The 144,179-nt window shown below is 41.2% G+C and overlaps 1 protein-coding gene across 1 annotated transcript; it reads left to right on the top strand.

Moving 5' to 3' along the window:
• Positions 1 to 51,568: 51,568 nt before the first annotated feature.
• On the top strand, positions 51,569 to 141,896 carry LOC112226050 (heparan sulfate glucosamine 3-O-sulfotransferase 4-like). Its single transcript, XM_024390255.1, has 2 exons — positions 51,569 to 52,795; positions 140,689 to 141,896. The coding sequence occupies exons 1-2, from the start codon at positions 52,182 to 52,184 to the stop codon at positions 141,341 to 141,343; spliced, it is 1,269 nt and encodes a 422-aa protein (XP_024246023.1). The 5' UTR covers positions 51,569 to 52,181; the 3' UTR covers positions 141,344 to 141,896.
• The last annotated feature ends 2,283 nt before the right edge of the window (positions 141,897 to 144,179 follow it).

The raw sequence follows: 144,179 nt of genomic DNA, 5'->3' as shown, positions 1-144,179 counted from the left end.
TGCAGTGGGCTAAGGAACAAAAACACTGGACACTGGAGAATTGGAAAAACATTGCCTGGTCTGATGAATCCTGGTTCCGGCTGTTTCATGCTGATGGGAGGACTAGGGTATGGAGAAAACCACATGAGTACATGCATCCATCATGTCACGTGTCAACATTGCAGGCTGGTGGTGTGATGGTTGTTTTTCATGACTCATATTGGGTCCCTTGATAAAGTGGAGCAACATTTGAATCCCACAGAATATCTGAACATCATTACCAACCAGGTGCATCCCTTTATGGCAGCAGTGTATCTATCTGTGTATCTATCAGTGTATCTATCACCATGCCACAAGGCTTGGATTGTCCAGGAATGGTTCAATGAATATGACAGTGAATTCAGCTTACTGCAGTGTCCTGCCCGGTCACCAGATCTCGATCCAATTGATAATCTGTGGTATGAGATGGAACGAGCTAGTCGGAGTAGAGATCCACTACCAGACAACTTGACACAACTGGAGTTAACATGGGCCAGCATCCCTGTGCATTGGAGTTAACATGGACCAGCATCTCTGTTAAGCACTTTCAACACCTCGTAGAGTCCATGGCCCGACGAACTGAGGCTGTTCTAAGGGCAAAAGGCGGTAGAAAACACCTTCATGCAGATCTGAGTGAGAAGCTGATCCTTTCTATTTACTTTTAGTCCTTCTCCCAAAAGTGAAAAGTTATGTATTTTTATTCAACATAAACAACTTTTCTCGGTAATGGTCTAAACGTCTAAAATGTAATGAAAACTATTGATTCTTATAGATTGCTTGCAGAGTTGCATTATACCCTACTGATCTCGTCTTAACTCCCAGAGATAAGAGAATATTACAGATAAGAACTATTAAGGAAAACAAAGATGAAAGTCGAGGTTCTTATTCCAGGAAAAGTATCTGACAGCAGCAATTACTTTCAACCAATCTTCATCAAGGGCTACAAACACAGCTTCAGATGAAAAAATCTCCTAAAATACTCCAGAAGGGAGTGTAGCAACTCAATGCAGCGTCAATGGTTTAAATGGAAAGACAGAATAACACTACTGGCCAAGTGAAGCTGAGAGCACTCCCATTTTAAGGAAATGACAACCCTGAAAGCTTTGCTTGACTTGATACGTCTGTTGAAAGCATGTTATAATGTCCTACCACTGAGGCTTGACAAGCTGCCACACTATCAATTGTACCACTCTGCTATTAAGAGGGGCTGGAGGAACATATACCACCCAATGAAGATTTGGTGCAAAAGGTTGCTCAGCTGTGACCACCAGGCTGACAGCATGTATACAGACCAACCTGAAGACTATGTTGATATCCCCCAATAAATGAAGGCTGAATACTGTCTCACTCTGAAAGATGAACTCTTTAGTTTGGGATGATAGGAAGGACTTTACATTATATTCCAATGCAGGTATAGATACCACAAAAGCTATACTGTTACAGTCCAGAGTCCAATTTGACTATTTTAGATGCATTATCCAGTGTTTCGAAGGACAATACTGTATTGAATATCAGTACAGTACAGATACAACTCTTACAACTAAATATGGAAATACTATCACGGCGGTCGTTGGAAGTAGACCAAAGTGCAGCGTGGTGAGGGTACATATTCCTTTCATTATGGATGGCACCAATAAAACAATACACAACCACCATGACGCTTACAGGGCTAAGTGCCACAAACAAAGTTAACTACCCACCAAGACAGGTGGGAAAAAGAGCTGCCTAAGTATGGTTCCCAATCAGAGACAACGATAGACAGCTGTTCCTGATTGAGAACCATACCCGGCCAAAATATAGAAACACAAAATCATAGAAAACAAAACATAGAATGCCCACTCCAAATCACACCCTGACCAAAACAAATAGAGACATAAAAAGGCTCTCTAAGGTCAGGGCGTGACAAATACTCTATTGGAGCTGCTCTCAAATCATAATCAATTGAATGTTTATTGGTTGCGTACACAGATTTGCATGTGTTATAGCAGGTGCAGCAAAATGCTTATGTTACTAGCTCCAACAGTGCAGTAGAATATCTTGCAAATACAATACAAATACAAAAAAAATAACACAAATCTAAACACAGAAAAATCCAGAAATGACAGAACTATCTCAATTAAGAATCCAAAATGAGATATATTACAGTGAGCATGTGTCAGAATCCAGATTAGATATATTACAGTGAGCATGTGTCAGAATCCAGATTAGATATATTACAGTGAGCATGTGTCAGAATCCAGATTAGATATATTACAGTGAGCATGTGTCAGAATCCAGATTAGATATATTACAGTGAGCATGTGTCAGAATCCAGATTAGATATATTACAGTGAGCATGTGTCAGAATCCAGATTAGATATATTACAGTGAGCATGTCAGAATCCAGATTAGATATATTACAGTGAGCATGTGTCAGAATCCAGATTAGATATATTACAGTGAGCATGTGTCAGAATCCAGATTAGATATATTACAGTGAGCATGTCAGAATCCAGATTAGATATATTACAGTGAGCATGTGTCAGAATCCAGATTAGATATATTACAGTGAGCATGTCAGAATCCAGATTAGATATATTACAGTGAGCATGTGTCAGAATCCAGATTAGATATATTACAGTGAGCATGTGTCAGAATCCAGAATAGATATATTACAGTGAGCATGTGTCAGAATCCAGATTAGATATATTACAGTGAGCATGTGTCAGAATCTAGAATAGATATATTACAGTGAGCATGTGTCAGAATCCAGATTAGATATATTACAGTGAGCATGTGTCAGAATCCAGATTAGATATATTACAGTGAGCATGTGTCAGAATCCAGTATATTAATATAATATGTGGTGTCTATAGACTGTATATAATTACATTTGGAAGGAAACTGGTATGTAAAGTAGTACTGTAGGTTTATTAGGAGAAAACAGTATACAGTTGAAGTCGGAAGTTTACATACACTTAGGTTGGAGACGTTAAAAATTGTTTTTCAACCACTCCACAAATTTCTTGTTAACAAACTATAGTTTTGGCAAGTCGGTTAGAATATCTACTTTGTGCATGACACAAGTCATTTTCCAACAATTGTTTACAGACAGATTATTTCACTTATAATTGTAACGGTTTTCTTCCGCTGAAGGAGAGGAGGACCAAAATGCAGCATAGTTCATGTTCAACATCTTTAATAAAAGACGATAACGTGAACACTATACAAATGCAAAACCCAAAGCAGTCCTATCTGGTGCAGAGAACACAAAGACAGGAAACAATCACCCACAAAATACCCAAAGAACATGGCTCCCTAAATATGGTTCCCAATCAGAGACAACGATAAACACCTGCCTCTAATTGAGAACCAATCTAGGCAACCATAGACTTCCATAAACACCTAGACCAGGGAACACCCCATAAACATACAAAACCCCTAGACACATAAATCCCCCATGTCACACCCTGACCTAACCAAAATAATAAAGATAACTAAGGCCAGGGCGTGACAATAATTCACTGTATCACAATTCCAGTGGGTCAGAAGTTTACACACACTAAGTTGACTGTGCATTTAAACAGGTTGGAAAATTCCAGAAAATTATGTCATGGCTTTAGAAGCTTCTGATAGGCTAATTAACATAATTTGAGTCAATTGGAGGTGTACCTGTGGATGTATTTCAAGGCCTATCTTCAAACTCAGTGCCTCTTTGCTTGACATCATGGGAAAATCAAAAGAATTCAGCCAAGACCTCAGACAAAACATTGTAGACCTCCACAAGTCTGGTTCATCCTTCAGCAATTTCCAAATGCCTGAAGGTACCATGTTCATCTGTACAAACAATACTACACCAGTATAAACACCATGGGACCACGCAGCCGTCATACCGCTCAGGAAGGAGATGCGTTCTGTCGCCTAAGAGATGAACATACTTTGGTGCGAAAAGTGCAAATCAATCCCGTGAACAACAGCAAAGGACCACGTGAAGATGCTGGAGGAAACAGGTACAAATGTATCTATTTCCACAGTAAAACGAGTCCTATATCGACATAACCTGAAAGGCCGCTCAGCAAGGAAGAAGCCACTGCTCAAAAACCGCCATTAAAAAAAACAGAATATGGTTTGTGTTAAGGGAATTTTAATCAATGATGACTAATTATGTATACATTTCAATCAGGACTGACTAATCAGAATACTATTATGTTACTGTATATGTACTAATCAGAATACTATTATGTTACTATATATGTATGAATTTTCTTTTTAATCCTAGTACTGAATATAATGTGTGTAAATATAATCAAGAATTAGAACAATGACTGTCTGTTCCTTGGTAGAAATGAATGAACTATATCAGCAGAAGGCTTATCTTCAGAAGCATGTCCTCGGCTCGGTCGTATATTATCTTAATAGGGAGAAACGATGTGAGAACCATGCAGAATTTATATTAGAACGGAGATGGCACGGGTTGGTACTGGAACTAATGACGTCGTTTTAAGTTTATAACTGTGGTAAAATGTGTAAGGAGTAGTACTCTCGTGAATAAAATCTGCTGTTTGACTTTAAGACTGGGCTCTGTCCATTACTATAAAATAAGGGTCTTACAAATCCTTATGAATTGACAGAGTGTTTCATTTTAATTGGGTGTTAAAACATAGAGCAATTTAATTCCTGTAACAGTTTGCAACTGCACATGAGAACAAAGATCATACTTTTTGGAGAAATGTCCTCTGGTCTGATGAAACAAAAATTGAGCTGTTTGAACATAATGACCATCGTTATGTTTGGAGGAAAAAGGGCGAGGCTTGCAATGCCGAAGAACACCACCCCAACCGTGAAGCACGGGGGTGGCAGCATCATGTTGTGGGGGTTCTTTGCTGCAGGAGGGACTGGTGCAATTCACAAAATAGATGGCTTCATGAGGAATGAACATTATGTGGATATATCGAAGCAATATCTCAAGACATCAGTAAGGAAGTTAAAGCTTGGTTGGAAATGGGTATTCCAAATGGACAATGACCCCAAGCATACTTCCAAAGTTGTGAAAAAATGGCTTAAGGACAACAAAGTCAAGGTATTGGAGTGGCCATCACAAAGCCCTGACCTCAATCGTATAGAAAATGTGTGGGCAGAACTAAAAAAGCGTGTGCGAGCAAGGAGGCCTACAAACCAAACTCATTTACACCAGCTCTGTCAGGAGGAATGGGCCAGAATTCACCCAACTTATTGTGGGAAGCTTCTGGAAGGCTACCCGAAACGTTTGACCCCAAGTTAAACAATTTAAAGGCAATGCTACCAAATACTAATTGAGTGTATGTAAACTTGTGACCCACTGGGAATGTGATGGAAGAAATAATATCTGAAAAATATCATTCTCTCTACTATTATTCTGACATTTCACATTCTTAAAATAAAGTGGTGATCCTAACTGACCTAAAACAGGGAATTTTTACTAGGATTAAATGTCAGGAATTGTGGAAAAACTCAGTTTAAATGTATTTGGCTAAGGTGCATGTAAACTTCCGACTTCAACTGTATATAGTGACTTCAGAAAGTACTCATACCCATTGACTTATTCCACATTTTTTTGTGTTACAGCCTGAATTAACGATGGATGAAATGTACCCTTTTCCTCACCCATCTACACAAAATACCCCATAATGAAATGTATTGAAAATAAAATACAGAAATATCTAACTTACATACAGTACCAGTCAAAAGTTTGGACACACCTACTCATTCCAGGGTTTTTCTTTATTTTTACTTTTTTTCTACATTGTAGAATAATAGTGAAGACATCAACACTAGGAAATAACACACACTGAATAATGTAGTAACCAAAAAAGTGTTAAACAAATCCAAATATATTTTATATTTGAGATTCTTCAGAGTAGACACCCTTTGCCTTGACAGCTTTGCAAACTCATGGCATTCTCTCAACCAGCTTCATTAGGTAGTCACCTGGAATGCATGTCAATTAACAGATGTTTCTTGTTAAAGGTTAATTTGTGGAATTTCTTTCCTTCTTAATGCATTTGAGCCAATCAGTTGTGTTGTGACAAGGTAGGGAGGTATACCGAAGGTAGCCCTATTTGGTAAAAGACATAGTCCATATTATGGCAAGAACAGCTCAAATAAGCAAATAGAAAAAACAGTCCATCATTACTTTAAAACATGAAGGTCTTTCAATCCGGAAAATGTCACAAACTTTGAAAGTTTCTTCAAGTACAGTCGCAAAAACCATCAACCGCTATGATGAAACTGGCTCTCATGAGGACCGCCACAGGAAAGAAAGACTCAGAGTTACCTCTGCTGCAGAGGATAAGTTCTTTAGAGTTAACTGCACCTCAGATTGCATCCCAAATAAATGCTTCACAGAGATCTCTGCATATGTGGTTCCCACCATGAAGCATGGAGGAGGATGTGTGATGGTGTGGGGGTGCTTTGCTGGTGACACTGTCAGTGATTTATTTAGAATTCATGGCACACTGAACCAGCATGGCTATCACAGCATTCTGCAGCAATACCACATCCCATCTGGTTTGCGCTTAGTGGGACAATCATTTGTTTTTCAATGACCCAACACACCTCCAGGCTGGATGGCTACTTTGAGTAATGTAAAATATAAAATGTGTTTTGATTTGTTTAACACTTTTTTGGTTATGACATGATTCCATACAGTGGGGCAAAAAAGTATTTAGTCAGCCACCAATTGTGCTGGTGTTCTCCCACTTAAAAAGATGAGAGAGGCCTGTAATTTTCATCATAGGTACACTTCAACTATGATAGACAAAATGAGAAAAAAAAATACAGAAAATCACATTGTAGGATTTTTAATGAATTTATTTGCAAATTATGGTGGAAAATAAGTATTTGGTCAATAACAAAAGTTTATCTCAATACTTTGTTATATACCCTTTGTTAGCAATGACAGAGGTCAAACGTTTTCTGTAAGTCTTCACAAGGTTTTCACACACTGTTGCTGGTATTTTGGCCCATTCCTCCATGCAGATCTCCTCTAGAGCTGTGATGTTTTGGGGCTGTTGCTGGGCAACACAGACTTTCAACTCCCTCCAAAGATTTTCTATGGGGTTGAGATCTGGAGACTGGCTGGGCCACTCCAGGACCTTGAAATGCTTCTTACGAAGCCACTCCTTCATTGCCCGGGCAGTGTGTTTGGGATCATTGTCCTGCTGAAAGACCCAGCCACATTTCATCTTCAATGCCCTTGCTGATGGAAGGAGGTTTTCACTCAGAATCTCACGATACATGGCCCCATTCATTCTTTCCTTTACACGGATCAGTCATCCTGGTCCCTTTGCAGAAAAACAGCCCCAAACCATGATGTTTCCACCCCCATGCTTCACAGTAGGTATGGTGTTCTTTGGATGCAACTCAGCATTCTTTGTCCTCCAAACATGACGAGTTGAGTTTTTACCAAAAAGTTATATTTTGGTTTCATCTGACCATATGAAATTCTCCCAGTCTTCTTCTGGATCATCCAAATGCTCTCTAGCAGACTTCAGATGGGCCTGGACATGTACTGGCTTAAGCAGGGGGACACATCTGGCACTGCAGGATTTGAGTCCCTGGCGGCGTAGTGTGTTACTGATGGTAGGCTTTGTTACTTTGGTCCCAGCTCTCTGCAGGTCATTCACTAGGTCCCCCCGTGTGGTTCTGGGATTTTTGCGCACCATTCTTGTGATCATTTTGACCCCACGGGGTGAGATCTTGCGTGGAGCCCCAAATCGAGGGAGATTATCAGTGGTCTTGTATGTATTCCATTTCCTAATAATTGCTCCCACAGTTGATTTCTTCAAACCAAGCTGCTTACCTATTGCAGATGCAGTCTTCCCAGCCTGGTGCAGGTCTACAATTTTGTTTCTGGTGTCCTTTGACAGGTCTTTGGTCTTGGCCATAGTGGAGTTTGGAGTGTGACTGTTTGAGGTTGTGGACAGGTGTCTTTTATACTGATAACAAGTTCAAACAGGTGCCATTAATACAGGTAACGAGTGGAGGACAGAGGAGCCTCTTAAAGAAGAAGTTACAGGTCTGTGAGAGCCAGAAATCTTGCGTGTTTGTAGGTGACCAAATACCTATTTTCCATCATAATTTGCAAATAAATTCATAAAAAATCCTACAATGTGATTTTCTGGATTTTTTTTCTTCTCATTTTGTCTGTCATAGTTGAAGTGTACCTAGGATGAAAATTACAGGCCTCTCTCATCTTTTTAAGTGGGAGAACTTGCACAATTGGTGGCTGACTAAATACTTTTTTACCCCACTGTATGTGTTATTTCATAGTTTTTGATTATTCTATAATGTAGAAAATAGTAAAAGTAAAGAAAAACCCTTGAATGAGTAGGTGTGTCCAAACTTTTGACTCTTACTGTAAGTATTCACACCTCTGAGTCAATACATTTTAGAATCACCTTTGGCAGCAATAATAGTCTGTGGGATGAGATGGAACGAGCTATTCGGAGTAGAGATCCACTACCAGCCAACTTGACACAACTGGAGTTAACATGGGCAAGCATCCCTGTGCATTGGAGTTAACATGGACCAGCATCCCTGTTGAGTCTTTCTGTAAGAGCTTTGCACTTCTGGATTGTACAATATTTGCATTATTCCTTAAAAACTCCAAACTCTATCAAGTTGGTTGTATATAAGTCATTTTCAAATATTGCCATACATTTTCAAGCCTATTTAAGTCAAAATTGTAACTTGCTACACAGGAATGTTCAATGTCTTCTTGGTAAGCAGCTCCAGAGTATATTTGGCCTTGTGTTTTAGGTTATTGTCCTGCTGAAAGGTGAATTTGTCTCACAATGTCTGTTGGAAAGTAGACTTAACCATGTTTTCCTCAAGGACTGTGCTTAGCTTTATTCCATTTATTTTCATCCTAAAAATCCCCTTAGTCTTTGCCAAAGACAAGCATACCCATAACATGATACAGTCACCATCATGCTTGAAAATATGAGTACTGAGTGGTACTCAGTGATGTGTTGGATTTGCCCCAAACATAACCCTTTGTATTCAGGACATAAAGTTAATTTCTTTGCCACATTTATTTGCATTTACTTTAGTGCCTTGTTGCAAACAGGTTGCATGTTTCGGAATATTTTTATTCTGTAAAAGCCTCATTTGTTGAACCATCCTCATTTATTTTATGTAATTTTAGCAGACGTTCTTATCCAGAATGACTTACAGGAGCTATTAGGTTTAAGTGCCTTGCTCAAGGGCACATCAACAGATTTTTCACTTAGTCAGCTCAGGGACTCGAAGCAGCAACCTTTCATTTACTGGCCCAACGCACTTAACCTAGGCTACCTCCCGCCCCAGGTAGCTCAATCATTAAAAAAAATCATGTTTAACACAATTATTGCACACAGAGTGAGTCCATACCAACTTATTATTTAACTTGTTAAGCAACAAAAAAAGCATAGAAAAAAGGGTTCCAAAAGGGTTCTATGGTTGTCCCCATAGGAGAACACTTTTTGGTTCCATGGAGAACCCTTTTTGGTTCCAGGTAGAAAAACCCTCTGCATGTAAAACCCTCTGTGGAAAGGGTTCTATATGGAACCCAAAAAGGTTCAACCTGGAAACAAAAAAGGGTTATTCAAAGGATTCTCCTATGGGAACAGCCGAAGAAGCCTTTTAGGTTCTAGATAGCACATTTTTTCTAAGAGTTTATATACTGTACATGGGGCATTAGTCTCAAGGTGCAGGGCAGAGTACCGGGCAGGTAGCTGGCTAGTGATGGCTATTCAATGTCTGATGTCCTGGAGATGGCCTGTCTCCAGACTATCGATCTTTCTCCACTGTGTAAAAAACAATTTCCTTAGAACTCAAAAGGTAAGTGTTGATTGTGCCGAGAGATGGAGAATAAAGAGAGTGTTGAGAGACACACATATATAGAGAGAGAGCTGAGTGCAGGAGGAGCAGTACCACAGACAGTGGTTCTACTGTGTGGTCTGTGTCTACCCTGGCACTCTGTGTGCTCTGATTAAACAATGATTCATGGGTCTGCTGGGGAGCCTTTTCAGCAATCCGTCTCCTCAATTAGATTTTTTCCCCTTTCAAGGGGTTTGGTAAATCAAGCATTCCTGGAAAGGATCCTGGCTGGACAATGTCTATGTATTGCTGAGGGTGAGTTATTAAACAGTATAATCACGGAAGCACAGGGGGCTGATCCCACACACAGACACATATTCATCTTGCCACTGTCAGTGGAATAACATCACCATGTGGAGACGGTTAGGTAATCACTCCCAAGACTGACCAGAGTAGCTTCCCACCTCCCGCCCTCCCTCTGCAGTGCTCATCTGCAGAATGTGAGTGAGCATGCTGGTGCTGTTTGATGGTGGACGTGTAATAGCGCTCTATGGGCGTTGCCAATTTGACACATTCTATTCGTCTGTAATCCTACAATATTCAGAAAATATAACAAACTAATAAGATGCCTGCCGCAATGTGTAACGTACAGTGCACAAAGCAAGTTGTATGCAGGTATACTGTAGATGTGATTGATTTACCCTACTGTAAAGCGGTAGATGATACAGGTACAAAAGAGATTCAGGATACATATTGTGACAACTGGTAGCTTCCATAGGCATGGCAGCCCATTGCTATAGTAAGTGTTTTGATGCACTCATCAATCATTATCGAATCACCTTGGGGCTGGGGTGTATCAGACACTATTATGATGCCATTAGTCCATTCCATAACTGTTAGATGTCAGCATGTTCTGTACCTCTATTAAGAGCAATTACTGCATTGATAAATGATATACCTTTACATTCACTCATTGTCGTCAAAGTCTAGACCGAGAGCACAGAAGCCTGCACATGAAAGACAACACATTTCTGTCCTTGTTGTGATCACTGTATTCAGGTCGGCTATCCAAGGTACCGAAATAATGCAGAGGGGGTGTTAGAGCTGTCGGAAGACCTGAAGGATCACAGGCAACATCAGAGCAGTGTTTTGTGACAGCAACGGATATAAAACGAGCCCTCGCATGAGAGAGTGTGGACAGGAAAAGCTAGGCACAAACATTGCTTGCAGCATCCACAGCCATCCACAATCAATGACAAATGGGCATTTATATTGGATGGGAGTGCTACTGTGTTCGAGTCAGAATAGGCATAGAGTTGATTTGTTGGTCAACTGTGAAGGTTGCCTCAGGAAGAGAGTAAGGAAACCATTTTGCCACGGATTATTGAAAATACTAGGATATCTCTGGATCATAGTGACTAAATCAAAATGAAGGACTTTCTACCCTAGAAGGACTTGTTATGACATTGGTGACTATAACTGTCCTGTAAAAGTTTCTATTTGCGAAACTAATCTCATAAAGACTTTTATTGCTTACATTGCATATCATTGTAATTGACCTCTTCTCAAAAGATACATTTACGATAGCTGGTTTATTTGAAGAAAATAATGACATACTTTATTACAGAAGCCAGTCATTTGTAAGTGTAGCTCGTGTTCACAGTAAATCCCTCGGTTATTAGTTATTTCCATGTTACTTTGATCCATCCTGAGCACTGTGTCCCTGTAATCTGTTCAAATAGTTCTCCTTGGGCCACCTTGAAAACCTGTATTATTATTTTGTAATTGCCAACAATAATTCCTGAACCATGATTGACATGAGGGACATTATTGAGCTTTTGACGTTTCAATAAAACACAGTTATTATATGAAGATATTTTTACATCAGCAGTTGGCACACTGTGCTATACAGATACACAGCCTAAACCCCCAAAAAGAAAGCAATGCAGATGTATGAGTGGAGTGGCAAGGAAAAACTAACATTTCTATTATTATTATTGTTTTAACAGTTCCTGTATCCAGTGATTTACATGTATTTATCCCTGTGTTGTCTATACAGTACAACCCTCAAAGTGTTGTCTAAACTGTACAACCCTCCATGTGTCGTCCATACAGTACAACCCTCAAAGTGTTGTCTAAACTGTACAACCCTCCATGTGTCGTCCATACAGTACAACCCTCAAAGTGTTGTCTAAACTGTACAATCCTCTATGTGTCGTCCATACAGTACAACCCCCCATGTTTTGTCTATACAGAACAACTCTCCATGTGTTGTCTATACAGTACAACCCTCCATGTGTTGTCCATACAGTACAACCCTCCATGTGTTGTCTATACAGTACAACCCTCCATGTGTTGTCCATACAGTACAACCCTCCATGTGTTGTCTATACAGTACAGCCCTCCATGTTTAGTCTATACAGTACAACTCTCCATGTACTGACCATACAGTACAACCCTCCATGTGTTGTCCATACAGTACAACCCCCCATGTGTTGTCCATACAGTACAAGCCTCCATGTTTTTTCTATACAGTACAACTCTCTATGTGTTGTCTAAACAGTACAACCCTCCATGTGTTGTCCATACAATACTACCCTCCATGTGTTGTCCATACAGTACAACCCTTCATACAATGTCCATACAGTGTGTTCTGAAAAGTGTACTTAGCATACTAAAACGCACTGTTTTACACAAGCACATTACCATTCCGAGATTATATTAGCTTAACCTTTTTTAACAGTCTCAGCACACTCTGCCACATCATATGATGATGTTTTCCAATCATGTCTTCCCATTCATCCATTTACATGAATTAGAATGTATATTCATGCCCCACAACAAATAATCCAATAAACTAAACCAATTATTCATCTTCTGTGAAGGTAATCACCACCTACTGTTTCCATTAATATAATATAATATTATTTATGTTGGGGAAGTGTTGCTGTGAAGCTGTGCTAGCTGGTGTGAAAAGCAAGCCACCTTGAAATATGCGAGATTTGCTTAATTGTCTGTCTTTGTTTGGATGACAATGTAAATATCTAATTATTAGATTTGACAAAAATATAAACAAATGAAGCAAACACATTTTCTGCATTTTAATATGAGATGAAGGAGGTAAAGCTCACAGATGTTGACCACTTGTAATGTGGTCTGTGACCTAGCTGTGAACGATCAACATGGCCTGAGGGCTGTACAAACATTCTGGGAGTATGCATCAGTAAACAGAAACCATTGCTGTTATTGTAGTGTAATCTCAAGAGTCTCTGCTGTGATATTTACCATTTCTCTGTTAAGTCTTGTCCAATAGTGTGGGGATGCCCATTGACCAGAGTACGCTTAAATGCTTATAATGGAATTTTGAGTACATTTTTGCAGTTATACGTAACTCTGAAAATATCATGTTACTTTAATTCAAACCAAAATCTGCATGGCCCCCCAGCTAGAGTCCTTTTTTTTACTTGGTCCTAAAGCGATTCTATAGTTTCCAGTATACAGTATACCATTGGGTTAGTTGTCTGACTTTTAAAATGCACATCTTGCTTTAATCCACTGAGAATTGGGAGATGGTCCTGAGATTTTCACACAGATGTAGGAGGTGAGAGAAAGCTCTACAGCTGTGAGGTAGTTATGCAGCCTAGTCTCATATACTAGACGTAACATTGTAAATGTAAATCAGAGAACACTGAAAATGGTATATTTTACATTTGGTATGGTTACATAAGACAGAAGGTTATTTAAGGCAAAATTGAAAAAGGGTAGATGGGTCGGTGTATAATGCAAATGTTTAGCAACCCAAAGGTTGTATGTTCAAATCTCATCATGGACAACTTTAAATAATTAGCAACTTTTCAACTAGGGAAAGGGGGACACGTAGTCAGTTGTACAACTGAATGCCTTCAACTGAAATGTGTCTTCTGCATTTAACCCAACCCCTCTGAATCAGAGCAGTGCAGGTGGTTGACAAAATTGACAACCACAGCGCCTAGGGAACAGTGGGTTAACTGCCCTGCTCAGGGGCAGAATGACAGATTTTTTACCTTGTCAGCTCGGGGATTCAATCCAGCAAACTTTCGGTTACTGGCCCAACACTCTAACCACTAGGCTACCTGCTGCTTACTGGCCCAACACTCTAACCACTAGGCTACCTGCCTCTAACCACTAGGCTACCTGCCGCTACTTACTACTTTTTAGTTACTTTGCAAGTACTTAGCATTACAAGTACAACACTTCCCCCTAACCATAATCGTAACCCTTTAACCTAACTCCTAACCCTAACCTTAACCTCAGACCTAGCCACTAAGCTGAGGTCAGACAGGCAAATTTGTCAGGCAAATTTGTAACATATTGTACTAATTGCAATTGGTAACCTATCATACTAAATGGAGAGAGACAGATTTACATGTACTATGCTACGAGTCCAGGTTGCAGCTCCTCCACGTTCTCCTCCACATCCTATGCCTTGTTGGAACAATGACTCCCCATGATTTACCAGGTAACACAGCTCACGTGGATATGACAAAGGCCCGCTGTCATTATGCGCTGAATAAATTATGGATTTTTTTTGAAAGCAAGCAGTTAGCTCCCTGCAACAGAACCATCTCCATGGAAAAAAGTGCCAATTATACTATTAAAGCTGTCTGTACCAGTGACCTTTTTGCATTTGCTCTGTATGCTATTAAACTCAATCAAGAAAGGTCAGCAGCGGACGTGGGTCCCATGCAAACCATCTGTTTTCTCTATTGTGTCGGCTGTTTGTTCATTCTGACCTGAGCACACTGAATTATGCACTTGGATATTTGCTCATGGCCAAAGTGAATTTGCATTTGATTTACTATTTGTTTTGTCTGATAGAAATCCTATGCTGTTCGTTGTTCGATACCAGGTTTATTAGTTGGGGCAATTACTGACGAGGGCAGCTGGGAGAGGATGTATTGGTCAGTTAATTCCTGAACTGTATACCTTTAAGTTCAGAAAGGATACAGTTGCACACCCATTGCCGTTCCAGGTACAGAATAATTATGAAACAGAACTCGAACACACTGGTATTCTGGTTTCCTTTCATTTGAGTTTTTTAGCAGACAATATTTTCCAGAGCGACTTACAGTTAGTGGATTCAGTGATACAGTGCAGTCGGAAAGTATTCAGATTCCTTGACCTTTTCCACATTTTGTTACTTTACAGCCTTATTCTAAAATGGATTAAATATTTTTTTCCCTCATCAATCTACATACAATACCCCATAATGACAAAGCAACAAAAAAAACAGGTTTCAACAAATGTTTGCAAATGTATAAAAAACAAAAAACAAAAATACCTTATTTACATAACTATTCAGACCCTTTGTTACGAGACCTGAAAATTGAGCTCAGGTGCATCCTGTTTCCATTGATCCTCCTTGAGATGTTTCTCCAATTTGATTGGAGTCCAGCTGTGGTACATTGAATTGATTGGACGTGATTTGAAAAGGCACACACCTGTCTACAGTGCATTCGGAAAGTATTCAGACCCCTTGGCTTTTTCCACATTTGTTGCATTACAGCCTTATTCTAAAATTGACTCAATTGTTTTTTTTCTCCCCTCATCAATCTACACACAATACCCACTAATGACAAAGCAAAAACTGTTTTCTAGAAATGTAGCAAAATTATTACAAATAAAAAACTTTTATATCACATTTACATTTAAGTATTCAGACCCTTTACTCAGTACTTTGTTGAGGCACCTTTGGCAGTGATTACATCCTTGAGTCTTCTTGGAAATGACGAGACAAGCTTGGCACACCTGTATTTGGGGAGTTTCTCCCATTCTTCTACACAGATCCTCTCGAGCTCTGTCAGTTTGAATGGGGAGCGTTGCTCCACAGCTATTTTCAGGTCTTTCTAGTGATGTTTGATAAGTTTCAAGTCCGGACTCTGGCCACTCAAGGGCATTCAGAGACTTGTCCCGAAGCCACTCCTGCATTGAACTCTGGAGCTCTGTCAGAGTGACCATCAGGTTCTTGGTCACCTCCCTGACCAAGGCCATTCTCCCCTGATTGCTCAGTTTGGCCGGGCGGCCAGCTCTAGAAAGAGTCTTTGTGGTGACAGTATATACAGTGGGGAGAACAAGTATTTGATACACTGCCAATTTTGCAGGTTTTCCTACTTACAAAGCATGTAGAGGTCTATATATTTTATCATAGGTACTCTTCAACTGTGAGAGATGGAATCTAAAACAAAAATCCAGAAAATCACATTGTATGATTTGTAAGTAATTAAATAGCATTTTATTGCATGACATAAGTATTTGATACATCAGAAAAGCAGAACTTCATATTTGGTACAGAAACCTTTGTTTGCAATTACAGAGATCATACGTTTCCTGTAGTTCTTGACCAGGTTTGCACACATTGCAGCAGGGATTTTGGCCCACTCCTCCATACAGACCTCCAGATCTTTCAGGTTTCGGGGCTGTCGCTGGGCAATACGGACTTTCAGCTCCCTCCAAAGATTTTCAATTGGGTTCAGGTCTGGAGACTGGCTAGGCCACTCCAGGACCTTGAGATGCTTCTTACGGAGCCACTCCTTAGTTGCCCTGGCTGTGTGTTTCAGGTCGTTGTCATGCTGGAAGACCCAGCCACGACCCATCTTCAATGCTCTTACTGAGGGAGGGAGGTTGTTGGCCAAGATCTCGCAATACATGGCCCCATCCATCCTCCCCTCAATATGGTGCAGTCGTCCTGTCCCCTTTGCAGAAACGCATCCCCAAAGAATGATGTTTCCACTTCCATGCTTCACGGTTGGGATGGTGTTCTTGGGGTTGTACTCATCCTTCTTATTCCTCCAAACACGGCGAGTGGAGTTTAGACCAAAAAGCTCTATTTTTGTCTCATCAGACTACATGACCTTCTCCCATTCCTCCTCTGGATCATCCAGATGGTCATTGGCAAACTTTAAACGGGCCTGGACATGCGCTGGCTTGAGCAGGGGGACCTTGCGTACGCTGCAGGTTTTTAATCCATGACGGTATAGTGTGTTACTAATGGTTTTCTTTGAGACTGTAGTCCAGCTCTCTTCAGGTCATTGACCAGGTCCTGCCAAGTAGTTCTGGGCTGATCCCTCACCTTCCTCATGATCATTGATGCTCCACGAGATGAGATCTTGCATGGAGCCCCAGACCGAGGGTGATTGACCGTCATCTTGAATTTCTTCCATTTTCTAATAATTGCGCCAACAGTTGTTGCCTCCTCACCAAGCTGCTTGCCTATAGCCCATCCCAGCCTTGTGCAGGTCTACAATTTTATCCCTGATGTCCTTACACAGTTCTCTGGTCTTGGCCATTGTGGAGAGGTTGGAGTCTGTTTGATTGAGTGTGTGGACAGGTGTCTTTTATACAGATAACGAGTTCAAACAGGTGCAGTTAATACAGGTAATGAGTGGAGAACAGGAGGGCTTCTTAAAGAAAAACAGGTCTGTGAGAGCCGGAATTCTTACTGGTTGGTAGGTGATCAAATACTTATGTCATGCAATAAAATGCTAATTAATTACTTAAAAATCATACAATGTGATTTTCTGGATTTTTGTTTTAGATTCCGTCTCTCACAGTTGAAGTGTACCTATGATAAAAAGTACAGACCTCTACATGCTTTGTAAGTAGGAAAACCTGCAAAATCGGCAGTGTATCAAATACTTGTTCTCTCCACTGTATGGTGTGTAATTTGTTAGATATTACTTGTTAGATATTACTGCACTGTCGGAGCTAGAAGCACAAGCATTTCGCTACACCCGCAATAACATCTGCTAATCACGTGTATGTGACCAATACAATTTGATTTGATTTGATTTGATTTGGGAACAGGATGCACCTGAGCTCAATTTCGATTCTCATAGCAAAGGGTCTGAATACTTATGTAAATATTTTTTATACATTTGCAAAAATGTCTAAAAACCTGTTTTCGCTTTGTCATTAAAAGAGGTATTGTGCGTAGATGTATGAGGGAAAAATATAATTGAATCTATTTTAGAATAAGGCTGTAAGGTAACAAAATGTGGAAAAAGTCAAGGGGTCTGATTACTTTCCGAATGCACTGTAGATAGGTGGGACAACCACATATCACAGTCATACTAAGTCAATTTTTCCTCAATAAAGTAGCTATCCGCAAAGTCAGATCTAGCAAGGGGGGGGAAGTAAAGTGCAAGTTGTTGTTCACCATTCATTTATTTGTAGTAATGTTTTCTCTGCTGATGCTCCCCTGTAAGCCTCTTTTAACCAACATTTTGTTTAGAGGAAAGTCAGGGTATTCAATTAGCCTATTAAAAAGCACTCAAGACAACTTTGTTTCTCAAATCAGTGTCCTGTCACTGTCATTACAGTATGGCAGGTAGTTGCATTCATATCTAGTGTTTCTTGGATATCACAGCTGTTTTTCAGACAGCATTTAGAAGGGTTGAGAAGGGAGACACTCAGTGGATAAAGACTGAACATAATTTTGCTGGATCAGAGGAAGAAGCAAAGAAAACAACCATTAAAGGCCCTAAGCAGACATTTTTATATCATTATCAAAAAATGTATTGGTAACAATTAAGTCCCTTACTGTAACAGTTTCCCATTAACTGTAACAGTTTTCCATTTTAGCAAAACTATTCCTCAATCCAGATTTTCTCTAGGATGGTCTGGGAGTGGTCTGAGTGGTGAGGAAACTGAAAACTATCTGTTATTGGTAGAGAAGTTTAGAACTCTCATTCTTATTGGTCTATTAGCAAATTTACCGCCGGGTGATGTCACCAGGTAAAATGAAACTCCACTCATGCAAAACCTCCAGATTAGCGGGTCTTGTGTAGATTATGGTGAACTGTCATTACAATTGCTTCACAGGAACTGGTCAAATTAAGTTTGTAGTGTGGCTAACCACTGGATGGATCTGAATGCACTGTGCATGCAGTCAACGCTACGAACCACTTTTAGAGCTAACAACTGCTCTGAAATCGTTTGCTGATGTCGACAGCAGATGAGAGTTATATTCCTAATATAGCCAACGTAGATACATTTGGAGAAAACAAGTTATATTTACTAACTGGCTAGCCAGCTATCTAGTGTTAGCAACGTTTTAAATGAATGCGAGCAAACCAGCTAGCTAGCAAACAATGCAACAGTGTAATTTTGATTCAACACACTCTCCAACAGGCTCTGTATGTCAGGTATCGTAGTTGCAACTACCACTCGTGCACTGTTCAAATTATTTAGCCATTTAAACAATACATTTTTTGATAAAAACATTGTTTTTGCCATTGCCTCATTGGGTTACATTGGTTTGAGGTGTCAGACGGGTCGACAGTTGCTTTCCACCAAAGTTCTACGATTAGTTGCTTAAAACTCTGGGGCGGGGCTTAGAAAAAGGTTGATTGTTAGGTCTGATTCTTGCATAGAATCATGGAAATGTGTCGTGCTATGCAGACATTGCCACCCTTCTGAGGCATGTGTTGCTAGGCATCCCCCTGTACATGCCCAGACAGGCCTGCGCCTCCCCGGGCTAAAGCCAGTGTGAGAAACTTGCTAGCAAACATTTGTCCTATAAAACTAAACAAATACCGCACTCTGAACCAATATACGCATTTGCTAGTTTCATTGTAATGTTGTTAGACAAAGCAAGGAAATTAAACTTCAACACATTATTTTATTATAGTTTTATTATATTATATTTATTATAGTTTTATTGGGATTTGCAGCTGTTGTTGGTAAGTAATGCATCCTGCAATCTTCTAAAACAATTTACTCAACCATTACCAGTGTTCTCAACAAATGTTCAGTGAAAATGACTATTTCCTCCTTGATTTATTTCTAGAAGTGGCTAGATGATGTTGTGCACTGTTGCTGTGACTTCTGTTGCACAGACAGCTTCTCTCACTCTCGTTTATGGCAGAATTGAGTGGAACCCCCCCCATAGAAATCCTCAAAATCATAACTCCCTAAAGGCAGCCTGAAAAGTATCTGAATATTTTTTTTAACCTATATTTAACTAGGCAAGTCAGTTAAGAACAAATTCATATTTACAATGGCGGCCTACCCCGACCAAACCCTAACCTGGACAACGCTGGGCCAATTGTGCACCATCCTATGGGACTCCCAATCACAGCCAGTTGTGAGACAGCTTGGAATCAAACCAGGGTCTGTAATGACACCTCTAGCACTGAGATGCAGTGCCTTAAATCAAATCAAATCAAATCAAATGTATTTATATAGCCCTTCGTACATCAGCTGATATCTCAAAGTGCTGTATAGAAACCCAGCCTAAAACCCCAAACAGCAAGCAATGCAGGTGTAGAAGCACGGTGGCTAGGAAAAACTCACTAGAAAGGCCAAAACCTAGGAAGAAACCTAGAGAGGAACCAGGCTATGTGGGGTGGCCAGTCCTCTTCAGCAGAGGGAACACACCCCTATCCACATCGATGGAACAGTAGTGGAGAGGGTAGCAAGTTTTAAGTTCCTCGGCATACACATCACAGACAAACTGAATTGGTCCACTCACACAGACAGCATCGTGAAGAAGGCGCAGCAGCGCCTCTTCAACCTCAGGAGGCTGAAGAAATTCGGCTTGTCACCAAAAGCACTCACAAACTTCTACAGATGCACAATCGAGAGCATCCTGGCGGGCTGTATCACCGCCTGGTACGGCAACTGCTCCGCCCACAACCGTAAGGCTCTCCAGAGGGTAGTGAGGTCTGCACAACGCATCACCGGGGGCAAACTACCTGCCCTCCAGGACACCTACACCACCCGATGTTACAGGAAGGCAATAAAGATCATCAAGGACATCAACCACCCGAGCCACTGCCTGTTCACCCCACTATCATCCAGAAGGCGAGGTCAGTACAGGTGCATCAAAGCTGGGACCGAGAGACTGAAAAACAGCTTCTATCTCAAGGCCATCAGACTGTTAAACAGCCACCACTAACATTGAGTGGCTGCTGCCAACACACTGACACTGACACTGACTCAACTCCAGCCACTTTAATAATGGGAATTGATGGGAAATGATGTAAATATATCACTAGCCACTTTAAACAATGCTACCTTATATAATGTTACTTACCCTACATTATTCATCTCATATGCATACGTACATACTGTACTCTATATCATCGACTGCATCTTTATGTAATACATGTATCACTAGCCACTTTAACTATGCCACTTTGTTTACATACTCATCTCATATGTATATACTGTACTCGATACCATCTACTGTATCTTGCCTATGCTGCTCTGTACCATCACTCATTCATATATCCTTATGTACATATTCTTTATCCCCTTACACTGTGTATAAGACAGTGGTTTTGGAATTGTTAGTTAGATTACTTGCTGGTTATTACTGCATTGTCGGAACTAGAAGCACAAGCATTTCGCTACACTCGCATTAACATCTGCTAACCATGTGTATGTGACAAATACAATTTGATTTGATTTGATTTGATTTGGCTGTGCCGGGTGGAGATTATAACAGAACATGGCCAAGATGTTCAAATGTTCATAAATGACCAGCATGGTCGAATAATAATAAGGCAGAACAGTTGAAACTGGAGCAGCAGCACGGCCAGGTGGACTGGGGACAGCAAGGAGTCATCATGTCAGGTAGTCCTGAGGCATGGTCCTAGGGCTCAGGTCCTCTGAGAGAGAGAGAAAGAAAGAGAGAAAGAGAATTAGAGAGAGCACACTTAAATTCACACAGGACACCGAATAGGACAGGAGAAGTACTCCAGATATAACAAACTGACCCTAGCCCCCCGACACATAAACTACTGCAGCATAAATACTGGAGGCTGAGACAGGAGGGGTCAGGAGACACTGGCAGAATTGAGTGACCCCTGCGCCACTCTTTTACCAGTTAAAGTCACTGGAATAGTCTGAAAACTCACTTAGCGACAAAGCTGCTAAATTGGCAACGCTGACCTTTACAGTCACTATGGGAACACTTTGTAGAGAAATATATGTGATTTTTGTAAAAAGTGGCTAATTTTATGAATTGTTCAGCAGTCTTATGGCTTGGGGGTTGAAGCTGTTGAGGAGCCTTTTGGTCCTAGACTTGGCACTCCGGTATCGCTTGCCGTGCGGTAGCAGAGAAAACAGTCTATAACCTGGGTGACTGGAGTCTCTGACAATTTTATGGGCTTTCCTCTGACACCGCCTATTATATAGGTCCTGGATGGCAGGAAGCTTGTCTCCAGTGATGTACTGGTCCGTTCGCACTACCCTCTGTAGTGCCTTACGGTCAGATGCTGAGCAGTTGCCATACCAGGTGGTGATGCAAACGGTCAGGATGACTCATTTGGTTCATTTGAGTCAGTAATGCCCAGAGCATGCCCTGCCGGCGAACGAGGAACTGAAAACTCAAAAGAGTCATTCTACAAGCCTCTCGTTCACCATAGGCGGCAGGCAAGACTCCCTAACGGCGAACGATGAATCTAAATATCCATTCTACAAGCCATAGGGGGTTTATTGAAGCTGTCATTTGTGACAGAGACTTGTAAAAGTGTGATTTAAACAATGGACATTTGTTGATTGCTAGGCATACAAATATGATCATTTTTTAAAATATATTTGAAACAAGGTCTAGTTGGGGCTGCAACTGGACTAGATTGTGAACGACTCTTGATGGAATGCATTGCTCGACTGAGCATGATAAGCACAATATAGTTCGTGAATTTCACCCCCTTAAACAATTCGTTCTTGAGTTTGACTTGGTTGAGCAGAGGCTGTAAATGTTTTGGTTCTACAAAGCTGTGTCCACCATAACATTCAATAATCAATTAATTGCATTAATTTTTGCACCATATGATCAATTATTAGTTATAAACATGTATTTTCTTCTCTACTGTATGCTGCCTGCAACATGATCTATTTTCCTGTTTCATATGACAGACAGTTGTTGGTCGGAGCACGTCTTTGGACCAAAAATGGATGTAGCAACTAAGGATTCTAGCTTTTGGCAACCAAAGCAGAATAGAGCATAGGAACTTGTAGCTCTAGTTATATCCCTGTGTGGATATCTTCCATACAGGGTTATGGCGTGATGTGCCCAGAAGAGTGTATCGCCATCTACATCGAGTCACTCACTATAAGTCAATACTTGTATAAATGCCCATTATTTAATGCTTTCCTTGTGCCTATGTTGGTCCTGTGTAACTGCAAGCTTTTCTTTGGGTGCTGAAATCTGTAATATTTCATAAAACATTTATAAATTCAAATTGCGTGATCACTTTCGACAGGATAACGTTGATGGAAATAAAACTACTTTCTGGTGAGTAATAAATTATGTGTCCTGGTGTTAAGATGTGTGTGTTTGTGTGCGTGTGTGAAGAGTACAAGGGGTGTGATATTGATGATGATCTGATTGGTTGGGAGCTCTACACCTACTCTAGGTATGAGGTAACTTTCCAATTTAATTCATTGCATCCATTCAAATTAGAATATAGTGAGAAACAAAACAGTAGAATACAGTGTTTCTGGATAGAAGTAACAAAATGTGGAATGAATATTGACAATGCGCTGTCCTTGAGCACATCAATGGACTCAATCAATATATTTGGTCTTTGCATGGGCACTAGTGAAGCACTAAGGATACTGTGACATTCCCCCTTACCTGTCTCTATATACACTAAAGGTCATACAGAGGGACAGTGAGCTAAATGCAGGATGACATTTCATGTTAATTATCCAGCTACATGTCTCAGCTTGCACATTTAAATATATGGGCTCATGTTGATACAGTTCCCCCTACAGACCAGCAAGGATATCACATCTTGAATCAGTGAAACGCTGACTAATGTTATCAAACACTTCACCTTTTGGTATGGTTGACAGGATTACTGTAGGGAAGTAAAATTGTAGTTGTATATGTCAATGTCCACTATTTGAGTTTTAAATTATGTTATTCCGCTGAAGGTATGTTTAGAGCCCTAAACACTGCTAGAGGGGAAACCTCCTTGGATGAATGGTTATAGCCATCAGCATGTCTAGAATGCATTGCAAGTCCCTTAGTCTCCCTCTGAGTTCCACGGCATTGGTTTCTCTTGATGGAAGATGCCATGAAATCCCACACAACAGAACACTTTTGGATGAAGGATGGCAAATTGAATTTCTCCTCAATTTGCTGAATGCCCTTGGAAATGGATGCTTATTGACATCTGTACCGGAGAGCCCCAAACATCCAAACCTCAAGTCAAATCAATATTATCTATCAGCACGCCTATGCAACCAGTCTAGGTGAATTAATAATATAACTCAAACTAATATCTGTGCAAAAATATAGATTTATTGTTGGTTCTCCATCATATCACTTGACTCCATTCATCTTTGTCATTTCGACAACATTGTCTATCAATCAATAACTGTGGGCCAAAGTAGTCAAGATGAATAATGCTCTGAATTAGGATTCCTAACCATTATCAATTATGAATTTGTCCCTGTCCTTGAACTCATTCACTGGGCCTAAATGCTTTTATGTGAAGGGAGTGCTTCAATCTCTTTATTTGCCAACTTTTTTTAACAAACAATATTGATCCCATGCCCATCTTGTATACTAAGATGCAGGTTGTTAACATTACTGTATGTGTGGCGTGAGATTCCTTGACATTACCCTTTAGAACAGAGCGAGCCAGTATTGCTGATGAATCATGGCTGCAGTGGTTATCTGCATCTGATAACCTGGTGAGGGACATAACGTGCTGAGTGCCAGAGAGAAAGGCCTGACAGCTGTGAAAATCAGCCAAGAATATTTCCTGGGAAACAGGCTTTGTTGCGTCATGGCATGAGGCCTTGGCAAAGTACAAGCCAGAAACATGGAGTCTGAAATTATGTCTCTGTCTCTCTGGGTAAACAAGCCAGCACACATTCATTACACAGCCCCTGACTGGGCCTCAAATGTGTATTGAACAGCTGGGGGCAAATGGGAACTATTTCCTTCTATGAATTGAACCCATTTGTTATATTTTAGGATGGATTCTTTGTCATGTGAACCATCAATACCAGTATGTGGATGTGAAATACGAAATGATGTTATCTCAACAAAATGGATTCCCACAAAAATGTCATCTCTCTCTGACAGATTGAAGATCTTTATCAAGATGCCACCCAGTTGTGACCGTAAACATCAAAAGAATGTGGCTGTATTTTTTTAAACATAACATTTGCATTTTCATGCATTTAACAGTGTAATCGTGAGCCTTGGCCTGTCCGGCAGCAACAGTCTTTGCCCCCCTCCCCCAAATACCCTGTAGAGAACTATCCAACAAAGCAACTCTGACATGGCATCAGTGTTCCATTTAACTGATGTTTGAGAAGCCATTACCTTGGCACATAGTAGACAGCTTTATTTAATCTACAAGCTGCCAGGCCTGTCGCCTTCCCAGACTGGCACAGCAGGTGCTTGTTCCTCCAATCTGCAGGGGTTGGCATGAGCCAGGTCATTTTATTAAATCTGGGGGTGGCTGGAAAATCTGGCAAGGAACAAAGTTCAATGCTGACACCTCCAGGTAAATGTATAATTACTGGTACCGACCATACGCTTTCAATCTTCCAGTATACACCAGTCAGAGGACTGCAATGGAGTCAAATTAAGAGGTCAAAATGACTGCGTTGCTCTGGTGGAATTTTGGCCAAATGCAGCATTTGATATACCTGATTATATATTTAAACCTTTTTTTAATGTATTTTTTCCACATCTAAGCAAAGGAGGTCTGACCAAGTAATAATAGATGCCTAAATATTGGAGATGGTGAAATACCTCCCATATTGAATAGATATTCCCCATCTTCCATTTTTCATAGAATCTAGATTTAGGATCAGGGGATCATTGCCCAAGAAGACTGTCATTCAGAGTGGGCAATTACCTCATCTCATACAGGGATCATTTTTTTAAAATTAGGGAGAGTATGGCCAGGTTCTAGAATGTAATGTTATGCTGTCAGAGCCACAATGTGTCTGGGAACAAAGCTCGGTGGGATCCTCTGTCTTCAGTCTGGAGTCTGGGATTACATGTGGAAGAAGAGCTTCTCCCCAGGATCTACCAGGCCAGAGGGGTTAAAGGCACAGCTACAGGACTTGTCAGAGATACCATGTTGGTGTCCCGATGTCAGGATTAGACCATGATCATGAAATACATGTATGGTAGCTATGTACACTTAGGGAACTACTACCTTAGATACTTAAAGCAAAGGGGAGCTGTGGTCATAGTGGAAATTCGGGCCGAGCATTTGAGTCATATTTCATTAAGTTAATTGTACATAAATGGCCTTTGTAGACACTTCAACTGAATATGACTCATATTTTCATGTAGCTCATAAAAGTGGTTGTATGCCCACAATCATTTTGGACGAAAGCATCAACATCAGAGACATCAGAAACAGACCTTTTGTTGCACCCCAATGGAAACATTACCATTGGACAATCTGCTAACAATGGTTGAGATGTTATGTTTTATTATATTTTATTTGACAAGGCCGTCACAGTATCATTGTTTTGTTAACCTCCCCATAACACCCCCCCCCACACACACACACTTTTTAACAAAGCACCTTTTTATGTTATTTTTAAACAGCATTGTCTTTCATTTTCAAAAACATTTTGTTATATAATTTTTAAAAATTCAGTTATTCTGACTCATGTCTCCCTTTAGTGGTGCTCCACCTCTCCATTTCAATTTTTCTGATAGACAGAATATAAATTGAACATTTTATACTGTCTTACATTTCTCATGACTCTTGAAGAAGAGAGGACGCACCACTGTCATCTGCTATCTGAGCTTGTTAGTTTTCCCCAGATGAAATGTGATTTGTCTGCACCAAATCCCCGCCATTTAATGTGGGATGTGATCAAGTGTGCAGGCCGTATCTATAATGCATCACCGTGTTGCTCTGCACAAGGAAAGGCCTATAATAAGTCCTCTTTCACCACACCATTAGAGAGCATGTCTCTTCATTTCAGTGTACACTGATAATTTACATGGGGCCTGACACAGTAAATGAGAATAACAGGGGTTATTTGTTGTTTTTACTCTCCTTTTCCAGTCTCATCAACATACTGGGGGATAACGCTTTTCTTCTTTACATACATTGTCTGAAAACGAGTTATTTTATTCTGTAATTGTTGAGCGGTAAACACAATGCTTGTTGACATTTGCAGAAAATAGGTGTTGATCACTGAGCCAGAGCAGGTTCGCAAAGCCAGTAATTGAATAGTGAGGAGTGCAGTGAGGGAGGGAAAGATGTGGCAAAGCTTGCTGTGAACAGCAGATGGCACTGGCGGAGCAGGAATGAGTGCGAGAGCTGAGATTGGTCTATCTGTGCTCTCTTTTCTTGAGGCTGGCTGGTCCATCCACTCCACCCAAGGTGAATAATGACGGTGTATAACCCACCCGAACACTAGAGTAGCACTTTTTAATCTAGTTCAGATTTATGATTTTAACAGCATGAAAATGCCCCCTGCTTCTTGTTCGGGATGAAATAGAATGTATGTGTGGGCATTTAATAAGAGGGTGTTTTGAAAGGTGATAGAAAAAGGCCTTTGCCTCGGCTCTCACTGAAGTGAGTGGACTTGTGAGTCATCTCTCAACCTTTTAGATGTGCGAGTGAGGAGGAAAAGCATGAGGTGAACTGATAACCAAGGACTACATCAGACAGGAATGAATTGAAAGACGAAGTGTAAATTGCAGCAACTCCAAGATAGATGAAAGGGCAGAAGCGAAGAATGTTGAAATTGGAACTCAAAACAGGGCCATAAAAAAACAAGATGATGAATAGCAAATATAGATTGACTGTATCTAGTGCCTCATTCACCATGTGCACCCCTGTGGCAGAGTTCCTCATTTCCATAAAAGTCTACTTCCTCCGTCTGACAAGAGAGAAAACACTAGCTGCTGCTTTACAAGAACACTGGGCATCCCATTAAGAATTCTCCATTACATGGCTGTAAATGTACTGTGCATCTAGGTATGTGTGTACTTCACTGATTTATTCATGAATTTATTAATTCACTCGTTCATTTCCGAACGATACCGATGGTAGCAGTTCAATATGAAATCCAACATGGGAATATATGGAAATACAATGTAATGTCGCAATTGGGAGTATAATTTTAAGATACAGAGTAACTCTGCAATTGTCAACAATGAACAACAAAGAACGGATGAATTGTATCGCAAAGGATGTATGAACTGAAGACCTGATACTCCAACTCCAGCCTCGAGCAACAAATGAGGGGTCAACCAACAAATAGACAGACTGTGAAAACATTTGACAAGCCAGAGTGCGAGAGATTAATGTGATAGATCAATCTAAAGATTTATTCCTTCCCAGCCAAAGGTCTCCATTTCTGTCAAATGCCTCCTTGCTAGATCACTCACCATGGACACAGCACCATATCATTATCTCCCTGAAAGAATTGTTTTGTTGGCTGGCAAACAGATACCAGCGGATGACCTTAATTATCATGTGCCAGCAATGCTGGGTTTTAGATTACTGAGTTACTTGAGCAGCCTGCTTCAGTAAAGTATGCTGCATGTTATATTGTGATTGTGTGGGCAGGAGCCGATAGCCCCTCTCCTTTCCCCTGTATGGAACCTGATGCCAGCACAGGACACTCTGGGGAAGGTTTCAGCAGGACAAGGCATTCAGCCAAATAGCACTGCTGCTCCCACACAGGTCTACAATTTGTCTCGCTGCTCCCCTGGATACACCTCATGAAAACAAATGAACTCTCACCTTTGTTGCTACGGCAAGGAAGTACACAACATTGTTAGTGACAACGATTCATTACAGGATGCTCAGGGTTATTATGGGATTGTTGAATGCCACCCCCTCAGGGTCCAGATGCCCTACTGTACGGCTGCATCTGAGATTTGATTGTGGTGAAAATTGGATGGGGGAGAAAAAGAAGTGAAGGATATTTAGTGACCTCAGTTGTCCAGTGATGTTTTGTCCTAAAGGGTTTTCAGGACTACATCAAAGACAAGAGCAGGGAGCAAGTGTAGAAAATTCAGTCCAGGGTCAGAGGTCATGGGCTGTATAAGCACTCCTGGTGAGGGAAGATCATAAACCATGGGGTGTTAAATCGATTTTCAGTGTTCCTGTGTGGCCCGTGGCTGAAACAGTGGGGGAGAGACATGTCCGTCATCTTTATCCGTACGTTTATAGTGCCTATGAGAAACTGTCACCATCTAAACCTCGTATATCAACATATTTTAGACCAAGTAAAAGTAGTACAGTAGTTGACTTTCAGTACACTGAGGCTAATAAGAACATTAGTCTTTGTCATACGGCGATGAGAAAAATAAAGACAGCGATTGTAATGCACTGTAATCATGAAATGGATTTATGAAATGAATGAATATCTCAAATAAATCTTGTGTCTTACCGTCATAACAGAACAATGATCAAGTAGATTATTAATCGTTATGACATTGTCATCATGTTGGCTTGGTTTAATCACAGTGAAATCCCATGCCATAGCCGTACCCCAAATGACCTTTTCACATATGCTGAAACGTTCTTTGGGATGTGCTTAACATGAAGGTACAGAAAGGTCAGCGTGGGATTGAGGGTTAAACACGGTAATCCCTGATTTGAAGGGTTTTCAATGAAAATGAGCTTTGTCTTTCATCCCCTAATCAAAATTATAGTGGATTTTTTAAAATCAGCGATTGAATGGCTTCTGTGGCGCATCCCACCAACCATGCATGCCTCATTGTTGAGTAACACAGAATGAGCTCAAGAATTCAAGCTCAGATTCGGGCTAATTGAGTTTGTGTCTTCAAATAAATGCAGGTAGTGGTCTTTGTAGCACAAGCCTATTGCCACTACTGCCCATGATTGACTTCAATTATAGGCTTTGGGGATTAGGTTGACCCAGGGTGGAAGTAAATCGTCTGGCTCTGCATACATAAATGAGTGATTATCAATTCTTGATCTAAGGGTAGCATCCCAACGCAATTCGCTGAGTGCATCAATAGAAATGCTGTCACTTTTATAGAGCTATTAAATGTTAGGACGTATTTTCCTGCCTTAGAGCCTAACCATCAGACTGGGTTTCAGACACCGCCATTACTATGTCGTCATCGTTTTCCATCCGTCACCCCCACAAGCGTCCTCCTTTAATGCCCTTTCATAGCAAGACATCAGATGTTATATCATTAGAATAGTGTTCAGAAGTCATTAGGGTTGGTTGCCTGTGTATAGCGCTAAGTATAGGTATGAACCACATTGCCTCAGTGATCACACAGCTTGGACAGATTCCAGGACTCACTTGCTGCCTAGTGAGCAGTCATGGATGGGTGCAGTGAACAAGGATTGGGTTTTACCCAGGACATGTGCAACCTCTGACTACAGGACCCCTTTTACACTGCTGCTATTATGGACTTCTGAAACAGGACTCAGTTCATTTGATATTTCACGTTTGATGCATAGCTGGAAAAGGAAACAATTAGCAGGCTTCAACCGATATAGATCTCTATGTATAGCGTTGATCCTAGACATAGAAGTGAACATAATCTACGGTATGCAGATTCAACACAAAGATATGTTATCTGCCCTTTATGAGTCATATGGAATGATTTGGAGGTTCTCACTGGTACCTCATGTTAGAAGTCACCATTGGTTGGATCTCAGGTATCTCCACTAGAAGTGCACTTGTATACCATCTTAACCGGCAGGGAGGATAGACATGGTTGCAGGATCTGTACACTAATTACACAAAGCATGCATGTTGCATGCAGATATCCAGATGTCTTTATCTCCTCTCCATCAGAGCCTGAATGTAGTTGTAGAATGCAGAGGAGCCAGTGCGGGGTCAGTGACGGTGAGTGCAGCTGCGCATGTGTCAGGAAGTTAATGGAGGCTCCACTGTAACAGATTACAGCAGCTCTGTCAGAGGAAGAGGGGAGGCAAGGCCTGCAGCACATCCATCACTGGGCCCTGTCTATGTGCAGCCTCAGTCTCCCTAAGCCGTGTGATAAAGGTGCATGTCAGCTCCCCTCCGCTGCTCAACTGCGTCCAATCCCTGCAGAATCCACACAGAGGCTCAACACTGGATAGGCTGGTACTGTACTGTACCTGCAGCCTGCTATCTGCACAGCAGGACATAAACATATAGGCTTGAGCTCTCACCAGTGTTATTTCCTTCTTCTTTCTTTGGACCTTTGGATACCTCAGACTCAGACCCTCTGTCCAGATTCATTCCTGCATATTACATGGTTCTCTCTGTTACCAAAGGCAATTATAAAGGGTCGAGCTTATTGTGTGGCAAATCCCCAATCGGCTTGTCTGCACAGGGGACTCTAGAATTAATCCTGTCTGAGAGAAGGAGAGAGGGAGAGAGAGAGTAAAGAGAGAAGAGAGAGAATAGCAATAGTAGAGAGAGTAGAGAAAGAGTAGAGAGAGAGAGAGAGAGAGAGAGAGAGAAGGCACACTGTGTTTTCATGTCATTAGTGTCATGCTAGCAATGTGTTGAGAATACTTTGTTCAGGTTGTGTCTCTGCTCAAGATTACAACATCAGACATTCTTTAGTCCATTAGCGGCACAAGCTTATGTTGCTTTTAGACATGCTTGTGTAGACCGCTGAGAAGTTCATTTATTTCTCAATCATATCGTTTCATTTTTATCGAGGAGGATTGTATGGCGTTGAAAAACACCAACAATTAATTTTTGCTAATATTCCTTATGACATTACACTGTCTGGACCCTAATGACAGTCATTACCAGCACAGATGTATGTTTATAGCACAAATATCAATAATGCTCGGGAATTGCACTTGTAATATTTCATACCTACTGTAGAGGCTAACGATGAAACTCTGTGTTATGTAGATTGGTACAGTGGGCAAGCTTATAGACTCATCTGCACTGAACTCAGATGCCTCTGTAACATGCTGATGTGACATATCACCATTCATATTAAATGCACCAATGCAATAAGTATTTTGTACAGCTCACAACTCCTAATATTCTAGCAGCGTTTACAGTTCAACACATGGTTACAGATACATTCACAATGCATTACAGGTGGTTTCTCTATGCCGTTACTTACCGATGCATTGAAAACATTCTCAAAAACGGATGACTTATTTCTCTCAAAACTCTGCTTGTCAGATATCACTAGTCCTTCCTTGACTCCGGGAATACTCAATTTATTTTAGTTTGCCTGGCATGGGTTTTTCTGAGAGAGAAGCATATGTTATTTTCTGGAATTCTCAAAGCAAATGGTTAATTTCAGTGTGCAGGGGCGTAAATTCCTTGCACTCTGTTTAAAGTAGTTAAGATCAATCATATTAAAAATCTTGCTTTCAAAAGTTTGTGTTCCTTCCACAATTAACAAAAAATTGATATTTCCATTTTACATGAAAAGGGAGGGACAGCTGGAGCTCTACCAAAGCTGTGTGCTGGGAACGGACAGCATACTTAATCAGTTCAATTAGACCTAGTTGCCACCAATATCTATTGATAATGTGATGTGAACATGTATCACAAGGCATACCTTTGATCATCAGAAATGAAGGAGATAGCACATCTGCCAGTTACCATCAAACACAGCGTGTCTTTAAAGAATAAAGTTCCAACTGGGTTAGAGAGAAGCCTTTAGTATTCAGTAAGCCAACTACTCAGATGTTCGATGTGGACAGAACAAAGATGACAACTGGGTTAGAGAGAAGCCTTTAGTATTCAGTAAGCCAACTACTCAGATGTTCGATGTGGACAGAACAAAGATGACAACTGGGTTAGAGAGAAGCCTTTAGTATTCAGTAAGCCAACTACTCAGATGTTCGATGTGGACAGAACAAAGATGACAACTGGGTTAGAGAGAAGCCTTTAGTATTCAGTAAGCCAACTACTCAGATGTTCGATGTGGACAGAACAAAGATGACAACTGGGTTAGAGAGAAGCCTTTAGTATTCAGTAAGCCAACTACTCAGATGTTCGATGTGGACAGAACAAAGATGACAACTGGGTTAGAGAGAAGCCTTTAGTATTCAGTAAGCCAACTACTCAGATGTTCGATGTGGACAGAACAAAGATGACAACTGGGTTAGAGAGAAGCCTTTAGTATTCAGTAAGCCAACTACTCAGATGTTCGATGTGGACAGAACAAAGATGACAACTGGGTTAGAGAGAAATAGAAGAAGTTGTTTTGATTGACACTACTGTGGACGTGTGTCCAGCTGAGGTATATCTTTTCAGAGGGAATGTCATCCTAGACATATATATATTTCAAACCATCTCAGTATCAGTCGGTCTTAATTTACATTCCGTGGACGTGTTTAATAAACAGCTTTATTGTGTTCGGAAATGTGTTGTTATAGGCAACAGATGTATGGTCATAAACAACATGGCGTCTGTATACTTTTTGGTGACTATGGATTTTATGTGGCCTCAACATTATGGTTTTATCTCTCTCAATAGTCCCCAAATTATACATCTGAAGACTACAGCATTGCCACGAGGATATTAACATCCATCCATCCATTATCATGTATCTCCCCATGTATATTTACCTTCCTGACTGACTTAAAAGCCTCATAATTCAAGAATATGAGATATACTGCAATTATCAATGTCCCCTGACAATTTGAATCCTATTCTGTTTTGATTAAATGCGTAGAACACCAACCAATATAGTCATGCTTTGCTGTCTAAAAATGTAGCACTCTCATTCTGAAGCATAATTTCCTCTGAGGTTTATAACAACCGGGCCTCAAATTAAAACGAGATGACCAATGTGCTGCAAACCTTTTTCAGATAGCTTTTTAAATGCACCTATTTGTTTTAATCTCTGCCCTACCATTAGGGTTTCCCATTAAGCCCTGAAAGACAGGCAGGAACCTGGGACATCACAGGAGCAAGAGTCCTAAACAGACATCTGTCTGCCACTCAGCAATGCCTTAAATACAGCAAGGCCGTAAATACATGGAATTGAATTAGTTAACATAAAGAATGAAACCTTCCCTCTAATTGGATTAAGTGATGGATGCCCCACTAGCATAAGTACAGACGTATAAGAACATCACTGATTGTTTCCATGGATTTTAGCTGAGGAAAGAGGAAGGCTGTGCTGTGGATTGGCTTTGCCTCATAATGCAACCTGGTCTCAGAGCATTTCTTATTATTCTCTCTGTAAATCTGAGATACTCCATTTAGTAAGATATCTAATGTTTGTATGATATGTATCCATTTGTGGATGCCCATCACCCGTTTTGTATGATATGTTACAAATTACAATGCGTATTATATGTTACGAATTTACAAATGTACAAAATGTTACGAATTTGCTAAACATACAATATGTTACAGTCCCCTCCTGTACTCCCTGTTCACCCACGACTGCATGGCCAGGCACGACTCCAACACCATCATTAAGTTTCCAGACGACACAACAGTGGTAGAACTGATCACCGACAACAACGAGACAGCCTATAGGGAGGAGGTCAGAGACCTGGCCGGGTGGTGCCAGAAAAACAACCTTTCCCTCAACGTAACCAAGACTAAGGAGATGATTGTGGACTACAAGAAAAGGAGGACCGAGCACGCCCCCATTCTCATCGACGGGGCTGTAGTGGAACAGGTTGAGAGCTTCAAGTTCCTTGGTGTCCACATCAACAACAAACTAGATTGGTCCAAACACACCAAGACAGTCGTGAAGAGGGCACGACAAAGCCTATACTCCCTCAGGAAACTAAAAAGATTTGGCATGGGTCCTGAGATCCTCAAAAGGTTCTACAGCTGCAACATCGAGAGCATTGCATTGCATCACTGCCTGGTACGGCAATTGCTTGGCCTCGCAAGGCACTACAGAGGGTATTGCGTATGGCCCAGTACATCACTGGGGCTAAGCTGCCTGCCATCCAGGACCTCTACACCAGGCAGTGTCAGAGGAAGGCCCTAAAAATTGTCAAAGACCCCGGCCACCCCAGTCATAGACTGTTCTCTCTACTACTGCATGGCAAGTGGTACCGGAGTGCCAAGTCTAGGACAAAAAGGCTCCTCAACAGTTTTTATCCCCAATTCATAAGACTCCTCAACAGGTAATCAAATGGCTACCTGGACTATTTGCATTGTTTACCCCCCTCCCCCCCAACCCCTCTTTTTACGCTGCTGCTACTCAATGTTTATCACATATGCATAGTCACTTTAATTATACCTTCATGTACATACTACCTCAATTGGGCCGACCAACCAGTGCCCCTGCACATTGGTTAACCGGGCTATCTGCATTGTGTCCCGCCACCCACCACACCCTCTTTTACGCTACTGCTACTCTGTTCATCATATATGCATAGTCACTTTAACCATATCTACATGTACATACTACCTCAATCAGCCTGACTAACCAGTGTCTGTATGTAGCCTCGCTAGTTTTATAGCCTTGCTACTGTATATAGCCTGTCTTTTTACTGTTGTTTTAATTCTTTACCTACCTATTGTTCACCTAATACCTTTTTTGCACTATTGGTTAGAGCCTGTAAGTAAGCAGTTCACTGTAAGTTATACCTGTTGTATTCGGCGCATGTGACAAATAAACTTTGTTTTGATTTGATTTGAAATTTGATAAACTTATGATATGTTTACGAATTCTAGATAGGTGGCTAACGTTAACTAGGCTAGGGTTTAAGGTTAAGTTTAAGTTCAGGAGTTAGGTTAAAGGGTTAAGGTTAGTGTTAGGGGAAGGGTTAGTTAAATGGGTTAAGGCTAGGGTTAGGGAAGGGTTAACTAACATGCTAAGTAGTTTCAAAGTAGCTAAAAAGTAGTTGAAAGGTTGCTAAATAGCTAAAGATGTCCGTGATGAGATTCGAACTCGCAACCTTTGCTTTTTGTTCTACATTCCATTTCGCTTCACCACTTTGTCCTGGATCATCTGTCCTTGAGGGTGTGTTAAGGGCACCTAGGTGTTATGAAGTGAACCATGGACAGGGCCTGGGTTCATTCTGCTAAGGCAGATCCCTCCTGATCTCAATGACTTCACACAAGGAGGGTGCTCTCGGTAATAACTCTGCTAGATGATATCTAATCCAGGTCCTTGAAGTCTATCTGCACTTGCAATTGGTGTGTTTTTTTTCTCCATTTCCCATCTCCCAACAACACATGGGTCTACGAACTGCAGTACATATCAATGACAGCAAGGGCAATAGAAACATTATTAATGTGTTCATTTACAGGACAGGCGAGGTGTGCAGGGCTCAGGAGACTGCAGTTTTTTTGGACCGAAGGGGATAAAGCTGGAGGAAACGATTTCTATGATGATGGGGATCAAATAGGAAATATGAATTATTAATCACAAGCGCTTTGTCCCTCATGCCCCCGAGGAAAGAGAGACTGCTGCTAACACAATCCCCATCCCATTTATTTTTATGGAAAAGTTATTAAAGTGTGTACTTGAGATCAAATGGCACAAGAGGAAACGATGAAAATAATGTCATCACCCGGGTCCAAACATTTGGAGGCTTTTAACAAGCGATCAGACATTTGCTGCCGTCCAGCAATAAATTATGACCTAGAGAAAACTTAAAAACCCTCCCTATTTATTTAGCTAAGAGTTCCTTTTCAGAAGACAACGGTTGGCTGCCAAGTGACTGGGACTTCTCTGAGGGATTAGGAGAGTACATACAAAATGATCCAGTCTATTTGGCCCTCATTAAACTAACCTGCCTCAGCTCAGCCATATTCTCCAGATAAACCTGGCCACACCCCATTCATCTAAATGTAACCAAATGTGCAGTATCCCAATATTCTGCTGCAAAGCATACACACCATAATGCATTATGTAAAACTCCCTAGCATAGAATTCCATTACAGAAAAATGATCGCTCTGCTGTGCCAAATGATAATTAACCTGCTTGAGTGCAACTTTGTCGACTCAGGGTTGTGCTTACAATGGTAATCACAGTAATCTTATGTGAAATATTAAGTGGCACTAGAGAAATCCAATCAGTGTTGCCTATAGAGCAAAAAAAAGCATGTGTCACAGTGCATGGTACAGAATACAGCTCAAATCAAATCAAATGTTCTTTATCACAAGCGCCGAATACAACTGGTGTAGACTTTACAGTGAAATTGCTTATGAACTTTTCCCAACGATGCAGAGTTTAAACATAATAATACAAATACAATAGTAACTAACACAAGAGGAATAAAATAAAATACACAAGAATGGAGCTATACTCTATACAGAGATTACCAGTACTAGAGCAATGTGCAAAGGTATGAGGTACTTGAAGTAGATTTGTACATGAATGCAGGGCAAAGTGACTAGGCATTCGGATAGATAATAATAAGAGTAAAATTAAGAGTACAGTAGCACCAGCAAATGATGATTGTAAAAGTGTGTGAGTGTGCATGTGTGTATGTATGTGTGTTTGTGTTGTGTTGTGTCGGCATACGTGCGTGTGTGTTATGTGTGTGTGTGCAGGGTTTGTGAATTTGTGGGGGTTTTGTGTCAGTGTAACAGTGTAGTGTGTGTGAGTGAGTGAGTGTGTATATGGTGTGTATATAAAGTCTAGTGAGTGTGTATATGGTGTGTATATAAAGTCTAGTGAGTGTGTATATGGTGTGTATATAAAGTCTAGTGAGTGTGTATATGGTGTGTATATAAAGTCTAGTGAGTGTGCATAGGGTCAGTGCAAATAGTTTGGGTACCATTAATTGACTATTTAGCAGTCTGGCTATTTAGCAGTCTTATGGCTTGGGGGTAGAAGCTGTCTCTGAGCCTGTTGGTTCGAGAGCCGGTGCGCCGGTACCGTTTGCCGGACGGTAGCAGAGTGAGCAAATATTTTGGGGGGGCAATTTTTCGGGCCTTCCTCTGACACCGCCTGATATAGAGGTCCTGAATGGAATGAAGCTCGGCACCAGTGATATACTGGGCTGTCCGCATCACCCTTTGTACACGTTGCGGTCAAGGGGATGGGGTTGGGGGGGACACACCTGCTCTTTCCATGACATAGACTGACCAGGTGAATCCAGGTGAAAGCTTTGATCCCTTATTGATGTCACCTGTTAAATCCACTTCAATCAGTGTAGGTTGAAGGGGAGGCGAAAGGTTAAAGAATCATTTTTAAGCCTTGAGACAATTGAGACATGGATTGTGTTTATCTGTCATACGGAGGGTGAATGGGCAAAATATTTAAGTGCCTTTGAACGGGGTATGGAAGTAGGTGCAAGGCACACCTGTTTGATTGTGTCAAGAACTGCAACGCTGCAGGGTTTTTCACACTCAACTGTTTCCCGTGTGTATAAAGAATGGTCCACCACCCAAAGGACAAAGGAGTCTGACACGAATTGTGCCGAGCAACAGACGGGCTACAGTTAGTCAACTGACATTCCATAACAACATTAGTGCCCAAAGACCAATACAAGAATGAACAACTCATCGTAACTTGACATGAATGGGGTATGGCAGCCGACAATCTTACAGAGTTCCACTTCTTTCAGCAAGAAACAAGAAACTGCAGTTGCAGTGGGCTAAGGAACAAAAACACTGGACACTGGAGAATTGGAAAAACATTGCCTGGTCTGATCAATCCCAGTTCCGGCTGTTTCATGCTGATGGGAGGACTAGGGTATGGAGAAAACCACATGAGTACATGCATCCATCATGTCACGTGTCAACATTGCAGGCTGGTGGTGTGATGGTGTGATGGTGTGGGGTTTGTTTTCATGACTCACATTGGGCCCCTTGATAAAAGTGGAGCAACGTTTGAATGCCACAGAATATCTGAACATCATTACTAATCAGGTGAATCCCTTTATGGCAGCAGTGTATCTATCTGTGTATCTATCAGTGTATCTATCTCCATGCCACAAGGCTAGGATTGTCCAGGAATGGTTCCATGAACATGATGTGAATTCAGCTTACTGCAGTGTCCTGCCCAGTCACCAGATCTCAATCCAATTGAGCATCAATGGGTTGAGATGGAACAAGCTAGTCAGAGTAGAGATTCACTACCAGCCAACTTGACACAACTGTGAGAAGCATTGGAGCCAACATGGGCCAGCATTCCCATGGAACACTTTCAACACCTTGTAGAGTCCATGCCCCGACGGATTGAGGCTGTTCTGAGTGGAAAAGGGAGTGCAACTCAATATTAGGAAGGTGTTCCTAATGTTTTGTACACTCAGTGTATATTTATCATACTGCACGAGAACACTACAGTATTTCTTGAGGCAAAGATCGCTGAAAGAAGTCAATGTTTATTTTAGTCAGTGGAATCCAATCAATCACGTATAGTACTTTGAGCTGTGTCTGTGTTGACCAGGGAGTGTGTGTGCTCAGCTGTAGTACTGATGTAATGTGAATGACTTCAGCTCTCAACCTTTCTCTGTGGTTGTCCAGGAGAATGTAGCTGAGGAAGAAGTAGAGAGGCATGGCCACAGGTCAGCAGTGTTTATGACTAGTGTCAACACGGCTGACAGACTTCCCGGGGAGGGTTTATACACTTCCCACAGTGAGCGGCACCTGCCAAGGGGGATGTTTCCCATGTTTCCTTCATGCCTAAGGAAGCTTGGCATGTATTATGAATGTTTCCATCCACCACCAATGTAAATCACCCACCAAATGTGACTTACCACATATCACAGTGGAGAGGTGAGGAATGATTGCACCAATTGAATCTGGAGATGATTAGATGACCATGAAAATTGGAGGAGCCAGGTTGGGAATTTAGCCAGCACACTAGAGTCAACACCTTGATTTTTACAATAAGTGCCTTGGTATTTTGTCACCACAGAGCCAGAACTGTGGATCAAATGCCCAATCTCATACAATCCCCTAGATCTCAACTCACGTGGAATTTAATATGTTGCCAATTAAACATTGACAGTAGGAATTCCATGGAAGTATGATGATTTAGACCACTCTGGCTTAGATCAGGTTTACTTACTGACGGTGCATTCAGAAAGTATTATGGGGTATTGTGTGTAGATTGATGAGGAATTATTTTATTGAATCCATGTTAGAACGTAACAAAATGTTGAAAAAGTGAAGGGGTCTGAATACTTTCCGAATGCACTGTACCTACCTACTTACTATGATGATGTCCAAAATGAACACTGTGCTCTGAGATGGGCCTCTTCATCTATTCATTAATTGTGCAAACTCGCGTATTGCCAAGCGTATTGGGGTAGATCTTTGTTTGAAAGTTTGAAGGACAGCACCCTTTGCAGGGTAGTGAACCAATCAGTGCCCATGGCCACTATGGCCTCCGATGTATGCTGCTTTCTAATGTATGTTACTTTCTAATGTACACCACTTTTATTTCCCCGATACTGCTGTTAATCATAAAAAGATGGAGGAGCACACCTGCAGGTCCTTGACACTGAGGCTTTGTGACAGAGCAGGATCATTTTCATTCATGAAAGCCATCTTTAATTGAAATCTTCGTTTGTCATTTGGAGTATGTCCACAGTATAAAACAGTCCCTGACATAAGCAGTGCATTGGAATTATTATATCATTAGGAATTAAATAGGTAATACATTCTGGTCTTGACTCTGGGGACAGTTACATTCTCACATTTCTATCACATTTCTCTTTTGAATGACACATTTTTGTTCTTGCAAAGCACAGATAAGGCTAATTGGACAGTTGAGAGGCTCATGAATTGATGATATGGCTTGTGTTGCTTTCCATTTAAGATGTGGACGGAATTAATGAATGAAAGGTCTTTCTCAGGTTCCTTGAGTTCTGTGTGACCTTGGGGATGTTTGTGGAATATTTTTTCGTTTTTTTTCTTCTCTTTTCCTTGTCTCCTTTTGACAATGACAAGAGGCTTTACATGCATACCAATATGGCACGTGGATGGAATATGGTGACACTCTGAATGTGAATTCTCTGAACGATTTGAGTCATCGCTAAAGTAGTCATTAGTGATCAAATCAATGCCAATATAAAGACTGCAGTAAGAGGAAGCAGTACATTGGTCTTTAATAAGTCCCATCCTGGCTCTGCCATAATGATGCTTTCTAAAAGTATGAATCTTTTCTCATCATTGAAAGCCTTGTCCAGAAATTAAGTGCAATTCTTAATACATAGTGGATACGCATTATGGAGGGTTTATTCTGTCATTAAAGCTGGCTGTTAATAAACTTTGTGTAGAACAGCTTGGCAATACTTGTTCTATTAATGTTGTGATGAACCAATGTTTCCATGAATCAGTCAGCTGCTCACATTGCTAAAATGCCCAACTAGCTCTCACAGTCTCATGACTGAATTAGACGTTTATCAAATGTCACATTTCTAAGTTGTTGCAAACATCAAATGTTTAAGGTTACGTTTAGGCTTAAAACAAGAATATCAAAAACAACTTTTCTATAACTGGATTTGAACTTGCAACCTTTGGAATCAAAGGCAGATGCTTATGCCCATCCACTATCCCAATACACAATTCAATTGCAAATCCGAAACCTACTTGAAGGTAAAAGAGCTCACTGTTGCCCCTCGTGCCATTTTCCACGTCATCTCCCAACGTCCTCAGACATGGATGGTCATCTCCCAACGTCCTCAGACATGGATGGTCATCTCCCAACGTACTCAGACATGGATGGTCATCTCCCAACGTCCTCAGACATGGATGGTCATCTCCCAACTTCTTCAGACATGGATGGTCATCTCCCAACGTACTCAGACATGGATGGTCATCTCCCAACGTCCTCAGACATGGATGGTCATCTCCCAACGTCTTCAGACATGGATGGTTATCTCCCAACAACCTCAGACATGGATGGTCATCTCCCAACGTCCTCAGACATGGATGGTCATCTCCCAACGTCCTCAGACATGGATGGTCATCTCCCAACGTACTCAGACATGGATGGTCATCTCCCAACATCCTCAGACATGGATGGTCATCTCCCAACGTCCTCAGACATGGATGGTCATCTCCCAACGTCCTCAGACATGGATGGTCATCTCCCAACGTCCTCAGACATGGATGGTCATCTCCCAACGTCCTCAGACATGGATGGTCATCTCCCAACGTCCTCAGACATGGATGGTCATCTCCCAACGTCCTCAGACATGGATGGACGTTGAATACTGACTTGTATCATGGGTGACCTGGCTGAAAACGTCATGGTCCAGTATAGTATCACAGCCCCAACAGTCTCCATTCTTCCATGCCATATTGACTGACCATCAGCAATAGGCTGTAACTCCTAAAGCAGAGCAATCAAAGTGAATCGACAGGCAGTGGAAGCAATATGACACTTGTTGTTGTGTTTCTTCTCAGTGAAGGGATTATGCCTGATGTTGTGGGCTAGAGGGAAGAGTGGGTGTTTACCTGAACTGATCAATAGGAAACTCTCAAAATGGCTTATTTTTCAAAACAGAGATGTAGCTTTTTGAGTACTCACAATAAGATCATGAAACAACATTCTTTGAATAATCATAAATATAAAAGGAGTTGTTTGGTTCCTGGATGCTGATTGGTTGACAACAATTTATCATGACGTGTTAATCTCATAATTCCACTGTCCCACAGCCCAGGCAGGAAATTCATCTCCCTCTGGAAAAAAACATCTACACATGATTTTTCAATGCTACTATTTGGTTTGCAACAGTTGGGGGTTGTATAAACCTGTCTGTCTGCCTCTACGACCTGTGTGATAATGTATAATTTGACTAATGGGATCTCTCCCATACCAGCAAAGAAGAGGCTGGCTGTCACCAACCAGCTCCCAGACCATGAACAGTTCTTACACTCATGTGCCATCAACGGAAACGTCACTATTAACATCACTAACTAGCTTGGTTAGCTCTGACTCACCAACCATTATAGTTGTTGCCTATTTAGGCCGATTAGATATTTATTAAATTATTATTTATTAAGGTTCTTGTCTCTCATTATCATTTCATCTCTGCTAGCCATCTCTGCTAGCATAGCAACGTATTAGAATTAACGACTAGGTCAATGAGATAGCTATTTACTCATTAAATTAATATTTGTCATTAATATTTGTATAAATATGTTGGCAACCGTTTTATAAAAGCCCTCAGGCATTATTGCTTAAATAGTCGTTTATCTTTGTTTTTAGAATAACTGTCTGGTCTTTGGTAAATTGGTTGCTAAAACCATTTTTTCTTCATCACAAAATGTCACACTTCAACGATAAAAACTCAATATATCCTGGGTAGAAATGGAAAACTAAAGCTTAATCGTTATACCTTTTCTCACAACAATAAACTCCCCACCTCCGTCCATATGTTATCCAACTCCTGTGGGCAAGATCATATTTCTTAGTTCGCCGTCTGAAAATGTGTATCTTCCCACTCGCCTGGTATACAACGGCTCTATATGAAAAGGTACTCCATCTCTGTACGCTTAGTGTTTGATGAATAGCCCTTTGTATATCGCATGTCTCATCCATACTAAATACGTAAACAGGGACTACAACGTTCTGTTTCCCTGGAAGTAAAAGAGAATTACGCTCATGAAATTCTGTAGCATATGATACGTAATGCTCTAAATCTTCGCCCGATCGCATCTGCTCTGCTGAAGAAATGAAGCGTTCTGTGTCCCGTCGTCATCGGGACTCTACTGAGCCCTCTAAGGTCACAGAGATCATTCGCCTGTTGAAAATGGCTTAACACCGACTGCAAATGATCACTGCTCGAGAATGATAAAGCTGATGATCTCTGGTGTCAATTCTCTGGGTGGTTCAGAACGATACATCTTCCTCACCAGGAAAACCTTTTCCCACCTTGTAGTTCTAACATAACATGAGAAATGATAAATAGGCCAGGTGGAACTTACCATTTTATAGGACTCCTAGCCTGGGGTCCTGAAAGGGCCACAGATGCCCAATGAATCATACACCTCCATACATTCTGCAGCCCACTACTCCCCCTCTAAAAGAATGCTGTGGCCTACTGAGGCTGTGTAAATGACGTAGACTGGAGAACCACAGTGGACATGGCTCAGTGCTCCCTATCTGAGGGGAGAAACGAGACTGGCATGCTGTTTCTGATAAATAAGACACATTCAGAGAGGATGGTAGTTGTCAGAGGCCATGCTCTGGAAGTTCAAAGTGAAGCGCTTCACGGAGTTCTGCAAAGAGTCTGTTGGGAATATCGCCTGCAAAAAAATATATATCTCAGTGTCCTTATACTACACATACAGTGATGCATAGATATAAAGCATAGCCTCCAGACACTGGTGAATCTTTCAACTTCACACATACAAACAGTACAAATTCTGTAACATATGTGAATATGAAATTCTACACACAAGCTGCTCAGTTGCTATTTTCTCTCCTGTTACAAAGAGTCTTTGTAATATCACATGCATGAGATGTATACTACACGCATGTGATGGAAGATCATCTTTTTTGGTGTATGGCTAATTGTAACAGCCAATTATCCCATGTTTTCATTATACCGGCTCGACAATTTGAGGGTCATATTTCGATTTTCATGCTACGTTTGGAGAGAGCAAGCAAGCTGTGATTTTTTGTTGTTGCGGAGTAGCATGCCAAGTTTTTGATGTGCGTATTTGTTTATGTCTTGGAGAAATATTGTGAGTATGTATATTTTTAATTGGTAGTGGGGGTGGTGGGAGGCAGGCAGGGGAAGCTGGTTATATTCTGTTTTTCTGCTGTATGCTTGTTGTGCGTGGCTGCTGCTTTTCACTCCAGCTTGCTGTATGTTCACCCTGATATGCACCCTCGGGCAGTGTGCCTTTCATTATTTCTTTTGAAACTTTCATCTGAATTCTCAGAGGGATTAGCCCTCTTGATTCCTGACACAGTCAATGAAAAACACGCCTCGTACACTGGGAGGCTTACAGCCGGCAAAGCCGTGCTCAACCCTCCCTCCTTGCCTTCCCTGTGCTGTGTGTGTTGGAGCTGGGATGATTTACACAAGAAATGGATGCTCTTTTTCTCTGTTGTTTTGTTTCATGTCAAAACTGGGGTCATCTTCAGTTTTCACTGAAATTCATCAAAGCTTCAGAGCAAGAGGTTAATTCAGTGGAAAATATGAGCCATTTTCCATTTCATATAAAAATAAGACTAATTTGTATAAGTCATAATCTGTGGCATAGCAGGTCCAACCCCCACCCTATGTTGTTGATATATGAGTCAACTCTCAATATGAAAATAATGAGGGGTGTTTGAAAGGATGGAATTGATGATGTTGAAGAAATAGATTTGGTAGAACTCACTCCAAATGTGACTAATTAATGTAAGCCGATTGAATTGATCTCGAGTGAGAATTGAATGCAAGCACTTATCTGGAGGATTTGAATGTGAGTTATCGGAATCAACCCTTACTTATCCCTCATCTTTAGTATTCAATTCGCACGTAGCTCTCAGCAAAAATGCAATTGGTCTTTTGAGCACTGCCATGTCCCATTCTTCTTTAATAAGGGATGTGCACCCATACAGGCTGCAGAGCACCTTGGAGATCTGTATGTGAGATACACTGTTCACTTCATGTCTAAGAATAATAATTAGCCTGTCTTACCTCCGGTCCTCCCAAACCAAGCATGTTCATTAAGAATGGACAGGGCACTATGATCACCTTCTGCGCCTGCAAGAATAATGTTAAGCCTGTTTATGTGGTAGTCTGGGGAAAATGTTGGAGTCCAGATTCCTACTGCTGTATGGAGAGTCGGTGGATTATTAAATAGTGTCTCTGAATTCTTTGGGGTTTTAAATGTTGTGTGTTGTTGACACCCTCCCTCCTCCAAGTTCTCCTTTGTAGCTTATCTTTGTCAGCAGTTTTATTACTTTGCAATGCGCTACTAAGCAGGTGGAGTTAATCTATCTTGTTTGCCCTTCAGTTATGGTTTACTGTCCGGGGGACTGGACACAAGTGTCTCCAATAATCCCTTAATTAGGCGATGATGGACTGTTCATTTAGTATGCAAAGCTGCAAATCTTCCTCTCCACTGATCGGGGAATGCCTCTGCAGTGGTACGGCAGGCCAGCACTAATGATCTCAGCAAGTGGCAGCAATCCATTGCAGCGCTGCAGCGAGGGCACATTAATCTTGCAGGTGATCTGGTTGATGAATGACCCTGGCCCAGAAGCCCTGGCAGATCCCGCCTTAATTATGCTGTGGGAGCCACACTTGGGAGGCACCGGGTCGCACCGCACCGTGGGGACGTCTTGCAGATTCAGGGATGGCTGACTGGCTGGGACTCAAGAGGAGTGGAGCCATCGCACCAGCTTACAGGTTGTTCTCGTCTCACCACAGCCTAATGCTGGACGAGGAAGTAGAAGCTCCAAAGCGCCCTGGGAGAGATGACAGTGTTTCCTGATTCCACCACTCCAGAGAGGAGTTGATGTGTGGGACATGATCCCCAGGTGGAACTTAGCGGAAAGGGCAAATAGAAAGTCATCAATCCCAAACGTCACAATGATAGGTCATTAGGAGCCAAGTGATTTCACAGGGTCTTCTCTCTGAATGTGAGACTCTTTGAAGGATCTTTTTTTTTCTTGTGATGTGGCTTCGAACGGTGCAGTGCATTTTCACTACTGCTCCAATGGCACTCCATTAATTCACAGTGCTCAGCAGGGCAAGTGTTGCATCAGCGACACACCCAATGACCCTAAGATAGCTCAATAGTACAACAATGTACAAGTACAGCATAAGAGAAAGAGAAGGAAATTATTTCATCTGAACAATTCCGGATCAACCTTATTTCTCTGAAAAGGACTATAACCATTTAAAAAAAGTCCATGTTAAGTGACACTTGAAGTGGATCAACAGACCAAATGAGTCTAAAGATCTCTGGCCCATTGTCTCTTTCAACATTCTTCTTGATCCTCTCCTGCTGTTTTACCAATGTGCCAGACCCTTAATACTGTAAAGGTATGCTGGTGTTTAGGGATGGTATTATGCTTCTGTCTCTCAAAGACAGATTGACCATACAGAATGTATTGCAAATTGCCATGAAGCCTGTCAGGCAGAAACAATATGATTAAGTACAACCCGCAGCACAGTCCTTAATGAAGCAAGAGCCGGGATAAAAGTTCTGCCCCCCAAGGACCTGCTGATGGTGGCCCTATGGTGATTCAGTGGGAGAGGCCTAATACAGGTAACTGACAAAATAAAGGAAACACTTGAGGGATACAAAGTATATTTAAAGCAGATGCTTCACACAGGCGTGGTTCCTGAGTTAATTAAGCAATTAAAATCCCATCATGCTTAGGGTCATGTATAAAATTGCCCAGTGGCCCATTAGTTTGGCTACCATGGCTAGAAGAAGAGATCTCAATGACTTTGAAAGAGGGTTCTCAAAGGAGCATAGGGGGTTTTAAGTGTGTGTGTGTGTGTGTGTGTGTGTGTGTGTGTGTGTGTGTGTGTGTGTGTGTGTGTGTGTGTGTGTGTGTGTGTGTGTGTGTGTGTGTGTGTGTGTGTGTGCATGCGTCTGTGCGTGTGTGTGTCTCAGTCTCCAGATCTCAACCCAATTGAACATTCTGGAGCAGTACGAGACAGCGTTTTCCATCTACATCAACAAAACACCAAATAATGGAACTTCTCATGGAAGAATGGTGTCGCATCCCTCCAGTAGAGTTCCAGACACTTGTAGAATCTATACCAAGGTGCATTGAAGCTGTTCTGGCTCTATTAAGACACTGTATGTTGGGGTTTCCTTTATTTTGGCAGTTACCTGTACATCTCAACTCTGGTACTGCGTGAGTATCAGCCCCCCACTGTCCTCCCTCTAGGTATGGTCTCTTGGTCTTCACTGGTTGCTATATCGAACATACAGTATGACCCCTTCTGAGGTTATTGGATTATTTCGCCCAACAAACCCCACTGTGGATAATTTGTCCCTTTTCTTGCAGTCCTAGACAATTACTTTTTTATCAGGGCAAATTTTGTGAAACCTCATTATCTTGAGCGTTTGGAATGAGGATCAATAGAGATTTATCCTTTGTTTTATTTATTACAGTGGAATAGAGGAAAATATCCATTGTCCATTTTCCAACTGCTTTCCATGTAGGATGTTGCCATACCATATTTACACCTTTAATTGTTCTGCCATCTTCCGTGGGGTTTTCAAGCACAGAGAGGGCACTGCTATCCGGCCACAACTTTGGAGCCAACTGCTGCATTGCAAACATCCAACAAATTGATTTAATTGCATTCACATACAATAAAGTGGAGATGTAAAAGGTCAGTAAGAAATGATCCAAAGCCCAAAGGAGGTTGTTTTAAGGAGCCAGCTGAATTTAATTCACATCCATCACTTTTTATCATCTAATTAGTTCACAGAATGGCAGGCAACATTGGGGGAAAACAGCATTATCGATCACATAAAGGCCTGATATCTATCACTTCACCTCCGCATTGACAGACTCCAGCCATTTCTAACCATGGGAATCTATGTGGCTTCAGCAAAGTGTTCTGAGCATCTCACTGAAGTGACGCTTAGCCAGACAGCATGTCTCTACAGCCCGGTGCTGACATCCTCTTGTGATAGTTTACAATAAATACTGTGTTTACTTTTTAATTATTTATATCATCGATTGATTTCAATCAATTTAAAGGCAAAGAATGACTTTGTTCTTGGACATGGCTGCTGCCATTGCATTTCTTTTGCATACTGTATCTGTGACTGTGTGACTATATAGTGCTTTTGTGGTGCAACACATCAGCTCATTATGTCAGTGTGAGGCTAAAACATGCAGGGAGTTAATTCATGTCAACCACCTGTATCGATGGGAAATTATATAAATTCCAGTAAGCTCATAATGACTTCAAACAATGATTTGCCACATTGATGAGTTGAGATACCTAATGAATGCATAGATATCATTTGGTAAGACAGGAACTAAAAATGAACTGTTCATTTTGAAACATGGACTCCATTTTATGCCAATTTTGAAGAATGCAATCAAAATTGATTTACTGTAATAATCCCTCCCTAATCTTAAAACACAGACATTCTGAGACAGACTGTCTTCCTCCAGAAAAAGAAAAAAGCACCCAGGAGACAATGAGTCCTGGATATAGTGATCCCCTTAGGCCGGCTCCAACTACCTCCACATTCCACAACCCACACTGTACCAAAGTACTATCTAACTTTTCTCCTGTTGACGCCAATACATGCATTATTCAAAAGTGATTAACTCAAGTTAGGTGTTATCAACCAGTTGTAATATATCATTTTAACTTACCAACCTTCAATTACCAATCAACAATTATTAAATCAACAGTTATTATAACTTCTAGACAACCAAATGTCTCGTATGTGTGGACTGCAGGATCCCTGATACAGTACTTGAATGGCAGTGGATATACAGGTATACAGGTAACTGACAAAAGGAAAGGAAACACCAACATAAAGCATATCAATAGGGCGTTGGGACACCACAAGCCAGAACCCTTCCTGTCTCAGCCTCCAGTATTTATGCTGCAAAAGTTTGTGTCGGGAGGCTAGGGTCAGTCTGTTATATCTGGAGTATTTCGCCTGTCTTATCCGGTGTCCTGTGTGAATTTAAGTATGCTCTCTCTAATTCTCTCACTATCTCTTTTTCTCTCTCTCTCTCTTTCTCCCTCGCTCTCCCTTTCTCTCGGAGGACCTGAACCATGGCCTGATGACTCCTTGCTGTCCCCAGTCCACCTGTTCGTGCTGCTGCTCCAGTTTCAACTGTTCTGCTTGCGGCTATGGAACCCTGACCTGTTCACCAGACATGCTACCTTGTCCCAGACCTGCTGTTTTCAACTCTCTAGAGATAGTAGGTGCGGTATAGGTACTCTGAATGATTGGCTATGAAAAGCCAACTGACATTTTCTCCTGTGGTGCTGACCTGTTGCACCCTCTACAACCACTGTGATTATTATTATCTGACCCTGCTGGTCATCTATGAACATCTATGCTTCTACACCTGCATTGCTTGCTGTTTGGGTTTTAGGCTGGGTTTCTGTACAGCACTTTGTGACATTAGCTGATTAGCTGATGATTGATTGAGAACAGTTTTAATGCACCTTGGCATAGATTTTACACGTTTCTGGAACTTTATTGGAGGGACACCATTCTTTCACAATAAATTAAATAATTTGGTGTTTTGTTGAAGGCGGTGGACAATTCTGTCTAAGGTGCTGCTCATGCTCATCAAACCATTCAGTGGCCACTTGTACCCTGTGGATGGGGGCATTGTAATCCTATGGGGGCATAGGCATAGTAGCCAAAATAATGGCCAGCCCAGCATTTTTATGCATGACCCTAAGCATGATAGGATGTTAGTTGCTTAATTAACTCAGGAACCACCTGCTTTCAATATACTTTGTATCCCTCATTTACTCAAGTGTTTCCATTATTTTGGCAGTTACATTTACATAACTTTACTATAACAAAGCATACTGTATTCTGAAGTGGCTGTACAGTATGTACCACAGCTGCTAAGAAAAAAGGAAGGGTGTGATTTATCTGCCTTTCTCTGTGTAAGAGATGTCCTATTGGATTGTTCAGCATTTTCTGTCCTGTGGGAGGCCATAGGTCTAACGCAAAAGAGCTGCACTTTGATTTTTTGTTCACTACTCTAGGATTATTGCGTTTTGGCAATAAAATATCTTTGGTCTCACCTTTTTTCCTCCTTGCTCAGTCATTTCAGCCACTGTTTGATTTGCCAAACTGCTGGTTACACAATCTTAGAGATGTGATGGGAAGAGAAATTTGGCCAAATAAGCATTCTCTCATACTTTCAGATGCTAATACTATAAGATGACCCTGTCATTCTGCTTTGAGAGCAATGAGCCCTCCATTTATTGTTGTCCAGACATTGCTGTGGTGCAGATATTTCTGGTGTGTTTGAGGAGTATGATGAATGAGACTCTCTAATAAAAGGAGACATATCTCAGTGGCTCACAATCTAGAATCTCTTACTTTACCTCCCAAAAGGGCATAAGTCAAATTTGTCAACATTTTTCAATTCAGAGAACAATACTGACTGTCACCTTGTGTAATAAATGTGGTATAGATATGTTCTCCCTACATAAGCATCTTCAATGCAAAATACCTCAGTAAGGCTACACAGACTAGTGTCCGTTCCAGCTCACTTACAATGCACTCCATAGCACTGTCATGTGCCCCTCCTTTGTATCAGACCAGCATGCATGAGAAGCAACAACCTCTGTGATATGAATTGGTGGAGTGAAACAACGATTTTCATCACACATAATTTCCATCGAAAAAAACATTGATCTATTCTCCAACCATCCATCCTACCTTCTTGTGTAAAATCTCCCAAGATCACAACTATTGCAATGTTCCAGAGAACACCAGTAGGGAGCAGCCATGAGCTGCTTGTATAATAATTATTTAGTAGTAGTCATATAATAATAATAATAATAATAATAATTACTATTATTATAATTATGACACATTTTATTCAGTAAATAATTTGAGGAAATTCAGATGTAGCCTACATTAGTTGAGCAAATTATCTTATCATTAAGTGCATACAGGGCAATACACCACTTTCTACTTTTCCCTACTCACCCTTACATTCATCCAGCAACATCTTTGCCGATCATAAGGCATAGAAAAAGGAGAGGAGGAATAGTCATCCCGCCTTCCCAATGCCATCTCAGTGTTATCTGCCTGTCGTATCTGACGTCTCATTGGGTTTCCTACACTCTGGCAACGATTGGGAAAAGTGGGTGTTCACTTACTGAGTTTGTGGTGCTCCTACTAATATAATAGTGCTTCCGTGCGGGTGAGCTCACAGAGTTGATGCGCACATCGTATCTACCAATCAACAGAAGGCATTAGGACAGCAAGCAACATTCCTGGCCACTGAGAGAGCGCAGTCAATTAATATTTATGCAAAGGTTGTTCACTTTCTACTGCACAAAGTTAGCAGTGAGAGGACCAATGTGTGGCAGTTTTTTCACCCTTGTTGGGAAGATCCACCGGATTTGTAATTGGCCGCCAGTGTATCGGGATGAAGACGTGCTTTGCACACTACTTCAAACACTTTGGCGTTCCCTTTTTTATTTTTCTGTAAAATGCCAAGACTTCGTCCATCACATTCTGCACATTTCAAACCAGGCTGCTCATTTGGAAGGACGCCAGACCGCAGGCTTGCTAATCTGCAAATTCAGTCCAATAAATGGTGACATTGGCTGTCAGCGTTGGAATAAGAAATCGATAGGCTACTCAAAAAAGGGACGCGATATTCTTTCGGAATTTTAACGATCTATTTCCTGTATCCTTATAACCATGCGAATTAGGGGTATGCTGGAGTGGTTCAGCTACTCACATTTTCAAATGGAGCTGTGCTCATAGTGACAGATTATTGTTGTTGTGTGTCCATGCAAGTATTGGGGTGGAAACATGTCTGGCCACTTCTTTGAGAGGATCACTGCTATCAGAGATGGCATTTTGGTCCAGCACTTCGGTTTTTACCTCTAAAGTGCCCCGGAAAATTTTATTCATGTTCACCCTCTCCCTTTCTGTCACCTACTTGTTCTATAGCCTGATGAGCTGTTACAACTCGTTACAGTTCCCCTTGCAAGAGAACTACGTGTACCAAGGGAGGCTGGTAACGGAGGAGACAACTTTCGTAACATTAAGGGAGAAACTTTATTCCACTTCACCCCAGGGCTATTTGGACGAGGAGCTGATAGAGGTGTCTGCTGCCGAGAAAACGGTTGCAATTTCCACCGTCAAAGATAATGTGGAGACCGAACAAAGAACATTGGATTGGGTTCGGAATCAGGCGGCTCCAACTAAAACTGCCGCGGTGTATCAATCTCCCGCTCTGGAGAGGGAGCACCAGGAATTCAGCACCACGGACAACGAACTCAGGGTGAACTGCACCTCGGATTATGGGGTGAAAAAATTACCCCAAGCCATTATAATTGGGGTGAAGAAAGGAGGTACCAGGGCTCTGCTCGAAGCTTTGAGGGTCCATCCCGATATCAGAGCCGTTGGGAATGAGCCACATTTCTTCGACAGGAACTACGAGAAAGGGCTGGATTGGTACAGGTGCGCGCATCCACTCTCACTTAATAACCCTATCTGGTTCAGAGGTCTCATTACCCCACATAACATAAACCATGTGTTGGTAGATAGCCTCGATTGGTTCATATTTTAAATGCATTAGATTATCTCTAATAATACCTATACCACTATCAATGCAATTATTTATTATAATCATAATAAAAAGAACAACTCTGATGAAAAATTGCCTACCTATTAGATTGGATATCTGCCAAGTAATTCTGCGTAAGCATGTTTCTAGTCTAGTAAAATATCCCCCACTTGTTTTACATCCAATGATACAAAACAGTTGATCAGGTAGCCTCATTTTTCTATCCATTCCACTGCATCAAAATGAGAGCTAGACTGATTTGGATGATAAACTAAAATATTCATATCACTTAGAACCCACATCTAGGGAACAAAGTAGCCTTTATGCACTACACCTTTATCTTGCTTCTGAAGTACAGTGCACCTAGTTTTGCAATAATATACAATGTTTTATCGTAGCGTGCATGTATATGAACATAGCATGCAGCAATAGCCAACCTATTCAGTCGAACAGGTGTTCATGCGAGTGCATTCATTGGAACAATACTCAGATCCCACCTACAGTTGTGGTATTACCTTTCTACAGTGTTCAGAACTGCCCCTGTGCATCAGGCCTGGTACCTTAGCAATGTACTCTGTGTTCGGAATATGATGTCCAGTTAGTATTCATACTGTACCACATGTTCTGATAGTGTCACAAATATAGACTATCTTGCCTCATTTAGACAAAAATGTATTTCCTTGTTTATTTCCATCTGATAATCGCTAGTTCCCAATATTGCGTTTATTTAGCACAAATGCCTTGCAATGTCCACCATTGCAGGAAAAAGTCTGGTAGCTTGATAACAAAATTCTGCGCTCACCAAGATCCATATCTGATTCAGTGTATATTGTAGGAATTGTGAAAAAGTGGTCATTTTAAAGCTATTTAATCTGACACAGAGCTGAAACCAAATGCATGTAGCTAAAGGCCTATTTAAGTCTATCTATCTAAAAGCCATATTGCCAGGCTTTTGCTGTATGACTGCATGGGGGTAGAGAGATCATCATTTTGATCAGCTAATCCAGATGTTTCTCTGCTGATCCTGAGTGTTGTGCCATCCATGTCTTTTCACATGCAATACATTCAAGGTAAAGATTCCCCCAGTCAGGTTCATCACCCAGTCAGGTTCATCACCCAGTCAGGTTCATCACCCAGTCAGGTTCATCACCCAGTCATGTTTTTTCTTTGTTTTCCAACACTGCACATCTCACTGCCTCCTTTTGATTATTGTTCTGTTTATTAAAATATAAACAATCATGGCATTGAACCACAGTCTGTTTGAGGGTTCTTCCGTCCCTCCATTTGACAGTGGCACTCGCTCAATAAGGCGCCAGCATCTAGCAAGATGATGGTCTGACCAACCAGGGGAATGCTGGATGATTTCAAATGGACTCAGTGAGCAGAGAATGAAAATGAAGCCAGCCAGTAGTACACAGAGTCCCTGACTCTGTGCTTGTGCCCAGAGGGATGAGTTGCTGTGCCTGTGAACCCAGTCTAGTACAGTGGCTCGGGGCTTTGGTATACAGGGAACAATCTGCCTCAACTCATTGCAGTGTGGATGGGAGCTATGCTCTCCTCTGTCCTCGGCTGTTGGCTGTTCATTTAGCCCGTGTTAATGTGAGACGTTTCATTACGCTTTCGGGGTGTCAGGCTCATTAGACGACAAGATGACAGGCTTACATAAATAACACCAAAGTGTGCTTGTATGTTTTAGTGCCCCTGAGCCAACCAAATCCCTTAAGCGCTCTTAACATTTATTTCCGCGTTTCGTCCTCTGAGTAATGTTAACCTCAGGATGACGTATGCAGAAATGTAACTATCGGGTAGCGGTGTTTTTTACACCCATGGGGAAGATATAGCAATGTGGCTGTTCTGTCTGCCAAATTTGAACAGTGTTGTAGTGTGACAAGGGAAAAAAAGGTTACACTCAGAGCTATGTGATCTGCCCACGTCCTGATGCTACAGACAAAGCATGTCATTTTTGTGGTGTTTTTGCTGTGTAAAAAAATATACTACGTCACGTCTGTGTGCAGGCCTGCTGTGTAGGCAGTGTGCCTAATCCTATGACTGAAATGATGATTACGCCAATATAACATTGGCTTAGGAGGTTGAGTCCAAAAATGTTGTCAAACGCACTGAATCAATTTGGTTGTGCAGGGGTGGCTCGTTTCATACTTTGTGATGGATTGGAGAGTTAGACACTGGCAGAGGATGAATGTGGTACCCGTTGTAAAAGATTTAAAAGAATCCCATACAAATGCACAGCCTGAAGAGGTGTGCACTGAGAGAGCTATTCTGTGCTTGCCACAGTTATACAGTGCTCCAGAATCCCGGTACGCATACAGAATTCATCTGGTAGAAATATCAAGTGAAAACATATTTTTATACCGCATCCGCTGGGCATATATTTCACAGGGAGTAAGTTCATCTTCTTGTTCATGAAATATGATGCAGCACCTCAGTGACATCTGTTTTACCCGGGTTACACAGTGTTTAAAAGGCTTGCCAGGGAGGACCTTATGCCTTGTTAAACTCCTTACCGCTTTTGAGGAGAAGCTATAGTCTTTAACCAGCAGGTCATTCTTTCTGTGTGTCGGGTCATAATAGCTATACCGTCATTAGAAGAATCACGCCGTTGCCTGGAAGCCTATCTCGGGTTTAAATAGGTGCTGCAAAACAGCAGACGATTCATTGAGCTGCTATTTAGGAACAACTCTATTGCTTGTGTTACAGTTGATTTTCCAGGAAGATCATTTGGGCTGTACTGCTATGCTGATCTAATTGTGTGAGTTGTCAATGAGATGCATAGCTCTGAAGCGGCTCTGAGGTCTCCGAGCCCCTTATCATTGTGTTGGGAGAATGACACTTTGTAAGCCTTGTAAGCGATAAAAGCTGAGGCAATGTGACTGTAAATCCTTTGAGCTGTTTTGTACCTTTGCTAGGCAATGGCCCTGTGTTGCACAGTGTGACAAACAATAGTGTTAATTTACAGTGGTGCTTGTTCTGAACGTGCTCTCCTTCCCCAAGCTATTTCACCTCAGGCGGAGGTCTTGGTTGCTGCCTGCTAGCTTTTATATGAGGTGGCCTTTAAATAAGATGCCAAAGAATCAGCCTTGCCATCACCAAGGACTTTCTCTCTTTGTGTGAATTGTAATGCATTCTGATCAATAGGGACCTACACAGCTCAGAAGCCCACACAGTGCAGGCTCTACGCTCTGCCAAGGCCTTGCAATGAAGTGCTCTCATTCTTTTATCTACTTTTTCTTCGAGGCTCTGTTTCCCACTGAATGGTGGAAAAAGCTTAACAAAATCATTTCCAGTTTGCTGCTTCTTCTTTTTCAGTAAATACGAAATGCTAGTAGTGTAGAGACCATGTCAGAGCACCATGTCTTTGCACTGCTGCAGGCCCGGGGGGACTCTGAGGAGAATAGCATGAATTCCAGCCCCAGCTTTATCCGCACCCTTCAGTGTAGTAAGACAGGACCCTCTGACAGGAAGTGTGTGTCGGAGACAGCGATCTACTGCTGAGAGTAGCATCAGAGAGTCTAAATCCTGTGTTTATCCCTTGTTTACCCCTGCGCTCCCACCTCAGCATGCAGCTCCACGGCTCAGCTCCCTGAGTCTTGCCACCAGACTAGGGGCCCGTGACTCCAGTCGGCGGGGATGGAGGGAGGTGGGCCAGATCCCTGAGCAGCAGGCTGGATGCCATCCCCTCCATCTTCCAGCTGGGCCTGTGTTGCTGCTGCTGCAGCTCCTCCACGTCCTCCGCTCCTCCCCGGCAAGCCGGAATCTGTCTGTGCCTGATAAGATGGCGCCAAGGCTCGCAAGGACGCACCTCTGGGTACTGGGATGCCAACGTGGCAGTCGTGGAATTAAACTTTTTAATTAGCAGCATGCCCCAGTGCCTGTCAAGAGAGTGGACCACTGCAGTCAGGTTGGTCTCAACATCCCCCCTCCCCTTTTCCACTTGATTAAACTCCCAAGCACCACAGAGCCCAGAGATTCCACCAGCGTCCACAACAGAAACATATTTATTTCCCGTTCCAGCGCCTTTGACTGGATGCAGACATGGCACAGCGCTATGACACAGACGGCACCTTCCCGCCAGAAAGCCTTTGTGTCATCTCTGTCTGGCTGTTAAACATGAGTTTATGAAGGAGAATAATCAGAACCTTCAGATTGCTGCACCACCAATTACTGTCAGTCTGGATAAATATGGATATTGGATCACACTTAAATAGCCTAATGTAACTCCCTCTGTAGCAAGTTCCTACAACTATGAATGGCAGGTTTGTGTAGCCGTTTACTCTAGTGTATTATCACATGCAAGATACCTGTTACAAGTCTACTAGCTAGATATTTAGGTTTGTGTATCTTAAATGTATGTGTCTCTACAGGGATACTGTGGGAACAATTCACAGCACTTTATCTTTCCAGTTCAACCATATCAGCAGGTATTATCAAGATAAGTCTAGTCATGAACACCATCCACACAGCATTGCACTGCCTGGGAAAATGTTTGTTTTTTCTGCAATGGAATCAGTGTTTTGTGTTGGGAGAATGTGGATTCAATTTCTTTTGTGTTACTCTAGGGTCAGCCTTGGGGGGTTATCTTAGTCTATTTTTATTGTGACACTAGAATTATGAAAGAAGTAACACTGCTGCATCCTTTGTGGCTTAGAGAGAGAACAAATCACTCTGGCAGTGGGTTAGTGCAGACAATTTCATTCTACCCCAGCTCCTTCTTGCTATTCACATGCAATACCTTACCCTCTCTCTTTGACATTCATTTCCTATTCCGTGTCATGGACAAAGCTACACCCAAACACCTAAAGTGATCATTCTCCAATTCCAGTAAAGTTGACTTTACTTGAGCTTAGAATTTAATTTGCTGATTCAATTTGCCAACACAATGAATTGGCAATGGGGCATGGTTGCCATCAAGGCTCAGCCTCCCTTTAGGTTTGTGTCTGTCAAAATAGAACTGGATGGAATTCTGCCTTGCATTCTTCTCCATTCCACCGCCAATGGGAAAACAGGGAATTCTTAGCCCCCTATTTCAGTTCCATGTCATAGATGGATTGCCTGAAAATGACAGCCCCAGTCTCGCCTGTTAAGTGATTTATTTTGGACCAAAAATAAAGTATAAGCACAAGTCATTTTAAGCTTGAAAGGATTCCTATCTCCCAGGGATTATTTACTTGCCGCAGAATTGCCGTGATGTGCTTCTAGTCAGAAGGAACAATGATTCCATTCGGCAAGAATGCTGCTTTACAGCCGTCTTTAAATCTCTCTGAATAATACTTCCTTTTGGGACAAATAAGCATGTCAATCATACTTGTCAAGATTCCAATTTTCCTTTAGCCTCTCCTGGAGCACTTGGTGCTGTGCATACATGCCCCTTATCGGTTGTGAGTGATGCAGTCTCATGACACAAACCCAAAAGCAAGCTGATGCATTGGTTCAGTCAGAGCAGGATTCTCTCTGACAAGGCTGGCCATGGAGCCAAGACGTCACGCAAGGGCTGTTGGGAGCATGTTTCAAATATGTGGCTGTGACCTGACATGTACTCCAGGAGTGTGTTAAGCAGAGGGATGTGGGGAGAGTGGAAATCATAACTTCTCCCTCCACGCTCCACCAGTAGCATTATTCCGCCTGCATGCCCATGACATGTTACACACAGAGCTTATTCATAGGAAATACATCAGCTTGGCTGTACCAAGATGTAGGAATTAGCTTGAGATATAGTCTGGGATGACAAGGAGAGTAATCGTCTTTTTTTTCAAGGACTTGCCAAAGAGCAGAGCAGAATGAAAAGGCAGTTCTAGCTATAGAAATACACATGTATCCTGTCAGCTCACATGCACCTCGCGCCACTGACGCCATCCACAGCTCACAACAATATTGACAGGCTTAATTCAATTATGGCAGTGTGATGTGCTGAGACTCCGGAGGTGTGAGCTAATTCCTCTGTTTATACCCCTGAGTCACTGTCACAAACAAAGAAATTCATTGGCTTCCAGGAGCTTGTTTGCTGCGATTGTCCCATTGCCTTTGAAGTTTCTCATCGCTTTAAGTTGTTTATTTATTCATGCTCTTTCTTTGCCTGAAATCACCATGGGGTATTCTGCTAGAATATTTTAGCACAGTGTGAAACAATGAAGGAGCTGAGTATTAGACATGTAAACTACGCATAACACAGTCCTTACATTGAGATGGTATTCTGATTCAGAGGGGTTGGGTTGAATGCGGAAGACACATTTCAGTTGAATGCATTCAGTTGTACAACTGACTAGGTATCCCTCTTTCCCTTTCTGTGTTGATTGGGCTTTTCAAGTAGGAACTCTTCATTGGGAGTTGTGTTTATTGAAACCCTTTTATAAGTATTTAGGTTTTCGAGTTTCAACCATCTGCATCAAGAACACTTTATCAATCAGACCTCCACCATGAGAATACTGTCCTCTACTCTCTGTATAGGCTGGTGGAAGTGATTTTTATAAAGAGGCTGTGGCATTGTGCCAAGCTCCTTTGAGACTTAGACTAAACTGATGAAATGCAAAAGGATTCTTTTAGGGATTATGCTAATTACTAATTGGTGTATAAGAAGGTGATTGTTTTTCCTGGATAATTTGGATTATTGGCATTAGAGATTTAGTTGCAAGTTAACGTGCTCTTCCTGTTTTAATGGGGCCATTAGCTCCTCCCAACCATGTGAAGCCAACTCTTAGTTAATGTGGCTGATAGTTTTTCTTTATGCCTTTAACATGCTCAGCCACACACACACGTGTGCAGGGTGACACACGAGGAAATGTGTTTCGGTGCAATCATGTCAAAGATGCGTGTGTGTTTAAAAGAAAAGTGACATATCCCGTAATTCTTCATGTATGGGGGTAAGTACAAAGGGGTACACAGTCAGACATCACAGGAACAATCACGTTTCCCCATGGTTTTGTTTTTCTGTTGAATGTCCGAATTTAGCTATGAAGCTTTGTATTGTTCCAAAAAAGATAGATGCCAAACTGTAGTTACAGTATATATATTTTTTTAGGCAAGTCAGTTAAGAACAAATTCTTATTTTCAATGACAGCCTAGGAACAGTGGGTTAACTGCCTGTTCAGGGGCAGAACCTTGTCAGCTCGGGGATTTGAACTTGCAACCTTTCGGTTACTAGTCCAACGCTCTAACCACTAGGCTACCCTGCCATATTCACAAGATATATTTCAGAGCAGGAAGAAAAGATAGGAGTGAAAACATGCTAACCCATACCCAGGGCTATAGCAGGATTAGACTCTCTTTTTGACTGAGGTTTATCTTTAGATATGTGAGCTACACTTGGTTATTCATCCCATTCATTTTCAGTATGCCTGGGATGACTCTGCTCACGGTCGCCTTCCACTCCCATCGACCTCCAGTTTGTTTCACATCTGCACGACTCGAGGAGGGAGAATGTGAAGTATGAATTGATTTTTAAGTAAGCATACATTTACCTTCAGACACCTGCGGAACATATTGGGCTCGTGCTGCATTGCAAAACAGGTTATTTTAATTGATCTTTGTGATGAACAATGAGGACAGACCACCCTGTCTTTGGAGTCAAGGTGACTTTGGCATCACAATCCTATGCCGAGTCCCTTGTTTTTTTTTATGATGGGACAACTTACCATGAAAGCGCATCTGGGCAGAGGTGAGAAGGTAACAGTGCTGTAACTAATGGGTTTATTTAATTTAATTTACTGGCTGTGGCCCCCAGATCATTGGAGGCATGCTGGCCACAGTGAGATTGAGGTTGCAGTGGGAAAGAAAGAAAGATTAACCCTCTTTTCAAAAGGGCAAATTTCACTCTCATGTCATGCTGGATTTTCTTGCCGAGATAGCAGGCCTGTATAAATCTGCAGAACTAAATGAATACAGGTTTGCGGTGAAATGGGCCTCTCAAGCTTATTTCGTACAAGCCACCTAATCAACGTCACGCTGGGGCCGTGCTCGCTGGGCTGGGGAATCGGTCATAAATGAAGGCTTTGTCAACATGTCCTCAGATGGATGCAAGGGAGCATTTGCAATAACAATTGCTTCTGGATTCGAAACGTTGACGTACCAACGGAAGGTCAATTAGGCATATCTAACACGACTGAAGTTTTTTTGAGGGGAAAGTTGTGAGGGCAAGTATTTTCCTAATGATTAAAGGTATATAATTCTGTAGAACAGCTTGGTAGGGTTGTTGCTGTCACCATTAACACAGGCTTTTAGCTAAATATTATCTTTGATGCCATTGTTGTAGTCACATGTCTCTCCATATCTGTTTCTGGCCACATTGTCTCCAATTAACAGTCTCACAATTTTCTGATGCAATCAGTGGAATATAAATGAAGCAATCCCAGTAGCCTCTGGCTCTGCGTCGTCTCAGCCTCACGCTGAATCACTCGCTGTTAGATCTGTTTTGTAATAAACCCACTTTTTACAGGGCTAAACACGTACTCACTGCACCTTGGGTAAACTCAACAAACGCTTCAGGCTTTCAAAATTAATGTGGCATAATAATTAGTTAACCAACAGTGCGATGCCAGAGGAAGGAATTTTACTCCTTGTGTTTAATAACATATAGTTTAATTTGCCTTGCTACTAATGTTGCATGTGTTTCTTCATGCTATTTAATAGTTGGGACTCACTTAGCTGGCTCCTTCCCTCCACACAGATGGATCTGCACAAATATACCCATTAGATGATTTTTCTTTCAGTAGATTTTTGTTTTGTGGTGGCAAGACAGTGTAAAACACTGAAAACTGCCTACAAACCACTGATGGTTGCTCACGGCGGAATCCGATCAAAACAAAGAAGCTGTGTTTGTTTAGTTCACTCAGTCAGCCATTGGCTGATCGATGGGTCAGTCTGCATTCTAGTGGATGTTATTGAAGTACATTTTTAGGACTGAGGCTTATAGGCTTTTGTAGGACTGAGGCTTTTAGGACTTTTGTCTTATAGGCTACCCCAGGTGTAATATGATCACTTTCCCTCTCACCTGTCTGTTGGGATAACCCAACTCTAAAGCTGTGAGAGGGGTGTGTGTTTTTGTTTTGTTTGAGACGAGTGAATGTCCAAAGCCAAACCAAAAAGGCGCTAGACATTCCACGGCACCACCCATAGATGAAGAGACTAACACTCTTAAAGGCCAGTGCAGTCAAAAGTGTGATTTTCATATGTTTTATATACATTTCCACACTATGAGGTTGAAATTGTGAAATTGTGAAAATGATGATAATTCCCTTTAATAGGGATAGGTGTTCCGTCAACAGGACAGTTGTAAATCATACAGCGCCTTGTGTCACGATAGCAGATTTTAGAGAAACAACAAATGTCGGTGTATATATATAAGTGTCTTATATTGGTTGAAAGCTTAAATTCTTGTTAATATAACTGCACTGTCCAATTTACAGAAGCTATTACTGCTAAAAATGCCATGCTATTGTTTGAGGAGAGCTCCTAAGAACAAAACACTTTTTTCACTGCGATAAGTTTGAGAAATTCACCTCTGAAGGTGAAATGTGTACTTACATTCTGAAATCTTGCTCTGATTTATCATCCAAAGGGTCCCAGAGATAACATGAAGTGTCATTTTGTTAGATAAAATATTAATAATAATAATAATAATTTTTCATATCCTAAAAAGGTCCATATAGCATGCACAATCGATTTTGTATTTCCACTCGTTCAATTTACAAAGAAAGGAATCTGTGAAAATCTAACCCTAAATGTTGTTTCAACCAGTCAAATCACATTCGTATGTATTCCTCATACATCCTAGAATGTAACCAGTCTTCACTATATCATTAGGGGTGTAGTATATCCTATAGGACACCAAATTTGGTCAGAGAGTGATGCCGTCATGGCACACCGACGACGCAGCCGGTCTTCATTTGATCGACTGTATCTTTGTCAAATAAGCACCAATCGGGGTCAAACAAAGCTAGCTAGATAGCCAATGAGCTGGCCTTTACGGTAGTATCCGGAAACCCTGTATATGTCGCAAAATGTATCTGCCAACCTTTTGCGACAACATGCCTTTTCCTTTTTGGTAGAAATGATAAGAATATTCATAGTTATGAAGTTATGAAAACTGGTTGTTTTGCAAATGTTGAACTTATAATATGGCTACAAATACTGGAAAAGCTAAATCAAAGTCCAAGTATACTGATTCGATGATATTCTTGCAGAAAATGTATTATGAATGCAAATGTCTCCTTCACGATTTGCCCAAATATACCTGGGTGACTTCACACTAAATGTCATGTAGTTCACTCGTACTTCAAGTTATCAGTATGAAACTTTGCACATACACTGCTGCCATTTTGTGAACACCATCGGAATTACAACCAGAGTGATGGCTGGAACTGGGACCATTCTTTTGCATTTCAAGATGGTGGTAGAAAAAAATGTTTTCTTTGTATTTTCTTCTGCCAGATCTATTGTGTTACATTCTCCTACATTCAATTCACATTTCCACAAACTTCAAAGTTTCCTTTCAAATGGTACCAAGAATATGCATATTCTTGCTTCAGGGCCGGAGCTACAGGCAGTTAGATTTGGGTATGTCATTTTAGGCAAAAATTTTAAAAAGGGGGCTATCCCCATGAAGTTTTGGTGGGATGCAGTTTTGGACTGTCTTGTGTAGGGTTGTCGACCGATTAATCGGCATGGCCGAATAATTAGGGACGAAATCAAGTTTTCATAACAATTGGTAATCTGCCTTTTTGGACACCGATTATGGCCGATTACATTGCAATCCACGAGGAGACTGCGTGGCAGGCTGACCATCTGTTATGCGAGTGCAGCATCAAAAGGACCTTGTGGCTGATTGGAGTCAACGTAAATTGCTTGCTAGCATTAACTTCTTGCGTCGAGCAATCCCGTATCCGGGAGCGTAATCATAGCCTCAAGCTCATTGCCATAACGCAACGTTAACTATTCATGAAAATCGCAAATGAAATGAAATAAATATATTGGCTCACAAGCTTAGCCTTTTGTTAACAACACTGTCATTTCAGATTTTCAAAATATGCTTTTCAACCATAGCTACACAAGCATTTGTGTAAGAGTATTGATAGCTAGCATAGCATTAAGCCTAGCATTCAGCAGGCAACATTTTCACAAAAACAAGAAAAGCATTCAAATAAAATAATTTACCTTTGAAGAGCTTTGGATGTTTTCAATAAGGAGACTCTCAGTTAGATAGCAAATGTTCAGTTTTTCCAAAAAGATTATTTGTGTAGGAGAAATCGCTCCGTTTTGTTCATCACGTTTGGCTAAGAAAAAACCCCGAAAATTCAGTCATTACAACGGCGAACTTTTTTCCAAATTAACTCCATAATATCGACAGAAACATGGCAAACGTTGTTTAGAATCAATCCTCAAGGTGTTTTTCACATATCTATTTGATAATAAATCATTCGTGGCAGTTTGGTTTCTCCTCTGAACCAAATGGAAAAATGCACACAGCTGGAGATTACGCAATAATTTCGACAGAGGACAAAGGACACCAAGCGGGCGAAGAAGTTAAACTGATTGTTTTTATTTTTTATAATCTTCACATAATCACTAGTTAACTACACATGGTTGATGATATTACTTAGGTTAACTAGCTTGTTCTGCATTGCATATAATGAATGCGGTGCCTGTTAACTTCGCCAAACGGGTGAAGTTAACAAAAGCATATTCGCAAAAAAAGCACAATCGTTGCAATAATGTACCTTACCATAAACAACAATGCCTTTCTTAAAATCAATACACAAGTATATATTTTTAAACCTGCCTATGTAGATCAAATACATTTATGTTAGCAGGCAATATTAACTAGGGAAATTGTGTCACTTGCGTTCAGTGCAAGCAGAGTCAGGGTATATGCAGCAGCTTGGGCCGCCAGCTCGTTGCGAACTGTTGACAGGCCATTTATTCCTAACAAAGACCGTAATTAATTCACCAGAATTTTACAGAATTATGACATAACATTGAAGGTTGTGCAATGTAACACCAATATTTAGACTTAGGGTTGCCACCCGTTCGATAACATACGGAACGGTTCCGTATTTCACTGAAAGAATAAACGTTTTGTTTTCTAAATGATAGTTTACGGATTTGACCATTATTAATGACCAAAGGCTCATATTTCTGTGTGTTTATTATATTATAATTAAGAGAGCAGTCTGACTGAGCGGTGGTAGGTTGCAGCAGGCTCGTAAGCATTCATTCAAACAGCACTTTCCTGCATTTGCCAGCAGATTTTCGCAGTGCTTGAAGCACAGCGCTGTTTATGACTTCAAGCTTATCAACTCCCGAGATTAGGCTGGCAATACTATAGTGCCTATAAGAACATCCAATAGTCAAAGGTATATGAAATACATATGGTATAGAGAGAAATAGTCCTATAATTCATATAATAACTACAACCTAAAACATCTTAACTGGGAATATTGAAGACGCATGTTAAAAGTAACCACCAACTTTCATATGTGCTCATGTTCAGAGCAAGGAACTTAAACGTTAACTTTTTTACATGGCACATATTGCACTTTTACCTTCTTCTCCAACACTGTTTTTGCATTATTTAAACCAAATTGACCATGTTTCAATATTAATTTGAGACTAAATTGATTTTATTTATGTATTATATTAAGTTAAAGTAAGTGTTCATTGTTCATTCAGTATTGTTGTAATTGTCATTATTACAAATATATATATAAAAATCGTCCGGTATCAGCTTCTCTTGCTCCTCCAATAATCGGTATCGGCGTTGAAAAAGCATAATTGACCTCTAGTCTGGTGACATCACGAGGCAGTAAATTAGATAAAATAACTAAAATAAAGATAGTTCCAAACCTTTTCAGTCCCCCCCCCCCCACTGAGATAAAAAAAAGAAAAAAGATCAGTCTTGAATTTACTACGGATTATTTTCCCTTTCATGAGATATAGACAGTTTGCATCATCTCTTGTTTTGTAGCTTTTTTGTGCTCTTTACTATAAATATTGTGAAGCGGAAAAGATCTTTGTAGATCTCATTAAATGTTCCATGAATTTTTCATACAGTATGGCATTTGGTTCAACTTGAATGATAACTGCATTAGTTCCCCAATTGTCTTCATTCTACTACATTCTGGTTATCTGTATTCAAGTGTTTCATCATCAGTGCATGATGGCATTGGGCATTTTTTAGTTTTAACGTAACAGCTCCATTGGACTCCTGCTCTCACCGGGAGCTTTCGCACTGAGATTAGCCACACCGTGTCTCTAAACTGTTCTGACAGGTGATTTGCCCATAGTCTTTTGATGAGTTGTTCACATTCTGATATAGCAAAGTTCCTATACATAATAATTCCACCGTAAACGCCATTCACAATTGAATCATAGATGTCTTTGCTTGACTGAGTGCACCAGTTTATTTGTAAATATCTGAACTTTTTGGTAAAATCGCCCTTAGATATGGTTGAAATACTGGATGCTGCTTCTTGCTCTCCCTTTCCCCCCACTCAAACCACTCCCAGACAGTCCTAGCAAAATCCTTGCTTGCAAAATTGTTTATTTTTTACCATTTTCATTTAAATAATCGCAGTAAGGTACTTAATTTTTTACCCAGAAATGATTTAATATTGAGATAAAAATGACTGGATTGGCCCTTTAAATCCAGGTTATCATAAACCAGTCCACTCATGCCACCGTCAGACTGCAGCTGAAGTGTAGGTTGAGTTTAGGTTATTGCAGTGTAAGTCAAAATGATATTGACTTTGAACAGGAAAGGAGAAGGTAGGTAATAGAACTTTTTCTTATTGCGACAGCGCCTTTAGAAAGGCATTCAAAGACTAGCCCTAGTAATACAGGAGTATGGTAATTAATATCAGTGAGAAACAGTATAGTGTTCAGACAAGCCTTGACATTGAAAGGGCATGCCCCCCAACTCAAATAAATGGTGCCCCACGGAGCCAGACATGGCCCTGGCATTCCCAGATTTTTAGTTCCTTTTGTTTCACGAGTCAAGGGCCTTTTTCTATCAGACTTGTCCATTATCTGAGTCTGAAAGACACAGCAAAGTCCACCACATGGTCTGTCAAATTGTGAAACTCACCAGAGCAGTCCTGGTGTGATAATGAATGTAATTTCTTTCCTCCTATGGCACAGACACAATTATTTAAAATGCCTGTGGACATGTGCATGCGGCGAAGTGTAAGATACACCAAATAGTCATCTTCACCCACTCCTAGATGAAAATAATTGTCAATGATGATGTATTTCTTTATTATAAGGAAAGTAAATGTTTTAATACAGAAACATGTTCCAGTAGGGCTTCAATAGGAACAGGAATATTTCCTAATAATGTCACGTGGCTTATTAGCCACAGCATCAACCACGCATTTCTTAACATTCTACAATGCTGCCCGCTGTGTGCTGGTTCATCTATCTGGCTTGCACCCGACCAGAACTGACAACCCACTGGATTGACTGACTGTCACCAAGGCACCCGCTATAAAACCATATCAGCCCAGCCTGAGGTTGTGATCCCAGCCTCGTGTTGTGTCTGGCTAGGGCATGTTTGTTTTGGAGAGAGCACTCTGCCTTCCTTGGCTGTCCACTTTATTGCAGCGGCCCCTAATAGCTTGATTTAATGCACTCTCAGAGGTCAGATATTGCGCTGGCAGCCACAGACCACTTCCTTCCTCACTGCCCCATTAATAGCAGCAAACAAATCAGAGATGCACTGTAAATTCTCTCCCTGGCATATTGGAGCTGTTTGGATGGGAGACGTGGACAGATTTATTATGGGGAGGAAGGATATCTCTAGCCAGGTTTTTTTCCCATCTCTCTCCAAAACATGGGCTGTGTGAACACTAATTAAATGTATTATTCCCAGTAGGATAGCTTAGCTAGTGTTCCTTCACATATCCTCTGATCCTTATGATAGGTCCGTGCAAGATGTGTACTGTATGTAGAGTCATGTGCAGAGTCACTCATCAACTTCTTCAGTAACCTCATAAAGGCTTGTAAGTAAAGCCTGTTTATCCTGACCTGCTTTTCACAGGACTACTTCCTCCAAACAAGAAGCTCAATCTCAAGTGGATCTCAAGTTATTTTGTCATTGAGGTTTGCTAATTGTGCCTTGTAAATGCCTTGTAGATGTGTACACTGACAGTCATACGCATAGCAGTCCAGAACCTTTGACATTGTGCATCTTGGCTTTGGAGAGTCATGTGTTGTGTTTAGGGACTATCACCTAAATAAAAACTACCGGTCAAAAGTTTTAGAACACCTACTCATTCAGGGGGTTTTCTTTATTTGGACTATTTTCTACATTGTACAATAACAGTGAAGACATTTCACTATGAAAAACACATATGGAATCATGTAAACTCAGCAACAACAACAAAAACGTCCCTTTTTCAGGACTGTGTCTTTCAAAGATAATTCATAAAAATCCCAATAACTTCACAGACCTTCATTGTAAAGGGTTTAAACACTATTTTCCATGTGTGTTCAATGAACCATAAACAATTAATGAACATGCACCTGTGGAACGATCATTAAGACAATAACAGCTTACAGAAAGTAGGCAGTTATGAAAACGTAGGACACTAAAGAGGCCTTTCTACTGACTCTGAAAAACACCAAAAGAAAGATGCCCAGGGTCCCTGCTCATCCACGTGAACGTTCCTTAGGCATGCTGTAAGGAGGCATGAGGACTGCAGATGTGGCCAGGGCAATACATTGCAATGTCTGTACTGTGAGACGCCTAAGACAGCGCTACAGGGAGACAGGATAGACAGCTGATCGTCCTCACAGTGGCAGACCATGTGTAACAACACCTGCACAGGATCGGTACATCCGAACATCGCATCTGCGGGACAGGTACAGGATGGCAACAACAACTGCCCGAGTTACACCAGGAACCCACAATCCCTCCATCAGTGCTCAGACTGTCCGCAATAGGCTGAGAGAGGCTGGACTGAGGGCTTGTAGGCCTGTTGTAAGGCAGATCCTCACCAGACATCACCTATGCCTATGGGCACAAACCCACCGTCGCTGGACCAGACAGGACTGGCAAAAAGTGCTCTTCACTGACGAGTCATGGTTTTGTCTCACCAGGGGTGATGGTCGGATTCGCGTTTATCGTCGAAGGAATGAGCGTCTCACCAAGGCCTGTACTCTGGAGCGGGATCGATTTGGAGGTGGAGGGTCCGTCGTGGTCTGGGAAAGTGTGTCACAGCATCATCGGACTGAGCTTGTTGTCATTGCAGGCAATCTCAACGCTGTGCGTTACATGGAAGACATTCTCCTCCCTCATGTGGTACCCTTCCTGCAGGCTCATCCTGACATGACCCTCTAGCATTACAATGCCACCAGCCATATTGCTCGTTCTGTGTGTGATTTCCTGCAAGACAGGAATTTCAGTGTTCTGCCATGGCCAGCGAAGAACCCGGATCTCCATCCCATTGAGCATGTCTGGGACCTGTTGGATCGGAGGGTGAGGGCTAGGGCCATTCCCCCCAGAAATGTCTGGAAACTGGCAGGTGCCTTGATAGAAGAGTGGGGTAACATCGCACAGCAAGACCTGGAAAATCTGGTGCAGTCCATGAGGAGGAGATGCACTGCAGTACTTAATGCAGCTGGTGGCCACACCAGATGCTGATTTTGACCCCCCCCCCCCCTTTGTTCAGGGACACATTATTCCATGTCTGTGGAACTTGTTCAGTTTGTCTTCTGTTGAATCTTGTTATGTTCATACAAATATTTACATATATTAAGTTTGCTGAAAATAAACACAGTTGACAGTAGAGGATGTTTCTTTTTTTGCTGAGTTTAGTAACCAAAAAAAGTGTTAAATAAATCAAAATATATTTTATATTTGAGAATCTTCAAATAACCACCCTTTGCCTTGATGACAGCTTTGCACACTATTGGCATTTACTCAACCAGTTTCATGAGGTAGTCACCTGTAATGCATTTCAATTAACAGGTGTGCCTTAAGTTAATTTGTGTGTTTGAGCCAGTGATTGATCAGTTGTTGTGACAAGGTAGGGGTGGTATACAGAAGATATCCCTATTTAGTAAAATACCAAGTCCATATTATGGCAAGAGCAGCTCAAATAAGCAAAGAGAAACAACAGTCCCTTATTACTTTAACACATGAAGGTCAGTGAAGAACTTTGAAAGTTTCTTCAAGTGGAGTCACAAAAACCATCAACCGCTACGGTGAAACTGGCTCTCATGAGGACCGCCACAGGAATGGAAGATCCACAGTTACCTCTGCAGCAGAGGATAAGTTCATTAGAGTTGCCAGCCTCAGAAATTGCAGCCCAAATAAATGCTTCACAGAATTCAATTAACAGACACATCTCAACATCAACTGTTCAGAGGAGTCTGTGTGAATCAGGCCTTCATGGTCAAATTGCTGCAAAGAAACCACTGCTAAAGGACACCAATAATAAAAAGAGACTTGCTTGGGCCAAGAAACACGAGCAATGGACATTAGGCCAGTGGAAAGCCCAAATTAGACATTTTTGGTTCCAACCACCGTGACTTTGTGAGATGGGGTGTGGGTGAATGGATGATCTCCGCATATGTATTTCGCACCATAAAGCATGGAGGAGGAAGTGTTGTGGTGTGGAGGTGCTTTGCTGGTGACACTGTCTGTGATTTATTTAGAATTCAAGGCACACTTAACCAGCCTGTCTATTACAACATTCTGCAGCGATACGCTATCCCATCTGGTTTGCGCTTAGTGGGACTATCATTTGTTATTCAACAGGCCAATAACCCAACACACCTCCAGGCTGTGTAAGGGCTATTTTACCAAGAAGGAGAGTGATGAAGTGCTGCATCAGATGACCTGGCCTCCACAATACTCCGACCTCAACCAAATTGAGATGGTTTGGAATCAGTCGGACCGCAGCGGGAACAAAAAGCAGCCAACAAGTGCTCAGCATATGTGGGAACTCCTTCAAGACTGTTGTAAAAGCCTTCCTGTCACACCCTGACCTTAGAGAGCCTTTTAATGTCTTTATTTGGTTTGGTCAGGGTGTGATTTGGGGTGGGCATTCTATGTTTTGTTTTTCTATGATTTTGTATTTCTATGTTTTGGCCCGGTATGGTTCTCAATCAGGGACAGCTGTCTATCATTGTCTCTGATTGGGAACCATACTTAGGTAGCCCTTTTCCCTTCTTTCTTTGTGGGAAGTTGACTTTGTTTAGGGCACATAGCCTTTATCTTCACGGTTTGTTTTTGTAGTGTTTATTGTTTTGTTCAGCGTCTTTTTTTCCAAATAAAAAGAGAAATGTACGCTCACCACGCTGCACTTTGGTCCTCTTCCTTTAAAGGCCAGGTGAAGCTGGTTTAGAGAATGCTAAGAGTGTGCAAAGCTGTCATCTAGGCAAAGGGTGACTACTTTGAAGAATCAAAAATATAGTTTGATTTGTTTAACATTTTTTGGGTTACTACATGATTCCATATGTGTTATTTCATAGTTTTTATGTCTTCACTATTATTCTACAATGTAGAAAATAGTAAAAAAAAAAATAAGAAAAACCCATGAATGAGTAGGTGTTCTAAAACTTTTGACAGGTAGTGTATACCCGATATGAAGCCGTCACAACCATACAGGAAAACGAAGCTTGTAAATTGGAAGTAACCTTTTCTCAGACAGCCCTTTCCTTCCAATAACATCTCGGCTTTGCAGCAGTATGACAAAATATTTATTTTCATCAAATGATGCGTATTTGGTCAGACAGGATAATTATTATTCTAGTCAGCATGTGTTTATCTTGATGTAGCCCTCAATAATCAACTAAATCCAACAAGCACATTTCATTCAGGTGCCACTGCAGTCAAAGCCCTTGCATTTCTAAGGAGCACTGCACAACATAATTTTCAACAATAGTGGTAAAATGAGTTCCTTACACAATGTTAAACATTTGACTTATATTTCACGCTGTAAATATAGCACAAGGGTGTATATATCAGAGCCTTCATTATTCAATATTTTTATTGACATGACTACAGCATTTGAGAATCAGCAATTATGTTTCCTGGGATAAATGGAACAATGTCAAACATGTGGTTTCCATATGTTTGATGTGTTTAATACCGTTCCATTCCAGTCATTACAATGAGCCCGTCCTCCTACAGCTCCTCCATCCAGCCTGCTCTGATCCTAAGGTGCATTTACTGTAAAGGCGTGACTGTTTTTGAAGCGTTTCCAACCTTCCCTGTAGATGTTACACACAAAGCACATCTGCTTTGAAAAAATTACCCAGAAACCCAATTTTTTTTCATAGTTATTGGGAATTGGAAACTACACTTGCCAACAATCATTTAGAGAGACATGGCAAAGCTACATAACTGTTAACCCTTCTGTAGCTTATCTTTAAAGGCCTTCATTATGAGTTAGAGCCATATACTTAGAGTTTTATCAAATCTATGAAACCAACTGGCCAGTGATTGTAAATGAATCATGTTGTGGTGTATAAACCCGGGATGGTTGTGATTTTTAGGTAGAAAGAGCTCCAGTAATGCTGAATCTCTGAGGCAGATGTCTGTATTTAGACAGGGCAGGTAGCATATTTGAGCAACAGATACTCTAGGGAGTAAAAACCTTTCAGTGTTCTGCCAATTACAGTGTTCTGCCAATTACAAAACTTGCCTTGGAAATGCACAGTCCTCTTCTTATACTCCTCTCCATATTGTTTATACACCAATCTCCCACTGCATTCTCACCTTCACTTTTCTTATGAAGAATAAACTGCCCGGGGCTACTCTCATGCAACAATGGTTCACACTGTCCATAACACAGAAAAGCATTCACCTTACTCACAGGAGACCATGACTATTTCAACAGTATAGACCTCTTGTCACAAAAGAGCAGGAGCGAGGGAGGACAGCATTGTGTGCGATTGAAAAGTAGACATTTTGCCCATCCCTGTATCACTTGATTATGTTGTGGAGAAAGAGAACTTCACAAGGAATGGAATATCAATTTTCTCTTATGTTCTAAAAATGTCAGTAATCAAAGACTTGGTATTAATTACACACATAAACAAAGCAGCCTTTTTAATGGTGATCAACATCAAAGGTAGTGGCGGACTCAACAAAAATAGTCCTTGGAGAATTCAGTGTGGGGTTGTGTGTGTGTGGGGTAGGGGTTGTGTGTGGGGTTGTATGTGTGTGGGTGTGTGTGTGTGGGCTTGTATGTGTGTGGGGTAGGGGTTGTGTGTGTGGGGTTGTGTGTGTGTGGGGAGGGGGGTTGTATGTGTGTGGGGGGTTGTGTGTGTGGGGTTGTATGTGTGGGGGGTTGTGTGTGTGGGGTTGTATGTGTGGGGGGGGGGTTGTGTGTGTGGGGTTGTATGTGTGTGGGGTAGGGGTTGTGTGTGTGGGGTTGTATGTGTGTGGGGTAAGGGATTGTGTGTGTGGGGTTGTATGTGTGTGTGTGTGGGGGGCGATCAGGTCAGTGCTTGGGTGCATGCATTATGTTTTGTGTCAGTCTGTCTGTGTGTTTTTGTTTGTGCTGAATGAGAATATTTTCAATGTGGAAAGTCTGTGATGATTCATACTTTGCTCAAGGAAAAAGGCAACATGTTGGTCTGCCCCACTAAATAACCAACAACATTATGAATTCTATTTCTCTCCCCTCGCTATTAAAAATGAACAGGCCCACTATGGCTGCAAAACTTGGCAGCAGGGACTTGGTCTTGATTTGCGGGGGAACCAATAAAACGGCTTGGCGGGGGCGTCCATTCTCTCAGATGTTAAGACATATGAATTATGCAGAAACCAGCTGTTCCAATATTTATCACTATGTGTGAATATTCTTTAATGCATATGGGGGAAGCCAAAGTCATTATATCTGTTACATATTTAGGCATACATTTGGTTGATGGATGCTAAAGGATGAAATATGAGGGTATTAAGAATTGCACTTCATGCAAATCCTTAAATACGGTTTGCAGTGTTCGGTATTGTGCTAGCATAACAATATCCCAATAAACTGTCCTCAGCTGCTCAATGGTAAGTGATCTCATTATTTAGGATTGGGCTTTATAGTCAACAGCAAGGAATTTTGAGGCAACCAGGAGAGTAAAAGGATCTCATGTTTCCTTTCTTTTTTTTTAACACCCAATCTAAATTATGCACAGTAGCATTGTTTATGCGTCAAACCAGGCCTCCTTCCAGAATCATCACAAAGAAGCTCAGTATTAATTGGCAACAACAGAATGGAGACACAGCAAACAGACACCTTTCTCACTCGGTCCACGATGCAAATCATATTCAGTATGGGAAAAGCAGAGCCAACTGTCTTTTAAGTTTCATCCCCTCAGTTCTAATGCCAAATTCAGTTGAGCTGTGCAGTGTTTAACCTCTCCACCTCCGGATCCCCAAGGCTCCGAAAGAAATATCCTGACTAAAATGAATGCAGGGGTAGATGGCGATTGGGGAGGTGAATGAGGGATTGTGAATAACGCTGAGATAATTGGGGTCTGCTGCAGCTCTCTTTCCCCCTCTCAGATCCAGGGACAGCCAATGGAAGGGGAGACAGGGGAGAGAAGAGGTCAAAAAGACTTATTCAGCAGTGGAACACATTTGAGGTGGGCATGCACACACCCTCTACTTCCTTGTACTCTCATAGTGGCCCCTTTAGTACACAGGGAGTGAGTTAGGTAGATAGATCGCGTGCATCTCATCTATATTGAGAGTTACACCTCAGCGGTGCAATCAGCTGCCCCGGTGGAGAGTGCTGACCACGCTTGAGGGGGAATGGGGGGAGTGGCTAAGTGGTGCACCTTGGCGAGGGCTGGGTTTACCCACGAGACACTCACAACACTGACACACTTTCACTTTGGCTAATAAATCATTAAAAGTCTGATGTGCACCGATGGGAATGCGGTGTCAGTTTTGATACTTGATTAGCATTTCTGTCACTTCGCTTTATCCTTAACATAACTCCAGCTGTGCAACCAATTCCCACTGCCCATCGGCATGACAATGCCGAGCCATTCCTCAAACTGACAGGCCGTCATGACAACATGTCCACTAAAGGGGAATTGCACTGAACGTCCAGAACACACATGCAAAAAAAAATGTTTTCCTTAGAGACATTACACATCTCAAGTGTCACAGTATCAGACTGTGTTGGTCTCTGTGTGTAGAACACTGCCAACGGATTGGGGAGTCATGATAACCGCACAACATAGTTTAGTTCGACACTGGGAATGCTCCCTCACACTCATATTGGATGGAGAAGCTGATGCCACGTCACACACAACTCACCAGCACTGAAATCACTGACTACTGGTGGAAAACAAGGCGCAGCCATGGCTATAAACTTTATATGAGTGTGGCTTATTAATTTATCAGTCCCAGTTGTAAAGCCTACTCTACTGGAAACTTCCCCACTCAGGGATGGATCTGCAGAGCGCAGGGCAAGTAGTATGTCATCCTTGTTTGATTGCTACTGTTTTAATGGTGATCATGCCTCTGCTCATTAAAAAATGTCATTGTCTAATATTATCTCATTAGATTGATTTAGATTCAGTCTGGAAGATCAGGCTTTGACTCTGACCTTGGGCACCAACCTTGCTCTGGTCTGTGGCAGTTGCTTAGTCTAGGTCCTAACACACACTCTTAGTATGGTAATGAGAGATGTTAATATTCCCTGCCTGAATTCCTGGTTCACCATTGGTATGTTGAAATCTGTCAGTCGGCTGCATCATTTCTGATAGCCCCCAGTCAGTCTGCTCTGACCGTTCCCTGTCAACTAGGAGATAGTTGCATTGCTCTTTAAAATCAGGCTGGCTAGAAATAGATGATTATACTTAAATGTATTACTGTGGACTTTACAGGACAATGTTACATTTAATTTAATCAAGCTCTTTTGATTTTATGGTTCACTGCCATTTTGGTGATATAATTCAACTTGAAACAATCAAAAGATTGCTGTGCTTCATTGTTTAACAATAAATTGCATAACCCTTGGAATTGTTCACAACACTTCTACTACACAGTAAATAAAAATGAAACAATAACTGAAGCATCATTTTCCATCTCTACACAGATGAGTAGCGTCAAAAAATAGAAATACTCTGCAAAATAGTTGTTACATAACAGCCTAATGTAATTGTGACTTTTTACATGGTTTTGTTTGTTTTATTACTGAGTGTCTTTAACAATGTATAACAAGGCCAAGCTGTTCTCTGTGGGTTTGGTGGGTACTCTCTGATTCTCTTCCAGAGCATGACCATAGTATCTATCCACTGTGGGGCCTGACCCTTGCTTGAAGGCGCATGGCCTACATTGTACTGAATATAGTAAGTCCTCTTTGTCTTCTCCTCAGAGGGCCTCTGATTCAAGAACATAAAGGAATAAAGAAACACATGGCTTAGAGAATGAAAATACACTCTAGGGTATGTTGCCATTCCTCGGCTGGTTTTGCCTGTCCATTATGATTCAATTTCACCATGTCTTTATGCAGCGGAAAGGGAAATAGCTAGCCACGAAGCGTTACGTGTTATGCTATTAACATTCAGCTGTGTGCATATCTTGGGAAAAGCATTGTGTTCTACTTTCAGATAAGATATTGGAGATAGCGTGACAGTACGATACTTAGCTTTCAGAAGGCATTTCGCCCTTCAAATGACAACAGACCTGAAGTCATTACATTCTTCCTGTATTCTCTATCCACTATGAAGGTCTGGACTGGAGAGCAGATCATGGTTAGCATCAGCAACAGAGCGATGATGAAAGCCTTTCTAAAACTTGTGTGACCTGACTAACCTGCACAATGACTTTGACTAATTAGATGTCATGGAGCGTGGTGCGCTGGTTCAGAATGCTAAGCCTGCAAATTAATATTCCATCATGTTGTGCTTAACAAGATAATTAAATGCTAATATACGCTAACAAGCAACTCTGTTTGTATAATTGGTGCTAGTGGCATTGTGCTGTATGTGGAAATTATTTGGATGGAGAGTGAAGATTGTAGGATTTAAAATATGAAATCATTCTAAGGAAAGTCAAGTTTAATACGTATCAAAGCATTTGTTGTGGCAAGGAACCTGTTCAGATTATGGTCTGTCTTTAGACTAATTGATAAACAATAGATAAAGATTAAACCAATTGTTTTGCTTGATAAGTAAGGGGGTGTTTTTGTTTTCTACTTTCAGACAAGATGAGCATAAGTACAGTAAATTATTGAATCTAATTCTAGTTTTGTTTGACATGGATTGCAGTATATTATTATGCATCTTTCCTGTCGCTGTATATTTTCCCATCACATCTTGGCTGTCACTCTGGGTGTATCCCTGCCTCTCACTCCATCATATTTGTTGCTGTACATATTTGAGTTTCACAGTAGCACCAGTAATAGCCTTTTAGTGCTGGCAGCTGTACATCTGCAGTGCTATTACAAGTCCTGACAGCTTTAGTGGCACAGCTGCATTAACCCAACACTAAGGGAAAGAACTGAGAGTCTACCATGCCAGTCCCTCCTGATCTCACCCGATGCCATTTTCCCGAGTTGAGCTCACACCTGCTGAAACGCCACACATTAATCTGTCAGAAGTGAGTTCCGTCATAAGTCTTGTCTAAAAATGCGTGACAATGGATTCTTTTTTTTTTTTTTTTGCCACACTGTAGGTTAAGGTAGGAACGTACGTGTTTTCAACTGGTCCAACTGACTAAGAAAATGTTTTCTGGTTGGCATGTTTCTAGGTTGTTGAATTTGTTCATTGCATGTGAACTATGATTTTTCCTCCCTGAATGGTTTCATTGGAGTCATTAATGTTTGGATGAAAACCAAATTGTTCCTTCAGAAGCATTAGTCAAGGTTAAAGACAAATATTTAGTGTTTGTCTTGGATGTTGGCCCATGTTTTCAATATTAATTGGCACTCTGAATAACACAAAATTGACAGTTTTACTGGCACAGCAGACTTGGTTCTGGCCAAAGACTGTTATTCGGGAGTCAAATCAGAATCAATTTAGACATCTATGCACCGAAAGTAATGGTGGGTCTAGAATGTTACTAGTGATTTAAAATATGCTAATTCTCAGCCCTTTAATGCACCATACCAATATTACTACAATTGGCAATGTACTGATTGTTTGCTTTAGACTAGAGTACACTAAATACACATGGTGATTAAAGTACACTGTAAGAGCTCATTCCCACAGAGACATGCAGATGCAATCAGTGACACCCGGTCAAGCACTCAAAGCCTGTTCTATTTAACCTCAGACGCCTTGCCAGGAGATGTTTTTTAGCTCCAAATTAACAGGTTTGCCGGCATGTCCGAACTGAACTTTTCTAAATTGAAAAAGTCCTCATTCTTCATTGTTGATCTCAGCTGTAGCCGTATTTTTACTATGTTTGATATAACAAAATTGTTTTCTGTTAATGGGTTTCACACCTGTAATTAAAACAGAAGGAAGGTCAAATATTAGAAATAAGTGCTATTCAAATCCTCTGTAATTGAATAGTTGAATGGCTAATTAAAATCCCTGTTGTAGGGTGAGATAAGGGAAATTAGCCTCCTTTATGCACCTGCTCTGAATATGCCTCTCCTTTTCCCTTTCCATTCCTCTCTATGTCGCAAAAGAAAGATTCCTTTTCCCGGTCTGTCACGCTGGTTTAATAAAAGATAGCCTGGAATTAGAGTGAAGACAATACCCCCCCGGGAGCTTGATTAAATACCGCAAGAGCCTCTAGCCAACCAGCTCGCTCCGTCCCATAAACTGCTGTATGTGGGTGAAGCATCACCATTCCATAGTGTTCACACCCGCCCCTAGAAAAGAATGAAATTAGCCACACATCCCACATATTCCAGGAAAGACTCCTCCTGCACGCTTTATCTTTAGATCCCGAAGTCTCTTTTCTTTCTGTCCTGTTTTTATCCCTCCTTTTATTTCTATCGCAAGCAATCAAGTCATCTAATGTATTTAGCCTTTTGTCTTAACGCTGCATGTTGGAGTATTTATAGAAGTGCAGTTAACAGTAGCACAGAGCTGGGGGAGGAAAATCATCTGAATGCGTCAGCTTCTGCAGCTCGTATCAGCTCTGTGAATCCAGTCCCCTTGTGGGATCCATGGAAAGACGGGGGAAATTTGCGAATCTGAAAATAATTTTGCTTGCTGTGAAACTAAACAGATTTTCAACTCCCACTAGTCCTGACTGAGGTCTCACTGAAGTTGCAGGAATCGTGATGACAGTACACTTTCATATAAAACTGCATACATCTACCCTACTGTCAGTTGAGCTTAATTTCATGTCATGTAATCCTGATGAATATTGTGTCTTATGCACTATATAAAAACAGGGATTAGCCTAGGAGTAGTCAGTAAAAAAATGCATTTCAGAGATCACTGTTTGATGTGTGTCCCAGTACTCTGGTACTGATGTACCATTCCAACATGTGCCCATGCTGTGGAAACTGCCAGAAATCTCCGGTTGATTCTCTCTCATTTCAGTGCACTCAGCACGTTGGGCCTATAATGCCTTGAGTGGTTGCCTGAGCCACATGACATCACTCTGTGTAGCCACTCTCTCCAATTCTAGTTTGTCCTCCATTATCCAGGGTAACAAGAGCGGAGATAGTATGGGGGGGTGTTGGGTTCCTCGACTATGTCCCAGAGCAGCCTCTCATGCAGAAGGCAAAAAGCTTGCCCGGGGCATGATATACCAGAGAGCTGTCTGGCTGCACGCTAATCTCACCCACCAGCTCTGACCTGTGTTTCCAGTGTCAGTAGCAGACTTCAGGACAAGCCCACCCCTCCATCACTGTCAGAGCCAGGCCTAATGAGCACCAGAGGGCACCGGGTCAATAACTAAGCTGATTTGCCTACTGATATACCGTCACCAGGAGACACAGCAGTAAGGAGCAGGAAAAGGAGACTTCTCTGCTGTGTCTAGGCATAGTTTCTCCCATTACAATGAGTCATGTGGTTTCCCATTACCTGGGCTGGCGGTGGATGTCTACACTGATCTTCCAACTACCCCTCACAATATACGCATGACCTACTGCAGAAAATCTCAGGGACACCTGGAACAGATTGTGAGAATCCAATGCGAGTGCTAAGAGCACAATATATATAAACGAGGATGAGCACAAAGGGGGATTAACTCAAAGAATACCCCCTATAACATCCATTGCAGAGTTTGTAATAAATGTCAGATATTTCCTTGTCAACCTCAAAAGAGCCGCATTTTGTCTTCCAAGCTGCATGATGCATTAATAACTTAACACTTTTATTTCTACCTGATCTGTTGTTATTCTTAATGCTGGAATAAGTGATGTGAGACTGAAACTGCTCCTCTGTGATTTTAAGAATGCCATTCAAATATGTCAGCGATTACAACCTCCGAGCTAATTTACATGTGATTATGCAGCTGTTTCTGTGGAAGAAAAAGAAGACAGGATGGCTGTAATTGTCTAACTTTTAGCATGTAATTATACAGCAATTTTCTCACTGTAGTCTTAGATGCTATGGTAAATGCTGTGTGGCAGAATTAATTGCAGAAAAGGGGTGCATGTTGTCTCGATATACACTTTCCTTTTTGTTCACTTTTCATTGTCCCTCATATTCAGATTGATTCATTGTCCCTCATATTCAGATTGATTCATTGTCCCTCATATTCAGACTGATTCATTGTCCCTCATATTCAGACTGATTCATTGTCCCTCATATTCAGACTGATTCATTGTCCCTCATATTCAGATGGATTCATTGTCCCTCATATTCAGACTGATTCATTGTCCCTCATATTCAGACTGATTCATTGTCCCTCATATTCAGACTGATTCATTGTCCCTCATATTCAGACTGATTCATTGTCCCTCATATTCAGATGGATTCATTGTCCCTCATATTCAGACTGATTCATTGTCCCTCATATTCAGTTTTCAATAACAATCACCTGGCTCTATTTTCTCTGTGGAAACGTTCCTTTGTGTGGTAGAGACACAGGCTGTATGAACTCTGTTTAATTTCTTGAAGTATACGCAAGTTTCAGGCTCCTACACTGTGTCTAAACCCACATCTAACATAGCAGGGGACAAAAAGTGATGAACAATTATCCCCATACCTTCTCCTCCTTGTGTTGCATGGATAGCTCCTTATCAGCCGGTCACTTTGCCAGCTTATCTCCCGTCTCCCATTTAACTTCACTGAAAGCGCCATCGAGCTGCTGATTACTTTAATCTATTGGAAATGAGGCCTATATTTAACAGTGGAGCTCAGAGCATATGACATTTCAGGCAACCAGGGCTTATCCTCTGTCAGTCAGCGGTTGGATCCATCTGCTGGCCATGCCTCTCTGTCTGGGGGAGGTAGGCTTGGTAATTCTAGATACACACTTGATGCCTTTATTTTGGCATGGCCTTCCACGTCTGACTCTTGATAGGGAGTATTGGCAGTTCTCAGGAAGACTGGCAGCAGGCGTAATCAATCGGGCCATCCTGTGTCAGGGGGAGACAGCTGAGCCTAGAGGCTGGCTATCCATCAGGGAGAGCAGGCAGAGCCGGCCTCCACGAGTACCTGGATCTCCACCGGACTTGTAAAAGTTCAACAGCCGTGTGCATAAATAAAAAGGTTGTTTTAATTAGGTAGTGCACTGTTGAAGTTTATTCAATCCTCTGTGCCTCCTAAGTGCCATTAAGATGTGGTTAAATAATGCATCAGGTAGAACGGTGAAAGGTAGATTTTTTTGCCTTCTCCACTCAGTGGATTTGAAAAACATTGTTACTCTCTGAGACATCAGGGGAGTGATTTGGCCTCTTAGCCGCCCCCACTAGAGGCTGGAGTTGTGCGCGGGGGAGTTGTTGCTCCGAGGACAGGTACAGCAGTTCTCTTAGCTGCTGGAGATGAAGGACTCAAGAATTGTGTAGTTCTGCACAATTCTGTGGCTATTCAAACTGAACTTTATAGTGTGAGGGTGAAAGAGTTCAGTTGGAGGTTCTCTGTCTGTCTTACTTGGTCTGAGTAAGACACCGATATACAGCGGGTAAAGTTTGGTGAGATTGATTTCTGCTTCCACATTTGTATTCTATCTATTTGTTAAGTACTTGCCTGCAGTGGGCATGGTATTTGTTTGTCCACCTTCCCACGGTGTGAGTCACTCTCCACTAGTAGAGCCCTAGGTGCTAGGGCACAGTGTCTGCTGCCCCCACAGAGTGTGCCCCTGCCTGGCCTGACTCTGACTGTCGTATGGCCGGAGGGGGCAGAGCGCCAGGCTCAGGCAGCTTACTGAGGTGACATTTGTAGTAAGTGATCCGACACCACAGTAGAGGGACATTAACAGAGTATCAACTTCCATATGAGTCAGTCTTCCCTCTAACCCTTGCATCCTGCCCCCTGCTATGACCATGATACAGGCAGGTACACTGACATCAGTGAATCATAGGACATGACCCCAGTGCTCCCAAGTGCATAGTTCAGATCAACCTACCCTTTTGTACTGCGTGGGAAGTCATGCGGAAAATTGTTTATCATGAAAAAGGACACGTTTTCATGATGAAGATCGAAGCAACGATTCCATCCGCCATAAACATTAAACAACAACAGACCCTGCCAAATAACCATTATCATCATCGCCCCCCACCAAACAACACTCATTAAGAACAGAGCTTTCAGTGACACTCTAACCCTGTGACTAATGTGCTCCTACTGTGTGAGAGACATAATGGTGAATTAATGCTCTGGTTGCACAAACTGTACATTGTGAAAGCCACCCGCTGTGAGTTCAGTAATCAGTGTTTGCATTTTTTGTGTGTGAGGCTTAAACATTGATGGAATGTTTACTCAGGACCCACTGTGCTCATCCCTGACAGCTGATGAGGTTTATTAATACAGGGACATGTAATTACAGGGTAAAATTAGACTGGATAAAGTCATTTGAATGGATGCAGTACATTCTTTGAACAACAAAAAAAGAGATACCAGTACCACTGTCTCCCCCACTGTTCTTCAAAGCATGGAACGGATGCTATTGGCATCTATGAAGTATGATTTCTTGAGTCATAGCAAGAAACACGTTTCATGTCCTTAAAATCATGTGTATTTTTTCCCCTGCTGCATTATAGGCATGCAACTGCAAGTGCTTTCATGTTCTTTCCCCACATGGCTAAATGTGACAGCGTCACTTCTGATATGCTTTATTTAGATCAGTCATTTCAATTATGTCATGCAATATATCCTGGGAAGAAAGTCAGGATATAACTTATGACCGAATCAAGCGTTATCTCTCTACGTGTGGAAATAAATACCGCCCTCCTCTGTTCATGCAGGCTAATAAAAGTTGTGTTGAGTATAATCCTGCCAAAAGGTCCAGGAATACTAATTACCTGCTGTTTACTGGGCTCTATACACCCCACCTTTCTCGGGACAATCGATGACTACACACAAAGGCCGGAGGAATCAAATCACCTCTGATAACCATTAGAATGAAATTGGAGGAAGTTCATTAGTGATTCCTAGGGCATAGTCTGGTCTGCAATATTGGAGAGACAACCCTCCCCTCCTATCCTTTGGTCTTTTGTTCTCGTCCTGTGTGGAAAGCATACAAGTCGGGACTTCTAAGACAATTAATTCAACTCGCAGACGATAGGCAATCTCATGCACTGCCTGCCTCACAGCAATCTGCAGGAAGATTAGCTGAATTTGATTCTCAATGTTTTTCCTGCTGTTTGGTTATTTGCACACGCTGTCTCCAGTGTTTGTCATCTGGCATGACTGCACTGATGTTGCCGTCCCATTGCTGTGTGTGTTGTTCAGCAGTGTCTTCATGGGTTGGTCTAGAACAGCCTCCTCAAGCCTCCTCTCTGTTGCCAAGGCGCAGTCTTAAGTCCCTCTCCCACCATGGCACAAGCAACACTTTGGGTTGGAATCACTGCCAGATATGTTTAAAGAAAGCATTTTTTGTTGTTGTCAACAATGTGTCATCATTATGTGTTTTGGTCTAATTATTATTTAAACATTTTTGTGAAGTGTGTTGCGTAATCTGGTAATTGCAAGGTTCGTTCCATTCTTTGGCGACTGTTATCAGAGGAAAAATAACATGATGTGTTACTCTCAGACGATCACAATAGCTTTGGGATTATGAAAGATGCCATCCGGCCAAAATGCCAGACTTGTAATCATCAATTAAGCATCAGTAGAGGTTGGTCTCAGATAGTATCTAGCAAGTGTAAAAGTGTTTTAGGATGTTTTGGATTTAGTGTTTTAAATCTCTGGCTGGGAGAAACAAAGTTTGCTCTACTGTGAAGACTTGAATTCCTCTAAAATTACTTCTGCAACCTGCACAAAGTGAGGTCACTGCAAGGCTTACAGACAATCTTTTTCAACCTTTACCAAAGCAGAGATTGTGCGGTTGGTTGGTTGCACTGATGCTTTTTATGACCAGATGTATGTGCTGCTTATAGTTCACGGTTCTGCTGTATAGTACACTGCACTGTATAATACATCCCTGGTATATCCAAATAATTACCTTGTATTTACTGTGGAGGGCATTTGCATGTGCTGAATATTTATAATGAATGGTAATGTATTAAAATCCTGTGTTGTTGTTTTTTTTGTTTTTTTTACAAATTCAAGTAATTATATGCGCATGCTACTTATTAAATCATGTCAACTGTAAGGCATGACAGAAACACAATTTAGAGTCAATCTGTGCACCTTTGAATCGGTTTCCTTACAATGCCTATTTTCACTTGAATTGGTTGGAGAAGTTAGACTGCACTCTAACTACACCAGCACAGAACACAAACCGTAATACTCTCAATTACACGGCATCATTTTGAGTAATGAACATGTGTTATGACATGTGCATTATACACTAAATCATTCGGCCTCTCCTTCATCCCGCTATCGCATTTGAAAGTAGCTGTACGAGGTAGATTAGTGTAATCCACACAATACTCTGGCTTCCATGATTTTAAGACAATTAATTTCTCCATTGGACCCTCAGATTAGGTGAGTTGTATTGGACAGAGTGGCCCCTAACCTATGGCTTTTGCCTTCATCACAAATCGTATTAACTCACATGGCCTATCTAATTAAGCATGCAACAGACCATGAGCATCGAGCCAACGAGTGAAGCGGGAACAATAGATTGGGCAATATCAGCTAGGGATACGCTGTGGCTGTTTATTGTATAAAAGCCCTCTACAGCTCTCACTTCGAGCCGGATAGGAACGATTGTCCTGGAACATTAATTTTGTCTTTCTGTTTAGATGTTCAAACACTTGACTCATTTGTTTTTTCACATGGAAGGCCTATTGTACTAAAGTCCACCTTTACCAAGGTGGAAAGGAGCATTGTGGGTGTCTATATGCTCTAACCCAGGCTCCCTACACCTCAAATATTCAAGAGGTGTCCGGAGGCCATTCTTAGCAGGTTTAGTCCAAGTGCATCACCTGTCAAACTGTATCGATTCAGCCTCTGACTCAGCTGAAATAAAAACAGAGACGCATGTGTACCTAAGCACTGCTACTTTCCACGTACACGTGCTCACTACTCCAGGAAGGGAGCATTACGCGATGTGGCCAAGCCATTTGCTCTGCCTATAAAATGCTTGGCTGGTTTTCTCTTTCTCTCCCCTTTTACTTTGGTGAACGTATTGGAAACCACAGTCCGTATAAACTGTTAAATGCAAGGAGCGTGGAGCATGTCACTGCATGTCAGAGAGCAGATAGGGCAAACTTTATTTATCACAGGAAAGGCCTTTTCACCTCCTAATAATGACTTTGAAACCATTGTGTGTATTGATTTCATCGAAGGCCTTGTGTTGTATCTCCTTTTTTTATACAACTTTTTAAAACCAATATTCAATTCATCATTAATATTGCAGGTGGCCTAGTGGTTAGAGCACATTGGGACAGTAAATGAAAGGTCACTGGTTTGAATCCCTGAGCCGTCAAGAGGAAAGATCTGTCAACGTGCCCTTGAGCAAGGCACTTAACTCTAATTGTTCTAGAGTTTCCGTTGATAATGGCTGACCCTGGCTGTGACCCACATGTGGAATGTGGAGAACTGTAAGCAACTCACCTAATTATGGTTATTAACAGTTGAAGTTGGAAGTTTACATACACTTAGGTTGGAGTCATTAAAACTAGTTTTTTAACCACTCCACAAATGTCTTGTTAACAAACTATAGTTTTGGCAAGTCGGTTAGGACATCTACTTTGTGCATGACACAAGTCATTTTTCCAACAATTGTTTACAAACAGATTATATCACTTATCATTCACTGTCTCACAATTCCAGTGGGTCAGAAGTTTACATACACTAAGTTGACTGACAGCTTGGAAAATTCCATAAAATGATGTCATTGCTTTAGAAGCTTCTGATAGGCTAATTGACATAGTTTGAGTCAATTGGAGGTGTACCTGTGGATGGATTTCAAGGCCTACCTTCAAACTCAGTGCCTCTTTGCTTGACATCATGGGAAAATCAAAAGAAATCAGCCAAGGCCTCAGAAGAAAATTGTAGACCTCCACAAGTCTGGTTCATCCTTGGGAGCAATTTCCAAACGCTTGAAGGTACCACGTTCATCTGTACAAACAATAGTACGCAAGTGTAAACATCATTGGACCACGCAGCCGTCATACCGCTCAGGAAGGAGACGTGTTTTGTCTCCTAGAGATGAACATACTTTGGTGTGAAAGGTGCAAATCAATACCAGACCAACAGCAAAGGACCTTGTGAAGATCCTGGAGGGAACAGGTACAAAAGTATCTATATCCACAGTAAAATGAGTCCTATATTGACATAATCTGAAAGGCCGCTCAGCAAGGAAGAAGCCACTACTCCAAAACCGCCATAAAAAAGCCAGACTACGGTTTGCAACTGCACATGGGGACAAAGATCGTACTTTTTTGAGAAATGTCCTGTGGTCTGATGAAACAAAATTATAACTGTTTGGCCATAATGACCATCGTTATGTTTGGAGGAAAAAGGGAGAGGCTTGCAAGCCAAAGAACACCATCCCAACTGTGAAGCACAGGGGGTGGCAGCATCATGTTGTGGGGGTGCTTTGCTGCAGGAGGGACTGGTGCACTTCACAAAATAGATGGCATCATGAGGCTGGAAAATTATGTGGATGTATTGAAGCAACATCTCAAGACATCAGTCAGGAAGTTAAAGCTTGGTCGCAAATGGGTCTTCCAAATGGACAATGACCCCAAGCATACTTCCAAAGTTGTGGCAAAATGGACTACAAAGTCAAGGTGTTGGAGTGGCCATCACAATGCCCTGACCTCAACCCTATAGAAAATATGTGGGCAGAACTGGAAAAGCGTGTGCGAGCAAGGAGGCCTACAACTCTGACTCAGTTACACCAGCTCTGTCAGGAGGAATGGGCCAAAATTCACCCAACTTATTGTGGGAAGCTTGTGGAAGGCTACTCGAAACATTTCACACAAGTTAAACAATTTAAAGGCAATGCTACCAAATACGAATTGAGTGTATGTAAACTTCTGACCCACTGGAAATGTGATTAAAGAAATAAAAGCTGAAATAAATTATTCTCTCTACTATTATTCTGACATTTCACATTCTTAAAATAACGTGGTGATCCTAACTGACCTAAGACAGGGAATTTTTACTATGATTAAATGTCAGGAATTGTGAAATGCATTTGGCTTTGGTTTAAATGTATTTGGCTGAGGTGTATGTAAACTTCAGACTTCAACTGTTTTTTCAAATTGAGAATCTCTCTTATAAAAAGATGTACGGACATAGTACTAAAATGAATATGTATGTGTGTGTGTGTGTGTGTGTGTGTGTGTGTGTGTGTGTGTGTGTGTGTGTGTGTGTGCGTGCGTGCGTGCGTGCGTGCGTGCGTGCGTGTGTGTGTGTGTGCGTGTGTGTTAATGGAAATATGTCTGGTGTGCAGGTTTGAAGGCCATCAGATGGACTGTTATTGATATAAAAACACTCAATGTTCGTATCCTTTCTCAGCTTCTCTCACCACATGTTTCTTTTAACTGTGCTATGTGTCACAGATGTCCAACTTGCCCCCCAAAGGGGATTTTGGTGGTTCTAGTTCTACATATCTTTTTCAGTGAGAAGGATTATTTACTGTGTGCCGGGGGAAACCTTACTTCACTCTTGTATATCTTTCAAGTTTCTTCTCTGCAGTCGGTGCTCTAAATCAAATGAGCACAGACCTCTTTTTTCCTCCCCCATCTCCTGAGAGATATTTTGTTTCAGGGTTCAGAAAATAAAACAGTTTAGTCAGGGTTTGAGGGCATTGTTTACTGCATTAGCAACACTCCTTGGAAAGAATTCTGACATCTTATGATTTGAAACAGAAGGTGGTTTGTTTTGTTGCCTCTTGTCTCTTGTACATTTACTGCCATGTCACCCTGCTGTGTCTCTCTGTGTACAAAGTGTTTGCTAGAGGAGTTATCTTTGATAGAGATCTGTGAAGACCACTGATAACCTTTTAACATGCTTATCCATGTCTGGTTGGGTGCCTGATGAAAAGAGAAGAGTGTCTCAAACAGAGGGGAGGTGAAAGTGCTGCCTATGCCCTTCCAGTGACATTATCTCAAGTGCGACACTACTGGAGAGCGAGTGGACTGGAGTGCAGGGAACATCTCAGAAAAACTAAAGATGACATTGATCAAGGAGACAAATAGGATGCCTCCACAGAGCCATTCATCATTACCTTTCTCTAATACTAAAACCCCTCTACGTTTCAAAAACATACTAGTCAGATACAGTAGAAATAAAACGCATGAACTAAGAAGTGCACAATACAGTTTGCAGCCCAAGATAGTGGAATACAACAACCCTCTTTCATGAGATAAGAATCATTGAACGAAGAAAAAAAAAAGTATTTAAGAAGCTAGCGATGAAACTGTGGACTTTAAAGCTGCATCGGTCAGGTCAGGATAGATGGAATACTGGTAGTCTGGAAAGGGATAAGGAGAGTTTGTGACCTTGTTAATAATTCCTTCCCAAACCACTGGAGACCCTCCACCATTACCAACACAAACACCCTAAAGAAACAACTGCCATGGCCTTACTTGTTTCCATGCCATTAGGTATATTCTGGAGCAGGCATTAGCTTTGAGCAAACCTTAGCTTATTGCCTTTTCACCCAGGGCATATTGCTTACATGGCGGAACACAGTATTTCCATAAGAAATGCCCAGGCTTATTCATCGGAGTGTTTCAGGCCATTATGAGAAGTGCCCTCTGTGAAAATGTTTCCTGTCCTCTAACAACTAAAACAGCACAAGGAATAAGTGAAAACCATATGTCTGGTATACCCTTGGCCTGCAGTGAAATCACTGGTAGTTTCACTTCTAAGGAAAAGACAAGTGCATGAACATCCCTCTTGCTTCTGGGGTGGGGGTGTTTGCTTTAGGACATACTGAAGCCCCAGCTAAAATGTTTTTCTCAGTTCCATCCACTGTTTATCCATCAGGCTTTTCCCTCCCACTCGGATTAGTTAGAAACCCATGCGCCAGTTTAGAGGGGATAGCCTACTTGACGGCAATTGTCATCAATGAATCTGGAGGGTATAGCCGTACTGTTTGGCTTGCAGTTCTTTCAGGTAATTAAGAGGGGAAGCCAACCGCCTCCCCAATGTCTAACGGATTTCACTATCAGCTTTGCAAAGAGCTAAATGAAATTAGTAGTCTGTAGGCTACCGGCGGTTAAGTCTAATTTATCTCGTTCTTCAGACACTGTCCTGCGTTGCATTTTTAGACAAGGGGTGCTGTCCCGTGTCGGTGACGCGATCATTAGAAGGTCAGCGGCACACAAAAGAGGACAGCTTGCACAGCCACCTCTCAACAGGACTCATCTAATCTCGTTTACAGCACAGTGGGTGCTCCGCTCCACTCACAGGACGCTATGCTAGCTAAGGAATGGGACGTGGCTAATACTGACAAACTACTGGAAACAATATAAATAAATAAATAAAACACCTCCAGACGAACCACAGAGTGGCCTGCCTGTGTTTTGAGATGCAAATGTCTCATTAAGTATGAGCTTGTCACCTCGCGTTTCTGGCACCATTGTCACATGGCCGACTGCTGCTGTCTGAGCATTCAGTTTAATGATACCACCGGTAATGAGGCAGCTTTTGATGAGAAGCTATTGCGACGATGTTGATGTCCACTGGATGTAAACGGGGTTACATCTACCTTGAGTAATGTAATCAATGCTGTGCTTCTATGACACTTAGTCTGCTTTGAGTTGTCATGAAAGAGATACGCTATGTCGCTACCTGTGCTGTAGCGCTGTAATGAAACTGTTCATTAAAATGGGGTTGAGCTTTGTGCTGCATGCTATGTCATGTCACTGACCCACAACTGATTCCAATGATTCAACGCTATTATGTTTCACACTAAAGCTAACACCTCGACTTACTGTCTTGCAGTTATAACAGGATCGTACATGTAATTCCTTTACATTATTGGTAAACTATTATAGTTGACCTTTTTAATAAGCTTTTGCTCATTGTAAATCTAAGCTTGAACTATTTTTCCAATTGTCTTAAATTAGTTTTCCAAGCTCAATAGTGTCATTGGTGTGTTGTTGGCTGCTGGACATGAATACAGAGCCCATTGTGATCACTATATGTGTCTACAGTAATGTGTGTGCCTCCCAGCCAGCTCTTAACTGATGGCTGTGATTGACATGACGGCTACCACAAGGCTCTGGATCTCAATTAGGACTCACACCCCATCCCTCTATGAAGCACACACACCCACAGACTCTCCTCTCTGAAGCACACACACCCACAGACTCTCCTCTATGAAGCACACACACCCACAGACTCTCCTCTATGAAGCACACACACCCACAGACTCTCCTCTCTGAAGCACACACACCCACAGACTCTCCTCTATGAAGCACACACACCCACAGACTCTCCTCTATGAAGCACACACACCCACAGACTCTCCTCTATGAAGCACACACACCCACAGACTCTCCTCTCTGAAGCACACACACCCACAGACTCTCCTCTATGAAGCACACACACCCACAGACTCTCCTCTATGAAGCACACACACCCACAGACTCTCCTCTATGAAGCACACACACCCACAGACTCTCCTCTCTGAAGCACACACACCCACAGACTCTCCTCTGAAGCACACACACCCACAGACTCTCCTCTATGAAGCACACACACCCACAGACTCTCCTCTATGAAGCACACACACCCACAGACTCTCCTCTATGAAGCACACACACCCACAGACTCTCCTCTATGAAGCACACACACCCACAGACTCTCCTCTCTGAAGCACACACACCCTATGCGAAGAAAACGCATCTACAGTGTCTCTCACCTGTGAAGCACACATATCCACAGCCTTTTATCATACACTGTCTGACTGCACATCAAAATAGCAGGGTAGTCTCCAAAATGTTGCTAATTCTAACTCACTACAATGCTAGCAATACATTCTTCATCCACAGCTTTGGGGAGCATATTTAGTGACCGAGTATTTAATTACAGCAGTTGTACACTGCAAGGCAGTTAGTTATTCACAGTGCTGCTTGTCAGTTTTAGCGCAATGTCCAGACTATGAAGAGACAATTTGTATGGTGCTTTTTGTTCGGGGCAGTAAGGGCAAGCATTCTGGGAATGTCTATGTTCTTTAAGCCATCAATTTTTCATACTTAAGTCATATTTTAGCTTTTAAATGGAGAGAGAGGAAGTTGCCTACTGATTTGCTAGGTTTCTACAAATGCAAAATGTGGAAAATGTATGACCTACTTTATATTTCTGTAATAAGATGGGTGGAAAAAATGTTGTTGAAAAAATTTGACCACCCTCATCTCTTCCTTTTCGAGTGCTTAATTTTTGCCTCTTCCTCTCTTTCTCCCACTACATTACCTTCTTGCGTTCTCTTTTTTTCTTTTAGTTTTGTATCTACACCTTGCTTTTTCACTCCCCCTTTTGTTCAGCTTTTAAACATTGATAATACCTGCAGAGAACATGGAGGCCCATGTAGGGAGAGTGTTGGTGACCTCAGGTGATGGGAACACCTGCCTCTCTGAGGAGATGTGAGGAACAGCTATGTTCCTCTCCTCTGCTCTCCGATAGGACTCGTACAGACCCTCTTTTTCTGACTGATGATGAGCTCTCTTTCCTGGTTGCCAGTCCCAGATGTGCCTTTGATCGCTGTGTCTATTTTTAGAGCCTTTCATTTTCGCCAAGGAGTGAAATTGATAGAAAAAAATATATCGTTAGAACAAATACAGCATTGTGCAGCATTCAAAATATGTCGAAAAATTCAGTCTCATTTTTCGTACCCGAAGACACATCTCAGATGTTTGACAGCAGGCGCTGAATTAGTGACACATTTATTTTCATTACTGGAACTTCCTTGTGATTGATTATGGCTCGAGCTGTTTAAAGTTGAACACCAGGCACTGCATCCACAGTGATGAAGAGGATGGGCATACACAACTCACACCTAATTTAGAATTCCTATTTTAGCACCACATGTTTAAGCATCATAGATTTTCCCCTGGCACCCAGTTTTGTACTGATTGCTGTGTTTATGGAACTGACACGGAGCAGCATGTCCTTGTATATTATCGGATGTGGTGCGCAATGTCATGCCTCTCTTTGCTTGCCCTAGCAAATGGAGCTTTCTATTTCCAAGGAGACATTTAGTCATAGCTCATTTGGTTTGAGGATACTCATCACGCTCAATTAGTTAAGTTTATGCTTTTGCTGTCGTTCCTTTTAATAATAATTATTGTCTGTTTTTATGGTCAAATCAAATCATGATTTCTCGCTGTAGAGAGCTAGCCTTGCTGCAGAGCTAGCCTCTCTGTGGAGCTAGCCTCTACACTAATGTTTAGACATAATATTACGCCTGTAGAGAGAGAGAGGTCTCTAGTGAATTAACTGTTGTAGTTGCACAATGTCAACGAGTACAGATTTAGCCACACATCACCTGCTGGTCTGCATTGATCTATGGAACTGGGATTTACTGTAGATGTTAAGAGCACTGTTGGACCATAATGCTGTGTAAAAGCAGATAGATACAGACAAATAGTGGATGAAAGTGGTCGTGCTTGGCGATTATTGTCCTAAATTCCCTGAAATGGGTGGATTTTAGAGGATTACTAGAATAGAGCTGTTGTGCGCAGCCATTTCCAGATGTTGCAGCTGTAATGATTGATGCTTACTGCCTCCTAGTCAGTGGGTGTTTTTTAAACTTTTTATTTCACTTTATCTATGGAAATGTTCTTTCCCGGGGAGTTGACTTGGAAGCTCGTCAATGTCCATGATGGTATATCACCACCAAACTGCTTTGATAATGCACTAAAAATGGATGTGTGTCTTACCTGGGACTTCTGACGGCATGTCTTGAGATAAAACAATTTCCCAAACTGACAATCTGGCAATTAGTGAGAAAGGTCCTATTCTAATTGTTAGTGCCATGTAAATGTTTCCTTTTATCTTTACATCCCACTTGATGGAAAAATCTACAGTGACATTAAGGGTAAAAAAAAATACAATGTCCACATGAAAATCACATTGAATATAACATTTGCATATACTGTACATACACAAAACACAGAAATGTAAAAGTCTGGGAACTTGCAGGTGCCTCGGTGGAAGAGTGTGGTAACATCTCACAGTAAGAACTGGCAAATCTGGTGCAGTCCATGAGGAGGAGATGCACTGCAGTACTTAATGACTGTTACTGTTACTTTTGATTTTGACCCCCCCCCCCCCTGTTCAGGGACACATTATTCCATTTATGTTAGTCACATGTCTGTGGAACTTGTTCAGTTTATGTCTCAGTTGTTGAATCTTATGTTCATACAAATATTTACACATGTTAAGTTTGCTGAAAATAAATGCAGTGAGAGGACATTTCTTTTTTGCTGAGTTTACATTGAACATCAGTACTCATATCTTAGATAGTCAGTGAGTATGCTTACATGCACACAATAATATGATTACTGTGAATAGTCAGATTAATATAATAGTTTGATTGAATAGTTGACATGCTTTGCAAGAAGAAGAATTTCCCTAATAATCATGTTTACATGGACACATCTGAGATCAGGGTACCTAATGGGACTTTGATGAATGCAGAAAAACATCTATCAAAATAAACATTCTACCACAGCGACTGTTATTTTTGGGAAGCCTTTTTCGGACATTTAAAGTTTGTATGTGAAAACTTTTTCTAAGATGCATACTTTCAGTTTTTCCAAACTCACTTGATAGAAGAGGGAGGTTGCTGTTGATGGTGCTGGCACATGCGCAGGACAAACACACTGCTGGAACTCTAAACTGTTTTACATGTCTTAATAATATGAAAGATTGCTCAGAAAACCAGGTGTTTTATCTGTGTATGCTTCATTTGATGATTACCTTATGCCGATAAGATAAGCAGAGTAAGGTGTTTACATGACTAATGCTGTACTGGGCCTACTGCCACAATCAGTTTAATAGTGAATGATTAGTGTGCATGTAAACCTACTAGTTTATGATGTATACTCTATGAGGGTAACTCGTCATTCCATGTGCCAGCTGAATGACATGGGTTCATTGCTTTAAACCTCCCAAACAGGCAAGTGGAAAAGGATTACAGACATTTGAGTTGGATTTAGGAGAAAATATGAGCTATAATAAATCTTGCTATATGCCTAATCCTTGACATAGAATCTGATAACAGATGTACCACATGCAATCCTTTACATTCTATTGGCTGTACAGTAAAATCATTAAATACTGAAGGTGAAATTGATTAACACTAATCTAATCCCCATTGGCCGCCGGAAGAAATGGCAGCAGTTTTACGGGCGCCTAACCAATTGTGCTATTTTGTGTTTTTTTTTTGCGTAATTTGTAACTCATTTTGTACATAATGTTTCTGTCACCGTATCTTATGGCAAAAAAAGAGCTTCTGGATATCCGGACAGCGATCACTCACCTCGGATTAGACAAAGATTTTTTATTCAACAAGTACTTTGAACACCCGATAAGGCCAACATCCCCGTCATTGTCAAGAGAAAGAGATGCAGGTACAGAGGACACAGAGCGGTGTGCCTCGTAAGGGTCCACAGACGGCGAGTGGGACAGCTGCCGTTACCGTCAGTATTACTTGCCAGCGTACAATCATTGGACAATAAATTAGACGATTTATGATCACGAATATCCTACCAACGGGACATCAGAAACTGTAACATCTTATGTTTCACGGAATCGTGTCTCATTCTTCTATGCCCTTCTATGCCCTCTGACGAATCATCAAACAGGCAAAGCTCCAATACAGGGCTAAGATTGAATCGTACTACACTGGCTCCTAGTCTTATGTTGCAGGGCTTGCAAACTGTTACAGACTACAAAGGGAAGCACAACCGCGAGCTGCCCAGGGACACAAGCCTACCAGACGAGCTAATCAATTCTATGCTCGCTTCGGGGCAAGCAACACTGAGGCATGCATGAGAGCATCAGCAGTCCCAGACGACTGTGTGATCACTCTCTCTGTAGCCGATGTGAGTAAGACCTTTAAACAGGTCAACATTCACAAGGCCATGGTGCCAGACGGATTACCAGGACGTGTGCACCTGGCATGTGCTGACCAACTGGCAGGTGTCTTCACTGACATTTTCAACATGTCTGATTGAGTCTGTAATACCATCATGTTTCAAGCAGACCACCATAGTCCCTGTGCCCAAGAACACCAAGGCACCTGCCTAAATGACTACAGACCCGTAGCACTCACGTCCGTAGCCATGAAGTGCTTTAAAAGGCTGGTAATGACTCACATTATCACCATTATCCCAGAAACCCTAGACCCACTCCAATTTGCATACCGCCCAAACAGATCCACAGATGATGCCATCTCTATGGCACTCCACACTACCCTTTCAAACCTGGACAAATGGAACACCTACGTGAGAATGCTATTCATTGACTACAGCTCAGCATTCAACACCATAGTGCCCTCAAAGCTCATCAATAAGCTAAGGACCCTGGGACTAAACACCTCCCTCTGCAACTGGATCCTGGACTTCCTGACGGGCCGCCCCCAGGTGGTGAGGGTAGGTAGGAACAAATCCGCCATGCTGATCCTCAACACTGGAGCCCCTTGGGTGCATGCTCAGTCCCCTCCTGTACTCCCTGTTTACCCACGACTGCGTGGCCAGGCACGACTCCAACACCATCATTGCAGACGACACAACAGTGGTAGGCCTGATCACCGACAACGACGAGACAGCCTATAAGGAGGAGGTCAGAGACCTGACCGGCTGGTGCCAGAATAACAACCTATCCCTCAACGTAATCAAGACAAAGGAGATGATTGTTGACTACAGGAAAAGGAGGACCGAGCACGCCCCCATTCTCATCGACGGAGCTGTAGTGGAGCAGGTTGAGAGCTTCAAGTTCCTTGGTGTCCACCAACGAACTAGGATGGTCCAAACACACCAAGACAGGTGTGAAGAGGACAAGACAAAGACTATTCCCCTCAGGAAAATAAAAATATTTGACAGGGGTCCTCAGATCCTCAAAAGGTTCTAAAGCTGCACCATCGAGAGCATCCTGACTGGTTGCATCACTGTTGCCTGTCATCCAGGACCTCTACACCCGGCGGTGTCAGAGGAAGGCCCTAAAAATTGTCAAAGACCCCCGCCACTCCAGTCATAGACTGTTCTCTCTGCTACCGCATGGCAAGCGGTACCGGAGCGCCAAGTCTTGGACCAAAGGATTCTCAACAGCTTTTACCCCCAAGCCATAAGACTCCTGAACAGGTAATCAATTGGCTACCCAGACTATTTGCATTGCCCCCCCGCCTCCCCCAACCCCTCTTTTACGCTGCTGCTACTCTCGGTTTATAATATATGCATAGTCACTTTAACCATACCTACATGTACATACTACCTCACTTAGCCCGACTAACCGGTGCCTGTATATAGCCTCACTACTGTTATAGACTCGCTACTGTGTATAGCCTTTGTACTTCTAATGGCTCTCGTTTGTAGAAGGAGGCCAAAGCGCAGCGTGGTAGGCGTACATCGTATTTTTATTGACGACAACCAACAAAATAACAAAGTTTAAAAAACGAAACAGAAAACAAGATCCCACAAAACCCAAAAGGAAAATTACAACTTATATATGATCCCTGTTCAGAGACAATGATAGACAGCTGCTTCTGATTGGGAACCACACTCGGCAAAAAACAAAGAAATAGAAAACATAGACTTTCCCACCCGAGTCACACCCTGACCTAACCAAACACAAAGAATAATAGGGATCTATCTCTAAGGTCAGGACGTGACAGTACCCCCCCCCCAAAGGTGCGGACTCCGGCCGCAAACCTGAACCTATAGGGGAGGGTCCAGGTGGGCATCTACTCTCAGTGGGGGCTCCAGTTCAGGACGCAGACCGCACCGGGCCATGGATCATCTCCGGAGGCTCCGGGCCATGGATCATCACCGGAGGCTCCAGGCCATGGATCATCACCGGAGGCTCCGGGCCATGGATCATTACTGGAGGCTTCGTGCCATGGATCATCACTACAGGCTCTGGGCCATGGATCATCACTGGAGGCTTCGTGCCATGGATCATCACTACAGGCTCTGGGCCATGGAACATCACTGGAGGCTTCGGACCATGGATCATCACTGGAGGCTTCGGACCATGGATCATCACTGGAGGCTTCGGACCATGGATCATCACTGGAGGCTTCGTACGTGGAGCCGACAAATAAACTTTGATTTGAAATACATTCCGACTGTATATGATTTCTTGTATTAATGGCTGAAACAGTTTTCTTTGTACATACTCAGAATGCATGCTGAAGAATAGCTATTGTATTCCAGGAGATATTAATCACTTGTTTTGATCAGTTTTAATCTTCTGGAGAGTTAAGAGTCTATTCGGTAACTCAAAGCATATGACATGTCTGCTGTGGAGAATTATTTTTAAATAACTCGAGTGCATGAATTAAAATGGATCCAATGTGTTCAGCGAGCTAACTTTTAATTAGCGTCAGCTGTACAAGTTGAGCCGAACAAACCCCTGCTATACCGAGCTTAATTAGAGGCTGATTTGTTGTTTTTATTGATTTACAAAGCCTTTCATAGACACTCAACTCCCCTGCTGACGACTCATTGTGACCAACGGGAACTCACTCACTCAGTGCTATGCCTGCTGGGGGGGCCTGCGGGTCGGCATTCTCATCCTCATATCAGCCATGCGTGGAAACAGCAGAACTCATGTCTGAAAGAGCTTTTTCCATTCCTCTAAGCATTTTGCCTTTTGACACATTAGTCATTTGGTTTGTGGGGTCCAGATTAAGTCAGCACACTATCATCCAAATGAGGCAGGAGAGATAAGTAATCTAATTTACATTTGTTGTTCTGCTTTAAGCATAAACAGCCAGATGCTCTATTTATGAGACTGTCACAATTAGCAAATAAACATTTTCACATTAAACCTGATTAAAATTCATAGTAGGAATTTGGGTATTCAATCAAAAGCAAGGTAAGAGGCACTTAGTGGTAGCCCGATATGGTGTCTTTTCCTAAGGCATTCTATTAAAATTTTAGGAATAACCTGTTCATTATAGTAAATATGTTTGGTAACTTAGTTCAAGAGGCATTATGAGAATGGTACTCTATCTGCAATCAATAGGGTTCATGGCAAAGAAAGCACACTTGCATAACCCACAAACCCGTCTATGGTCATTGTAAGCCACGTTGCTTCAAACCGAAATTAAAAGAATATTACGTCATCCAGAAACAATGCTTCCTATTCAGCCCTTTAAGAGCCAGTCCATGTGACCTGTTGATAAAAGCTCAAGATGTTACCAGTACAGTCTGATTATATGTTAGTGAAATTGATTGAAATACTGTACTTCAAACACTGCTAAAGAAAATATGTTATTATAATTATTATGAGCTTGAGTAGCATTGGTGCACTTTGCCAGAAATGGTATATAATTTGCACAGCTCTTAGATCCCTCCATTTAGAATGTTCAGGACTATGCGTCATTGCAGATATGTCTGTTAGTTGGTAATATTCATAGGATGACAGAGTAGTCGCCCACCATTTTCCAATACATTTAATTTTCTACAGATTACAATAGCTAGCAACCTTCTACAGTTCATACATTCTACAGTTCATACATGGTACAGTATGAACATACTGACCGCATGTTTGCGCAACTAGCCTATGCTTCAATTTTCAATACAGATTTGATACTTCTATTGAATCTAATTCACCCACACACCACAGGCACACAGTTACCCGACTTTATCAACAGTATTCAGAAAAACACATTCAAAACTACGATTATTGTGTGGTCATTGTCGTACCATTTCGTATTTAATTGATTCCTCACATTTTACATTTGCTTTCCCCATGGTTTGGTGATTACTTTTGGGTCCACTTTATTCAATTCTATATCCTGGTCATTTTTTTTGTGATGTGAGCCTCTCCTCATCATTACCGTGGTGACCACTCTGAGCAGATGAAAGTTTGCTGTAAACATGTCCCCCACAATAGCTCTACTGTGCTCTACTGTGCTCTACTGTGTCTCCCAGTAGAGATGAGACTTTAAATACGGGGAAAAACGAGTATACTGTATATTGTTCTTTTTTTAAACATTAGCTGACTCCAAGGCCACACTTGTCAAGGGAAATGTCAGTGTGCTCCTCAGCCTTTTATCATGCTCGCCGCTGCTGTCATAATGAAGCGCCATTTCATTTCTCTTTCCCCAGATGAAGAGATAAGAGTTGAAAAGTGGTTTTGACATGTAGATGATGGAGGAGAGAAGTAAATAAGTCCCACAGCTCTGTAGAGCTCTGCTCTGTACACTTCAGACAGTGTCTGGGAGCAGGATTGCACAAGGGTTATGTCTCCTCCGGAGATGAAAGAAACCAGGCTTGATTTTGTCTGGGAAACACTTTATATAAAAGCCATATTAGCGTGCAAGTGTAAAATGTTGATCAAGAAATAAGGAGACAACACTAATTGAGACAAGGTTGTTTTCTGTCAAGCTTGTTAAAGATGACATGAGGAGGAAGAGTATTTTTAACTGCAGTTGATTGGAAAATACAACAAGCATGTTTCATTATTATACACCAAATTGGAGAACACAGAAGACGGCCAAAGTAGCTACTACTGGATGGTAGCTACTAACTCCTATGGTATGTTAGTGAGGTTTATTTCTATATGCTATCATTAATAATGATGAAGGTGATGATGATGACAATTATGATTCGTAATGGCTGACAAATCTAGCATTAATGGATATGAGATATTGTTGGCTATAAAATGGCAATAAATAAACTAACCTCTTCAAACAAAAGCCTGTGTTGCCCACTGACATTAAAGGATGTGCATAGTGCTCAGCAACTCCTGTGTCAGTGAGGAGGAAGGCAATGACAGTTAGCTACAGCATTATGTAGAGAGGATTCAATTGCAAAGCAACTGTAATTGATTAACCACCCAAGAGTTGACTGCCTTCAAAGCAGGAAAATTGAATCCTGACCTCAATGATGTAGCATTTCAAATGACCTGGCTTATAGAAGTGACTTTGAATGTGTGCTGTGCGAATTGCGACGGAGAGGCCCAGTTTTGTGCCTGAGGTTTGTGCACAGAATCTCAGATTAGTTCTGAGAAATGTAGACTTGATAAAACTGTATAGCTAATATTTCAGTTGAATTCTTTTGACATTACATTTCCCCAGACTAAATGAAGCCTACTGACTAAAAGTTCTTCTCATTTCATGTTTTCATCACCCGTTTCCGTTTTTTGAACTTTCTGATACACTGTAAAAGTATGCCTGTGTTGTAGTAAATCTGTAGCTCTCCTTCAGTCGCAACTCTCTCAGGGCTTGTGTATTCCTTCTCTGTGCCTTGTTTCTCTTTAATAGCCCTGTCTCTATGTCTCTCTGGATTACCATGTAAAGGAACCATTTACTTGGTCAAATACTGTATATTAGAAGAAAAGACAATCATGCATTTTTAATGATATTGTTTGTTTCTGTCTCTCCTTTTTCTCCAGAGTGCCATCCACCCTGAGCCAGGGTAGTTCTGGCATCAGTTCATCCAACATCAAGTGCATTTTTCATGGGGCAATCTGTGTGATTCTTTTCATGTGAGCAATTCCTGCCCCCCCCACCCCCCCCCCACACACACACACACACACACGCCAGCCTGCTTCTCTGTGCCTAAGCAATGTTGCATATGAAAGGGACTCATCAGAAAGGAATTGAATGTGTGCAGAAGAAAAGAGGCGAGAGGAATAACAGTGTCTGCAGGTCAATTTAGATGTCCATGACAAGGCCTCAGAAAGGTCATCTGTGGCATTTCTTTATTTTGCCAGTTTATAAAGGGCATGTGTTGTAGGGCATGGAGGGCAGCAATGAGCAAGGGGGATCTTGACTGGCAGATTGGCACATTGGTTCAACCCCTACCCATGACATGTGCTCGCTACAATTATATAAAGGACTCTGTCAGAACAACCCAGCAATATTGGAGGTAGCAAAGGTCATGGACATTGATTCCAACTAACTGATTTCATGTTACAGGTCTGTGGAACTCTTCACATGAAGCTGAACTGCTCAGCAGTCGGAGAAGCTCCCAGTCTCAAACTAATTGCTGTAAAATGGAAGTGCCCTGAACCTGATGGCTCTCATATCAATCCATGGCGTATTTATCTTTAATTGGGCGCAATACATTTTTAGGGCCCTGATCTGTGCCATTTTTTCAGATGACATTTAACTGCTTTTGACTGCCATTTTATTCACAAGTTTTGTTCACAAGTTTTCACAAGTTCACCCATCAAAACACTTCTGCCTATGTGGGCAATAGCTTTTTCCTTTGGCAGTAGTCTTCTTAGTGCAAGAAATTTAGAAATATATAATTTAGAAATAGCTATACAATAATTTGCAACAGACATTAGGCAAAGATAACATGGTATTGATGAAAGCAAACCAAATCATTTCTCTCCTATCCATAGAGGACATTTGTATGCAGTCATGTGTATTTTTTTATTTAACTAGGCAAGTCAGTTAAGAGCAAGTTCTTATTTTCAATGACGGCCTAGGAACAGTGGGTTAACTGCCTGTTCAGGGGCAGCACGACAGATTTGTACCTTGTCAGCTCAGGGATTTGAACTTGCAACCTTTCGGTTACTAGTCCAACACTCTAACCACTAGGCTACCCTGCCACCCTAATGTCAGTTATGTAGATACAAGCATTGCTACTCATGTTTTCATATTTTGACAAAAGAATTCACCCAGATCAGAAATATCCTGTAATCCTTTAATTTCCATAATACTGACTAAAATTTCCCCTCATATGCTAAATGCATTTTACTCTGTGCACGTACTGTAATTGTAATCTACATTTGTTAAATAGTCCATTGAAAATATGTCAAAATTATTTGTACGGCTAGCTGGTTGTGTATACTGTACCTGTAATGGTGTCTAACTATTTCCAAGCATAATTATGAGAGCAGAAATCATTAGTGCTCTTCCACAATCTATTTCAACCCTTAAAGACTGTTGAACAGAATCCCCAGATAAACATGTATGACTTTGATAATAAAAAGAGTAAGAGACACCAAAATCAGCATGGTACCAAATAGTCCAGGCGATATGTGCCAAATTGAACTTTGTCATAAAAGCATGAAACTTGGTACACTTGTACAGTTTGAGGCCCTGAATATTTTCACATATCTCAAAAACGCTTCCTGTTTGGCATTTTCCATTCCACCATAACCAAATTATATATTTTGCGTTATATACAGTGGGGCAAAAAAGTATTTAGTCAGCCACCAATTGTGCAAGTTCTCCCACTTAAAAAGATGAGAGAGGCCTGTAATTTTCATCATAGGTACACTTCAACTATGACAGACAAAATGAGAAGAAAAAAAATCCAGAAAATCACATTGTAGGATTTTTTTATGAATGTATTTGCAAATTATGGTGGAAAATAAGTATTTGGTCAATAACAAAAGTTTATCTCAATACTTTGTTATATACCCTTTGTTGGCAATGACAGAGGTCAAACGTTTTCTGTAAGTCTTCACAAGGTTTTCACACACGGTTGCTGGTATTTTGGCCCTTTCCTCCATGCAGATCTCCTCTAGAGCAGTGATGTTTTGGGGCTGTTGCTGGGCAACACGGACTTCCAACTCCCTCCAAAGATTTTCTATGGGTTTGAGATCTGGAGACTGGCCAGGCCACTCCAGGACCTTGAAATGCTTCTTACGAAGCCACTCCTTTGTTGCCCGGGCGGTGTGTTTGGGATCATTGTCATGCTGAAAGACCCAGCCACGTTTCATCTTCAATGCCCTTGCTGATGGAAGGAGGTTTTCACTCAAAATCTCACGATACATGGCCCCATTCATTCTTCCTTTTACACGGATCAGTCATCCTGGTCCCTTAGCAGAAAAACAGCCCCAAAGCATGATGTTTCCACCCCCATGCTTCACAGTAGGTATGGTGTTCTTTGGATGCAACTCAGCATTCTTTGTCCTCCAAACACGACGACTTGAGTTTTTACCAAAAAGTTCCATTTTGGTTTCATCTGACCACATGACATTCTCCCAATCTTCTTCTGGATCATCCAAATCCTCTCTAGCAAACTTCAGACGGGCCTGGACATGTACTGGCTTAAGCAGGGGGACACGTCTGGCACTGCAGGATTTGAGACCCTGGCGGCGTAGTGTGTTACTGATGGTAGGCTTTGTTACTTTGGTCCCAGCTCTCTGCAGGTCATTCACTAGGTCCCCCCGTGTGGTTCTGGAATTTTGCTCACCGTTCTTGTGATCATTTTGACCCCACGGGGTGAGATCTTGCATGGAGCCCCAGATCGAGGGAGATTATCAGTGGTCTTGTATGTCTACCATTTCCTAATAATTGCTCCCACAGTTGATTTCTTCAAACCAAGCTGCTTACCTATTGCAGATTCAGTCTTCCCAGCCTGGTGCAGGTCTCCAATTTTGTTTCTGGTGTCCTTTGACAGCTCTTTGGTCTTGGCCATAGTGGAGTTTGGAGTGTGACTGTTTGAGGTTGTGGTCTTTTATACTGATAACAAGTTCAAACAGGTGCCATTAATACAGGTAACGAGTGGAGGACAGAGGAGCCTCTTAAAGAAGAAGTTACAGGTCTGTGAGAGCCCAAAATCTTGCTTGTTTGTAGGTGACCAAATACTTATTTTCCACCATAATTTGCAAATAAATTCATTAAAAATCCTACAATGTGATTTTCTGGATTTTTTTTTCTAATTTTGCCTGTCATAGTTGAAGTGTACCTTTGATAACAATTACAGGCCTCTCTCATCTTTTTAAGTGGGAGAACTTGCACAATTGGTGGCTGACTACATACTTGTTTGCCCCACTGTAGCTACTGAACCAAACATAATAACCCTGAAAAGGTGATGTTTACACCTCTGTTTTGATGGTCAATGTTTACAACAGTGACATATACAATATCATAAACAGTTTAGATCATTATTTAATGGTGGACTGCCAAATTAAGCCATGGGATGAAATTCAATAAAATCGTTGTTTCTGACAACATACCCTATTGGTTATTATTTGTTTGGCATACAGAGCCATACAGTTGTCTACTGCTGTCATCTTGTCCCTGGTTGTGAATGTGGATATTGTGTGACACTGTGCAAATTCATGGAACACAAGGGAGGTTTTAGAAATAGTCTGGACCCAGGTATTTGGTCATTTCATGAGCACATTTGTACCTCAAGTGCTTGTCGGTCCCAAACGCGACCCACCACTCCTCAAATAATATTTCTGAAGAGAACATTTCCATTCTTGGGCACTTCACAAATGTCCTTTAACGCACACACAACATAAGAAATGACTCCAGACGGCCATTTTGCTATTCCACAACATAAGAAATGACTCCAGACGGCCATTTTGCTATTCCCCCATAACCAGACAATGTATTTTCCATCGTTTCTGCTGAACCAAACATGATAACAAAAAAATGATGTCTACCCCCATGTTTTGATGGTAAGAGATTAAAATGGTACCATGTACAACACCATAAACAGTTCAGATTATCATATGTCAAGAAATCCAATGAAATCGCCGTTTCTGACAACCTACCCAATATAGTATTATTTCTGTCATTGAATAGGAAATTGTATTACATGTATTTTTTTACATAATGCTTGAAAGTGAAGCTCAATGGTAATACCACAGAGGTTTCAAACCCAGAGTTACAAGTGGCCAATACTACCAGGAACGTCTCGAGAAGCAGACTCGACAGACCAGACATGGGTTTGGAGAGTCAATGGGAGAAAGGAAATGGTCTTCCTTAGTAGTTACTTTTCTCTGAAGGCACAACCTAGATTCAAGCCAATGTCTCAAATATCTGAACATACTACAACCTCATAAGTGATAAACTGACACATTTGAATTTGAGTTAAAAACAACTTTATATCAAAGGAGTGCCTTTGATTTGATGGCCTGCACATGCGCAGACCGGCGGGACACCGACCTGATTATGTGTTTCTGTGCATGACTTTAGCTAGCCAACGATGACATCCCTACAAGCGTGATGAAGGCTTTATATTAGAGAAGCAGTTTCTAGAACTCTTCATGTATATTCTCTTTGCAGTACCCTCTCTAAGTGGTTTCCTGCACAGTCTGGAGTGAGACAGGTCACTCATCTCTCCTATCCTCTTTCTTATTAACATTGACTGGATCATGACCAAAACCAATCAAACAAACCCAGTGGTATTGAGTGGACTCTGTTCTCCCAGCTGGAAGATCTCTAGACAACAATCTCTCATTGTGCATTTTCCAAACTCGTCCCCTCATTTGCACGAATAGAAGGCGGAGAAAAAGGGGCCAGAGGGCGGGCTGCCTTTTGAGAATTCGTAGGCGATCGAATAAACCCCCACTTCCTTCCATTCTGCTAACAAACGTGCAATCTTTGGAAAATTATATTGATGACCTACGCGGAAGATTAAACTACCAACAGAACATTCAAAACTGTAATATTGTCACGTTCTGACCTTAGTTCCTTTGTTATGTCTTTGTTTTAGTATGGTCAGGGCTTGAGTTGGTTGGGTTGTCTATGTTTGTTTTTCTATCATTTGGGATTTCTGTGTTCGGCCTAGTATGGTTCTCAATCAGAGGCAGCTGTCAATCGTTGTCCCTGATTGAGAATCATACTTATCTAGCCTGATTTCACTTTTGAGTTGCGGGTTTTTGTCTTCCATGTCAGTGTTTGTTACCACACGGGACTGTTTCGTTTATTCACATTTATTGTTTTGTTCCAGTGTTCTGTTGTGTTTGATTAAACATTATGGACACTTACCACCTTACGCATTGGTCCTCTGATCCTTCTCGCTACTCCTCCTCAGAAGAGGAGGACGAGATCCATTACAAATATCTTATGCTTCACAGAGTTGTGGCTGAACGACGACATTATCTACATACAGCTGGCTGGTTATACGCTGTATTGGCAGGACAGAACAGCAGTGTCTGGTAAGACAAGGGGCAGCAGACTATGTATTTTTGTGTAGGAAGTCTCAAGGTTTTGCTCGCCTGAGGTAGAGTATCTCATGATAAGCTGTAGACCACACTATCTACCTAGAGAGTTTTCATCTGTATTTTTTGTAGCTGTCTACATACCACCACAGACTGATGCTGGCACTAAGACTGTGCTGAATGAGCTGTATTCCGCCATATGTAAACAGGAAAACGCTCACCCAGAGGCGGCGCTCCTAGTTGCCGGGGACTTTAATGAAGGGAAACTTAAAGTTATCTATCAGCATGTTAAATGTGCAACCAGATGGAAAAAAACTCTGGACCACCTTTACTCTACACACAGAGACGCATACAAAGATCACCATCGCCCTCCATTTGGCAAATCTAACCATAATTATATCCTCCTGATTACTGCTAAAAAACAAAAATTAAAGCTGGAAGCACCAGTGACTCAATCAATAAAAAAGTGGTCAGATGAAGCAGATGCTAAGCTACAGGACTGTTTTGCTAGCACAGACTAGAATATGTTCCAGGATTCCTACGATGGCATTGAGGAGTACACCACGTCAGTCATTTGCTTCATCAATAAGTGCATCGATGAAGTCGTCCCCACAGTGACCGTACGTACATACCCTAACCAGAAGCCATGGATTACAGACGACATCCTCACTGAGCTAAAGGCTAGAGCTGCCGCATTCAAGGAAAGGGACTCTAACCCGGAAGCTTATAAGAAATCCCACTATGCCCTCCGACGAACCATCAAACAGGCAAAGTGTCCATACAAGACTAAGATCGAATTGTACCTCACCGGCTCTGAGGCTCATCGGATGTGGCAGGGCTTGCAAACCATTACAGACCACAAAGGGAAGCACAGCTGAGAGCTGCCAAGTGACACGAGCCTACCAGATGAGCTAATCTACTTCAATGCTAGTTTAGAGGCAAATAACACTGAAACATGCATGAGAGCTCCAGCTGTTCCAGAAGACTGTGTGATCACGCTCTCCGCAGCCGATGTGAGTAACACTTTTTAAACAGGTCAACATTCACAAAGCTACAGGGCCAGACAGATTACCAGGACGTGTACTGCGAGCATGCGCTGACCAACTGACAAGTGTCTTCACTGACATTTTCCACCTCTCCCTGTCCGAGTCTATAATACCAACATGTTTTAAGCAGACCACCATAGTCCCTGAGCCCAAGAACACTCAAGTAACCTACCTAAATGAATACCGACCTGTAGCACTCACGTCTGTAGCTAGGAAGTTGTTTAAAAGGCTGGTCATGGCTCACATCAACACCATTATTCCAGAAACCCTAGACCCACTCCAATTTGCATACCACCCTAACAAATCCACAGATGATGCCATCTCTATTGCACTCCACACTGTCCTTCCACACCTGGACAAAAGGAACACCTATGTAAGAATGCTATTCATTGACTACAGCTCAGCGTTCAACATCATAGTGCACTCAAAGCTCATCAATAAGCTAAGGACCCTGGGACTAAACACCTCCCTCTGCAACTGGATCCTGGACTTCCTGACAGGACGCACCCAGGTGGTGAGGGTAGGTAACAACAGATCCACCAATGCTGATCCTAAACACAGGGCCCCTCAGGGGAGCGTGCTCAGTCCCCTCCTGTACACCCTGTTCACTCATGACTGCACGGCCAGGCACAACTCCAACACCATCATTAAGTTTGCCAATGACACGAGTGGTAGGCCTGATCACCGACAATGACAAGACAGCCTTTAGGGAGGAGGTCAGAGACCTGGCCATGTGGTGCCAGGACAACAACCTCTCCATCAACGTGATCAAGTCAAAGGAGATGATTGTGAACTACAGGAAAAAGAGGACCGAGCACGCCTCCATTCTCATCAACAGAGCTGTAGTGGAGCAGGTTGAGAGCTTCAAGTTCCTTGGTGTTCACATCACCAACAAACTAACATGGTCCAAGCACACCAAGACAGCCGTAAAGAGGTCACAACAAAACCTATTCCCCCTCAGGATACGGAAAAGATTTTGCAATGGTTCTCAGATCCTCAAAACGTTCTACAGCTGCACCATCGAGAGCATCCTGACTGGTTGCATCACTGCCTGGTATTTCAACAGCTCGACCTCCGACCAGAAGGCACTACAGAGGGTAGTGTGTATGGCCCAGTACATTACTGGGGCCAAGCTTCCATCCAGGACCTCTGCACCAGGCAGTATCAGAGGAAGGCCCTAAAAATTATCAAAGACCCAGGCACCCTAGTCATAGACTGCACGGCAAGCGGTACTGGAGCGCCAAGCCTAGGTCCAAGAGGCTTCTAAACAGCTTCTACCCCCAAGCCATAAGATTCCTGAACATCTAATCAAAGGGCTACCCAGTCTATTTGCATTGACCCCCCTTTCTTAGGGATTGTCCCCTTTTTTTAAATTTTCGCCTAAAATAGTTTGTGGAAATGTGAATTGAATGTAGGAGAATATAGCACAATAGATCTAGTAGAAGAAAATGCATTGAAAAAAACATTTGAAATGCAACAGAAATGTTCCACATTTAGCCATCACTCTGGTTGTAATGTAATGGTTCTGATGGTGTACACAAGATGGCAGCAGTGTATGTGCAAAGTTTCAGACATAAAACTTGAAGTATGAGCAAACTACATGACATTTAGTGTGAAGTCACCCAGGTATATTTGGGCAAATCATGAAGGAGACATTTACATTCACGTTACATTTTTCTGCAAGAATATCATGAAATCTGTATACTTGGACTTTGATTTAGCTTTTCCAGTATTAGTAGCCATATTATAAGTTCAACATTTGCAAAACAGTTTTCATAACTTCATAACTCTCCATATTCTTATAATTTTTGTCCAAAAGGAAAAGGCTTGCTGTCGCACAAGGTTAGCAGCTACATTTTGCGCAGCCCAGCTCATTGGCTATCTAGCTAGCTTTGTTTGACCCCGATTGGTGGTTATTTGATAAAGTTAGTCGATCAAGTGAAGACTGCCCGCGCCATCGGCGTGCCATGAAGGCGCCACTCTCTGACCAAATTTGGTGTCCTATAGGAGATACTACACCCCTAATGAAAAAGGAAAGTCTAGTTACATTATTGGATCTCTGAGGAATAAATATGAATGTGATTTCACTAGTTGAAACAACGTTTAAGGTTAGATTTTCACAGATTCCTTTCTTGCAAATTGAACAAAAATCGATTGTGCAATCGATTGTGCATGCTATATGGACCTTTTTAGGATCTGAAAGAGGATTTTATCTAACAAAACGACACTTCATGTTATCTGTGGGACCCTTTGGATGATAAATCAGAGCAAGACTTCAGAATGTAAGTACACATTTCACCTTCAGAGGTGAATTTATCAAACCTATCGCGGTGAAAAAAAGTGTTTTGTTGTTAGGAGCTCTCCTCAAACAATAGCATGGCATTTCTTCACAGTAATAGCTACTGGAAATTAGACTGTGCAGCTATATTAAAAATAATTTAAGGTTTCATTCGATATAAGACACTTATATGTACCGACATTTGTTGTTTCTTTAAAATCTGCGATCGTGACTCAAGGAGCTGCATGATTTACAACTCTCCCGTTGACGGGACGCCTATCCCTATTAACACCGCTGCTACTCCCTGTTGTTATCATCTATGCAGTCACTTTAATAACTATACCTACATGTACATATTGCCTCAACTAACCGGTGCTCCCGCACATTGACTTACATTGTACCGGTACTTCCCTGTGTATAGTCTTGTATTGTTATTTTACTGCTGCTCTTTAATAACTTGTTACTTTTATTTCTTATTCATGTTTTTTTTTAACTGCATTGTTGGTTAGGGGCTTGCAATTAAGCATTTCACTGTAAGTTCTACACCTGTTGTATTGGGCGCATGTGACTAATACAATTTGATTGGAATGTCTTAGCAGAACAGCCTCAAAACAAATATCCACCTAGAATAGAACAGCTATGTCAAATCTGTTCAGTTGTATTGTTTGGAGTGTTGCCCTGTTGTCAAGAACGACATGAGAAGGGTGGAGGCTTTCAGCAGTGGATATCTCAAGAGAATCTGCTGTGTCTTCTAGACAAATAAAATACACTACAGTAAGCTATACAAGAAGACCAGTTGCCAAAATCTCTCTGATGGCTTGACCACATTCTCAGAATGCCCAGATTTAGACTCATTATGGATTTATGTCCCAGTGGGGATGAAGTGGATTGAGCGGATTGAGGCCTATTTAGAATATGAGATATTTGTCGGCCTATGTGAAACAACTCTCTGGCTAAAGTCTCTTGTACACTCTGATCTACTATGGTCATCCATGCCGTGAATATTGCCTAAATGAACAACTGGTTAATTAATGGTCACATACTTTACTTTATCACATACTCTCTTGCCTAAATTGACAATTTGTCTGGCCTAGATGGTCATATGCACTCCAAACTTTGCTGCTGCTTGCTCTTTGTAGGTCTAGACCAGGTTGTTGTAAAACACTGTGACACTCGTTGTTGTGAAAAGGGCTATATAAATAACTTTTGTATTCATCGATTTTGATGTGCTGCACCAAAGTTTAATTTGTGGGAAGATCTGCACCTTTTCTCATCCTTTCTTCCTGAACATCTCAAAATGAGCTTGATTGATGTTATCTTGACTGTTAGTGCAATCATAAAAGAGAATTGTGAATTGTTCCAAAATGGAAATGTTATTTTCTGAAAGATCATTTGAGGAGTGATGAGTGGCATTTGGGACCGACAAGCACTTGAGGTACATACGGTATGTGACAATGAAATCACCAAGTCCTTGTGTCCAGACAATTTCAAAGACCTTCCCGTGTTCAATGAATTTACATTGTCACACAGTATCCACATTAACAGCTAGGGGAAAGACGACAGCAGGAGACAACTGTATGGCTCAGTATGCCACAGAAATAATATTCTATTGCGTACGTTGTCAGAAACTGGGATTTGATTGGATTTCTTCCCATGGCTTACCATGGCAGTCCACCATTATATAATCATCTGAATAATCAAAACATAAGGGTAGACATGACATTTTCTGTGTTATCATGTTGGTTCAAGAGATATGAAGCAAAATACATTATTAGGTTGGAAAATGGCCGCAATGAGGATTTTTTGCGATTAATCATTTGTGCCAGCTTTTGTTTTGTTGTAGACTTAGTTCACACCCACGCACACACACACACACACACACACACACACACACACACACACACACACCACACACACACACACACATTGTTCCTCTATCCATGTGGGGGGATGAAGTTAGTTTGTTTGTGGGGTAATTAATTGTTTAGGGAGTCCTTCAGATTTGTAACTTTCTCTCTGGAGGATATGAATCCAGATGTGCACGGGTCTACCGGGAGTGACACTTCATGATATGTACAGTTGAAGTTGGAAGTTTACATACACTTAGGTTGGAGTCATAAACTCGTTTTTCAACCACTCCACAAATTTCTTGTTAACAAACTATAGTTTTGGAAAGTTGGTTAGGACATCTACTTTGCGCATGACACAAGTAATTTTTCCAACAATTGTTTACAGACATATCATTTCACTTATCATTCACTGTATCACAATTACAGTGTGTCAGAAGTTTACATACACTAAGTTGATTGTGCCTTTAAACAGCTTGGAAAATTCCATAAAATGATGTCATGGCTTTAGAAGCTTCTGATAGGCTAATTGACAAAATTTGAGTCAATTGGAGGTGTACCTGCGGATGTATTTCAAGGCCTACCTTCAAACTCAGTGCCTCTTTGCTTGACATCATGGGAAAATCAAAAGAAATCAGCCAAGACCTCAGAAAATAAATTGTAGACCCCCACAAGTCTGGTTCATCCTTGGGAGCAATTTCCAAATGCCTGAAGGTACCACGCTCATCTGTACAAACAATAGTACCCAAGTACAAACACCATGGGACCACGCAGCCGTCATACTGCTCAGGAAGAAGGAAGGATACATGTTCTGTCTCCTAGAGATGAACATACTTTGGTGCGAAAAGTGCAAATCAATCCCAGAACAACAGCAAAGGACCTTGTGAAGATGCTGGAGGAAACAGGTCCAAAAGTATCTATATCCACAGTAAAACAAGTCCTATATCGACATGGCCTTTAAGGCCGCTCAGCAAGGAAGAAGCCACTGCTCCAAAACCGCCATAAAAAAGCTAGACTACGGTTTGCAACTGCACATGGGGACAAAGATCATACTTTTTGGAGATATGTCCTCTGGTTTGATGAAACAAAAATAGATTGGTTTGGCCATAATGAACATTGTTATGTTTGGAGGAATAAGGGGGAGGCTTGCATGCCGAAGAACACCATCCCAACCGTGAGGCACGGGGGGTGGCAGCATCATATTGTTGGGGTGCTTTGCTGCAAGAGGGACTGGTGCACTTCGCAAAATAGATGGCATCATGAGGTAGGAAAATTATGTGGATATATTGACGCAACATCTCAAGACATCAATCAGGAAGTTAAAGCTTGGTCGCAAATGTGTCTTCCAAATGGACAATGAACCCAAGCATACTCACAAAGTTGTGGCAAAATGGCTTAAGGACAAAAAACTCAAGCTATTGGAGTGGCCATCACAAAGCCCTGACCTCAGTCCCATAGAACATTTGTGGGCAGAACTGGAAAAGCGTGTGCGAGCAAGGAGGCCTACAAACCTGACTCAGTTGTACCAGCTCTGTCAGGAGGAATGGGCCAAAATTCACTCAACTTATTGTGGGAAGCTTGTGGAAGGCTACCCGAAACATTTGACCCAAGTTAAACAATTTAAAGGCAATGCTACCAAATACTAATTGAGTGTATGAGGGAATGTGATGAAAGAAAAAAAGGCTGAAATAAATAATTCTCTCTACTATTATTCTGACATTTCACATTCGTAAAATAAATTGGTGATCCTAACTGACCTAAAACAGGGAATATTTACTAGGATTAAATGTCAGGAATTGTGAAAAACTGAGTTCAAATGCATTTGGCTAAGGTGTATGTAAACTTCCGACTTCAACTGTATATATACAATGCCTTCAGAAAGTGCACCCCTTGACTTTTTCCAAAGTTTGTTGTGCTACAAAGTGGGATTAAAATGGATTTTATTGTCAAAGGACTACACAGCATACTCTAATGTCAAAGTGGATGAACAAATCTAACATTTGTTTAAAAAATATATATGAAAAATAGAACACTAATATATCTTGATTAGATAAGTATTCAACCCCCTGAGTCAATACATTTTGCAATCACCTTTGGCAGTGATTACAGCTGTGAGTCTTTCTGAGTAAGTCTCTAAGAGCTTTCCACGCTTGGATTGTGCAACTATTATTATTTTTGAAAATTCTTCAAGCTCTGTCAAATTGGTTGTTGCAAATTGCAATCATTTTCAGGTCTTGCCAAAACTGTAACTTGGCTACTCAGGAACATTCACTGTCTTCTTGGTAAGCAACTCCAGTGTAGATTTGGTCTTGTGTTTTAGGTTATTGTCCTGCTGAAAGGTGAATTAATCTTCCAGTATCCGTTGGAAAGCAGACTGAACCTCCCCAGTCCTCAATGATTACAAGCATATCCATAACATGATTCTGCCATGACTATACTTGAAAATATGGAGAGTGCTACTCATTAATGTGTTGAATTGGATTTGCCCCAAACATAACATTTTGTATTCAGGACAAAAAGTGAATTGCTTTGCCACATTTTTTGCAGTATTACTTTAGTTTCTTGATGCAAATAGGATGCATGTTTTGGAATAGTTTTATTCTGTACAGATTTACTTCATTTCACTCTCTTGTTGATCCGTCCTCAGTTTTCTCCTATCAAAGCCATTAAACTCTGTAACTGTTTTAAAGTCACAATTAGCCTCATGTTGAAATCCCTGAGCTGTTTCCTTCCTCTCCGGCAACTAAGTTCGGAAGGACGCCTCTATCTTTGTAGTGACTGCATGTATTGATACTCCATCCAAAGTGTAATTAATAACTTCACCATGCCCAAAGGGATATTAGATGTCTGCTTTTTTATTTTTACCCATCTAACAATAGGTGCCCTTTTTTCTGCGAGCCATTGGAAAACCTCCCTAGTCTTTGTGGTTGAATCTGTGTTTGACCTTATGGATAATTGTATGTGTGGGGTACAGAGATGAGGTAGCCATTCAAAAATCATGTTAAACACTATTATTGTACACAGAGTCCATAAAACGTATTATGTGACTTGTTAAGAACATTTTTACTCCTAAACCTATTTAGGCTTTCCATAACAAGCTTTTCATATTTCATTAACTTGTAGACATTTAGAAAAACATAATTCCACTTTGAAATTATGGGGTATTGTGTGTCTGACACTGCCAAAAAATCTCAATGTAATCCATTTTAAATTCAGTCTGTAACACAATAAAATGTCAATATTATTTTTTTGTCAGCAAAACGGGACTAAGGAAACTTGTGTGAAATAACACAGGTGACACTCCAATGGCCACAACAACATTATGGGATAGAGATGTGTGGGACCAAACACTACTGTACATCAGGGTTCCCCAGCTGGTTGCCCACGGGTGGTTTCATTTGCCCCCCCCCCCAAGATTTCTGAACAAAAATCATATTAAAATATTATTATTATTTTTTACATTTTTTACATTTTCAATGTTGAACATAAATTACTGTAAAAACGCCAGGAAATCAGCTCCAAATGATTTTAATTTATGAAATCTGTTCCCAAGTATTCCCACGCATAATAAAGAGACATGTGATCGTATACAAATGTAAGCAAGGTTTGAAATGATTATGTTTTAGTCAAACATTATATCTGTTTGGACTTCTTGCGGTCAATTAGCAGTCTACAAATTATTTATTTGTAATTATGTTCCGGACCCCTGACCATCCGCTCAACAAAAAATTGGCCCGCTGCTGAATCTAGTTGATGATCCCTGCTGTACACACAGCAAGTTAAGTCTAGGGTTGTTACAATTGCTGGAGTGAACGACACACAGCTTGGCATAGCTTGACAGGTATTCAGAAACTCCCCATACCTCTATTTTAGACAGCCAGGAGTTGCTCCCAGGGCCTTCCAACATAGCTCATCCCACATGAGATGGACTGTCACAGTCTGAGGCAGCAGACTCAGTGCAGGGGGAATGTGTGAGCGGCCTACAGCCTTATGCCTCTCTGTCATCATCAGGGCCAGTGACAGCCAGGCAGGCAGACAGGAGCTGGGTTTTTCTGTGACTCAGCTTTCAGGGTCAGGATCAGGAACCCATAGGGCCCTGTGTGGTGTGCGGTGTTATCTCTTATGGGAGCGGGGAGGGAGGAGAGGGAGGGTGAGATGGGGGGCTTTGGTCAATGATGAGCAAACTGCCCATGGCTGGTTTATGCAATATGCATGCAAGCTGTCAGATCAGAAATGTCACTGTGAGTGAGGCTGTTGAATGAGAATATTATTTAAATGATAAAATGTTGGGGAAATTTAAAGCGTCTGCAATTTAAAGTGGGGTTGTTTTTTTTCCTTTTAATTTTTTACATTTTTTATCAGAACATGTGTTTGTGATTTAGAATGAGTACGAAATTGGTTCTATGTAGGCTACAGATGTAGGATCTTAATTTGAGCCAGTTTGCTACACCAGGAAAATAATAATTTAGCAACAGGAAATGTGAATTATTATGTGGATTATAATTAATGGATATTTTTATAGGGGTAGATACGTTTGGGGTTGGGGGTGCTACAGATGGCTTTATCGGTCCGCTAATACCAGTAAAGGCCCAGTGCAATACTTTTGTGATGTAGATACTGTATGTCTTTTTTTTTTGCACATTTTTTTTTTTAACATATTTTTGTATTATTCAGATTTTTCAGGGGGTGCTGCATCACCCTCAACACCCCTATTTCCCACAGCAATGTAAAATACACTACAAGTTTAAAATGCTATTGCAGGAAAATTCTCCTGCAATAGGGTGATAAAATGAAGATCCAACATCCTGTGTAGGATATTTTTAGTCAGTCCTGCTCTTGAGTCTGGGCTGATTGGTAAATGGAATGTTTAGGCTAAACAGGTGCTTGAAGAAAAGACAAGGTGCCCCAAAATTGTTCTTTCAATCAGTTTCTCTCTTTGGATCTCATCTCAAGCAGCAATTTCAAGTCCATTGTAATTCACTATATGGAGAAACTAAATACTCAAGTCACTGACTTTCTCTCTGAAGCAAGTTCCACCTAACAAGTGATTCCAATGTCTGGTTCAGAGCACTTAAGAAGCATGAATAATTACACTCTGCGGTAGGATGGGGCGACAACAGCTTGTATGTGTGCATGCATGTGGCCTGCGTGTGTGTGTGTGTGCGTGTGTGTGTGTGTGTGAGTACAGTGGTGGAAATAGTACCCAATTGTCATACTTGAGTAAAAGTAAAGATACCTTGATATAAAATGACTCAAGGGCCTCCCGAGTGGCGTAGCTTTCTAAGGCACTGTGTTGCAGTGCTAGAGGCATCACTACAGACCCGGGTTCGATCTTGGGCTGTATCACAACTGGCCATGATCGGGAGTCCCATAGGGCGGAGCATAATTGGCCCGGCGTCGTCTGGGTTAGGGGAGGGTTTGTCCGGGGAGGCTTTAATTGGCTCATTGCGCTCTAGCGACTCCTTGTGGTGGGTAAGGCGCCTGCAGGCGGAGGTCGGTCATCAGTTGAGCGGCGTTTCCTCCAACACATTGGTGCAGCTGGCTTCCGGGTGGAGTGGTCAGGTGTTAAGAAGTGCTGTTAGGAGGGTCATGTTTCGGAGGATGCATGACTCAACCTTCGCCTCCCGAGCCAGTTGGGGAGTTACAGCAATGACACATGATCGAAATTGGGGAGAAAAAGAGGGTAAAATACCAAAAAACAATGACTTAAGTAAAAGTGAAAGCCCCCCAGTAAAATATTACTTCAGTAGAAGTCTAAATGTATTTGGTTTTAATATAGTTAAGTATCAAAGTAAATGTAATTGCTAAAATATATTTAAGTATCAAAAGTAAAAGTATAAATAATTTCATATTCCTTATATTGCATAAAGCAGATGTCACAATTTTCTTGTTTTTAAAATGTACTGATAGCCACACTCCAACATTGACATAATTTACAAACAAAGCATTTGTGTTTAGTGAGTCCACCAAATCAGAGGCTGTAGGGATGACCAGGCATGTTCTCTTGATAAGTCTGAGAATTTGACCATTTTCTTGTCCAGCATTCAAAATGTAACGAGTACCTTTGGTTGTCAGAGAAAATGTATGGAGTATAAAGTACATCATTTTCTTTAGAAATGTAGTGGAGTAAAAGCAAAAGTTGTCAAAAATATAAATAGTAAAGTAAAGTACAGTGCCCGGTTGCATAACATATATAAAGTGTTTCCCTTAAGGGTTTATCTTAATAAATAATGTTCCCTTACCTAAGGGAATTGTTTAAGGTTGTTGCATGGAGCCCCTCAAATATTTCCTTAGGTAAGGGCATACTTAAGGGGTTTTACGGTAGTTTGAAAGCATGTATGACAGAAAGAGTATCTGGCTACCATGGAGACGGCCTGATTCACTGACTAAACATCTCCTCAAAGAGATCTCTTTTGTTTTGTGAGATTGGAAAAATAGAACTGCTATAATCAAGACAGGACAACCAAATTGCTTCAGAAGGTAATAAACCAGGTTTCTTATCAACTTGTTTTATTACTTTCTAGTACACAAAGCTAGCTTACAGAGTAGCTACAGCATAATAAACTAGCCAGCTATCTTTGTAGCCAGGGATAGTGCACCTTCCATTGTTTATCTAAGTAGCTAGCTAGTTGAGGTTTTACTTTTGTAACCAGATCAGATGAAAGCAACATTCACCTCCACAGATGCTTTTTACATTGATATCGATACTGAATAACGCAGTTAAGGGACCTCATGGGGACCTCACTTAATTTAAGGGGCAAATTCACCTTAAGGTGTTTTATGCAACTGGGCCCTGATACCCACAAAAATGACTTAAGTAGTACTTTGAAGTATTTTTTACTTAAGTGCTTTACACTACTGTGTTTTTGAAAACAGCATCACTAGTGAGTGTGTGAGGTCTGACTGTGTGTGACTGTCACCAGCTGCACATTAGGGCAACTTGATTTCATCACTGTTCAACTGGGGCTGTTGTCACACAATAATGAAAGGCAGATTCAGACCTCCCATTGAGCTTGTATCGTGCTGCTTTAGTAATGTCTTTAAGGCCATCGAACCCGCATTGCAGTATTCTTGTTGTAATGGTCAAAGAGAATCACAGAATGGCTTTGAGTACCGTACAAACAAGAGGAGGCTAGTGGGAGGCGCTATAGGGGGACAGGCTTATTGTAATGGCTGGAATGGAATAAATAGAACAGAGTCAAACATGGTTTCCATATGTTGGATGTGTTTGATAACGTACCATTTAATACCATTCCAGCCATTACAATGAGCCTGCCCTGATATAGCTCCTCTCACCAGACCTCCTCTGGTACAAATTTACAGGGCCGGCTCCAGGCATAAGCCAAAAACCTACTGTTGAGAGAGAATAATCAAATACACAAGGTGCAAGTGTATTATTTAGTTGTGCATCAGCAATTTTTCAATTTTTTGGTTAGTCATTCTCACTCATATCATTAGCATGGCATAAATCATGGATAAATGTTTCATACAATTCTAATAAAATCCTCTCTGGCCTATGGCAAAATGTGTAGAATCTCGGTTAGGGCCCCCAAAGGGCTAGAGCCCTGAATAAACATTGCTATGAATTCGAACTCTTCAATAAAACCAGATTCAGACACTATATTGGTGTAGATTGCAGCACTGATGCACTGAGAGATAATCCTTCCATGGAAAGTAATGTATTGCTGCATGTGAAACTGTCCCTGTCCCCATACTGCACTCGAACCAGTGTTTCTCTGCTCGCAGACACACGTGATCTCCCTCCTTGACAACGTACCAACTTTTTGAGCTATCAAAATATATCTCATTCGATAGCTCCTTCGGTGACATTTCAAGCTATCCGTGGAGTGAGCTTATGGTATGTTCTTAACGCCGTTACACATGGTCATTGGGTATAATGGTGTGAAAGAATTCCAAGCTGCATGATGCTAATTTCAACCCTAACCATGCTGTGGACATGTGAGGAGGCAGGACACTTGGGAGGACTGTGAGATGCCGGCGTCATTTGCTCAGGGAAATAATGAACTGTTAAAGGGAGAAAATAAGCTCGTAATAGCTCACTGCCTGTGTGAGGCAATAATTAAATGTAGAAACCATTTATAATGAGTCCATCAGGAGCTTGGGCCTCATCATAATACCCTTGTGCTCATTTGGTGGACAGTAAAGCCATTTACTCACAAGCCTTGCATGGACGTGTCATGCTCCTACCCTCTTCATACGTGAATTGTTCACCATGGTCTTGGATAGTCAATGTACACATTATTCAAGCTTTACAGTGCTCTGCGTATGTTGATTCCACCTTGAACGGTGCAAACAACTACCACTCGTATACAGCAGATGATATTTCTGCCTGTAGTTTTGAATCTGCTCATTTGAGATGTGATCATGTGAAATAAGCAAGCAGGGAATTAATTGCCTGGAAAATTCCTTCGACCAGCTTTTAACTGCTGTGCTCACATATAAAAACTGTCTATTAAAAACATTAATAACACCAATGTTATTCATCAGTAGATGTGAATGCTTGAGATCTGTTTCCAATACAAAATATGAGTCAAGACAGAATTAATTAAGCCAATTTTTAAGAAAAATGTACACACTTTCACTTTGATTACATGGAAAGTGAAAATGCATGCAGGTGTGTCACAATTGCTAAATGGTTCTGAAACTAACTGTACACAACCTTAGCTAGCTAGCTAACCATCTTAGCTAACCTTGGGGTTAAAGAATTCACTTGTGTGTGTGTGCACTTATCTGCTGTTAGCTGCACACCACTCTTTGCTAGCAAACAAAAGCAGTCTAGTCAATCAATATACAATATACAAAGTTGTGTGCTATGCAGATGTCCTTTAACTTCCTTGTTGGTCCACATTTTCAGTTGCTTCTGTGAGGCATTATGGATCGATGGCCCCAACCAAATTATTCAAAGCAACTATTCATTCCTCTCCTAGCAGGAATGCATCCAACACACCACCTGTGTCAGATGCAGCCTTCAGTAGGAGTTCAAGGGCCGGTCATCTTACCGCTGATGGCTGTTGCTTTTAGATGATAGTTTCTACTAGATGATAAATCAGTAAAAAACCCAGCAGTTAATGACGTATACAGATGGACCATTTACTGTAGTGTTGATGAAGACATGGGGCATTGTTGTAGTGAGTGTTTCATTTGCAGCCATATAGACAGTGAAGCCATTTTTATGGGGAGTTTCAGGATGAGTAGCTCTGTTTCAGGTAGAGTAGGTCAATCTATGTGTCTTATAGTTTAGCTGGAGGTCACGTAGATTTAAACGCAACCAGACAAATGTATACCCAGTCATGCTGACAGTCTAGACCACCCCCTATGTCATGTTGAAATGTGGTATTGGCATTCCTCATTATGATCAATCTTCAATGAAGGATCCAAATGTATTCTGAACTAAAGTCTGCAGGTTCTCAGACAGGGGGAAATTTAAAAAAATATGCTTCCTCACTATAGGTTGACTCCATCTCTCCTTCCTCCCTCATTATAAAGAGTCTTCTCTTTGAAATAACATCTGTTTAGGATTCCTCACAGTAGGGGAGACACCAGAAAGCCGCAATGCAGTTTGCTGTGTCAAATCATCAGATCACAGTACTTAATTGAATGTTGTTCAGGAACTAGGCAGCAAGGAATAGTCAGCCGGCTAAATTCAAAGTAATTCAAATATACAGTTCAGTTCATAGCAAACGATTTTGATCATTTAACCCTTTAACCCTCTGTACCACTCGGTATAAGCACTTTGTGACAGCTGCTGATGTTAAAAAGGGCTTTATGAAATAGATAGATAGATAGATAGATAGATAGATAGATAGATAGATAGATAGATAGATAGATAGATAGATAGATAGATAGATAGATAGATAGATAGATAGATAGATAGATAGATAGATAGATAGATAGATAGATAGATGCATAGATAGATAGATACATACATAGATAGATAGATAGATAGATACATAGATAGATAGATAGATAGATAGATAGATAGATAGATAGATAGATACATACATAGATACATACATAGATAGATACATAGATAGATACATAGATACATAGATACATAGATAGATACATAGATACATAGATAGATACATAGATACATAGATAGATACATAGATAGATAGATACATACATAGATACTTTGGCTGCAGAGGAATAAGCCTGATCATTATTATTCCACAGTCAGAGGTGTATGGTGATGAACTATCATTGCATTTTCATGGAATGCAAATATTTTCTTTTAACCTACAGTTCCGCGGAATGACAGGTCTTGACAATGTGCCGTGGTCTCAGAAACAGGGGCTTATTATAACAATAGTGTAGATGGGGAACATGTTCCTGATGAGTGGAGTACCCTCCACTTAAGTGCTCTCTGGTAACCAAGCTGGAGCACCGGTAGCAGTCCCCATGAGCTTTCCAGAGCTTTACTGGGATGTTTTATCCTTTTGTACCCTGTCTCACTCAACTTAATGGGGCCCAGGGACAGTCTCTGGCACTGGGGTGACTGAGGTTATAGGAAGTTCTCAGGTATCAAGTGTAAGGTATAAAGCTGCTAGTGAACCTTCCTTGCTCCCCATGATTCAGAAGTGCTTTGGAAGGGGTTTATCTGATCAGCAGAATGATTCCTGCCAAGGCGGTATTATGTGATTATACATATTCAGTACCACAGGTAGACAATGTAACAAACAAGAAAAAATGTCCACAATTCTTGGATAGGATTTTTTAAACTTGTAAAGTCATCAAATTCTCCATAATGTTTGATCACATTAAACAATCTTTGGTCAGATTTGAGATCTGTTATTATATCCAGTGATTCTGACACTCGGGTTAATTGACAGGCAGTGGATCGTCCTTAAACAGAAGAGACTCTCACAGCAGTTGAGGAAAACTAAAGTGGGTCATGAGGGAGTTGTTTGAGGGTCGAGTGTTAAAATGAGGCTGATGGAACTACAATGGTGCATAAGAAGGAGGCTGTACTATTACATGGAATATATCTGCATGTATTATAGGATGGGAAATCAGCCTCAGTGGAAATTATGCCAAAGGCCATCATTTCATGACCACACAAGTAAGATGACTTTCCCCTCCTAATTTCTCTTCATTCATTTAAAAGGATGTCTTATTTTCTCAAATATTTGCAGCGGTTGGTTGCTAAACTGTTCTTTTGTAAATAAGTTCCTTATATCAGGAGAAGACATGGACTGACACTCTACAGATGATAAGTACAGACATTCAGTTGCATCGTGAAATCGGTGAAACACATTTACTCTAACAGCTTTTAAGGTAAAAAAAAAAAAAAATCTGCAGAAGCGGAATATAGGCCAATAAAATAGAAATTGTGTAATGTACTGTAGCTAGCTGAGGAAAATAAACAAACACCAAATTCATACTCGTTTGTAGAAAAAACTGGTGCCTCTCTATTATACCATTCCAGCCTTTCAAGGAGCTAACTGTCATGGAAAATTGTAAATGGACCATTTCACTTTTCTTCAAAGTTTTTTGTATTTTTTTATTCTCCTGAGCTACCATAGAAAATGTGATCTAACTGAAGCAGTATGTGGACAAAAGTGGGGACTGTAAACTCTCCAAGAGGTCATTCATTGGCCAGATACCTTTTAGTCCACATCCTTGCCATTTCTGAAGTGGAACAGGCCTTCTTTGTGGCAAGCTTCAAAGGTTCTGACTGTGCTGCATACAGTCCCAGGTCAATCACTCCATCACACAGGCACAGAGCCAGAGATATGCCCCTGCTTTAACTAATCAGGACCATCACCGCCCACAAAGTCATGCAATCATAACAGTTCGCATTTAGTATCAGACATTTGTATGTGTATTTCTGCAACTACTTTGGGTTGAACGATAATCTGCGTTCGTACAGAAGGCCACCTGAAGTTTCTGTTTCACCGCAGTGCTCCACCCAGTAAAATGTATTTCTGAGGTGACGTCGACTGTTGTTTAGCAGTCAAATGTGTTATATCGCCCTGCCTGCTAAATGAAGATTTTTCAAGGTTGGCTGTGCAGCTGGGGATCGAAGGACAGGATCCTCCATCATTGTCTGGAGATGTATCTTATTTCCAGTTAGGAAAAAAAAACCTCTTGGCTGGTTTAGCTTTACTCACTTCGCTTCCTTTTAACGCCAATATTTGGTGAAAAAGGCACATTTAGGCACAACTCAAATCCATCAAAAGGCCTTTGGAATAATAGTCCGACATCTCAGACTGTAACACTGCTGCTGATGATGGTGAATAAGTCAGTTTAGCCTCGGCAGTGTGAGCCAGCCCACTGACATTCTGGAAAAGATTTACCCTAGCACTCATTTTTCCCTATAACCTTGGTGAATAGTGCTGCTAAATAGTTTATTTCAGCTGTGGTCAGAGAAACACCACTTATACTTAGCGCTGTTTTAACCTCGGGATCACAGTCATTTGTCACCATGGACACTGAAGGTAAAGTCTGTAAAGTTCTTCAACTATTTGTTTCTTCTTCTCTTTTTCAGCAAAGGGAGATTTTCAGTTCTCTTGAGAGGGAGAAGATTTGTCAGTGATCTTGCAGATACTCCTAGAAGAGAAGAATATTTGAGATTAGAGCAACAAGAGAAAAAAAAAGCCCCCGGAGCTGAGATTTAATATTTGGGTTTTATTTTATCCATAAACGTTTGATACGTTCCTTTTTAAGCTCTCCCTTTGGCAGTACGGATTACACAAGTTAATCTGTATATCTGTAAAACATTATCCTGCATTTGCGATGTGTGTTTATGGCAGATTCACTCACAGTGTCAGACTACCTCTGCTGAGGAGATTATGGATGTGTACAGTGGTTTATTGGAAGTGCTGCTCATTGGCTCAAAGCTGGCCTCAGAGGGATGCACTGAGATCTATTCCAGGATAACAAACGTATCTCCCCCCATCTTTAGCATTGCAAGCCAGTGAGTCTGCTCAATGACTTGGGATGGCCATTTCACAACTGACATGTTCCCTGTCCCTTTTCCCAAAGATAAAGAATGGTTTTATATTGAGTTGGCTCAGCTTTCTGTTGGGGAGACATAATGCTGAACTTCAACAACAATCTGCACTGAGTGCTCTACCAATGTGGAATATTGTCTAAGATTCTCTTTATAAGATGGTTGCAAGTGGGGTACTTGGGCACAGTTCAATTGGATTGCAGATGCTAGGCTTTGATCCTGAGAATCATAAAATATACAGTGCCTGGTGAAAGTCTACACAGCCCTTGCAGATTCTTCATATTTTACTGCCTTAAAATTAAATCTAAAAAGGGATTATATTGAGGGTTTTCATATATATCTACACAACCAACTCCACATTTTAAAAGTATAAAAGTTATGATTATTTATTTAAATAATGATGTCTTGATTGTGTATGTCTTCACACCCAATAATACAGCGCATTGGGAAAGTATTCAGACCCCTTGACTTTTTCCACATTTTGTTACCTTACAACCTTATTCTAAAATGGATTAAATAATTTCCCACCCTCATCAATCTACACACAATACCTCATAATGACAAAGCAAAAACAGGTTTTTAGAAATTTCTGCAAATGTGTAAATAAATAAAAACTGAAAAACAGACCGTTTACTCAGTACTTTGTTAAACCCTTGCAGCGATTACAGCCTCGAGTCTTCTTGGGTATGACGCTACAAGCTTGGCACACCTTTATTTGGGGAGTTTCACCCATTCTTCTCTGCATATCCTCTCAAGCTCTGTCAGGTTGGGGAGCGTCGCTGCACAGCTATTTTCAGGTCTCTCCAGAGATGTTCGATCGGGTTCAAGTCCGGGTTCTGGCTGGGCCACTCAAGGACATTCATAGACTTGTCCCGAAGCCACTCCTATATTGTATTGGCTGTGTGCTTAGGGTCGTTGTTCTTTTGGAAGGTGAACCTTCGCCCCGGTCTGAGGTCCTGAGCGCCCTGGAGCAGGCTTCCATCAAGGATCTCACTGTACTTTGCTCTGTTCATCTTTCCCTCGATCCTGACTAGTATCCCAGTCCCTGCCGCTGAAAAACATCCCCACAACATGATGCCACCACCACCATGCTTCACTGTAGGGATTGTGCCAGGTTTCCTCCAGACGTGACGCTTGGCATTCAGTCCAAAGAGTTCAATCTTGGTTTCATCAGACCAGAGAATCTTGTTTCTCATGGTCTGAAAGTCCTTTAGGTGCATTTTGGCAAACTCCAAGCAGGCTGTCATGTGCATTTTACCGAGGAGTTGCTTCCGTCTGGCCACTCTGCCATAAATGACAAATTGGTGGAGTGCTGCAGAGATGGTTGTCCTTCTGGAACGTTCTCCCACCTCCACAGAGGAACTCTGGAGCTCTGTCAGAGTAACCATCAAGTTCTTGGTCACCTCCCTGACCAAGGCCCTTCTCCCCAGATAGTTCAGTTTGGCCAGGTGGCCAGCTCTAGGAAGAGGCTTGGTGGTTCCAAACTTCTTCCATTTAAGAATGATGGAGGCCACAGTGTTCTTGAGGAACTTCAATGCTACAGAAATATTTTGGTACCCTTCCCCAGATCTGTGCCTCGACACAGTGCTGTCTCTGAGCTCTACGAACAATTCCTTCGAACTCATGGCTTGGTTTTTGCTCTGACATGCACTGTCAACTGTGGGATCTTATATAGACAGGTGTGTGCCTTTCCAAATCATATCTAATCAATTAAAATTACCACAGATTTTCTCCAATCAAGTTGGAGAAACATCTCAAGGATGATCAATGGAAATAGGATGCACCTGAGCTAAATTTCGAGTCTCATATCAAAGGGTCTGAATGTAAGTAAGGTATTTCAGTTTTTTATTTTTATAATTTTGCAACCATTTCTAAAACCTGTTTTGATCTGTCATTATGGCGTATTGTGTGTAGATTGATGAGGAAAAACATGAATTTAATCAATTTTAGAATAAGGCTGTAATGTAGCAAAATGTGGAAAAAGTAAATTGGTCTGAATACTTCCCGAATGCACTGTAATTACTTGGTCGAAGCACCTTTGGATGCCATTACAGCTGTGAATAATTTTGAATAAGATTCTACAAACTTTGCACAACTCATAGGGCAACATATATCAATTGTTTTTGGCAAAATTGCTCAGGCTCAGTAAATTCTGTTTGGAGTCATTGATGGATAGCAATATTCAAACCTTGTCTCTAATTTTCAAGACAATTTAAGTCAGGACTGAGACTAGACCACTCAGGAACACTCAACACCTCTTGGAAAGACATTCTAGTGTGTCTTTGGCATTACATTGTGTGTAGTTGTCCCGCTAAAAATGTTTACTCTATCCCAAGGTAATGTTTTCTGAAGAGTGGTGCGGGTTATCCTCTCACTTTTTATCTAGGCTTTGCTCCTTTCATATTTATTTTGATCCTGATAAACTCCGCAGTCTCTGCCGGTGACAAGCATACCCATAACATTATGTCAAAGTGTGAAGACCTTCACTAGGCACTGTACGTGAAAATATAACATAGAATGAAAAAAACACTCTTTGTGTTACGTGAACCCTGTCCAGCGTAGAGAGAGACATTCAATCAAGTTTTCTGGCCATAGCATTTTTTTCTCTTGAGTTATTTATTTTGACAGTGTTGTTAACCCTCTTGCCCTTATGTTGTTGAACAAGGGTCCCTCCCTTAGAGATTCTGGATCAGAAACAGGGCACACTATGGGGATTCCTTTAGAAGCAATCTTTTGAGATTAAGTTGTTCTCAGGTGTTTTTGTGAGATCAGATTGCAATTAATTATATTATATCAACAGAAAATTCAAGTAGCCAGTGGCATGTTCACTCAAATGCACTCAAACTGAACACTGCATCAACCCATCCATAAAGAGCCAGGCTTGCATAAACCGACCCACATAGAGAAATGGTAATAAGACTATTCCCTGAAGACAGGCCAGAACTCAGTACAACAACACATCTGCCCATACATATTGAATGATTTTAAACCCATTTCAAACCATTTTGTCAGACATTACCAGGAAAAACAATCCCCACACTAACCAGATGTAAGTAAACATAGTTGTCGTTCTTATATAAGCATGTATTTCCTGTGCTTCACTTACTCTACGATCGTGCCTGTGAAAGGTCTGTCGCTCAATACACCCGTGTGTGATGTAACTATACCACAGCTGTGGAAGAACTATGAAATGTCCAAATGATAGCATGCTAAATTTCATAGATACAGTCAGGTCCAGAAATACTGGCACCCTTGATATAGACTGTATAAAATAAATAATACAAATACTGTGCTGTATTGTATGTTCATTTTTTTGGTTAAATTCTATTATCTTATACTAATACAGTTCAGAGAAACACATTTTGTTTAACAAGTAACACTCTTTTCTCACTGTTTTTGTCTCCTTGTTTCTATATAGAACTTTCAGATCTTGTTATGATGAGAAATCAGTGCGCACGCTAGAAAAACAAACTCTGTAGCTGATTGTCCGAGTTTTGGGCAATTGAGGAATAGAGGCACTTCCTCAATCAAGAAAGCTAAATCAAGCTACTTTCTACGTTCTATCTCCGACTTTCCTGGTGATCCATCAACATTTTGGAAAACAGTTAATGTACTGAAGCATGGAAATTCCTCTCTTTCCCTGCCTAAGCAAGTTGTGTCACACTTGGGCATCATTACTGAGAAAAACTTGATAAGTGATGCTTTTAATCAGCATTTGATATCGCCCGCTTTTTATTTGAAAGAAATGGTGGTTTAATTTACCCTAGTCAGCCAATCAATCGAGTGACCGCCCTTCTCTCAGCCCCTAACTGGCTCGATGTAAATTTTGTTAACTTCCAGTGAATCTTTGTTTTCATTTCAATACTTGATACTTCTTTTCCAAATCCCTTTGTATGGTGCCCTCATTGATTGTGTCCCCGCATATACTGTAAATACCTGGGAATCTGGATTGTCGAAAATCTATCTGTAACACAGACGCTGAGAGTCAGGAAGCAAGTACAGGGGGTGAATTTAATAATACAAAAAACATGGAACAAAACAAGAGCAGCGTCTGGACATGAGAAACAACTAATACTGCCTTGGGGAAAGAACCAAAGGGTGTGACAGATATAGGGGAGGTAATCATAAAAGTGATGGAGTCCAGGTGAGTCTCATGGGGTGCAGGTGCAGGTAGTAATAAGTAAACTTGCGACAATGCGTGCCAGAGAGGGGGAGCAGGAGTAGACGTGACACTATCTTTCAATAAAGCATGTTGATGACTTAGTTAAGAAATTACGAATTAAACTATAGGAATTCCTATAGAACTCTTCTATAGGAACAAGTTGTCTTTCTTTTAAATAGCTGAAAACAAATCATTCAGTCAACATTCATTCCCATTATTGACTACGGCAATATTGTCTATATGAATGAACGCAGTTTATAATAGGGCATTGCATCCTCATTTCGACGCCAAACCCCACCACTGATATGCGTGGCCTAAGAGCTTTATTTTCATGTCATCCAACAAATTTTAACACCTGGAGTTTGCTAAATGGCATTGGCACTTGGATTGGAACCAGTGCTATGTTCAGATGACATGAAAATAGAGCTCTTTGGCCACGCACACCAGTGTTGGGTTTGGCATCGAAATAAGGATGCATAAGCAGAAAGGAACCCCATACTTACTGTAAAACAAGGTGGTGGATCTTTGATGTTGTGGGGCTATTTTGCTTCCACTTGTCCTGTGGCCCTTGTTAAGGGAACCGGCTTCATTCACTTTATCCAGTACCAGAACATTTTAGCCCAAAATTTGGTTGCCTCTACCAGGAGGGTGACACTTGGCCACAAGTGGATCTTCCAGCAAGACAATAACCCCAGGCACAAATCAAAATCCACTAAGAAATGGTTCATTGACCACAAAATCAACATTTTGCAATAGGCTTGGCCAGTATTCAGATTTTTATAACATCATATCGTTCTTCTGCTATCCCGGAATTTACGTTAATACCGCCGGATAACACACAAGGTGGCATTAAAAAACACAAAATGAAGCCTATTGGGGGTCAACTATTAACCACAATGCTAACAAAATCATCACAAGTAATAGCAAAATCACATAGGAGTTCTTAGCTAAATGCTAACGTGCGAAAGCGAACATAAACTAATTGCAAAGACAGGTGAATCCAGTTCATAAAGTTATACAAGCATATAGCTAGGCGCTACCAGATGTCATTTTCGATGAGTGTCGACATTTACAAGCGAAAGTGTATGAGAGAAATTGTGCAAATGAACAAAACATGCCGTTTCTGAAGGAAGAGCAGCATGTGTACACAGAGAAGAGGGGAGAAGAACGGAGGAGAAAAAAAGCACAGGGGAAAAAAATGGCAGCTGTACAGATATTTCACCCAGACTTCTCACGGCAGAAAGCCGTTATAAGATAGCTTATGGCAAACATGTAGTTGTGAATTGCATTCAAGTGTAACTTCATCAACTGATATGCGCAGCACAACAGAGACTCGCTGATAGATATTGTATAGAACGCTATGGACTGACTAGCTTCTGCTTTCTCCAGCTGTTCTATTAACAAACAAACATGCAACTAGCTCAACTGTTCTGGGGGACTAAGGTACTGTAAGCTTCATAGTGTAAAATGAAGAACGCAATCTGTTTTATCTCCTAACGTATTGCACAAGTTGACTGCAGGTATTAACTTAAAAAGTAGCCAAAAATATTAAAATGTCAAATAGTTTTGACGGCATTGACAGTTTTTAAAAAACATCCCATGGCTTTTTCCAAATACCCCAGTATATGGTGCAGTATACCGCCCAAGCCTATTTTGCTTTGGCCATTTCAGTCTCCGGGCTTGAAACATTTGAAAACCTGTGGTTTGAATTGAAGAGAGCAGTCCATAAGTGTAGAGGGAGGATATCAAAGGAAGTGGATTATGTTTGGAGGAATGGTCTAAGATCCCTCCCAATGTGTTCTCCAATCTCATAAAACATTTTAGGAAAAGGCTCAGTGCCGGTATCCTCGCAAGGTGAGGTATTGAAAACAGGGGTGGCAATCATTTATAAAAGAAAAATATATAGCTTTTTTTAAACCAAATATTTTCATCTGAGCAATTGTATTAGTACAAAATAATACAATTTAAAAAATGTTAGCATACAATATAGCTCAGTATTTGTATTATTTGTATTAGTATTTTTGCTCATCTTTAAAAGGGTGCCAATAATTCTGGAAATGACTGTATATGCCATCAAAGAACATTTGTAAATCAAAAGAAAAAAGACTGGTCTTGGTGTACAGAGATAATCGAACGGATAAGTATTTGCGTAAATGGCTATAGCCGTTCACAAACCTGGTCCACCATTTCAGAGTATTTTCAGCTCACTGGTTGAATTGAGCAATATGTGCCAGCTAAAGCACAATTTGGATTAGCAAAGGTTCCACTGATAGGTCAGTTTAGTCCTTAATTGAGCGGCTTAGGCCTTCTGTACATGATTATAACGTTCTTAGCAGCCTATTTCCTTGTAGCCAGATGTTCCGGAATAAACACCAGGGTGTAATCATGTTGCTTTTCCCCTTAAACCCAGGCCTGGTGTGCTCTTTTTGTGACAGGGAAACTAAGCTGTGCATACAGATGTCTAAGTATGTATGTTTTGACACTGCAACAGAAATGCATTATAAAAACTCATTATCTTCTGACCAAGGTTAACCCCTCTTCCTCTCAGGACTGTTTAAGAAACAAATATCTTCCATTCATATATTTAATTTAGTCAAACATATATTTTTGAAGTGCCTCCTGCATATGAAGAGCTTCTGTGAGTGGCATTGGATTTTGAAATATTATTCAAATTCCGTAATGAATGTGGACACATACTGACATCTTCAGATTGCAGCAAATAGCTTTCATTCTAAGTGACCACCGACGACTGCATGTTTAAAGGCTTGCTGGCAGCCCTTTGCTGAGTAACTTTATAAATAGTTGCAGAAAAGAGCTCAAGATTTTGAAGGGAAGGCTATAGTATTCCACACTTAGAAATGATGTATACAAAACTCTGGGATTTCTACATGTTTTATGACATGCTATAATAGAGTAAAGAGACAACTCTGACTTAAACCCTATTCATAATTCTCATTTGATTTGATTTCAATATTTCAAGTGTCATTCAGAGCTCTATTGAACTGAACATGCTGGTTTAATGGAGCAGATTGATAGGTGAGTGAATTATCTCCACATTCTTTGCACAGGTATTTACTCTACGTGACCTTTTTGTGTCTACAAACCTCTGTGTGATTTCACCCAGACACCAAAAAGGGATGAGTATTGTGAATTGTCCCATGTGCGTGATTCCATTAATGACTCCATATCCTGGGGCAATCAATAAACCGACAACAGAAAGAGACCAGAGGAAAACTGGAGGTTCAATATCATACTTGGAGTGTGATTATACAAATTGAGTCAGATTAGTGATAAACCAGGTTAAACTGACAAAAATGCAGTGAAATTCTGACCTCCAATTAAATTGATCACGAATGAAAGGAATCTACAGTAGCTTCTCTAACTTGACGTGTCCTGATTTCATAACTTAAAAAATAATGCCTCAGCAACATGGTAAATGTCTGAAGGTTCCTGCAGGCCAGTTCTTTTCTCACAGACAAAGAAAGTACATTGAATCATGAGCTCATTTGAAGACTGGGGGAACAATTGACAAGTCAGAAATAAATTGAATGGAGATTTATTGGTGGGTTTACATTCAAAGCAATGCGACCTCTATATTGTAAGCACTCATCAACACCCACTACAACACAATACAAAAGGAAGAAAGAAAGACAGTACAGTATATTGGAAACCGATGATTAAGGCCGATGATTAAGGCCGATGATTAAGGCCGATGATTAAGTATGATGATGAAGATGATGACAAATCCAAAACTTAGAACTATAGAATTATCTGCAACTTGGAGCAGATACTGTCAGGGATATCATCAGCATTATTTGTATTAAATCCATACACTATGAACAGTAAACAAGTGTTTGATATTTAGTTTGTGGGAGAGAGGATATATCACATCGGTCATATTACACAAACAAATTGACTGTCACAGAGCGTGAGTTGAGTCTTGGCCAACTCCAAATTCTAGTTTGGAGTGCAGTGCTGTGGACAAATATAGTTCTGGCTAGGAGAATTGCACAAGCTATTAGAGGCTGCCGAGTGGAACAGTGGTTTAAGGTGCTGCATCTAAGTGCTAGAGGCATCACTACAGACCCTGGTTCAATTCCAGGCTGTATCATAACCAGTTGTATTTGTGAGTCCCATAGGGCAGTGCACAATTGGTTCACTGTCATCTGGGCTGGGGTAGGCATCATTGTAAATAAGAATTTGTTCTTAACTGACTTGCCTAGTTAAATAAATAATCTATGAATAAAATATTGTTATTCTGAGCTAACACTCACACTTGACTTATTCCTACTATCACTGACTTTGCTGATGGATACTTAATTGATGAAAAAAGTACTTACTATGACTGAGATGTGGTTGTCCCACCTAGGGCTGCTACGGTGACCTCATTACCGCCACACTGGCAGTCACGAGTCATGATGGCAGTCAAATTCCATGTGACCATTTAGTCACGGCAATTAGGCTTCTCCAAGCTCTGATTCTGTTGATGGACATTAGTTTCCTACCAAACGTGCTAACTGCCTGGTACTCCACACTCTATTGTCCCTCTAATCACTCTGACAATGCAAATGTAATCGAAAATCAAATCAAACACTTCATGAGAGCCCCATGAGCTCATGTTGCCTACTATATTTATTTCTCAACTTTCCTAATATTAAGCAGATTGCTTCTCTTTAAAACAGGAATATAGCCTACCTGGCTGGCATGAAAATGAACCACGGGAAAAGCGTCCTCTTTCACTATTTAAGTGCATAGATTACATGTATTTTTTTTCCACTATCCCTGTTTCGAGAAAGGTGCATGACAACGGTCCATTCTAAATCAAAACAAATGTATCACACATATTATTTAGTATATGTTTTTTTATTTTTATTTTACCTTTATTTAACTAGGCAAGTCAGTTAACAAAAACGTATTTTCAATGACGGCCTAGGAACAGTGGGTTAACTGCCTGTTCAGGGGCAGTAAAGACAAGATTAAATCAAGAATAGTGTGATGGGTGACAATATTAGCCTATCACTTGTCAATTATATATTATCACTTGTGAATGATGCCCAGCTAAAGGCAAACAATGCATGCTTTTTTTAACAACTTTTTAAAATCATAGTCGCACACCTCATGTAGCCTCTCCCTTAAGCCTATATGTTTTGATAAGGTTTGTATCACAACTAAAGTGGCCAAATAACATCTTAAAATGAAACGCATTAGTCCGGTTTACAACGGGTGTAGAGCCTAACTGGCATACATACGCAGCGCGTGATTTTCAAGTCTGGGGAAGATAATTTTCACCATAAAAATGCATCTTTATAATAAAAGCAAAACATGTATAATTGCATTTGTGGTCACTTTTAAGAATTAAGTTTTCCTGCTAATGGAACATTTGCGCTTATAGCCTACTGCCGTGTGCACATTGCTGCGCTTATAATGTGATAGCCTAATAGTTTATCAACATTTTAAGCTAAATGTTCTCATCTGTTGCGTCAGGCTCATTGCTTAAAATAGTTTTTTTTATGCTAGTGGTTGTATTAATTTGGGATCTATCGCTTCCCACAACTGTCCCGGACTATGTTTGGAATATTTATTTCTCCCGCAGAATAGAATAGGTCAACTTTTAGATTGACATAGGCTAGTGCTTTTGCTGTTCGTTAGGCCTACTTATCTTGTTGGCTGACAAAAAGTAAATGTGGACAGTTCTTCCAATATATTCAATATGTGTCTCGGAATTGGATAAGGACGCGCGCAATCGCGTCCCAGATGTGTCTGTCTTCACTTGTAGCCTGTGAGAAAGACCCGATCATGTGCCATGTGAGAGGTGGTTCAGAACGCAGTGGGGAGAAGGGAATTATAATTAAAGGCATGGATTTTTTTAGGGGGAGTATGGCCACACAAAGGGGATTCAGCTGGGAAATTCGAGGCATTATCAAGTGCTTGTTAAATTGTGAACAAGAGACTGATGAAGTGTGTACAGCCTGTGCAAAAAAAACAAAGTAGAGCTCATGCCTTTCATGCAACTTTTTTCAAATCATCATTAGAGTTGAATCATGCAGCCTTAGAAAGTATTAAAAATCAAACATATAGCCCAACATTTGTATCACAACTAAATAACTCTAAATTGAGCATATAGGAGTACCTGTTTCTTTGTTAACCTCTCAAAACAGAATAGCCGCATGTGCGCACTCCCTCAAATCGTTTGGAGAAAATGTCCTTTCTATTTTATTCAGTTATGTTCAATTGTATTCTTCATACAATAAAATAATAGAAAATAATTCCACAGAATTCTAAGCAAATCTGGTCTGCTAAATGAACTAGTGTAGCCCACAGCCATATGGCACAGCCAGATCAGGACCTAACATAAGGACAACGCAGAGTATGCTATTCTGTTCTTCTGAAATATACAACATTTTCTTCATATCATGATTCTTTAAATCATGGATTTATTTTGATGGTGTAGGCTATATTACATTTATTTATTAGACTTTTTAAAATGTAGATGTTCCAAAGATCTGCATCAGTAGGCTATGCGTGGAAGACAGGAGATGCTAAATGTGTTTATGTTAATTACAGTCAATGACCGTGAGACCGGCAGTTATTTCCTTGACAATCACCGGCTGACAAAATGTAATGACCGCCACAGACCTAGTCCTACCTAGCTACAGTATCTTAAGATTAATGCACAAACTGTAAAATGACTAAAATGTCAAATTCAAAATCTAAAGCCATTTGAGTTATTAATCAACATTCAGTCTTTGCTTTTTTGATTCCATGATTCCTGGATCAAGAATTCAACTAAAACATCCTGTTGTGAAACATGTACTGTATAGTACAATGACAGTGTGCACTGTACTGTCAAACAGCACTCTGGGTTGATGACAATGTCTTAACATGGGTAACCCATATTGAATGTTATCCATGGATGGTTTTATGTCACTTTGTTCGAACGGTGGTGTGAGCCATATGGGGCTTTCTCTGATGTGAAGTAGTTTTATATATTTTATGCCCACATGCTTATCCACGCACTAATAGATGTCCTTCACTCGTCACTCATGCAAAGGCCTTAGTATGAGAGAGATGTGTGGAGTTTCTTCCATCCATGGTCAGCTGCAGCCGAATCTCCTAAGTGGCCAGATGAGTGTCCCTAGCTGTTTTTCCCATGCAGGATAGGAAATCTATCAAGTTCAATCTGTCATATTGTTAATTGGTTCTGCATAACTGAACCAGATCTGCAAAAATGCCCTGGATACACATTTTACTCTTTGCTTCTGACATACTCAGGTGTGACCAGCAATTACTGTTAGGACTTTTATTTTATTCCAATAAATTCTTGACTGTGTTTGGGTAGGGTAAATAAATGACATTGAGAGACAATGAGGGTGACTGACAATTTGTACTTGTCTATTCACTGTGGTGCTCTGAAGCAGAATACAGGCCATCACATCTGCTTGTTGTTGTAATTGCAACACCAATCGAATAATATAAGGGCTATTGTGAGCAAATTGTATGTGTTTAGCCTGAAGCACTCTCTTCAGTTCATCCAAATGCACATAAACAAACACAAGTGAGGAACATTTAGAAGTAACAACGTATATATTCAAATGAGGGGCATGTTCCCAGTATTGTAGACCTGTGTATTTGAGTGCTGATAAAAACAGTAATGTTTGAAAATATTTTTCTCTTAGGGATGGATCTGCAGAGTACGGTTTCGGTTTCTGATCTAAGCCACAGAACTTAAAAGAGTGACACAGAAAATGAACTTGAAAGCTGCCGATAATATCTTCTGAATCCTTGAAATGCGTTTGCTCCTATTCTCCTCCTGTGGCTTTAATCTTGTGGAAAATAGGCTAATTTACTGGCCAATGTATAATAATAATGGCCTAATCATGCAGTTTATTATGATATTCCAAGGATCCATAAAGTTTTTTCCCCCTTGCCTTTGTTTTATTTCATGATGTTCTATGTCCAAAGAGAATGTGAACATTGCTTCAGATCTCAGCGCGCCAGTCTGCTGTTGTGGGTAGAGAAAGTGCCTGGCTCCCCCACTGTTGGAAGTGGAATGGTCTTCAGGGGATCTCAAGAAGAGAGCGGGAAAAAGGTTTTGATCAGGACCAGCTGTCAGTTCTCTAGTTAACTCTTCCATTGAAGCACACTGTTCTTCTGCAGTATAATGGGCTTATTTACAGCGGGGAGTCTGTGTTCTGTTTTAATTCAACTCACCTCTCCCTATTTTCGCACTAGCAAATTGTACACCAATGTTGTGCTCATTACCACGTACCAAGTAACATGGCAAAGCTGGGAGATGGAAGTGTGCCAGAAAACAGCTGCAAAATGCCCCCGCTTTTCTTCTACAAAATAATGCCTTCATCCACTAACAAAGACAGAATAAGTCCATTTACAGTATTCCTCACGAGAAAAAAATCAAATGTTGTTTTCTCCCTGGATAGGACCCACAGTGTGTGGACTGCTCAGGGATTGTACAAATGCCATTGACATGACATGGCTTTGTGAGTTCGATTCAGTACCAGTGCCTACGATGAAGCCAAATGAGAGATTGGAGCAGCTTTTATTACTGTGCCAGTGTTTTATTAGAAATGACCAAGCCTCTCAGCAGCAATATTTTCCATACACCAAGAAACAGCTTGGCCTTATTAGTGTCTGGGATGCAAATGAATATTTTCCCCAACTCGTTATGCCTCAACATTTTCTTCTTTAATGGTTTTGACAGGGCGTAATGAAACATATTCATTGAGGAAAATGCATGGGCATGTTCCAGAGCCCACTCATAGTGAATGTAGCAGAATACTTCCTCAGTCGACGTTTAAGAGATGGACATTAAATGGCACAGTTGGTAGTCTGTGTGTTGAAAGGAAATATGCATTTCCTGAATGTTTTGTAACTGCTCCAGACGTGTGAATGTAGCATTCATTTTGTCTCTATGTGAAATGGTTTAAAGCTGTGATGGTCGGTGGGGTGAACCTATACCTAGTTCACAGTGCACAGCTGGTGGCACCCAACCTGGCGAAGCAACTATATTATAATAGTTGTTTGTCTGAGTCTTGGCCTAACATCTGTAGCTCTCCATTGGTTGGAGGATTCAAATGACATTCCATTTGCATGAGTTTGAAACACCTGACAGAAATTATCAGTGCTGTCATCCTCCTCTTTTTTCCCTCTGTATATTAGAAATCATGAGGAGAAGCAATTCAATTGCTTTTAACTTCAAAGCAGCAAATGAAAATGATTTTTTTAAACAACCTTTTTCCTGTTTACAATGTGCTACTTCAGAACAGCATGCTTTCAAAGTACTTATTGAAATGACCTTTTCTACCCTCTCATATTGAGAACTGCAGCTTTGTTGTCATAATATGTAGTAGTCACACAGTTTTTTTTCTCCTGTCTAAGTTGATACAAGCACGACCACCATGTACTGTACTCATATAACCACTGCATCCCCGTATGCTTCAGGAGCAGGACGTGAGTGACGCACTGTCTTTCAGGAAACGGGAAGTCCTTACACTTATGTTAGATAGGACTGGATTCAATACGTATTGCCGATGTTCCGCGTTGTAGCCCTATTATCGTGTAAAGACAATGTTCCCGCATTAGCGGAGACTGCATTCACGATAAGCGCCGCATATGCTGGCTCAATCAGATATTACATTTACATTTCAAGCGCGCTATATCGCTGAATATCAGCGATAGGGATTGAATCCAGCCCTCAGTGTATAAATTAGAGGGTCTGCCGTTATGGTACAGAGGTAAATGCTAAGAGATGTGTTATGTGGTCTAACTGAGTAAACAGCAGATGGTTCGCCGGGCCTCTTTAGCGTTCTGTGTTTTATTTACTTTACCCACCTGAATGACCCAAGTTGAGCTCAACAGCTGATGCGTAGAGAAATTAGAGTTAACTCTTTGCTCTTGTTTACTTCAGTTCCGCCAGAGTGCAAGGCCAGAGGAGTCATCTGCCTGGCGCATGCAGGAAAATTAGCTTGTTTATCAGCATTGTGATTTCTGTTCCGCCTCTCTGTTCCACTGACATTTTCGATGTACACGATCCATGACGGATTCATTCTCAATCAGTTCGACCTCAATCGGAGATGAAGGTATCGCGTGCTTGTTCAACCTCCATATATATTTTTTTAATTAAGTCTGATTAGGACAATAGCGTATTATGTGGCTGACTTTTATATAGAAGAGGTCACCTTGAGAATAATGTATCTGTCTTGTCAATGGGATGTTTGCGTCAAAGAGGCATGACACGTTACTGTTGAGGCGTGCTATTTTGTGCTTATGGTTCTTTTTAGGATGTGCCGTACATAGGTTGTTTCAAGGCGATTCATTGTGGTGTGTTTTATTGAGTTTCCTCTCTCTGTGCTTTAGTTCTCATACACAGTGATGGCACACCCTCGCTACCATCTAACATGCTTTAGACTTTATTTTAAATAGCCATCAGCTGAAGACCTTGAAGGGAGAAAAACAATCTTTAGCCATTCATTACCCCACTGAGGAAGTGTGGAACATTGATGGAATGTAATGAAAACTAATACTCCTTCCAGTCACTATGCAATCTGTAGGTATGTTTTAAATCCCATTACAGCCTAAGAAATAGCCACAGCCTCTATAGTATCTTGAGCCAAACAGAATCCAGGGGGAAATTACCCATCGGGAGTGCAATACTGTTACAGAAATGACATTAACAGACCACTTGTGAGACTTGAGGGCCAGTGTCTGCATTTGGTGTGAGGGGAGTCAATATGTATATACATAACACTTGATTTGTTTCTCCCAGTAAATTGGATTCTTTGCAAAGAGAACAGTTCATATAGAATGTGTCGGGGATGCAAACAATGGATGTGGCTATATTGTACCATATTAGGTCTATGCTGATGACAATCTAAATTGATCAAACATTGTACTCTCCGTGTCTGTGAAAGTGGAATCATTTATTTTGAAGGAATTTAATAATTATGAGATGTAGATTTCACAAAATCAAAGAAAATATAGCATGACCAAGACTTACTTGTATACAGCAAGGAGATTGTAAAACATCAAATCAATAGCATTTAGTACCGTGTTCATAAACTTGTATTATATTTCATGTTTCTATTTGGTGTAGGTATATAAAGGCTATACCATTCACAGCTTTTAATGTGGCCAATTTAGACTGTAATCATGTCTAAACAAATAGAACATGGATTGCAATGAAAAACAATGTAAACATTTAATATTGATTTTCTGGAGGTAAACATAATGCTTATCCATAGAGGAAAACAGTGAAACTGTAGGAACTAATCTCTCTTTCGTATGTATGAATTACATTTGCTTCCACATTGATTTATCCCCCAACTTAGTCCCAGAGACAAAGTTGAACATAACATTTGCGGCACTGGCAAATGGTTTCCTGTTATCCCTGAGATAAATCTCTCAAGGCAGGGGCATTTCTGTTCTACTACAAATTATCACAAAGAATCGTATAATTAATCACTATTCCCTTCAATGAACAGCCTCTAACCTTAAAAAAGAAAAGGAATAAGTGTGTTGCACACAACGCAGAAGTGGAAGTGAATGCTAAGGAATGGAACTCAAGGCAGGCACACAGTGTGGAGCACACAGAATAAATGTATGACAAAACAATACCCCAGGCACCAGCAGTATTAATGATATGCAGTGAACTCATTATTAAAGTTCCAAAACAGCTCCTGGAGTAACACAGATGGAGCCAATTAGGCAATGAGCATACTTGCTCACTTGCCGTTACATCTTCTGTTTCTTTTATCTTGCACATATTACTCCACAGATGAAATAAGCTGTATGTTTCTCCTCGCTACATAATGTCCAGTGATAATAACAGTTATTTTCACTTGTAATTTCAAATCATTTATTGCTCCTTAAATACCAAATTTGCTTGTACCCTGTCCTTGAGTACCTCACTTGTGTTGCAGTAGGTGCAGAGAGTTCAGTATTAACAGAGCTGAGGTAACTGCTGCTTTGTGTTCACAGAGATCTGATGCCTTCGACGCTGGAGGGACAAATCACCATGGAGAAGACACCCAGCTACTTTGTGACTAGCCACGCCCCAAAACGTATCCACACGATGGCCAGGGACATCAAGTTAATCATTGTGGTCCGCAACCCTGTCACCAGGGCCATTTCAGACTACACACAGACTCTGTCCAAAAAACCTGAGATCCCAACCTTTGAGGTTTTGGCCTTTAAGAACCGGACGCTGGGCCTAATAGATGCATCGTGGAGTGCTCTACGTATAGGGATCTACGCGCTCCACTTGGAGACGTGGATGCAGTACTTCCCTCTCGCCCAGATGCACTTTGTCAGTGGAGAGAGGCTTATCGTTGATCCCGCTGGCGAGATGGGCAAGGTGCAGGACTTTCTGGGACTCAAGCGGATCGTCACGGATAAACACTTTTACTTCAACAAAACGAAGGGATTTCCTTGTCTCAAGAAGCCAGAGGACAGCAGCACCCCGAGATGTCTTGGCAAATCTAAGGGGAGAACTCACCCTAAAATTGACCCGGACGTTATCCGCCGACTGCACAAATTCTTCAAACCCTTTAACATGATGTTCTACCAAATGACTGGCCAGAACTTTGAGTGGGAGCTGGAGGAGGGCAGTGACTCTCGGGGCTCTCAGAACTAACAGACGGTTACCCCACGTCACTGCCACAGCTACACCACCAGCCTTTCTCAATAACACATCCACTGTCTGTCCCTACCGCTTCATCCTCTGAGAGAGTGCTTGAGTACGTCAAACAATCATGGCTGTCTTTGAGAAGGTGTCTGTATCCATAGGGAAAAAAGAGTTTACCGATATGCTTCTATTCTCTCCCTCAAAACTAAAACATTATTGTACATACTATACATAAAATTATATTTATATTTGTGAAGGGGAGAGGATTGTATTCCTTTTGTTTTAAAAACATAGAGCTGATATATGAATCATGTCGACTATGACGATGCATGCATGCGATAAGTTAAGTGTCCTTACCTCCTGAGCCCTGAGGGTGTATTCTGCCTGCTTCTTCTCCTTTTACTTTTCATGCAGTTTGTTGCCCTTTCGCCCACACACACCAGCGTACAGTACGAAACAGTCATACTACTCAGATGACCGAGGTCATGAAGTATTCTGGATGATTTATTTCAACACTCTGTAGAGATAAAAGAAAATAAATGAATCTTACAGTACAATTATCCCTTGACGTGACACTCATGTCGTATTTGAGGTTGTCCGTGTATGTATTATAAATGGAGACGATTCCTTTTTTTGTCAATCCAAGTTTACCAAAGCATCGCTTTAATTTCCTCAGAATCAATATTTTTGTTGACCTGCACTCGTAGGTAACATGTTTTAAACGAATGTACAGTACATATATTTCAAATAGTTTTTGTATATCATCATTTGTGAAGCTGGAATTGGCATATGGTGTATAAACTAAATTGTATTTCTCACACACATCAAGGGATTACTGTAAATGTCACACCCATGCAAAGTATCCTATGCCCAGTAATCTGAAGTAACAGTATTTGAGGTGTGCACAAAGTATATTATAAATTTAGGAAAACTATTCTAAAAACTATTTTATATAGAGCTATTATATGATAAATGTGACAGAACTACTACGGGAAAAAAATTGCAGTGAGATTTGCGAGCCAATGGGGTTCTCCTGTTATTGTTAAGTCGATGAGGTGAAAAACAACAGAGGAGGACCCAACAGAAGGGTGTTAACAAACATCTGGTGCCACGCAGTCTTCTGTCATTAAGAGACAAATGGGTTAATTAAGTAAACCTGGAACATCATTGTCAATGTCAAATTGAGGATCTGCTTCAGACAAAATGTTATTATGCACAGGTTTACCCAGTAAAACTCCCACATTGTTTTGAGAGTATCATGTATCTGACTGGAATATGTCAACCTGTTGAGGAAACATTATGTACATCATCACATTTCAACACACTTGTGCTCATCTTCATCCAGGTTTGTATACATGGCACAGATTATAAGAGTTTTACAGTCCTTTTTTGCTTTTCTATAAATGTTACTTTATGTCTCACTCCATGAAATAAGAACCGTCATCCTTTTTGCATAGCTTTCTGTGCGTCTGTCTGCTGTCTTACTACTGTCTCTGGACTTTTCATCAATTGAGACAATCAATGCAGTCAATGAGTCAATAAATACAGTCTTCTACACATCAATGGTCGCCCACAGCTATGATGCATTACACTGTTCATCTTCCCTGTTTTCTGGTCGGCCATGACAGGCTGGATTGGCTGCCGGCCTCCCTGTCACCCAGGGGAGGCTGGGTGCAGCAGCTCGTTACACAGAGCAATTGATTCAATCAAGGTAAGAACTATACTACCCGTTCGAGCACTGAGCATGAACACTTACCTCAGAGCCTCAGTTTCCCAGTCACACCTTCCACTGAGGCTTCCCTGTGCCGATATCCCTTGGTGTCTTCCTCTGAACCTCTGTCTCTCTCTCCGTCCCCGGAGCACTCTCTCATTCCTCACATGATTCTTTCTGTCTAGCACTACTCTCTCTGTTCAGTTTAGAGCAGAAATGCGGGGTCATAAATAAGATTGTTTATAGTTTGACTACTTTGGGGAAAATGGTAGGTTGCATCAAATCATCAAATTTTAATGGGATTCTGCTGCCTGTTTTAATAGTGTGTTGGTTTTACTCTGATGAAGAAACTGCATTGAATGCATATGCTTAGAGGTGGAGAAATGGGATTTCTTGCAAAAATAATACTTTTCATTTGCCAAAAAAACACAAACAAAATATTCTAGCTAGCTAATCACTATATTGCACACAAAAGCAATTCTTTTTCTGGCAACTCATTTAAACATTTTCCATTCTAAATATGTAGCAAACTTTCAGATATTGCTTGGAGAAGTTCTTTCCTTTTAATTAGGGTCCATGCTATTAAGGCAAAAAAAAAATCTGCTGAGTCAGTGTGCTTGAGAAACTAGGGCTGCACAACTAAGAGATTAAACAAGAGGGTTGAGAGGAAAAATGGGGAGAGAAGAAGTTGACATTATAAACACACAATATCAATCGTACTTTTAGGAAACACCTCCTTGGTTTCTCACTTCAACAGAGTGATCAAAGTAAGATCCAACATCTGTATGCCCTGATGGACTCAAATTCATAGTTGTTTTACCAATTAAAACATAAATTCCCCTCGAACATTGTTCAGAGATGCCGCGTGGAAGGACAAAGATACCTAACGTGTCATGAAAACAGATCAAAATGTATACAAAGCATGTAAGTATCTTCTCTTTGTGTACCAAAGTACAGTCCTAAGTTGGTGGAGTAGTGTAGTGCTTTGAAACGCCTTGTGAGAGTTCCATTGTATGAAAGGCATGCAAAGCTGTCCTCCACATGTTTCTCCCTATGGGGGTCGTGGGGTGTTTTTGGCTCGGCACGGTGGTGGTGTGAGGAGACAGAGGAGAGAGGAGCTCTACTTAGACAACG

This window comes from Oncorhynchus tshawytscha, linkage group LG27 (genome assembly GCF_018296145.1).
Source record: "Oncorhynchus tshawytscha isolate Ot180627B linkage group LG27, Otsh_v2.0, whole genome shotgun sequence".
In the NCBI taxonomy this organism is placed as follows: Eukaryota; Metazoa; Chordata; class Actinopteri; order Salmoniformes; family Salmonidae; genus Oncorhynchus; species Oncorhynchus tshawytscha.
This window is presented reverse-complemented; position numbering and strand designations above follow the sequence as displayed.

Coding starts and splice junctions, on each gene's coding strand:
- LOC112226050 (XM_024390255.1), top strand. CDS start 52,182: ATGGCATTTTGGTCCAGCACTTCGGTTTTTACCTCTAAAGTGCCCCGG. Junction 52,796..140,688: donor AAAGGGCTGGATTGGTACAG/GTGCGCGCATCC, acceptor TTGTGTTCACAG/AGATCTGATGCCTTCGACGC.